Genomic DNA, 122,691 nt, shown 5'->3' on the forward strand with positions numbered 1-122,691 from the left:
AGGAAGACAGACCTGTTCCATTCCAGGAGATGAGAACCTTCTTAGCTCTTAGATATTCAGCATTCCCCCCACTCCCCACCCCACCTATGACAACTCAATCTTATTTCTGCAGTGTGTGTCCACAGTAGAGCAATGGCTGCTCTGCTTGGGCTCCCCTGCAGGTGGCATTAGGAGAGGCACCAAATGGAAGACGTTTGCTGCCTACAATGTCCTTCTACTGCTGTTGCTTTAGGGTTCTGGAGCCTCTTCTACCGGCACTGCCCCTTCCCCTGAACCACCAGGGTCCCATGGAGACCCACTCTCGGGGATTCACACAGGCAGTCACAACTGTGATTGGAAATATTCTTTATTTTGTAAACATCTGTGTTTAAAATAGATGAACCCTGCTCACAATTCCTCTACTGGACCCGAGACACAGCACACAAAAGTTCACCCGTCACAGGAAGAAGGTGGGGCTCACGAGCAGGTGCCAGGGGTGGCGCTGAGTCTCAAGACGGCAGATGCAGATGTGGTCAGGAGTCCACAGGCAGGCACGCCTGCTCAACAGTCTAAGGCCGGGGCCCAGGCCGCCTCCTGGATCAGAGTTCAGGGATGAGAGGCCGACTCTGGTACCTGGTGAGCCTAGCTGCACCCTAAAATCCCAGCGCCCCTCCTGCCCCATACCTCTCCCCAGCAGTGGCCCCGCGGATGCGGCTTCTCAGGCCATAGAGTCTCAACCCCAAGGTTTCCCTTCCAGAACCCCTAGGGCACAGTAAAAATACAGTCCCTTTCCTGAGGGGGCTAGGAGAGGAAGGCAATGGTGCTCGGCCAGACCTTCAGGGAAGTGGCGACACTGATCCACAGACCAGAGCCAATGGCCAGCATAAACTCCCCCTCCCTCAATTCCCTGGTGGAGGGCACACCAAGGGCTGGCACTGCTGACCCCCCACCCCAGAGTTGGTGCTGGCTATGTCTAGATGTTCAAGGAGACAAGTCCTCAAGGACATTCTCAGCTGTGGTCGCGACTTCATCCTAGAGAGTCAGCTCTTTACGTTTCTCATCAGCCGACAATTACTCTGGCTTTCTTTTTCCTTCCATATAACCTGTCCCACGTCCCTACATCCTGAGCTGCCCTCTCCTGATGTGGTATTAAGAGTCAGGAGGGAAGGTTTGGCGATTTCATCCTCACCATTTTTTCCAGAGGAGTCAGTGGGGCTCTTAATCCTTCACACATGTGTCCTGGACTTTGGTTCTTATTAACAACTGGTGAATGTGCAACTCCTAGTTCTTTGTTTTGGCTCCAGCACCAGCCGTGCCTCATAGCTTATGACCGATCCTCCCCTCGAAGCTTCTCCCATCTTGGGAAGGAGGGGAAGAACCCTCCTAGGGCTGCTAACTGACATGTTTTCCCCCTCAAAGGGCCTCCTGCAAACTACTCTGTACTGTATGGAGTTAAAGAAACTTCTTCCTGAAACAAAGGGCCCTGGAGGAGGGAATCGGCTTCCCCCTACCTGTTGCCACAGGGCAGTTGGCACACCCATGAGCCTCTGACTCAGGAGCTCGAGGAACAAGATGAGCACTTGGTCCTGAAGGCTGAAGGGACAGCACCACGCATTCCCACCCAGGGCTCGCCTGCCTCCTGCCCACGTGATCCCGCCCTCCTCCCACAGACTCTGGGTCTCGGGAGAACCTTAAGAGCCGAAGGCTGGGCTCAATGAAAGACCACCAGCCTGGTTCTGTCCCCTGTCACCTGCCAGGGGGTGTTGGGGAAATGCCCTTCTTACATAAGAAATGGAAGATGGGGCCCCGGAATCCCTGCTGTTGCCCAATTCCCCTCTGGTTTGCAAACTGCTGTCCCAGCTCTTAACTTGCAGGAGCTGGCCCTTCTCTTCCAAACACTCCCCTTCCTGCAGCGTGTGGCTGGCTCTGGGGTAGGGGGGGCTCTCCTCACCCCTGCAGTGCCCACAGGCCTTGATCCACATCTTGAAATTCAGGAGCCCAGGGGGTATGGGAGGTAGAGAATGGAGGTGACTTTTTATCCCTGCCACCCCTCATCATTTTTTTTCTTTCTTCTCTGAAGCACCTGTCTCCAAACTCAGGTCCCCCAGGAGGCAGGTGGGCGGGCAGCCAAGCACAGGGTAAATTGGGGTGGGAGGGAGGAGAGTCCCAGATGTGGGGACCACCAGTTAGGGCTTTCCTTCCTCCCCTGCGTTCTTCTCTGCCTGGTCACCTGGGAGGCAGGCCCGTGGCACAAGAAGGGGCAGGTGGTGGTGGGGGGAGATGGAAGCAGCTCCGGGGGCTGCAGGTGAGGCTTCTCCCAGGAGCTGAGCAGGGGGAGTGCAGCCCTGGGCCTGAGTGAGGAGGAAGGGGAAGGCGCTGCCCCAGCAGTGACACGCGGGCGCAGGGAGGTGAGGGCTTCCGTACGAGTACAGCCGAGCAGAAGGGACAGACAGAAAAGTGGGAAGAAGCGAGAAACAGCGGAGAGGAGACCAGACGCACCGAGAGACAAGGAGCCTACAGTGGCCTTGACTCCAGACTTGGGCATCACCTGGGAGCTCCAGGCAGTGAAGACGTGCTCGTCACACATCGGGGGGCTCGCAGCAGGCCTGTGGCTGGGGACACAGGCTGGTGGGGCCCCCCCGGGTGGAGGCTGCTCCCCGGGGCCAGGCAGGGGAGGAGGAGCAGCGGCCAACATGCCGCAGGGTCACCCGAAGGAGAGGGGCAGCGGGGCGAGGCCCAGGCTCCCTGTGCCCGCAGACCTCCTGCGGGGAGAGCGGGGCTGTGCGGGGGTGCTCCACGCAGGATGCTCAGCACCAGCAGGTTTTTGAAGAGTTTGCCGGGCCCTCGGGTTTGCCTTCATCCTCCTCCAGCTCTGCCAAGGCCAACTCGTGGTTAGCACGTGTCCGCAGACCTTCCAGCTCCTTCCTGTGGGCTTGCAGCACCAGCTCCGTCAGGCGCGTGAAGGACTGGGAAAGCAAGGGGCACAGTTGGCCGGGCGTCTCCCTCTCTTCCCCGGCGCCCCTGTGGCCGACCCCCCGCCCCACCCCCTGCCCAAGCGGGGCTCATCTGCTCTTGGCCCCTCGGCTGGCTCGCCACTCCACTGGACTCAGCCCGGGAGTGCTCACCTCTTTAATGTTGAGGTTGGTGCAGGCACTTGTTTCGTAGAAGTCCATGCCGTACTCCCTAGCCAGCTGCAAGAGAAGGACATTCCTGAAAGGGAGTCAGCAAGGGAAGGGAGGTGTCCCACGGCACCTGGCACATCCTTCTGCCACTGCACTCAGGGCCCCTGCTGTGTCGTGACCATTTCTCAGGAGATAAGTAGATCACTTCTCGGATGAGTCTGGGAGCTCCGAAGACACAGGCCAGCAGAGATGGGGAGCAGGTGCTCCACCCATGCACCCCCACCCCACCCAGCTACACACAGGCACACGTACACACCCAGCATGCACACATCATGTATCAGGAGACAGAGAGGCCCAAAAAGTTGTGGCGAATCAATGAAAAACATGGGCTTGGCGGTCAAACAGATGCAGACTTGAATACCAGTGCTGTCACTTAAGAGCTGGTTGACAACGTACTGATTCCCTTTAAGCCTCCCAGCTTTGTCATCTGCTCAAAGGGGATGACTGTGTCTATCAACCAAGGCTGTGGAAGGATTAAATGCATCTATCTCTAAGCACTTGCTTAGCACAGGGCCACACATACAGTACTCAACAAATACAAATATTCTAGTAGGAGCTAGCTTCTACTTTCAAACTTTTTGATGACCATGTATCCTTTTTTATTAATATCCTAAACAACAATTTTATTTCAAGGGCTAATGGATGCTATTGATTGAAAAGGGACAGGAAAGCTCCTGAGACCCCTCAGAGTAAGTGGGTGACTCTGGCCTCAGCGGCATCCATCGTTCCTCCTGTTCTCTGGGAGCGGGGTCCCCCTGTTTATGCAGACGTTCCCTCAGCACCATCCTCCCGCCCTCTCTGCCGCCGTGGCTTCTCTGACTGTGGGTCCTTCATTCCCATATTTTTCCTTCCAACCTCTGTCCAGGTGTCAGGAGGACAGGGACTGGGGATGGGTGGGGGTGGGATGAAGTGATAGTGGGACCAAGCTGCTCCTGAAGCTGCTAGAGAAGCAGCAAACTGAAGTCCTTCTTCTTCGTTAACAGGATAGGCTCTCAGGCAGAGGTAATCCCACTCTGGGGGCCTTGGAGCTGAGACAGGGCTTTGTTTCAGGATAGACCCCAAGTCACTGTCCTCAAGGATGGCAACTCACCAAATGCCTTAGGCCGCTGTGGGAGGCGGGAGGGAGGGGTCCCTGACAGTGACAGAACGCTGGGCCCTCCTTCTTAGGACTGGCCCTGGAAGCCCGTGGAAAACCCAGGGATGGATTCGGCCAGCTCACTCCCACTTACCTGCTGCCCTTGTTCTCTTCCCACCTGCCGTTTCTGCTCTTCATCGGCCTTATTCCCTATAAGTATCTTCTGGACACCTTCTGGTGCGTACTAGGGCCAGAGGAAGGCAGAACCACCAGTGAGTGCGGCCTTCCGCATCCCCCTCCCCACCATACAGCCTCCATGGGCGTGCAAGCCAGCACCAAAGTTCAGAGCCCCAGGGACAGAGGGGCCAATGGGGTGCGAGTGCCAGGCTCCTCCAAGTACCGCGGCTGACCCCAGGGGTCCTAGAGGGATGTCGTGGGGACCGGCGAGGATAGAAGATGCTGGTGCTCCCTTGGGTTGGACAGCTGGAAAGGATCCTGGACTTAAGTCCAACCTCTCACTCTACAGATGAGGACCTGGGGACTCAGAGTTCCAATGGCGTGCCCAAGGCTCCAGAGCTGTGGTGGCAGAGCCAAGACCGGAACCCCAATCTCCCAATTCCACCTGGTCCTGATATTTTGGGTAGGAAGCTATGCACAGGGGAGGCTCTGTACTAACTCGTTTCTGGGGAAGACACAGCCATGGAGGCCTGGCAGGGTACAGAGCATGAGGGCATGGCTGCTGGGGTTCACCCCCATGTCTTACCCATGGGGGCTGCAGCCAGGGCTGCAGAGGAAGGGGAGAGTTCCTGGTAGTGTCTGCTTGCCAACTCTGACCACCTTAGCCCTTCCCGTGTGGGCCTCGCCATTCTCTCCCCTCCCAGGACCCTTCCCAGCCCTCGCCACCCTCCCCCACCACAGTGAGGCCGCGTGACCTACCTCGTCCACATCACTGACCCACTTCATGATGTGCTGGTAAGAGCGCTCGCTGCTAATGTCGTAGACTAAAAATATTCCCTGAGAGAGAGGAGAGAGAGATGGGGGAGGCAGACGCACACAGACAGTGCAGTCAAGGGGCCAGAAGAGGGGGGAGGGGGGCACCTTACATGCTGGGTCCCCGCCGTGGGGGGGCACCTTACATGCTGGGTCCCCATCTCCCCCTTCCCTGCTCAACATAATAAGGATCCATAAACACCCAGAAAAATCTCCTTCTCTCTCAGCCCCCCAAAGCCACTGCTTCCTAGATCACAGAGCTCTCTCAGGCAGGAAGGCACATGGCTCTTTGGCCCGGGGAGGAGGGTGGAAGTTGAGGGTAAGGACCTGCCTGTAGTTGAGTGCCCACAGAGGAGCTGATGAATGAATAAATGATCAATAAGTGACTGAAAGACTGCCCTGAGCGCCCCCACCTCACTCCCCAGGAGGCAATCCGAGGGCCCACTTGGGCATCAGTGGCACAAACATCTCAAACGCCCAGAGCCAGGCATGTGGGTGGCAGCACTCCACCTCTAAACGCTGAGAACAGAGTCTCACCTGGGCCCGTCGATAGTACTGCTTTGTGATGGTCTGATATCTCTCCTGCCCTGCCGTGTCCCTGCAACAGAAAGGCAGCCGGTCAGAAAGGCAGGGACCGTGGGAGCTGGTGGGGAGGGGAGGAACAGGAGCTGGGAGACCCTGTGCCTTTGCAGGAGAAACGAGAGAGCTGCGGGTGAAAAATCAGTGGCGCTTTGGTCCCCAGGTAGATCCAAACGTGTCTGACTCTACAGGAGAGAGGACTGGTCATAGGTGCTGATGGGGCTTGTGGGGCCTTGTCAACTATACCTGCACCAGCAGCCACAACCATACGCGAGCCTTGGAGAACTGTCTCTAGGATCTGGGCCGCTGTGGCCAGACTGGTGGGACGGCTCCACCTCCAGTCCCTCCAGGACCTCTAAAGGCAACGCCCATGCTGCTACTGCTGCTAAGTCGCTTCAGTCGTGTCCGACTCTGTGCGACCCCATAGAGGGCGGCCCACCAGACTCCCCCGTCCCTGGGATTCTCCAGGCAAGAACACTGGAGTGGGTTGCCATGTCCTTCTCCAATGCATGAAAGGAAAAAGTGAAAGTGAAGTCGCTCAGTTGTGTCCGACTCTTCGCGACCCCATGGTCTGCAGCCTACCAGGCTCCTCCGTCCAAGGGATTTTCCAGGCAAGAGTATTGGAGTGGGGTGCCATTGCCTTCTCGCTCTGAAATTGGAAGGCTGCTCCCAACGCTGGAAAGGCAGTGCTTCCAAGAGCACCAGGCTAGAGTCACAGCGGCCCCCTGTGGCTACTTGTGGGAACTGCACTGTGCTGCCGCGAGGAACTCACGCAACGATGGGGAGTAGCCCTCCTTCTTTCTAATCCTACCGCAGTGCAGTGCAGTGAGGGGCTTGGCCCCAACGGAGAAGCTTTATTCGAAGACAAACCCACAGTGCTTAGTTTGCCAATTCCTTCTAATTCTTGCTTTTTGGTGACTTGCAGTCAATCCCATAAAGTTTCTTAAGAAAGAGATGAGATGGACTTCCCTGGTGGTCCAGTGGTTAAGACTGTGCTTTCACTGCCAAGAGCCCGAGTTCAATCCCTGGTCGGGGAACTAAGATGAGAGATTAAGGCTCATGTGAGCAGGAGATGGGCTCTGAGACTCCTGCATCTTTCCATCAAAGAGGTGGCCAATTTCTCCAGATGCAGCCTTGGGGTTGGTGCATGGCAGCTCAGGTGCAGCCCTGGGGCCTCTCCTCCCACCCAACTCACCAAATCTGTATCCGCACTTTGATGCCATCTACCTCTATGGTCTTCATCTTAAAGTCGACACCTGGGGAAAGGAAGCAAGTGAGGAAGTTAGCGAGGGTACCTGCTGAGACCTGAAGTAAGGCCCAGGGTACTCATACCTGAAGGTTCTCTTTTGGGTTTAATTTGGCAGAAAGATGGCATGAGGGAAAGGCCTTCTTGAACCAAAAACAGAGCCTGGGGAGTGTCCAGGGCTTTGAATGGGGCTTCCCTTCCTACCTGAGCTTTGAGTTGCCAGGAGTAAAGGGGCTGGGACACACAGCAAGTCAGAATCCACTCCACTGCTGTCTTACATCGCACCAAAGCGTGTCTAACTCTACTCCCGTGAGCGGTCTTCCTGTCTCTACCTCTGCACAGAACCACCTGTTTTCATCTCTCCTGGACCCGTGTTCCCTAGGAACAGCAGTCTACCTCATTTGCCTGGGTTGTTTCTCTCTCTGCCTTATGAGCAACTAGGAGGGGTTAACGGCGCTGTCATGAATGTGGAAAAGGCAGAGATTGTGGCAAGAGAGGACTTTCGCCCCATGGTGTGTATGAAGCCTCCGGCACCTAGCAAAGGACTGCCAAGGAGATGGCCCAGTGCATGCGTTGTTGACTAGGTCTGGCCACAAGAGGCACTGCTGTTTACCAGAAGGAGCATGGGCTTGAACGTCAGGGCTGCACTTGAATCCTGACTCTGACCTCATAATTCATAGCTAGGACCCTGGGCATCTTGCTTCTCTGAGCCTCCATTTCCTCATTAGTAAAATGGGGACATGACCAGTCATTTCAGAGGGTCACTGAGAAGACCAAATGACATCCTGTGCCTAGCACCTGGTGGCCATTCACTTGGCCACAGCTATCCCTGTACCGAGTACAGCCCTGGTGCACACCACTGCTCCTGGGTGACTGCCAGTGACCACGTGAAGGGGTTGTGGCACAGCATGTCATCGGGGAGGGAGGGATAGACAGGGTTCTCACCTGCCCAGGGGCATGAGAAGCTAAGCTGTCGCGAGACACAGGGAACCTAAGGGGTCTGGCAAACCAGCCCAGGGAGGAAATATATCCGGGGATTTTTGCGACAGAAGTCAGCACCACCAGCAGCAGGCAGGCATCAATCTAGTGACAGCAGAGATGGGGTGCCTCTCCCCAGCCCTAATCATGCGAGGTGCCATGCCCAGTGATTCAAAGGCTACGTCTAGTAAGGTGGCTAAGCTGTGGTCTTTATGCACTCTCTGGAGACAAGTCTGGATCAGATCAGATCAGATCAGATCAGTCGCTCAGTCGTGTCCGACTCTTTTCTGGAAGGGGCACCATTAACCGGCGTTTGGGTTGGGAACAGGGTGAAGGCAGACATCTGGACCACAGTCCCTGGACTGCACAGCATGGCCCCAAAGTGCTGAAATCCCCAGCGCCACCCCACCTCGTTATGAGTAACTTCTCCACTTATCCATCCTGCCCCCAGCTTTCTACAAACAGAGACAGATTAAATTCAGCATCAAGACCAAGCATCATTTAATTAAAAGGGAGGAAAAGACTCAGACCAGACAACCTGAACTAAATCAAGTTGGTCAGACATGAATCATTTTTCACCTGCCCAAGCTGATTCATATCTATTGAGCTGTACTTTTCCGAATGTGCGACATCTGGCAGCCATTCTTCCAAGGGTGCCCAGAAAGTAGAAAAGCAGAGAGGGAGAAGGAAGGAGAGGGGGCCCCTGGCCTCGGTGGCAGCGGGGGCAGAAGCGTGCTCACCCGCTCCCTAAACAAATATTTGTCAAGAATTTGCTTCTCCGCAACACGTGGTATGGAAAGGAATCAAGAAACCGTTCCTGTTACAGTGCCTTCTTCCTAGGAGAAGAGGTGATGCTGTTCATTTTATAAAAAACCTGGCTCATCCTCATACCAGCTCAGTCCAAGGACAGTGCCTTTCGCAAGTGGTCACATAGGTGGGGCTGGTGAGAGAGAGGGGTCTATTTCCTTTATTCCAGAAACTTCCATGGGAACTGTATGCCCTGTGCAGTGCTAGGTGCAGACAGAGTAGCCAAGAAGACAGATGGCCCCTGCCCGTACAGAGTTTATTGGCAAGGAGACAAAGGCCCAGGGAGGTGAGATAAGGAGTCCAAGGTCAGCAGAGCAAGTAGCCAGGGCCTGTTGGAGGGCAGGGCCCTTGCCCTGTCTCTCGGGGAAACGAGAGGACAGCTGTGTGTTACCCAGGCGGAGGGGTCTTACCCATGCTTTTCTGTTTCTCTCTGGAAAAAACGGAAAAGCACTCAGCGAGGGGAGGAGCCCCCAGAGCCGGGAAGCTTCCCCCTGAGACTGAAAGCAGGTCTGAAGAGAAGCAGGGCTGACAAGACAGGGAGCCGCCCTGGGCTTGGCCGCCTCCTCTCTTCCCTCGCTTCTCGGCCGTGTGGCCAGGGAGCAAGTCTGCGGAATTCTGGAGGCTCACAGCATCCCCCACACCCCACCATCTTGCAACCGAGGCCCTCCTGACCACCCATCAAACCTGTAACACCTCTGAGAAGTGAAGAAAAAAAAAATCAGCTCTTCCCCTGCAGGAGGGAAGAAACAGTCTAAGCCTTCTGAGGGGTTTCCTCTCCCACCCACACACCTCCTTTTTAAATGGAAAAAGTAACAGCCCAGAGATCTTGCACTGGAAGCTGCTCCTCTGCTCTCTTCCCCACTCCCTGCGCCTTCCACCTTGTCCACCTATAGTCAGCCCTGGCCCCTGTGCCCATCCGTGGCCTCTTCCTTGCCCCGTGTGGCTGCTGGCTTTTTCCACCGCTGAGCACTGCAGGGCAGAGTCAAAATGCTGGCCTTGTTCAGTCACCCAGGAAATCATGCCTTGCCACCTCAGCCAGCCCTCGCTGCTGCTCAGAAGCTGTTTATTCCAGGTGGTTCACCCACCACATTCCTCACAGCCACTGTCCTTCATGCTGAAGGGCTCAGACCCGGTCCACCCACCCTCCCCTCCCCTATCGCTAAAAGTATCCAAGAGAACACCTTGTCCACTGTCTTATGGGCAAAGTGACCAATGCCCGATGCAGCTTTCTTCTGAAGCCCACGTCATTTCCTCAGGCTGTCCTGTCGTCTCCACCTTCCCTGGGGGGACAGTCCTCTATCCTTTTGAGTCTCACCTCTCAGCTGTCCTCAGCCCCCTCTGGGTGAACCTCCCAAGTTTCACCTGTGTCGCATCTTCAGCCTCTCCTGGGAGAAGACAGATTCTTTATCTGCCTCCACCCCCGGAGTGTTCTCACTCTGGCTCCTCTAAGGCAGCGCTTCTCAAGCTTTAAAGTTCATGCAAATCATGTGGGGACCGTGTTGAAATGCAGATTCTGATTCAGTCAGGGAGTGAGATGCGCCCAAGAGATGCTTCATAAGCCTCGGGGTGAGGAAGATATTACTGGCCCATGGATCACACTTTTGACAGCAGGCTTCTCAGGACAGCAGTTCTCAAAATGTGGTCCCCAAACCCTCAGCCTCAGCCAGGGCTTGTTAGAAATGCCAGCTCCTCAGATCTCTAGCATCCAAAACTCTGGGTGGGGGTGGGTAGGAATCTGTGGTTTAACAAGCCCTCCAGGTGATTCTAGTACACACTGAATGAAGACTGAGGATTCCATCTGAAATAAGCTTTGCACGTGAAGCATTTCCTTTGCCACAAGGGAGGCAGCATAGGAATTCTCTGATTCTCAAGATCAGCTACTCTGCAGCTCAGCTTTAGAATCACCTGAAGTGTTTTTTTTTTTAAACAAAATGACACTGGTGGGTAGCATAAGATGTTACGGAAAAATCTGAGTGAACTTTGTGGCCAACCCAATACTTTGGCTTTCCTAGACCTGATGAATCAGAATTTGAAAGCAAGGGGCTGAAGCTTGTATTTATAACAGGACTATGAGTGATTTTACTTTGTAAATTATGTATTTATTGGCTGTGTCGGGGCTTAGTTACAGCATGTGGGATCTTCATCGGGGTGTGCAGGCTTCTCTCTAGTTGAGGCACGCCAACTTAGTTCTGTGGCATGTGGGATCTTAGTTCCCTGACCAGGGATCAAACCCGTGTCCCCTGCATTGGAAGGCAGATTCTTAAACATGGGCCACCAGGGAAGTCCCATGGGTGATTTTTAGATAGAGGAAAATCTGAGGGTTCTAATTTAGTGGAAAAGCTATCCTTGGCACTGGAGTCAGAAAGACCTGGGTCTGAATCCTGATTCTGGCACTTGCTGTGTGACTTTGAGGAACTTTCAACTTCTCGGAGCCTCAGTTTGCTTGTCTGTAGCAGAGATATCACTTTGCCAACAAAGGTCCATATAGTCAAAGCTATGGTTTTTCCAGTAGTCATGTATGGATGAGAGAGTTGGACCGTAAAGAAGGCTGAGCACTGAAGAATTGATGCTTTTGAACTGTGGTGCTGGATAAGACTCTGGAGAATCCCTTGGACAGCAAGGAGATCAAACCAGTCAATCCTAAAGAAAACCAACCCTGAATATTCACTGGAAGGACTGATGCTGAAGCTGAAACTCCAATACTTTGGACACCTGATGCAAAGAGCCTACTCACTGGAAAGATTGAAGGCAGGAGGAGAAGGGGACGACAGAGGATGAGATGGTTGAATGGCATCACCAACTCAATGGACCTGAGTTTGAGCAAACTCCAGGAGATAGAGAAGGACAGGGAAGTTAGCTGTGCCTGTCGGCGGGCCAGCACCTCATGGGTTAACGTCAGGTGCCAGGTTGCCTGCCCGCCCGGTGCCACGGGCATCAGGTGGAAACAGGGTTTTTCTGTGCCAAATGCTATCATTGTGATCAACCACAGCCCAGAGGCCCGGCAGCCTGGGGACCTGAGCCTTCTCCTCAGCAATGCGACGCCACCACAGGAACCACTTAATACACCTGAAACCCAAGGCAGACACCCAATCCCTGGAGCCGTGGTGGCTCCAGTTACGAAGCTCAAGTCCTAGGAAGGCCCCCCAGCCCCGTTCCCTGCAGGAAACCAGTATGTACTGGGTGCATGGTGCTCCTGGGGGACGGGGCAGGAGGTCACCCTGAGAAACCCCAACGCCGTCTGGAGGAAAGGGCAGACACTGTGGGACTGTGGCTTTCTGACTTTGCCACCCAAACGAGGCACCAGAGTGATGCCCTTCCCTCAGCAAGAGAGCAAAGTATAATGCCATGTCCCCACCAGCTGAGGGACAAGTGAGGGGAAGAACAAGGAGAGGGGGAAGACGAGGGACAGCTAAGAGACAAAGCTCAAAGAAGATTCCAGACAGAGGCTCGGGCCACACAACGGGCCTCACACCAGTCAGGTGCAGGGCAGGGGAGAGCTTCTCTGCCCCAAACCTGCCACTTGCTGCATCCTTCTTCCTCCCTCCCTTCTGTCTGGGGACTTCAGCCTCCCTGTCCGTGGGGCTGCACGCCACTGACTTCCCCTTATCCAGATCTGGGATGACTGTCCCTCGTGCTAGGGAAAAGGTGTCCCCAGGCTCTCTGAGAAAGGGCATCAGGCAGCATTTGAACCATCACATTCTGGGAGGAGTGGGAAGCAGGGCTTCTGGCAGAGTCCTGATCTTCTAACTCCCAAGGCCGTGATTCAACCTGAGATCAAAGGCCCTGGTTCAGCTGTCCACCCACAAGGCAGACTGGTGATGTCAGAACAACATTCTCTTTTCTAAGACACAATCAGATGCAGTGCACGTGATGATAGGGGCAACTCTGGAGGCTACTATTTTCACAACAGATCTTGAGATTCTCTGGCGACGCAGGAACCCAAGGGCTGTTACCACACAGGAGGGTTTCCCAGTCAAACATGAACTCCCGTGATGCTGGGAGGAATGCATGCCCCAGTGCCTGAGCCCTGGGAGCTCCTACTCCAGAGTCCTGGAGGGTCACTTCAGCAGCCTAAGCTGCTGGGCGTCGTCCGACACCAGCAGTGACCCTGAGCAACAGACAATACTGACCTTGGTCTAAGACACTGAGCTCTCATGTGTGCATTCACCAGAGAGGACCCCACTCACACAGGGATCACAGGAGCTGCCTTCTTGCTCCCTGCTATGTCTGAGCTTCTCCTGTGGCACGTATCTGAGCAGAGAACTTACTGGAAACTGTTCACCACTTACAGAACTCTCCCCATCTTCTCACAGTCCCAAACACATGAGTACAGAGTGAGTTTCTTATTGTCTGTGAGTCCCCCCAAAACCAATATCACTTGCAGATTCCCTCTAGGGAAGTCCTCTCGGAAATGTGTGCATTCATTCATTCATTCATAACAAACTGTTGTTAGTTCATGTGCCAGGAACTAGTAAGCCAGGGGACACAGACTTGAATAACACAGAAACATCCTTGTCTTTAGTAGACTTCTATTACAGTGGGGAAGACAGATAATAAATAGGGAAACCGGTCATTCCAGACAGTAAGAAGTGTTGAGGCAAAAGCAGAATCATGGAGTGGAGCGTGAGGACACCCAGGTACGGCCTGCTTTAGACTGGCTGGTCAGAGAAGACCTTTTAGAGGAGGTGACACCTGAGCTGAGGACGGAATGACGGGAAGGCACGTGCCGGGAGAGGGTCTGAAGGGTCGGGGCCGAGGCAGGGAAGGCGGCAAATATCCCTCAGGCTGGAACACATTTCAGTGAAACTCACAGTTCCTCAGAAGAGGGAAAACACAGGGGCCACATCATTCTGTTCTGTGATAAAGAGGGAAAGCTCAGCCAGGGGGCTCCTGGGGACCCACCCTCATCACGCACACATGTGCACACACCTTCATGTACACAGGAACTCATCTGGAGGCTCTAACTGAAGGACGCACTGAGAAACCCCTCAAATGCTGGCAAGGCCCACTTGGAGACTCCTCACGCCCACTTTATGATGAGATTTCTACCCCAAAGGCTCGTGTGTGTAAAGTGCCCCATTCCTGTGCAGAGTGGGTGTTCAGGAAACATCGGTCCCTTTGCCCTCCCCACTGTTGCATGCACAGACCCCCACTGGGCCTCTGCGCCATGGGCCATGCGCTCCAGCCAACCCCATCCTGCCCCACTCTCACATGACCCGGGCTTGGCTCTGGCAGCTGACTGCCGAGTGGTCGGTGGGTACTGCTGAGGCAGCCAAGGTCTGCCAGGCTTCTGACCACCCACTCCTCCACCCTCTGCCAAGCCTCTTCCCGGTTGGGCCTGTCAATGTGGCTTAGAAGCAGAAGGCAAAGGGGGGAAGAAACAAGGGCCTGGGGCCTCAGGAGCAAACATCTCAGAGGGGACAGGGCCTCTAGACATGTCTGCCCACACACAAAGCCCACAAAGCAAACTCCCAGCAAGGGTCTAGTTGACAAAACCATGACCAGCCACTGCCAGCTGGGCCGTCCGGACAGAAGAGTAGCAGCCCCAAGTCGTGAGGTGTTTTCCACACACCCTTCCTCCACCCCTCATCCTTTTGGAAACCCTGCTCAGATCAGAGGCCTCACTCAAATGTCACTTTTTCTGTGAAGCCACCACCAAGCAACACTGGGGGAATGTATCACTCCTCTGTGATTCCAAAGCATTCTGATATTGCTTTTGCATGATATTCTGGTTGTCTGTCTGGATGTCTGACTCCTCAACAGCACTGTGAGCTCCCAGAGGGGCAGCACAGCATCTTCTTCACTCTATATTCTCATGGCCTGGCAGAAGGCAGATACTCAGTATACATGTGTGTGTGTGCTAGTTGCTCAGTTGTATCCAACTCTGCGACCCCACAGACTGTAGCCCTCCAGGCTCCTCTGTCCGTGGAATTCTTCAGGCAAGAATACTGGAGTGGGTTGGCATTCCCTCCTCCAGATCTTCCCGACCTGGGTCTCCTGCGTTGCAGGCAGATTCTTTACCATCTAAGCCACCAGGGATGTCCACTCAGTATATATTATTCAACAAAATTGAATAAATGAAAGGGGAAAAAAAGGATATGTAGGTGTGTGAGGGAATAAATGAGTGAATGAAGGAAGTCACTATGTTCTAGGAGAAAAGATAAGTAGAGAGAAAATTTTAATCAGAGAAGAGGGATCAGGGAATGACCCATATTTTATAGACAACTGTTGGCCCTCTCTGTGGAACAGGGGGCTCCAGTCACCGAGTTCTCCATAAATATGTTCTCAGAACAGTAGCATGAGAGCAACACTCAGATCTCAACTTCAGAGGTGCCCCCAGCCAGACTCCTCAATCACGGCCCCTGACAGTCCCCAGACCCAGCCAACAGCGGAGGCACAACTGGCCCTCCAGCCCGGAGCACTCAGAGCAGGCGAGGGAGGCACTGTTGCCTCCCCTGTGGCTCACAGGAGGGAGGGTCTGCTTGGCGCCTTTGGAGTGCCTTCTGGGGTGAGCAAGAGCACGCCCAGTCAGTTTGGGGCAAGTGGAGGAGAGGCGATGGTTCGCATTGGGGTCACCAGCGTGTAAGGCGTGAGTCATCACTTCTCTCGGGCCTCAGTTTTCCTAGTAATAAAATAGGGCCGATGATTCATTCTTTCCTCCTCAGTGGGAGGAATTAAGTGTCCAGGAAGCTCTGTGATCCGCTTGACAAAGCACATTGCCCAGGGCACAACAGCCAAGGAGAGGTCAGGGGCCCGTGCAGAAAACTGGCAATTTTACAGGGAAACAGGCACAAATATTAGATTACAGCAGAAGGCACTCTGAGAAGAGCTGGCAATCAGGGTGGAAGGGTAATGGCCAAATATTGATTTGGACGTTATGAAGCTCATCACCCAGCTCTCTGGGAAGCAGGCAGGAGGAGAGGGGGAGGAAGAAGGCAGCACTGGGGTGCTCGAAGCCGTGGGTGAATCTGCAGAGCTGTGCAGGTGGTACAGGAGCATAGAGCAGCAGAAAGGAGAGTTTTCGAGCCGTGCTCCGGGATCACGTCCTTGGGGGAGGGGGTGTGTGCAGCAGGGCCAGGGAGCCGAGCAGCACGTGGCTGAGGTCGGAACCTTAAGGCAGAGCCGCCTTGTCCCCTCAGGTCACCTCTCGCTCCACTCCTCCACCTCTGCGTGTCCTCACAAACTCACTCTTCCTTCTCAGCCCCTGGCTCTGCCAAGGCAAGGCGGAAACCGGCACCAAAACTGCAGTAAAACCCAGAGCCTACTCATGTGCTCCCCCGTTCCTGTGTTGCTCACTGATGTCTCCCCAGCTCCTCGCCTGGCTCCTGGCTTGGAGTGGCGGGTGCTCCACAGATAGTGCCTGAATGACCGAACGCATGAGTGATGGACAGGAGGGCCTCAGAGCACGTATCGTTCATCTCCAACGTTCTTGTGAACTAGGAATAATCATAATAACACAATGAGGGCAGCTGCCATTTTTTCTGAGAGCTCTGCCAAGTGCTTTATATCTGTTAGCCCCTGTAATCTTCACAACGAGCACTATGGCAGATTCTGTTACTATCTTCAATTTACAGATGTGGAAATTAATGACAGAGACGTTAACTGTCTGTAAGGCCATGGCAAATCTCAGGCATGTGCTTTTTGTTCAACTCAGCTTCTCACCTCCCCTTCTTCAGGGTCTGGGAGAGCTGGGGTGCACAGAGACCCTCCTGACCTTCCCACAGTTCACAGAGCATGTATACACAGGGCCTTATGGTCTGGGGGCCCAGAGACCTCGGGACTGCGGTGCCCAAGCATCGGTCCCCGTGTTTGTTAGGCCACTCGATAGCAGGCTCAGATCTCTCTCCACTGGTCCTTCCCCTGCCCACTTTCCCTTCTTCAGTTAGCCACAAGCCCTTGCCCCAGGCAGGGAGAGAACAGAACTTCCTGAGAAAGATGATATGGCATCAGCAAACCCAGCTGAGGAACCAGGCCTGAAGCCACAGCCATTCAACCAGTCAAACCGGAAAATCATAGGCCAAAGCCTCCTACGAGCCCACCTTCTGGGTAGTAGACCACGTGGCAGGTCTACTCAGGGAAGATCAAGGACTGGAGGGAGAATGCCAACTCATGGGCCATCCCGACAGCTTCCATGCCTAGCTGACACTTGGCCGCCGTGCAGAAAGGAGGTCAAAGGTCCCTGCACGGAGATGTCCATTGGGACGGGACATTGTCTCCCTGCTGGGCAGGCAGCGCCAGCCACACGAGGCCTCTCGGAAGGGGCCAGGTTGATGTATTTGAACTACTCCCCACTTCTGGAGGGACACAAGAACAGGTGACTGTGAGGGGCTCCAGAACAGGTGTTGGTGCCACAGGATGGGGAGGAGGGGAAGAGAGAGAAGGGACAAGCTGAGAGGGTCTGACATGCCCAGACACTACCGCTGGACTCCCCTGACTGGTCTCCCAACCAACATCCTAAATGCCATTTTCTCCCTTCTCCCTGTCATCCCCCTGCTCAGAAACCCTTGACACCATCGCAAAGGGGCTCAGCCAGCACCTCAGCCAGGCCCACGGTGCCCTCTACCCTCCTTCCTTCACCAGTGGGACGTTTATGGAGAGCGTGCCTGGCCCTGTACTAGGACATGCAAACAACGAGGAATGAGGTTTGGTCTGACCCTCAAGGCACCTGAACTACAGTTTGGGAGACAGAGAGATAAACAGAGGAATGTTCTCACTCCTTCCCTCTCTTCAGCTCCAGCCAGACTGCCCAGAGTTCCGCGAACACCCACTGAATTCCCACCTCTGTCATCTCCGCTCCTGCCACTCCATCTGCTCCTTCCCTTGCAGGAGGAACTGAGAAGCAGCCCACACTGCAAGGCCTTGCTCTAGCCTCCCCTCCTCCCTGAGCCTTCCTGCCGCTTCCCATCCACCGGGCCGCCTCTCCTTCTGTGACCTCCTCCATCGCGTGCTTCGGGGAGCATCAGCACTTGTGCACGGGCCCCTCACCATCCACGGGCTGCCTCAGGCAAGTCTTCCAGGGTTATTTAGCTGCTGGGACCAAACGTGATACCTTCATTACTAGTAACGATAAGGATCGTCATCCCTTCCCTACATTTGAAGAATGCTTCACCACGTGCTCTCAGATAGATTCTCTCCCTATGACCAAGGCTCTTTTTTGGCCTATGTTGCTTCCTCAATTGGATCACAGCCTTCTGTGGGCAGGCAAAGGTGGATTGCAATCTGTCTCTAACACACCTGGTACTTCGTGGTGATGCTTAATGAATTGGTTTAACAGGTGAAGAAATAGTAGGGAACATCATGGCACTGACTGCCCTCCTCTGCGTGGGCCCCCTTCCAGGTCAGCAGAGCTGCATGGGAAAGAAATGCCAGCTCAGGGCCACCTACCCATCTGCGAAAGAGGAGTGGTGGGAGGTCTCCTCATCACCCCCTGCAGGTTCTTCTCTGGAATGTCACATGCTCTTACAGTAAGTGACCTCAACAGTGAATCACAAATCGACATGGTCCAAGAATCTGAACTGAACTCCGTCTTGGCAGTAACTGGAGAATTGCCCCATTTTCCCTTTTCACAGAAGCAGCCCTGGGAAAGGTGCCGAGATCAATGTCCATGACGGTAAGAGAATGTGTCTTAGACAAGGAGCAGCTTGGGAGAGGTGACTCCAGGTTTTATTCATCTGAGAATCTTCAGGTCGCAGTGCTGAGCCTAGTTACAGGACACAGTTTTTTTGTGGGGGGTCGGGGGGGGGGATGGATAAACTAATGAATAGGACTTGGTAGTACCCATCCTTGTGGCTCCTTGATTTGTCTCTTGTTTACCCCTTCCAGCTCCCTGAGGACCTTTCTGTATCACAAAAGGGAAAGCTTTTCTTGACCATCCAACTTTTTCCCTAGGTTGTTAGTTACGGCTGAAAAACATGACCAAGACAACGCAAAATCACAAACGCAACAGTAAGCTTTAAACAAGGAAGCATTCAAGAAGCCCAGTGGGGCAGATTTTAAAAGGCTGGTGTGAAGAAAGGCAGGTTTCTTTCTCTTCCGTAGAATCCAAACTCCTATACAGTCCTCTGCATCCTAGGGAAAGGCAGGCCCAGCTTGAGTACAGAGAGAGTCCTCACCTGCTGCAACCTGTCCTCACATCCCATCTGGTTCCTCAGCTGCTCCTGGGCACTTCCCCAACATCTCCTCTTCCCCGAGCCTTCCCCAAAGTCCTGTAGCCCTCCCTTGGCCTCAGACCCTCCCCATTCCTAAGATGTCTCTCATTCAAACAGCAGCCCAGCCCAAGCTCCTGGACATCCAAGGAGCTAGGCTAACAGCTCCCCTGAGGAAGGTGAATGCACCTGACCCTGAGCCCCTTGAAGATAGTGAAGCAAAGAGAGAATGAGATCCTAGGAGCTCCATGATGACGACAACAGTAGTGATGACCAGCCTTTTCCAGGTCCCACGTCTGACTGTTCTAAGTGCTTTTACAAACATCACCTCATCTAATCTTTACAACACCTGGAGAGGCAGGAATGTGTTATCCTCCCCATTCTACAGATGAGAAGCTTACGTGGTATTCAAGGTCGCCCTGCCCCCAAGTGAGGTTCCCAGGTCTGTCTGACAACAAAGGCTGCCTCTGAACCCCAGGGCTCTGTTCCTCCAGGCTTTACCTGCCTCCTCTCCTCTCTTGGCAAGGAGCGGGTGTGGGGAGGGAGGGTGGAAGTCTCAAGTGGAAGCCGAGTGTGGGCCCTTCCTGACGGGAGAAGGACCTGGTCAGTGCTGAGGCCACTCCAGGGCGTCATCAGAGAACCTGCTGGACGTGGGTGAAACGCCCTCAACTCAGGCCTCTCAGAGGAGGCGGCCACTCAGGGCGAAAGACGGCTCAGAGGGGCGGCCACCCACTCCCTCCCAGAATGAGTGATTCCATAACAATCCTGTGCAGCATATGCCACAGGCCTTGTCCTCTCTAAGCACCGGCTCGGGCACTGCCGGAGCAGAGATGTATTCTGAGTCCCTTGCCTCGCAAGTAACCCTCCTGGCCCTCATCCCACTCAGCCTCCTTCAAAACAAACGCCCCCACTGACGTTTTTCTGGAGCTGGCTAGCCATGCCCCATCCCGCGCACACTGGCTCGCACCTTACCTACGCCCTCCTCCAGGTGTGTCCCACCTTGTGGCTTACCTTCACAGCTTCGTCCTGTCAATTCAATCCCTTTGGCCCCTCCCTTCCTCCTCTCTTCCCCGCTTTGGCTCCACACTGGGTCACCCCTGAACTGAGGGGTACCCAGTGGCTCGGCTCCCCCTACTCTGAACCCCCTCACCCTGAGTACAAGCTTTCCTTCCCCTCCCCCTCTGCACCTGGGGGTGTGGGGTGTCATATCGGTGGCTATGATTCTCCACTGCCCCAGCTTGGAGTACCCAGGCCTAGGCCACCCCGTTTTCTCGGCTTCTGCGGGGAAGCGACCCAGCCTGAGGCCCGAGCGCCTACCCTAGTCACCGACAGCAGTAGGCGGCCTGTTATCTCCAGGAACCCAGGCTTAAATACCCAGCCGGCGATCCAGCAGCCTGGGGTTCATCCCACGCCCTTGCCTCCGGAGCCCCCGCCTCTAGCCGGAGGGGCGGACCCTTGCTCCCGGGATGGAGAAGGGGCACCGCCGCCCGGACAGGTGGAGGCGGCGGGGAGGGTGGGGCGCCCCCCGGCCATCGCCCCTTACCAATGGTGGAGATGTGCGAGGAGTGGAACTCATTGTCGGTGAAGCGGCACAGCAGGCAGGTCTTGCCCACCCCAGAGTCCCCGATCAGGAGCAGCCGGAACAGCACATCGTACTGTTTCGCCATGGCTGAGCCGGAGAGGGCCGGGGGCTGCGGGCGGCGGGCTCAGCCCTGCTCCGCCGGGGCCATCGCGGCGCGCGCTCGCCCGGCCGAGAACGGCGCCGCCGGCGAGAAGGGAGCGGGGCTGTCCCCGCCGCTTGGCCGCCGCTGGCTCGGTACTGGGAAGCGTGTGCGGCGGGAGCGCGGTGGGAGGAGAGAGTCGGCCCCCGCCCGCCCCTTCCCCCGCGCCGCCGCCGCCGCCTGGGGAAGAGGCGGGGAGCGCGCGCCGGGGAGCCGACCCCTCGGCGGGGGCGGGTGCGAGGGCGAGGCCAGTGCGCGCTCCCTGTCCCCAGGGTGCTCTGCCCCAGCCGGGGCCCGACGCCCTCCCGCCCGCTTTGGGCGGGGATCCGAGACGCAGGGGTGAGGGGGTTGGGGAACGTTTTTGTTTTCCTGTAGATCTTCCGAGTGCGCTGGGAGGCTGGGATGAGCTACCCAGCCCACCTCCACCAAACTCCTCACTTGTCCCCCAATCCCATCCCGAACCTGGCCCTGATAGCTCCGCCCTAGCCGAGCGCCCGCCCTCCGCGGGAGCTTACCCGGCCCGGGGAGAGGGGCTGAGAGCAACAGTGGTTGGTCCTCACCTGGGCTCACCCCAGGTCGGAAGGCCTCGGTCTGGGTCTGGATTAAAGCGCGCGTCTTCGCTTAGAAGTCGCGGCCTCTAGAAACCCTGGAGAGTATTGCTAGAATTCTCCCTCTCTGCCATCTGGCTTCTCCATAACCTTGCGTGACTGTGTCCTCCCTCCAACCTACCCCTCCCCCACTAATCCCAGCTTTTTTTAAACGGGGGAAATGTCTGCTGACCTTCACCAGGCTGAAAAGGCAGCGGATCATAAAAACATTTCCAAATGCACAATCCTTCGGAAGTGTTGTGCAGGCAAGTCTCTGTTTTGAGTCTAAGCTGCTTAGGGTCGGTGCTCAGGATGCCAATATATTATTTCAACCCACTAAGTATTTCTGCTGGTGCACACCAATGGTTTCAAAGAATGAATGGACCTCTGTTCAAGACCCAATTTACTACCACTGAATGTGTTAGCACCAGAGAGAGACAAATAAATGCTCTCTGGAGTCTAGAAAATGGCCTATTCCTGAGAATAAGTACAAAGGGAGAGCACGTCTAGCCCATTAGATCTTTAAAAAGTGATGAAAAAGTGGATGTGTTTGACTGTTTTCAGGCTGAGTATTGGATGTGAATGTGTTTTTCAATAGTAGGTCAAGGAAAGCAGTAAGTCCGTTTACTTGGCTTGAAGAGCTATATTTCAGGCAAAGGGTATAAATTTATAATAAAGACGGAAAAAATCCGAACTGATAGTTACTTAGATGGCATTAAAAGCCAAGGAAACCTATTTTGCAGAATCCTCTAAGATGTCCAGGTGTGATTCTCTTCACTGGCTTTACATTGGGTTTCAAGTACATGCTGCGGGCTCTGGAGTTGGGCCCACTTGGGTTCCAGTCCTAGCTCTTCCCCTCAGCAGCTGTGCAGTGTTGAGCATGTTATTGAACCCCAGTACTCAGTAAATGCTGAAGGATGGAAATCACCCTTCTTTGATTTCCATGTGCGTATGTGTGTGTTTTTGTTAGTCACTCAATCTTATCTGACTCTTTGCGACCCCATGGACTGTATCCCGCCAGGCTCCTCTGTCCATGGGATTCTCCAGGCAAGAATACTGGAGTGGGTTGTCATTCCCTTTTCCAGGGGATCTTCCCCACCCAGGGATCGAACCCCCGACTACCACACTGCAGTCAGATTCTTGACGGTCTGAGCCACCACGTGGGTGGTAAGCATATCCCATATAGATGGTCAGGGATGTTTCCAAGGCACTCCCGTCGTCCTGCTGTGATTTTCACCCATACCACCATACATGGCCAGTGGAGGTGGTGGTGGGGAGGTTCAGCTCAGCCTGGCCCCCTCTGGGCACTGCAGCTGCCCTCCCATTGATGAATGGGCACTGCAATGGTCAGTACTTCCACAGGCCTCCTTACTGGGACGTTAGTGGCTCTCTGCTTGCTTCTGTTAAGGGAACGGGAAGGAAAATGAAGCCTGAGGTAAGTTCCTTGTCCAAGAAGAAACTTCGTTTTGAAGGAAATGGCTTTGCATAGATTAAGACAGGCAAGGGAGTGCAGCTTCTTAAACAAATCCAGGGAAACGAATGCCCAGACTCATAAAAAAACAGAAGAGATTTCATCATACTAGGCTGACCTCAAATTCGGTAGCTTACATTTCTTTTTTAAAAAAGCAGAATCAGTAGTGGAATAGTGTAGAAGCCTAAACTTCTAGCTCACCTATTTTCAGAGCTGTCAGAGATCTCTATTTTCTGTGTGTGTGTACACATGGGCATGTACCCTTGTGTACACACTCTGAGGTGGAAGAGCTGAGATTTGGGGACAATGTTAGCAAAAGAACCACAAAACTAGAGAAGACAACAAAGCTTGCTTTAACCATGGTCTTTGTAAAGAAAATACTTAATTCTCCCCTTACTGCAATCACTCAGTGGGACATTTTGACATCCTCTCCAGGGGAAGTCAGTTTGGACCGGGGCAGTCTTTACTAGAGCTGGGTGACATCTGAGGAATGGTTGCTGGATGTTCCTCCTGCCAAAAGCCTCCAAGAATCAGTCTCTCAAGTACATTGAACTGATTCTTTTACCAGAGAGACAAGTGCCTTCCCCGCTCCCCGCCACCTCCACCCCAGCCACATTGAGCATGCTCTGTGTTTAAACAGCCAGCAAGGGCACCGCTGTGGGATCTGTTGTAACAGCGGTTGAATTAACTGGAGAAATGCGCCAACAGGCAGCCCGCTGCCGAGACTCAACACAGGTGGGCCGTGGGACTCCAGGTTATCAAAATCCCATGCCTCTTCCAGAATCACATTCGGGTTCCCAACTCTGGGTGAATGTAAGCACTGTGCTCACCTAGCAGAAGGATTTCTGCCTTATCTCAGGATCAGAAGAAACAGACAGACCCCATATCCCCTCATTCCGTCTCAGTACCGTCTTCTATTCACATCCTTTTCCTTCTCTGAGAAATAGAAAAAGGAAGAGACTCTGAAATGACAAGGGAAAGGGGACAGGGCAAGCTAAGCTGTCAGAGACAAGTGCATGTGCACCTAAACCCCCTCTGAGGTTGCCCTAAGATGGCAGGGGAGGAGGGGCTCTGTGACACTCGGGTAGGGAAGGTGAAATTTTGGGACATTCAACAGATGCAGGAAGAGTTAGTTGATCCTGTAGCCCGGAGTGGGTTGCCATTTCCTACTCCGGAGGATCTTCCAGACCCAAGGATTGAACCCATGTCTCTTGTGTCTGCATTGGCAGGAGGATTCTTTACTACAGTGCCACCAAGGGAGCTTGTAGCCATAAATTGCTGTGCTTAGTTGCTCAGTCATGTCTGACTCTTTTCGACCCCGTGGACTGTGGCTCACCAGGCTCCTCTGTCATGGGGATTCTCCAGGTAAGAATACTGGAGTGAGTTGCCATGTCCTTCTCTAGGGGATCTTCATGACCCAGGAATTGAACTGGGTTTCCTGCATTGCAGGTAGATTCTTTTCCAGCTGAGCTACCAGGAAAGCCCAGTCATAAATTAACAAGCTTCAGAAAGGCTGTTTGGAAGGAGTGGTAATATTAATACACATTTGAAAGAAGTCACAACGTTCATCCAGAAAATCATTTTGACTCTATTTTACCATTATCTAGTGGAGTAAAACATGAAGATCTCTTTGTTAATTGAGATTTTTAACTTTCTATGGAGGGCCTAGAAAGTTAAAAAAAATCTCAGTTTTAACAGCCTAGGGAGGGCTGCCCCAGGCATCAACCGCCTGCTTGCAGAGAGGGCAAGAGAGGAAACAGAGGGTGAGTAGAAGGTGGTAAAGGGCCAGGCCTGGATGTGGTGGATGTTGCTTTTGCCCACGTTCTATTGGCCAGAACTCAATCAGAAGGCTCTGCCTGCATGCATTTGGGGACTGCTGGGCTGTCACTTCACAGCTGCAATGCCCGCTGTGGAAGGGAAGCAGGACTCTAGTGAATAGCCAGCATTTCTGTCACATAAAAAGAAGGCTGGGGTGGCTCCCAACCCTGTCTGTGTATCAGCATCACGTGTGGAGCTTTAAAAATGCACGTGTCTGGGACCCAGCCCCAGAGATTCTGATTGGGTAGGTCTGCACAGATGCCCAGGAATATCTGTATTTTTAAAGGCACAGATGATGTTGACGGTCTCTTGTTAACTCTGGAGCGTATGTGTCTGGCATTGCCTCTCAACAGTTTTTAAAACCATTTCTCTGTGTGATTTCTCAGTGTGAACAATGCTAATTGGCTTCAATTCTGTATGTGCTGGTAAAGTAGTTTTCGCCATAATAAATCCCAAGTAGGACTAAAAGTCAATACTTTTGTACAGGCTTTCAGTAGTAGAGTCTATGTAATGATTAGTAATATATAATGTTGTTAATTTTGCCTCAATATTTGACACAATGGTGCAAGTATGTATGATTGCTGATATATTGATTTCTGAGAAGCTCACAGTTGTTCTCAATGCCACAAAATCATTGTTCAGAAAGCTATTCTTTTTGGAGTGATTTGAAAAACTTCTTTCGCCTCAGTGCTCCCCTTCCAAAATTTCAGAGAGTAGTAGGTGCAAGCATCTGCTAGGGTAGTGTTGTTGCTGCAGATGGAAAATCTAGGATGGGGCAGAGGCCAGGCAGAGGTTAGAAGGAACTAGGGGGAGGGTGGAGGGCTGATATGGGAAGGTGAATGTAATAAGCACCACCGAAGAAAGCAAGTGGCAGCCTGCTGTAAATCGAATGAGCCTCTCCTCCCGTCCTCTCTTCCTTGTTTTATTGAAATATAATTGGCATATAACATTATAGTAGTTTTAGGTGCACAGCAAAACAATTAAATATTTGTACATGCTGTACGTATGCGTGTGTGCTAAGTTGCTTCAGTCGTGTCCAACTCTTTGTGACCCTATGGACTGTAGCCTGCCAGGTTCCTCTGTCCATGGGATTCTCAACTCAAGGATTGAACCCATGTCTCTTGTGTCTCCTGCATTGGCAGGTGTATTCTTTACCATGGTGCTACCAAGGGAGCTCGTAGACATAAGTTGCTGTGCTTAGTCGCTCAGTCATGTCTGACTCTCTGCAACCTCATGGACTGTAGCCCGCCAGGCTTCTCTGTCCATGGGGATTCTCCAGGCAAGAATACTGGAGTGGGTTGCCATGCCCTCCTCTAGAAGATCTTCCCAACCCAGGAATTGAACCTGGGTCTCCCACACGGAAGGCAGATTCTTTACTGTCTGAGTCATCAGGGGAGCCATATGTTGTATGTGCTACAGGAAGTAAGAATAAAAACTAGAATTTCACAATTTCCACATTCTAATGTAACTATTTAAAATATTTACCAGAGAATACTCTATTGAAAATATAACTAAACACTAATGTTATATATTAAAAGGCCATCTTCATAGATTAGAACGAATTATTCCTTTGCTATTTTATTTCACTGAATTCTGCATGTGTTATGTCCTATTTTATGTCTATATCTATGTATTTTGTTTATATTTGTGTGTATTTACACAGGTTCTGTATTTATTAGCTAGTGAGCTCTTGAAGGATAAGACTAGTATAATGTTATGTTCACTGTCATAATTTTTTACAGTACGTTACACAAATAAGCACGCAAATGTTTATTACAATGACTGGAAATCATTTGAGTCATTGAACTTACCCAGTGCCTATTATGTTCTAGAGCGTAAGCGATGAACAATATAAAAATCCCTGTCCTGAGAGCTTACAGTTTAGTGGGAGGAAGACAAACAGTGAACAAATGCATAGTTTGTCAGCTGGCGATATGTGCTCTGGCGAAAAAGAAACCAGGAGAGTGGGACAGAGCATTAAAATCTGAGTAAAGAGCAGGAGTGACAGGGCAGGCTGCGTCTGCATCTGGGGGTGGAGCGTCGTGTGGGAGGCTGGCCCTGGGGTGCACACACAACAGCAGGAGGCCAGTGTGGTGGACAGAGTGAGCAGTCAGGCAAGTGCGAGAAAAGGCCAAGTTGTGGGGCCTTCTAGGCTAGGATAAGCACCTCGAGGTTGACTCTGAGAGAATCAGAAGTCTTCAGATGTTTACACTGAAGAAGTTCAGTCTGGCTTTTGAGTTTGTATTAAGCTGTTGGAGGACAAGAGTGGAAACAGGGAGCACAGTTAAGAGATGAGAGTAAGAATCCAAGTGGCAGATGGTGGTGGCTCGGCCCAGGACCTCAGCTGTGGGATTTCGTAAGCAGGGGTTAAATTCTGGATGTATTTTCACTAAGAGTTATGGGGAATGAGAGAAAGAGAGGCATCAAGGATGGCTCTAAGAGATTTGTAGGAAAGTGGGAGGATGGAGTTACTTATGGTAATTGAAGGGAGAAGGCTGAGGGCACGGGTTTGGAAGAGAAACCAGCAGTTCTGTTGTGAACATATTTACCGTGCTAAGATGTATGTTAGATATCTAAGGGGAAATGCAAATAGGATGTTAGATACAAACACGTGTTCAGGAGAGAGATCCAGGTTGGAGATATAAATGAGGGTGTTTTCAATCTACTGGCAGTATTTGCAACACTGAACCTGATGGAACTCACAGGTGAGTGTAGGGACTCCAAATACAGCGTGAGGGAGATGAGGAAATAGAAAAGGCTGGTGCTAGACACTGCAAGAAGAAGGTATTTCAAGAAGGGAATGATCAACCCTGTCACATGCTGCTAGGAGGTCAGGTAAGAAGACAGGATAAAAGCTGAGACTGGCCCTTGGATTTAGCAATTAAAAGTTTAACGGGGACTTGACAAGAGCCAGTGGGGAAGCCAGATTGGAATGGGTTCAGGAGACAGTAGGAGGAGAGGAACTGGAGCCATTAGTAGAGAGGGAAGGAGGAATGGGGAGGTAGCTGAAGGAGGAGTGGAATCAAGAGGCTTAAAAGTGTCTTTTTCCCTCCAGTGAATGGAGAAGTAGCCTGTTTGTGGGTAATGGACATGATCAAGTACAGGAACAATTAAATGTCTTAGGAGAGGTAAGGGAGGATGGGCATGAGGGGAGAGGGAGGGTTTGGCCCTAGGTAAGAGCTGGGTAAGAGCCGGAGAAGGCAATGGCACCCCACTCCAGTACTTTTGCCTAGAAAATCCCATGAACGGAGGAGCCTGGTAGGCTGTAGTCCATGGGGTCGGTAGAGTTGGACACGACTTACTTCACTTTCACTTTTCACTTTCATGCATTGGAGAAGGAAATGGTAACCCACTCCAGTGTTCTTGCCTGGAGAATCCCAGGGACAGGGGAGCCTGGTGGGCTGCCGCCTATGGGGTCCCACAGAGTCGGACACGACTGAAGCGACTTAGCAGTAGCAGCAAGAGCTGGGTAGATGGGAGAGGGAGGGTTTGGCCCTAGATAGGAGCTGGTTGGATCTCCTTGCAGTCCAAGTGACTCTCAAGAGTCTTCTCCAACACCACAGTTCAAAAGCATCAATTCTTCAGTGCTTAGCTTTCTTCACAGTCCAAATCTCACATCCATACATGACCACTGGAAAAACCATAGCCTTGATTAGACGGACCTGTGTTGGCAAAGTAATGTCTCTGCTTTTGAATATGCTATCTAGGTTGGTCATAACTTTCTTTCCAAGGAGTAAGTGTCTTAATTTCATGGCTGCAATCAACATCTGCAGTGATTTTGGAGCCCCCAAAAATAAAGTGTTTCCACTGTTTCCCCATCTATTTCCCATGAAGTGATGGGACCAGATGCCATGATCTTCATTTTCTGAATGTTGAGCTTTAAGCCAACTTTTTCACTCTCCACTTTTACTTTCATCAAGAGGCTTTTTAGTTCCTCTTCACTTTCTGCCATAAGGGTGGTGTCATCTGCATATCTGAGGTTATTGATATTTCTCCCAGCAATCTTGATTCCAGCTTGTGCTTCTTCAGCCCAGCGTTTCTCATGATGTACTCTGCATATAAGTTAAATAAGCAGGCTCTTGAGAGTCTCTTGGACTGCAAGGAGATTCAACCAGTCCATCCTAGAGGAGATCAGTCCTGGGTGTTCTTTGGAAGGACTGATGCTAAAGCTGAAACTCCAATACTTTGGCCACCTCATGCGAAGAGTTGACTCATTGGAAAAGACCCTGATGCTGGGAGGGATTGGTGGCGGGAGGAGAAGGGGACGACAGAGGATGAGATGGCTGTATGGCATCACCGACTCGATGGACATGAGTTTGAGTGAACTCCGGGAGTTGGTGATGGACAGGGAGGCCTGGAGTGCTGCAATTCATGGGGTCGCAAAGAGTTGGACACGACTGAGTGACTGAACTGAGCTGAAGAGCTCGGTAACCCTTTCATCCGAGGAGGGCCAGGGACAGGGAAGGCAGAACAGGAGACTGCAGATGCTGGTAGAGAAGTCATTGTGGGGAAGAAAATTAATTACCTAGCAGGATAATAGATGAGTTCTTTCCAAAATATGTATTACAACATAGATTTGCAAGATATTAAAAGAAACAATTCATGCTGACATATGGGCTTCTGTGAGTAATGTAGTGAGAGCAGTTTTAAAGTTTTCTCTGGAAGCTACTCTGGGAAAAGGCAACTGTGGGGAGCCGGCGGGAGGCACTCCGCCCGTGGCAAAGGTCATGAGGAAGGAGGCTCGACATACGAAAAGGCGGGATCGAGCCTCAGGAGTCCCCCTGGAAATCCTCGAGCATCTACCCCCATAACCAGAGCCTGCCTACTTTACTACTTTGTGCTCTCACCAACACCTCTGACTTTACGGGGGGCTGTCCCCCACTACCTCTTTTGGAGAAGGAGTTAACTTAGGGCTCCAGTTAATAATAAAAACTCCTGGGCATGACAAGAGTGTTTTAACCTACAAACTCCTCTGAAGGTTCTCTAGGCTGCCTCACAGGCTTGTCCAGCCACATGTGATTGCTCACAGCCTCCCAACCGTGAGAGGCACGAGATGCTTTAAACCTTCTAAAAACAGGTTCTTTAGAGAAGTTAGAAAATTATAAGTATAGTGGGCTGATTAGAAATTGTATTGGTGAAGGATTTTTCATTTGTTGAGCCAATGTTTGTTGCTAAGTCTCCACATCCCCTGCCCTTACACACATTAATGAATATATAGAAGAAATAAGTATTAACCTTTGATATAAATCACGTTAGACCTTAGGCTAAGTAAATTCTTTCCTTAACTAAAACCCACTACCCCCTCACCCTATAGGAATGTAACTTTATTTGGGTGGCGTCTGTTTTAAGAATAATCACCCCTGGAGAAATAAGTGTCCTGGTTGACTGACTGCTGTCACAAGGAGAGGGTCATAAATTGTCAGCAGGCCCCCTGGCCAGAAGATGATGTAACACCCCTAAGACCTCTGTATACATTTGTATGAAGCACCTGACTTTGATAAAAGTCAGGACTGCTGACCCCGCGTGACTTTTGCATAACATCTCAGCGTATAAAAGTAGACCATGGAAAATAAAGAATTGGGATCAGTTTCTCGAAATACTGGTCTCCCCATGTCGCTCTCTCTCTCAAACTCTGGCTGAGTCTCCATCTGGAGCGTGGAACCCGCCATGCTTACTAACTATGCCTGGGCTTCTAAGATCTGACCGGGGAGGCCTCAGTGTCTCCTCTCCTTCGGGAGAACAGAAGGACGTCTGCGGCCTACGTAAGTGGTGCAAGCTTCTTGTCTTGAAGTTTTATTGGTCTCCCGCGTAAACCAAGCTACTCAGCCTCTTTTCTCCACTGAATTTTCCTACTGAGCTATCCTCAGTCTATTACTCTTTATATCTCTAATTAATATCTAATTGAAGCTATTGTTTCCTGATCCTCGCCGACGCTGTCCCCGCTTCGAACTCCCTGGATCAGCCGGGGCTGGACCCCGGCAGGCAACCGCTCCCCACTCCAGTACTGTTGCCTGGAAAATCCCATGGACGGAGGCGCCTGGTAGGCTGCAGTCCATGGGGTTGCTGCAAGTCGGACATGACTGAGCGGCTTTACTTTCACTTTTCACTTTCATGCATTGGAGAAGGAAATGGCAACCCACTCCAGTGTTCTTGCCTGAAGAATTCCAGGGACGGGGAGCCTGGTGGGCTGCCGCTTATGGGGTTGCACAGAGTCGGACATGACTGAAGCGACTTAGCAGCAGCAGCAGCAGCAGCAGCTGGAAGCTACTCTAGGAGCAGAAGCGCCCTCTAGTGGTTCATTTAGACCACTAATCTTTTTTCTTGCTCTAGATAGAAACATGAATACAAAATAGCACTATCCACATCTTATTTTTAAAAGAAACAATTACAATTCACAGTTTAATTTAGAAGAATGTCATACACTTGAGTTAAATAAACCCAAACCATCTGTAGTCCAAGTTGGAGTTGCTATTATCATTGCTAAGACTTTCTCCTGTAAATATATCATTTTCTGCCATACTGCCGATATTTATGTACATTCTGCTTCTTGAACAAATCGTTTTTATTAAACTCAGAGGAAAGATGACTTGTAGGCCACCGCTGATCCAAGGCTGAAAAGTCTTCTCAATGCTACGTAGAGTATAAACTCCTCGTATTTTCCATTCTTTGTGTCACTTGATTTTGTTGCCACTGGGTTTCCTCTACCTGGGATTGTCCTCCCACCTTCATCATTTCCTCATGATCTTCCAGACTACCTTCAGTCTCCTCTGCCATGCTGCTGCTGCTAAGTCGCTTCAGTCGTGTCCAACTCTGTGCGACCCCACAGATGGCAGCCCACCAGGCTCCCCTGTCCCTGGGATTTCTCCAGGCAAGAACACTGGAGTGGGTTGCCATTTCCTTCTCCAATGCATGAAAGTGAAAAGTGAAAGTGAAGTTGCTCAGTCGTGTCCGACTCTTAGCGACCCCATGGACTGCAGCCTACCAGGCTCCTCCATCCATGGGATTTTCCAGGCAAGAATACTGGAGTGGGGTGCTATCGCCTTCTCCATCCCCTGCCATGCAGTCTCACCCTATCCTGTGCTTTTTTCTCCCTCATGCCATTTCCCCCAACTGCAATAAGAAGTCAGTTCTGTAATGATTGTTTAATGTCTGTTTCTTCTGGTAAATCTTGAGACCCATAAGGGCTGAGCACGTGTGTGGCTTATTCACCACTGTCTCCTCAGCACTTAGTTCACTGAGCAGCACATAAAGAGACTATCCTTCAGGAGGCTCTTGCTTCCTCCCTATTAACCTCTTTCAGATCCCACTGTGCAGGAGACTGCATTCAGAAATAGATTTCTATTTCTTGAATACAATTTGCAATTGCTTTAGGTGCACTTGCAACAGATGTTATAATTTGTTACAGAATTGTTCCAGTAACTCGTCCAGTAGCTCAATTTAAATTTTTAGGTAGTAAAACAACTCTTTACAAAGATGGTGGAGTTCTTAGATTTGACCCAGACCTTAACAGATCTTTTTTTCCAAAACAGAAATAAAAGGCAATAAGATGCCAATACAGAGGGAAGAACAGGGACCATTTCATGTTGTACAGCTATATCCATGACTCTAACCCACACAGTCCTACTTATTCCCAGATTTAGAAATATTCTGGCACCTCCAGGACTTCACCCAACAACAGCACCTCTAAAATGGACATGGTGATAGTGTTTACCTACCTTGGGCCTCTGGGCCTCCCGGCCTCATCTTTAGACACTGAGAACAGGGGGATGGCTGGTTGTGAAATATCATACCACGGTTTCCTGGGTCCTAGACATGTGACTTGGAATTGAGTGGGAACAGAGTAAAATCCTCTGAGCCGGAAATGGATCTTGTGTCCAAGTCTATCTGGAAAGTCTGTTATCATCTTGTCATCTCAAACCTCCAAGCCCCCACCCCGACTCTAAATAATTTAACCTCTTGGTATTATAATTTTGGAGTAGTCTTTTTGTTGTGGGTCCCTGAAAGAGGGTCTCTTCTATCGCTTGCCCAAAGGTAGCAGGGTTTTCCTAAAATCACAACTTGAACATTTAATGGAGATGTATATGATGATTGACCCCACTTAAGAGGAATTTCTTTTATTTGGAACACCTTCAGATTAAATATCAGATTGAATACAAACACACATGAGCATATTTATTGCATGTTCTCTCAAACGTGCTGTTCCTTTCTCTTGTGAGGCTCTTCTTGGATGTTGTTCACGTGCGATGGCTCCTTGTCATCCTTCAAGTCTCATTCTACATGTCACTTACTCGGAGAGGCTTGGGGCGACCAGCCAGTCTAATCAGTCCCCTCCTCCTTTACTTTCACAGATCCTGTTATTTTCCTTCATACAATTTATCACAAGTCTTCATGTATTTATTGTGTTCATTCACTTAATTCTGTCAATTCTAGCAGACTGTAGGATTCCCATGGGCAAGGACCTGATTTGTTTTGCTCACTTTTGTATTCCTGCGACCTAGCACGGGTGCCCTGACATATAGTAGGTACTTCATTTGAAATTTCTAAATAAATGAGTGAATATTTCTTGGTTGTTTGACTTATACTTGTTCCTTCTACTGCGTTTTAGTTTCTGCTACCGCACTGTAACCCCAATGAGATAGAGAAAATTATAGTGCCCCTTTCCTCCATCACTGCGTGCGGAGATGGCGATGCCTTTGTGGAGAAGCTACTTGCTGGCTTCTCCCGGGCGGCTGTCATGTACCCAAAGGTGAACAATAGTTCTATTCGTAATAGCATGATTAAGTCAGTCAGGAGAGCTGTCAGAAATGCTTTAAGAGTTACACTCATTGGGCTCTTGGGCACCCGCAATTGCAAACTACTGACATAACAATTAAGTGAGAATGAGCAGAATGTTGAAAAGAGGGGTGTGTGTGAAATGAAATTCGGACGTACACATTCTTCCCTGCCGCTTGGAAACTGAGCCTCTTGCAGCAAACCCTTTGCCCAGAGGGGGGCGGCAGCATCCCACTCCCTGAAGATGTGTAGGTGGCAGGAGCAATTCGCGTTCAGAATCTTTTGACTCTACCCGCTCACCGTAGCGCCCTAGCCCGCTCGAGTTTCAATGCGCGTTGTGGTTTCGAAGCTGAGCCCTATACACCGCCTGCTGCTTTCCGGATCATGGCTTCTCCGAGTTCCTTCACCTACTGTTGCCCTCCATCTTCCTCCCCTATCTGGTCAGAACCGCTGTACAGTCTGAGGCCAGAGCACGCGCGGGAGCGGTTGCAGGACGACTCGGTGGAAACAGTCACGTCCATAGAACAGGTGAGGTGGCTTGACTGGGCGAGGCGCCCGCGCGCGGGCTTCTGGGAGCGGGAGTCCGGTCCTCAGGGCTGCTGGGGCGCGGAACTCACCTGGGAACTACAGCTCCCACGGTGCACCGCGGCGTTTCCCCTTTGGGGAGCTCCGGGCGCCCAGGCTTGGGTTGGGGGAGTGGAGGTTTTTTGGCCCAGGTTAGGGAGGGGTCGATGTCAAAGCTGGAGCGAGAGAGCAGTACCTAAGCCTTGGGGAGCAGAGAGAATCTTGTTCTGTACCTGGAGGACTGAAGCAGCCCAAGCGGATTTACAGCCCACTCCTTTCTGCCTGACATTGGGAGGTTCTCTGATGGAGAGTTCACTTTCTACAGCCTGATGGTAGTTGTGGGACAAAGAAGGGGAAGAGAATTGGCCAGAATGTGGTCATGCCGTTCTGTTGTAGGAAGGGGGATCCTTTGTAGGGCCTGATAGTGGGCTTTTGCCTAACACTCGGAAATGAATTGTCTAAGGAGACACATGTGCTGACAGAGCAAGAGACTTTACTGAGAAAGGGGTGCCTGGGTGGAGAGCAGCAGGGTAAAGGAACTCAGGGGAACTGGTCTGCCACGTGTGGCTCACAGTTTCAGGTTTTATGGTATTGGGATTAGTTTCTAGGTTGTCTCTGGCCAATCATGTTGCTTGCTTCATAGCCTAACTCAGGGTCCTTTTTTGGCATGCATCTCTCAGCCAAGATGGATTCCAGGGAGACTCTGGGAGGTTGGTCTTCTCTATCGGTGAGCCTCTCCTGAATTCTCCTGGTTAGTTTTTGTCTGAAGCACCACGTTCCTTATGGGGACCTCTTGTTGGCCAAGTTGGGTTATTTTGGTCAACACTTACCTAACTCCCCCGGAGACACTTCATACTCAACATACTTCTTGGGAATTGGGGCAGAGGTTTCTTTCTTCTGTAGCTATTTCCTATTGGGAGTGGGCACCTTCTTTGCTGCTGCTGCTGCTAAGTCGCTTCAATCGTGTCCGACTTTGTGCGACCCCGTAGACGGCAGCCCACCAGGCTCCCCCGTCCCTGGGATTCTCCAGGCAGGAACACTGGAGTGGGTTGCCATTTCCTTCTAGAGTAGAAATCTCTCTCTGCCTGATCTAAATCTAGGTATTCTGTGTCTAAAACTGACTTCCACCCTTATAGTAACAATTTGGCCTGAAACTGTTGGACTCTGTCAGAGATAAACCTTGTAAGCAGGTGAAACAGGGGCTAAACAGGAGGCCTAACAGGATGTTCATTGCAGGGCAGAGGGGAGAGGGGGGAAAGAAAGGCAACATTTGGGGTGAGGGCTGCAGAGTGTGTGACTTTCTTCTGATTGGTGGGTAGTGAGGTATGGTGTGCCAGGAATCTTGGGCTCAGCCTGAAGTTACCATCCTCCACTTTGGTGTGTTGGGGAGGGGGGGCAGTTTGTCAAAAGAACTCAAAGATACAGATATGCATGCTCCTAGAGTAGGAACCAGGACTCTGCCCCAAGGCTGTCCCACCACTTGGCTGTTCCTCCCCTATTTCTGTATCCTCTCCCTTCCCTGATTAGCAACTGTTTGAATCTGCCCTTTGGAACTCAGTGAAGGTCTTGGAGGCTGAATGAAACCTATATAACCTACAAACAGGAAACACAGAAAGGATTTGTACTGGGGAGCCTCACAGATTCCTGCTCAGTTTCAGTCCCTTCTTTGATACTTCTTAGTCTTTCAGGGAATGGGACAACAATAGCAGTGGCAAATTCCTGTTGAAATGGGGCATAGTCTTGTCTCAATTTACGGACCAGACACTGAATTGGAAATGTTTCTGAGTTCCAGGTACTGGATCTGAGTCTCTTATTATTAAGATCTCAATCCTTTGTTCCACCATTTTGGTGTAACAGACTTAATTAGAAGTAATTAGAGGAATGAAACCTGGACTAGACAAAATAAATCTCATTCCCTGAGGTATTAAGAAGAATAAGCTTGAAACCCTTTCTGAACCTCGAACCTTTGGGAGACTTGAAACCAGTTGTCTAATTGTACCTAAGTAAGTTTTAACTTCTGATGTAGCATTAACGTAACAGGAGCTATCGGCCACTACACATATGTTTCTTCTTTTTGTTAATATCTGATCTAAAGCACTTTCATTTTTTTAGTTACAAGAGGATACCTTGAAACCATAAGGTTGCACCTACCAGTCACCAGCGGACATTGTTTTGAGAAATGCCAGTGACATCCCATGTCTGACACAGCTCAGAAAACTCAAGTTCTCAGCAGTACATGGCCTTGTCTGAAATCACGTCCATAATGCCTCCTAGTATTAATAACCTTAAATGTCTCAACCACAGCGACTCCATTTTGACTTTCAGTTTCATTTTTCTCCTTAATTGGCCAAAGCAGGTGTCACTGATAATTTTAGTGTTATCTAGGTATGAGATGATATAAGAATTTGGGCTCATAAAATCTCTTGAAACTATAACTATCTGAAGGCCTGTTCTGTCAGTTTTTCCAGCGCACAGAGCATCTCATCCTTGATCTCCACACTGAACTCCTTTCGGGATGTGTTGAAGGTCAGTGGCCGAAGTGCCCAGTGACCGCATTGTTGCAGAGGCAGGTGGCAAGTGCCAACTTTCAGTTGGCAGGGCCCCTTCAGGGTCATAAATTCGATCATAGTTTGGGGGGCATTTCATGACCATTTTGTCCCACAGTGCTTGGAATGCTCGTTTCCAGGTCTGGTGAAGGTTTCACTGATGGGCCACTTAGTGTGCTATTACTGGCCTAGGCCTTATTAACAGTGGCCAGAAGTCTCTAGGCCACCTTAGTCTCTTATGGTCCAGGACAATATTCCTTCTTGTTGCTTCTTCCTATATCTAGAGTTATGCTTTTATACTCATTGATCTCACATGGAACTACGTATCATCATTTTATCAGGGGCTCAGTCACACATTTGTAAATGCAAGAAACAACAGTTTTGTAAAACAGGCAATATAAAAAAAAAAAAATAGTACAGCTGGCAGTATTAGTAAGGTCACAAATTAAAATTTAAGTCAAGAGCTTCTATTAGGTGCAGCCCGGTATATCCCAGGTCATCTGATTTAATCTGCTTTGTATCAGTCTTTATCTTCAAGGGAAATTATATATTGGCATTGTCCCTAAAGCACCCAGCCGGATTTCCTAGTAGTACTAGTCTGGTTGTCCCTAGTGGTTTGGTGATGCGTTGTGTGCATGCTCAGTCATGTCCAGCTCTTTGCGACCCTATGGACTGTGTAGCCTGCCAGGCTCTTCTGTCCATGGAATTTTCCAAGCAAGAATACTGGAGTGGGTTACCATTTCCTATTCCAGGGGATCTTCCTGACCCAGGGATCGAACCTACGTCTCCCATGTTTCCTTCATTGGCAGGCAGATTTTATTATCACTGCACCACCTCGGAAACCTTTAATTGTTACCAAAATAAGGGAGCCTTTACGTTTAAATGACCGTATGCTAACCTTCTGGTTGCAGATCATGGAACATCTTACCATCATCCAAAGATAGATTACTGAGTTAAGCTTCAGAAACAAAGTGTGCCTTTTTAATAATTCAGTTAAACTTTGCAGCAATGTAACATTGTAACAGCAAGGAATTATGTGATAAATGGATCTTAGTGAATATAGGCCTCAATAAACAGACTTTAGTGTCTATTGGAACGTCTTTTTCTCTAAAATCACACTCATTTTTTATCAAATATAGCCAAATCAAAATTAATTTGTCCTCAAATTAAATCTGATTCATTGATAAAAGTCCTCCCGAGGCCAGGAAGGCCACACCGAGGGCTTTTATCACAGATTTTGCCTTGTAGATTTAAGTGAATTCCTCCCTTTTTGAGGTCCACAGAATACCTTGAGATTCCTGTACCTGTTAGGAGGTGGCCTTCCTAATTTATCTGATGAAGTTGCTAGGAACCTAAGAGTTTCCAATCTCCAGAGAGCTCAGGTAGAGAGAAAAGAGAAATATTTTAATTCTGCTTATAAAGGTATAATTTACGAATTTGCTGTAAGTCATAATTAGTTTGAAGGGGTTTCTTATTTTTTAATTAATTTATTTTTGGTTGTGCTAGGTCTTATTTGCTGTGGCTTGTGGTCTCTAGAGCACAGGCTCAGTAGTTGCGGCACATGGGCTTTAGTTGCTCCATGGCATGTAGAATCCTCTCGGACAAGGGACTGAGCCTGTGTCCCCTGCATTGGCAGGCGGATTCGTATCCACTGTACCACCAGAGAAGTCTGAGAGTGTTTCTTTACATCTGGAAAACACAGATTAAAAACTAATAATGTTTCAGACAGAAACCATAAAAATTATAACCACATTAATTAGTTTACTCAAATCTATGTAACTAATCCTTTTTGTTAACTTTTTATGAAGCCATCAGATTTTTTTAATTAGGATTTTTTTCTCTTACCCAGTTCCCCTGTATAATCTGAGATTTATCAGAGTACAATAATTGTCTATAAATGAGAGAAAGACTTAAGAAGTCATGGTTAAACATTTGATCACAATGTAATTGATGAGAGAAACTTAGTTATTGCTGTGATACACATTTTAAAATAACAGCTTAAATTATAACATGATATCAGGATGTTGTGCTAAGTCACTTCAGTCATGTCTGACTCTTTGACCCCATGGACTGTAGCCCTCCAGACTCTTCTGCCCATGGGGTTTTCCAGGCAAGAATACTGGAATAGGTTGCCATGCCCTCCTCCAGGGGATCTTCCATACCCAGGGATTGAACGCACGTCTCTTACATTGGCAGGTGAGTTCTTTACCACTAGCAACACCTGGGAAGCCCGATATCAGGACATACCCAAATTTAAAAAAATTATACAATTTTTAGAATGTCTATATTAATAATATTTATACATACAGTATATTCTAAGTAGGTTTATCACTCATGTGATAATGCTGTCCATGTAATCTAATATATCAAATACTACTAGTTAAATACTTCTCTCCAAGATGCCTCAGAGACCCTCTAAAATGTCCCAAAGTTAGCTGGAGGTCAAAAGAACTTTAATCAAAATTTGGTATGTGGGAAGTTTGTCAAAAATTTCAAAACACTTGGTCAAGTAAGAGCATAGGTCACTGGCAGATAATACTTATTCCCTAACCAAAGTTGCAAGAGATCTCAACAGCAAGGCACAGAAACTCACACAACCTGTTATCAAAACAATATTCAAAGGAAATTTTGTTTTCTTAATGGAGAGTGAAAAGCAAATCTAGTCTTGCACCAGCTTGCCTTTAACAACAAAATTCAATTAACTTCAGTCTAAAAGTAGCCAATCCTGACCATCCTCAGGATGGTCTGTATCCCCATGGTCTGTATCCCCCATGTTAATCTGTTCCCCATGCTCTTCTCCGTACAGAAACAACCAGCTCTAAGTCGGACTCACTTTCTTTTCCCCTGCTGCTGCTAAGTCGCTTCAGTCGTGTCCGACTCTGTGCGACCCCGTAGGCGGCAGCCCACCAGGCTCCCCGGTCCCTGGGATTCTCCAGGCAAGAACACTGGAGTGGGTTACCATTTCCTTCTCCAATGCATGAAAGTGAAAAGTGAAAGTGAAGTCTCTCAGTCGTGTCCAACTCTTTGGTGACCTCATGGACTGCAGCCTACCAGGCTTCTCCATCCATGGGATTTTCCAGGCCAGAGTACTGGAGTGGGGTGCCATTGCCTTCTATGTCTTTTCCCCTAATAAAATGCAATTCCATTCCTCATACCTTGTTCATTGAAAACACACATCCTATTTTCCTACTATATACTGAAATTCTTCCCTAATTACATATTTAAATTATAGAGTTCTCAACTCTTAAAAACGTTAATTTCTAGTGAAAACTGAGAAAGTAACCAATTATGATGTCTTCTAAATTAATATTCTGTAAATTGGTGAACATAAGTGCCTGTGATAGTTTCTAAAAACATTTGCTTTTTTAAAATATCTATTTAAAAAATTTATGTATTTATTATTTATTTGACTTCTATCAAACCTAGGTACAATAAGGGTATTATACTTTAATAACTCTAAAGACTTGTCTGTGTTAATTAAATCAACAAACAAGGTTTAATACCAGATACTAATTTCATACTGAATATTTCCCAGTACTTGTAAATCTGAAATTAATTCTGACCAGTAATTTTCTGTATTTTTGAGAACTTACATAAGCATTTAATTTTGTTTAAGCCAATTAAGTAGAGCTCATTGACAAATTAATTTTGATAATACCATTTGATAATTTGGATGGTATTTGATAACACCATCCAAAGGTAAGGACATACGTATAATGTACACTGACATTTAGACAGATACAACCAGAGAACTCATAGATTCATTTTTTAAACTTAATCATGAATCAGCTATTACAACATAAAATTCAGTAGCTTCTTTCCTCTTTTTTTTTTCCCCCTAAGTCTCAAGAATTAGTGATCATCTAGATAAGATAAATAATCCTGAGAGCCATGGTCTCAAGGTACAGGGTGAGAAAAGCAAGTTCTCCTAGAAGAATTTGTTCCCACAAAGTCAGAATTCTGAAAAGATGTTTCATCAAGCTTTCTTTTTCTAACCATATATACAAAAATAACCAGTTCTGGAATTTTAAGAGTTTCACCAAACCAGTTTTTCTGGAGCCTGAAGAATATTGTGGCTGCTGCTGCTAAGTCGCTTCAGCCGTGTCCGACTCTGTGCAACCCCATGGACTGCAGCCTACCAGGCTCCTCCATCCATGGGATTTTCCGGGCAACAGTACTGGAGTGGGTGCCATTTCCTTCTCCCATATTGTGGCTACACAGGACTATAATAAAGTATCATCTTAATCTCTTAATAAAATATCATCTTCTTCATAGGCTCATAGGTAAAATCCTTCTAGTCAGACAGCATTCATCTAAGAGGGCTCTGCAGTGGACAGAACCAGACTTTCCCATGTCACAAAGCAGAATGGCCATCATAAATCACAACCCAGGACACAGAGTAGAACACACATATAGGCACCGTTTTGTAATCAGACACTTCCTTCATCACAAGATTGCAATCGCTCAGAAAACCTCCTACAGAGACACAAAACCTCAGTACTGACAAACAGGAAATGGGAATATCTCAGGTTGCCAAAGATTTCAAAGGGAGGAAAGGAGGACAGATTGAAAGAAGAGGGCAAGAAGGCGGGACAAAAAGGGATGGCCTTATGGACGTCTCCTGACATCTACAGATGCCCAGGCATTAGAGGGATTTTTCCTGGGCTTATAGGAAGGAAGGATGGGAACTTGGCCCTATCAGAAACCAGGTAAGATCATTGGAGTTCTCTGCCCACCAGAGGTGATCAGGCTCTGTCCCTCAGCTCAGGCTGAGGCCCTTCAATCAGACTTCTGTGTCCAGTACCAGGACAGAAGAAAGGAGGGTAGGATAGGAGGGATTGAAAAGAGAGAGGGAAGGGAAAAAAGGTCAACAAAGTCTCTTGTTTGTTATCTGGTCGGGGCACTCTGGCCAGTCATCTCTATCAGGGGGAGGCCGGGGACAAAAGGGCTCTGGTAGCAGCTGTTGGGTCTGGTCTGTGGGTGAGTGAGCTGGTCCCTGAGTTCCCCAAGTGGTTAGGCGGTCAGTCGTAGCAAAGGGGTCCCACCAGAGTTGCCTGTTGTTACAGGAAGGGGGACCCCTTCCAGGGCCTGAGAGTGGACTCTTGTCTACCACCAAGAAATGAATAGTTGGAGGAGGCACATCTGCTAACAAAGCAAGAAGCGTTACTGGGAAGAGGCCTCTGGGTGGAGAGTAGCAGGGTCAGGGAGCCTAGAAGAGCCTCACTGCCATGTGGCGACCGGTCTCAGGTTTTATGGTCATGGGATTCGTTTCCAGGTTGTCTGGCTAATCATCTCGCTTGCCGCATAGTCTGATTCAGGGTCCTTCCTGGTGGCACGTGCATCTCTCAGCCAAGATGGATTCCAGGGAGAAGGACTCTGGGAGATTGGTCATCTCCTTCCTCTTTTGGCCCCTCCTGAATTCTCCCAGTTAGTTTTTGGTTGAAGCACCATGGGACCTCCTTTTGTGAGACAGCTTGGGCAAGTGGGCTTGGCCAAGGCGGGTGGTTTCGGTCAACAGTTACCTAAACAGTTCCAGGTTCTGTTTAATTTCTGAGCTGCAGTGCCAGATTTGAGGCCTGCATCATGGGTGGGCATTTTAGTAGTTTTTCTATCATATGAGCACCAGCAATGTGTTGGACAAAATGTTGAATGCTGGAAATACAAAGAAATAAAATAGTTACTGATCTTGAGCACTGCAGAACCCGGCTAGGGTAGACAGACTGGAAAATAATACAGTTTGGGAAGTAAGACTGTAATAAGACTATGCATTTTGGACTTCTTGCCATTCGCTGCAGCCTCGAAGTAGATAGAACCTGTCACTTTGAAATGTATCTGGGGAATGAGTAGTGAACTATGGTTTTGTTTTTCTTCTCATCCTCCAATTGGAATTGTTCCCAAGTTAGTTATTGTGGAAATGGTTACCCATCTGTCACTAGAAATGATCAGAACGATTCTTTTTAGCACCAACAAATAAGCATTAGACTGCTTACTAAAAATAAGATCTCTTAGTAACATTAGTCTCCAGGCTTAACCTTTGATTTTCATACCTGAGGTTGGAAGCCTCAATTTTGGTAAAATTAGTAATGATAAGTATTATATTGTATTGACTATAAGTATTGACTATAATAATAAAACAAGGGTTTGAATACACACTTATACATTCAGTAGGAGAGGGAATATTTTAACTGGAGATCTAAGCTTCGTGGGTTTTAGGGTAGAAAGGGAACTTACCTTTTGAATCTAGCATCCCAGGTTATTTAGCCCACCAGTGTGTCCTTCTACAGAAGTCTTTTGCAAAGGATTGCAGAGAAATCTCCCATCAACAAAAAAGCTCCAGGATCTTGGCAGTATTCCTAAGTAATGGATTGTTGAATTGATCCAGGTCAACCCTTTTTTTATTATCTGACCTAAGACTATAGGATCACCTTTTGTACAGTTAATTGAATTGACCCAGCAGATAAGGCTATGGATAGATAAGATGTTAGTGGAAAAAAGGGCATCAGAATTTGGTCTAATTTACAGAGGAGAACAGAGACGTCCAGGGTTAGAGGGGTAAGTCAAAAAAAGGAACATTATCAGGGACTTTACTGATCTGTTCTTTCCCTTTTGCCTGCACTACGTTTTTTTGTTTTTTGTTTTTTTTTCAGTTGAGGCCCTGCTTAGTTTCTATCAGGGAAAACCCAGCACTTACATTCTAAGTGCTTAGGTATAATGAAGGATGCAGAAATGGATACAACACAGTTCTGGTCTACAGAAGTGTTGGCCAGTGTCTGGACCAGGTGTGGAAACTAGGTTCTGATATGGAACATGGGTACTATTAGGATGTCTTTCAAATCTAGGCCCAACTGTGTGGTGGAGAGTAAAGCATCTTACATTTCTTTTCCATGTTGTTGTTCCAGCTCCCATTTTAAGTCTAGGATAAACAGTTCCAGATCATGGGAAGATAACATAGTATCTCATTCTCATAGCTGCCTCAGTAGTTTTAATAATCATTTTAGTATCCATTTATTGGGCATATATTTTCCATACCCAATATATCATTCAATTCTTATGCATTTAATGGATGAGAAGACCGAGTCTTAGAGAAGGACCAGGTTGGTAGGTTAATGATTATATAGTCATAGAAAAAACAACCTTGCTAGGAGTTGTTTACAGAAGATACTACTGTTATTCCTTTGGTTCTGCTTGAAGATTCCATTTATATTTAAGGATTTACTGACAGAGCTCAATTTTGTGCCATTGCCAGTAAAAACAAGTCCTTGTCACCTGCTTCCCATCTGATTATCAGGAGACTATTTGCTTAACAATACTTTGATAATAGAAGTTAAACTTCTAAACAGTGGAAAGAGTCCTTAGCTCTGGGTTTTTCATTGCATTCACTCATTTTTTTATTTACCAACAAATACTTGAGTGCCTTCTTTGTGCCAGGCACTATTCTAGATGCTGGACATAAGGGAGTGAACAAAAGAAGCTGAGTTGATGCCTTTATGAAACTTTTGTTCTAGGCTGGGAAGGCAGTAAATTAAAAAGGAGAGAAAAAAAAGTGTCCGTCCATCCATCTCTATCTAATGTTAGAGAGAAATGCTGTGGAGAAAAAGAAAGCAGCATAAGGGAGATGGAATGTGTCGGATGGATAGGGTAGGAGCAGGGAGGTTTTATATATGGTGGTGATAAAGGAAGCTGCTGTTGATGTGATGTTTCGGCTGAGACCTGAAGTAGGTGAGGGGACAAGCGATGCCTGTATTTGGGGGAAAAGCATTCTGGGCAGAGAAGGCAGCAAGTACAGGGTACCGGAGGCAGGGGTATGCCTGGTGAGTGGAGAGCCGCTGAGCAGAGAGGTTAGCAAATGGAATAGGAGCTGAGGTTGGATCTTGTCTTTCAGATATTCTGATTGAGATGGGAAGCCATTTGGCTGAATAGCTTCCATTTACCTCTCCAGAGCCACTCCACCCTTTTCTAACCTGCTCTGTAGGTCCCAGTAGGCAGACCTGCACTGACAGGCAGCCTTGCTTTCTGACTTCTGGTTGCATTTACCCACAGGGAGTATTAGTAGGGGATGAGTGAGAGAGAAGGATGAGATGGGCGTCTGTATTCTCTTCTCAAAGAATTGTCTGGGTGGGGCTGTCTCTAGGTTTCAGATCAATCCCTAATTGTCTCCTCCATGGAGCGCTCTGCCTCCTCCTCCACTCCTCCTCTTCATTCTTCAGGTCTAGAAGGGGGTGAAGGACCCCTGTGCTGCTGGCCCCCGTGTCGTGATAGGAACTCTCCTCAGATCACCCACTTTGAATGTGCCATCTGTTTCCTACCAGAGGTCAGACTGATCTGTAACTGGAGGATTTGGCCACAATCTTTTGAGATTTCAGCAGGCCCATTTAGGTCACTGTCGACAGTAGGCTGTGAGGAGGCCAGCGTGGGTGCAGGGAAACCAGTTAGGTGGCTATTGCAGAATTGATGATAGCTCTGCTCAGGGCTGTGGTGGTGGAGGTAATGAGCAATTCTGAGATTCTGGGTATCTTTTGGAGGTCTCTGTCTTGACAAGCTGTTTTACTTCTCAACGAACCTGATGCTCAGAGGACCTTTTATGACCACAAAGCAAGATGTTGTTGTATTATTAGTGATTGTCTTCCTTTTTGTGTCATCTGCAGCCACCCCATTGCAAATGTTCCATAATTCAGGCTGGTAGGGTAATACCAGTACAGTCTCAGAGGTAGCAGGCTTACCAAAAGCAGTTGTTACTGAAGATACTACTCTCATTTTCCTTTTAGACAGCCCTTGAACAGAGGCAAAAGCATTCTCTGCTTAAAATGGCATGATGTCATTAGACAACATTCAGTCAAGTAACAGTCAATTCTGACAGAAATCTAGAAGAATTATTTGTTGTTGTTCCATTGCTCGGTTGTGTCCTACTCTTCGCAACCCCATGAACTGCAGCACGCCAGGCCTCCCTGTCCATCACCAACTCCCGGAGTCCACCCAAACCCATGTCTGTTGAGTCAGTGATGCCATCCTCTGTCGTCCCCTTCTCCTCCTGCCTTCAATCTTTCCCAACATCAGCGTCTTTTCAAATGAGTCAGCTCTTTGCATCAGGTGGCCAAAATATTGGAGTTTATCTTCAACATCAGTCCTTCCAGTGAATACCCAGGGCCGATTTCCTTTAGGATGGACTGGTTGGAGTCCTTGCAGTCTCCTTGCAGTCTAAGGGACTCTCAAGAGTCTTCTCCTACACCACAGTTCAAAAGCATCAATTCTTCTGCACTCAGCTTTCCTTATAGTCGAACTCTCACATCCATACATGACCACTGGAAAAACCATAGCCTTGACTAGACGGACCTTTGTTGACAAAGTAATATCTCTGCTTTTTAATATGCTGTCTAGTTTGGTCATAACTTTCCTTCCAAGGAGTAAGCGTCTTTTAATTTCATGGCTGTAATCACCATCTGCAGTGATTTTGGAGCCCCCCCCACCAAAATAAAGTCAGCCACTGTCAGCCCCAAGAAGTGATGGGACCGGATGCCATGATCTTAGTTTTCTGAATGTTGAGCTTTAAGCCAATTTTTTCACGCTCCTCTTTCACTTTCATCAAGAGGCTCTTTAGTTCCTCTTCACTTTCTGCCATAAGGGTGGTGTCATCTGCATATCTGAGGTTATTGAGATTTCTCCCGGCAATCTTGATTCCAGCTTGTGCTTCATCCAGCCCAGTGTTTCTCATGATGTACTCTGCATATAAGTTAAATAAGCGGGGTGACAATATACAGCTTCCCTGTCCTTCATCATCTCTTGGAGTTCGCGCAAACTCATGTCCATTGAGTCGGTGATGAATTCTTTTCTCTTAGAGGGGAAAAAAAAAGAATACTCCTGAAGCAATCATAGAATGACTCACAAGAGCATATAATGAAGTGCTCAATTCTGACTGCATTGTGCGAGGTTTCAGGGAGTGGAAGCTGATCTGTTGTGGGCTGAGGGAGTCAGAACAACTTCATGGAGGATGTGGATGGGGTCGGGCTGTAAAGATGAAGTTTGAGGGACAGCCATGCCAGTTTGAGGAGCCCTTAAGAGGGAAGACTTACAGGTTGGCTGTGGTAGGGAATTAGGTCAACGGATGAGGCAGCTGATCTAATGGTAGATGGGGAAGAGGGGAAGGTAGAATGGGATGAAGAGAGCCAGGCCAAAGAGCTGGCCGCAAGTGACAGGCATTGTACTGCTGCAGATCCTAAAGGAGGGAGCACTGGGAATCCAGGGGCGAATCCTCGACTCCTGCTGATGACATGGTTCAAGTTCTAGTCTCTGAAAGATTATTAAATGGAAGTGGAACAAGTTCCTACATATGGTCAGACTAACTAGTTTTTTATGCTTCTGATAAAAGGAACCAGAGCTTTGCTTGTTAAATGCTTAGTAGGCTAGTTATGTGAATCAATTTTATTTTATTGAAATTCAGCATATATCACATTGCTCAACTATAAGAAAGTGCAAGTATCAAAATCTCCCAGTTTTCCTTTTAAAAAGCTCTCTGAAGTGCTTTTTGGAGTATACTTGTATGCACGTACTTGTAGGAGCTGAAGCTCCAATCCTTTGGCCACCTGATGGGATAAGCCAACTCATTGGAAAAGAGCCTGATGCTGGTTGGGAAAGATTGAGGGCAGGAGGAGAAGGGGATGACAGAGTATGAGATGATTGGATGGCATCGCTGACACAAGAGACATGAATCTGAGGAAACTCCAGAAGATAGTGAAGGACAGGGAAGCCTGGCGTGCTGCTGCCCATGGTGTCGCCAAGAATTGGACCCAACTTAGCAACTGGACAACAAAACAAACCAAAAGCCTACTGACAAGATTTACATTTTAAATTTAGGTATCAAAATAAATAAATAAATAAATTTAGGTATCTATACTATTTAAAATCACATTATTAAAATCACACTAATTTAGAAATATTGTTCTTTCTCCTCCTCATATTCATAAAACATTGTCTTCAAATTCTTAATATCCATCTTTGACCTTAATGTTTTTATTATCATTGGAGCTACATCTTAGATCTATGAATATGTTTTTTTTTTAATTAATTTTATTTTATTTTTAAACTTTACATAATTGTATTAGTTTTGCCAAATATCAAAATGAATCCGCCACAGGTATACATGTGTTCCCCATCCTGAACCCTCCTCCCTCCTCCCTCCCTATGAATATGTTTTTGCAGACCACACTTTTAGTTTTTCGAGATACATCCCTTTTGAATATGGAAAAGATAACTGAATATTTTATCACAAGTTACAATTATTATTATTTTATGATGTGTCCAGTTGGTGCATATCTTTGATCTTCATAATTTAAACACTTTATTACTTTTTAAAGGGATCTTTGAAAGGGTTTACAGTGGCAGTTTACACATGGAAGTGTGAGCTCATATCCCCAGGCATTTAAATGTGTGTTTGTCTTCTTTCATTGATACCATCAGCTGACCTCTGTAGACAGCGGAAACCAACCTTAACTGAGGTTCTTCTAGGCTGGTGTATCAACCCTAATTGGTTCATATTCAAAATAAAGAATTGAAAGAACTCCCCACAGCAAGAGTTACTTTGTAAGTATTTCCTATAAGGTGACTTGTTTTTTCTGAGGGATAATTGTTTTAGGATGAATCCTTTTCTTATATTTAATCTATTAATGGTTCTTTACCACTTCTTCAGTATTTGCGTGAATCTCAGGCAGCAACTCTGCTTTCTGGAATGGGCCTTCTCTGGGAGAGAGGGGGAGATGTAGGGAGCAGGGAAGTGATGATCTATGATATGAAAGTTGGTGCAGCATGAAATTTGCTTTAGATAGAAGCTGTGAAAGAAAAAGTACCAAATGTATGAGTTGTTTTTTTTTAACCACTCAGCTATGAATGGAAATTATTCTGTGCTTCCGATTGAACTTCTAGAAAAATTCCATGAGCTGTCTTTTAAACAGAGCTGTCAAGAATGCAGGCGGATGGCTAGATCTACATTTGTATTGCCATGGCACCTAAGTCTTGGGGACTTGGGGGCAGTCACTGCATCTCTGACCCCAAGATTCTCACGTAGTCTCTCCTTTGTTGAAAACCACAAACTGATACACATATTAGTTTATATCATGTACATAGACTATGCACACACATGCGTATATTTAATAGTTCATATTATATAAAGTTACATGTGCCTGTGCTGCTGCTAAGTTGCTTCAGTCATGTCTGACTCTGTGCGACCCCAGAGACGGCAGCCCACCAGGCTCCCCCGTCCCTGATATTCTCCAGGCAAGAAAACTGGAGTGGGTTGCCATTTCCTTCTCCAATGTGGGAAAGTGAAAAGTGAAAGTTGAAGTCACTCAGTCATGTCCGACCCTCAGTGACCACATGGACTGCAGCCTTCCAGGCTCCTCCGTCCATGGGATTTTTCCAGGCAAGAGTACTGGAGTGGGTTGCCATTGCCTTCTCCTGTATATCCATTTAAATATATAGTAGGGAAGGAAAAAATCTTTTCCAGTACCCAGCTTAGATTCTCCAGATGGGGCCCTGTAAATTAGACTGATCAAAAACAAATTAACAAGAGAAAAATAAACAAATTTATTGACATGTGCATTGTGTATGTACACATGGGAACACCCATTGAAAGGGTAATTATATGTCCTTATATGCCACCTTAGGCTAAAACAAAGAAAGGGTTTTAGGCTTTGGGGCTGGGGAGACAACTCATGGGAATGATCCAGGAAAAGTATGGTAAACAAGAGTTGTTTAGTTAGGTTTGCCATTCAGATTTAAGTCAGTGCCTTCGCCATTGATTAGAGTTGTTAGGAGTCCTCCACCCCCTGGTATGGAGAGGGAGACATCTTTACAAAAGGAAACTTAATGCCTTGTTTTTATTTATTTTTATTATTATTATTTTTTTAATATAAATTTATTTATTTTAATTGGAGGCTAATTACTTTACAATTGCCTTGTTTTTAGAGCTTTTTCTTCATCTCCTGGTTATCAGTGCCCTTTAGCTTAAAATAATCCATATACCAAAAAGGCCTGTTTTGGGATGGCATATTCTGGGACTCCTCAATATGTGTAATCTGACTTCAGTAAACTTAAAACCATTCTGTCCATAGAAACACTTAGCCTGTGCCCTGTCAGAAGCAGGGGTAAACTTTTGACAAATGGGTAGACTTAACTCCGAACTCTTATGTTCCCTTTTTGCCATATCCTAAGTGACCAATTGCCTCATGACTGGAGAAAGTGAGAGATGTATTGTTAGGACTAAGTTATGTTGTACATTAAAGAGGTTTGGGAGGGCAGACAAGGGTTTCTCTAGGTATATCTCCATTGCAGAGTTAGAATTGCTGGGTTGTAGGGTCTGTGTCTTTTCAGTGTTATTACCTGCTACTGTGTTGCCCTCCACAGTGGCTCTAGCAATTTAAGCATTAATTAGTGGTGTACTACTGGAGAAGGCAATGGCACCCCACTGCAGTACTCTTGCCTGCAGTACTCTTGCCTGGAAACTCCCATGGACGGAGGAGCCTGGTAGGCTGCAGTCCATGGGGTCGCTAGAGTCGGACACGACTGAGCAACTTCACTCTCCCTTTTCACTTTCATGCATTGGAGAAGGAAATGGCAACCCACTCCAGTGTTCTTGCCTGGAGAATCCCTGGGACAGAGGAGCCTGGTGGGCTGCCGTCTGTGGGGTTGCACAGAGTCAGACACGACTGAAGCGACTTAGCAGCAGCAGCAGCAATGGTGTACTACAATTAGTGGGACTTCCCTGCTGGCCCAGACGGTAAAGCGTCTGCCTACAATGCGGGAGACCCGGGTTCCATCCCTGGATCGGGAAGATCCCCTGGAGAAGGAAATGGCAACCCACTGCAGTCCTCTTGCCTGGAAAATCCCATGGATTTTCTGGAGCCTGGTAGGCTACAGTCCATGGGGTTGCAAAGAGATGGACATGACTGAGCAAGTAATTAGTGGAGTTCTATTTTGCCATCACCCTCTCTGAGACTTTATTGTCAGCAGTCTTAATTTGGAAAATATAGTATCTTTTACATACGTTTCAAATATCTTCCCCTAGGCTCTTGTTTGCCTTTAATCTTGCTTATTTTTATGTTCTTCTTTGTCTTTTTCCTTATAGTTTAGGCTTTTAGAAGAAATCTTTGTCTATCCCAAGAACATAAAGATATTCTCCTATATGCTGTTTTAATCACTTGACTCAAGTTTTTCATATTTGAGTTTAATCAACCTGGATTTTACTTATTTACTTTTGGGATATGAGGTCGGAAGGCAGTTTTTATTAGCAACACTTACTGTCCATGTTTTTTCCTTTAATATTGGATTTTCCCATCTCTGCCTTAAACCACGTTTTCGTATGTATATGGGCTGTTAGGAATTCTTTAATGAAAAATGCTGCTAAAGGGACTTCCCTGGTGGTCCAGTTGCTAAGACTCTGTACTCCCAATGCAGGGATCCCAGGTTCAATCCCTGGTCAGGGAACTGGATTCCACATGCAGTAGCTAAACGCAACTAAGACCTGACCCGGCATGGCAAAAAAAAAAAAAATGCTACTAGAGGACACTTCCTGAACATTCTAGCACAGTAATGCTGTGTGCCTGACCTTTGAATGATGCAGGTTACTACTGATAACATAGCTGCGGATCTGTGGGCCATTGGGAACTCTTTTCTAGTGATTTCATTTTCTAATGATTTCTTTTCATTTTCATTTATGATTTAAACTTAATTTTCCTTCATTACTTTGGAACACCTGATGTTAAAACAAGGTTTTCTAAACAAGGAATTGGCAGTGAGGGCTGCTGCTGCTGCTGCTAAGTCGCTTCAGTCGTATCCGACTCTTTGCGACCCCATAGACGGCAGCCCACCAGGCTCTCCGTCCCTGGGACTCTCCAGGCAAGAACACTGGAGTGGGTTGCCATTTCCTTCTCCAATGCATGAAAGTGAAAAGTGAAAGTGAAGTCGCTCAGTCGTGTCTGACTCTTAGTGACCCCATGGACTGCAGCCTTCCAGGCCCCTCCGTCCATGGGATTTTCCAGGCAAGAGTACTGGAGTGGGTTGCCATTGCCTTCTCTGGCAGTGAGGGCAGTGGTCTCAAATCGGGCTGACCATTAGAATCAGCTGGGGAGCTTTGGCCTCCCCATCCCCTCCTCCAGGGTTGTACCCCCAACCAATTAAAACAGAACCCCTGGGGGTGGGACCCAGGCATTGGTATTTTTAAGCTCTTTTAATAGGCAGCCAGGGTTGAGAACCCATGGTTCATGAAGGGTTCATAAAGGATCTCAGCCTTGATAGAGAGGAACGCCAGCTGGTTACAGAGACTCTGTCAACTCTGACCGCCTGCTGAATCTTGTACTCAAAGTATTAGGATATTTGTTCAGAAGAAATGTTTTACCTGTCACCTTTGTTTAACCTTTACTAGTTAAGAAGAAGAAAAGTGTGGTGAGCAGTTGAAAAAAAAGATAGTTATAAATTAAGAAAGTCCTATTTGGAGTCAAACTCAAGCATCAGCCTCTGAGCTGAAATCCACTGTGACTATTAAAGAAAACCTTTTTGATCTATCAAACATAAGCATGCGTCAGAATCCTCTGGAGGACTTGTTAAAAAGAATCCTCTGGGTGGGCCCCATCCTAGTAGTTTCTAATTCGATAAATCTATGACCTGAAAATTTATATTTTTAACAAGCTCAGCTTGGTACACTGCCTCTGAGCTACTTGCTCTAAAGGTTTCTGTTGTGTTTTTGTTTTTTTTTCCATTGTTGGTTTTTTAAATCCATTCTCCTAATGACGTACAACTGGGCCGTTGCCAGATTCTGGATATAGTGAATAATGCTGTTATAAACATTCTCGTAGAAGCCTTTTTACGATCATGTGCTTTCATGGGTTAAAAACCTGCAAGTGGAATTGTTGGATCGCAGGGTAGGTGTATGTTTAGTTCTAAGTGAAACCACTAGGCTTTTCCAGAGTGATCATACATGTTACACTCTCACCAGCAGTGTTTGAGGGCTCTGGTTCCTTGACACCCTTGCCAACATTTGGTGTTGTCCCTCTTTTCAACTTTAGTCATTCTGCTGGTGGATGTGGAGGGATATTGTTAAAGAAAAAATTATTCATGACACATGTTAAAGAAGACTGTATTCAAGGAGCACTACTATGATGGTGTTTTGCAGTGGGGGAGAGAGATTGGGCTCAAGTCTGAATACGGCAAGGAAAATTGGGAATTGATAGCATTCTTTGGCATTGCCTTTCTTTGGGATTTGACCTTTTTCAGTCCTGTGCTGAGTTTTCCAGATTTGCTGGCATATTGAGTACAGCACTTTCACAGCATCATGTTTTAGGATTTGAAATAGCTCAACTGGAATTCCATCACCTCCACTATCTTCATTCATAGTGATACTTCCTAAGGCCCACTTGACTTCACATTCCAGGATGTCTGGCTCTAGGTGAGTGATCACACCATCGTGGTTATCTGGGTCATTAAGATCTTTTTTGTATAGTTCTTCTGTGTATTCTTGCCACCTCTTCTTCATAACTTCTGCTTCTGTTAGGTCCATACTGTTTCTGTCCTTTATTGTGCCCATCTTTGCATGAAATGTTCCCTTGGTATCTCTAATTTTCTTGAAGAGTTGTCTAGTCTTTTCCATTCTATTGTTTTCCTCTATTTCTTTGCATTGATCACTGAGGAAGGCTTTCTTATCTCTCCTTGCTATTCTTTGGAACTCTCCATTCAGATGGGTATATCTTTCCTTTTCTCCTTTGCCTTTAACTTCTCTTCTTTTCTCAGCTATTTGTAAGGCCTTCTCAGACAACCATTTTGCCTTTTTGCATTTCTTTTTCTTGGGTATGGTCTTGATCACTGCCTCCTGTACAATGTCACGAACCTCCATCCATAGTTCTTCAGGAACTCTGTCTCTCAGATCTAATCCCTTGAATTTGTTTGTCATGTCCACTGTATAGTCATAAGGGATTTGATTTAAATCACACCTGAATGGTCTAGTGGTTTTCCCCACTTTCTTCAATTTAAGTCTGAATTTGGCAATAAGGAGTTCATGATCTGAGCCACAGTCAGCTCCCAGTCTTGTTTTTGCTGAATGTATAGAGCTTCTCCATCTTTGGCTGCAAAGAATACAATCAATCTGATTTTGGTATTGACCATCTGGTGATGTCCATGTATAGAGTCTTCTCTTGTGTTGTTGGAAGAGGGTGTTTGCTATGACCAGTGTGTTCTCTTGGCAAAACTCTGTTAGCCTTTGCCCTGCTTCATTCTGTACTCCAAGACCAAATTTGCCTGTTACTCCAGGTATCTCTTGACTTCCTACTTTTGCATTGCAGTCCCCTATAATGAAAAGGACATCTTTTTTGGGTATAAGTTGTAGAAGTTGTAGGTCTTCATAGAACCATTCAACTTAAGCTTCTTCAGCATTACTGGTTTAGGCATAGACTTGGATTACTGTGATATTGAATGGTTTGCCTTGGAAACAAACAGAGATCATTCTGTCGTTTTTGAGATTGCATCCAAATACTGCATTTAGGACTCTTTTGTTGACCATGATGGCTATTCCATTTCTTCTAAGGGATTCTTGCCCACAGTAGTAGATATAATGGTCATCTGAGTTAAATTCACTCATTCCAGTCCATTTTAGTTCACTGATTCCTAAAATGTTGATGTTCACTCTTGCCATCTCCTGTTTGACCACTTCCAAATTACCTTGATTCATGGACCTAATATTCTAGGTTCCTAAGCAATATTGTTCTTTACAGACTTCACTTCCATCACCAGTCACATCCACAACTGGGTGTTGTTTTTGCTTTGGCTCTGTCTCTTCATTCTTTCTGTAATTATTTCTCCATTGTTCTCCAGTAGCATATTGGGCACCTACTGACCTGGGGAGTTCATCTTTCAGTGTCTTATCTTTTTGCCTTTTCATACTGCAAAGATGGACACAGAAGTACAAAAGTCAAGGCCTGATTGGGAGGAGGATTCAGAGGAGCATAATTAAAGTTTCATTAAGTAGAGTCTCTTGGACAGCAAGGAGATCAAATCAGTCAATCCTAAAGGAGATCAACTCTGAATATTCATTGGAAGGACTGATGCTGAAGCTGAAACTCTAGTACTTTGGCCACCTGATGTGAAGAGCTGACTCATTGGAAAAGACCCTGATGCTGGGAAAAATTGAAGGCAGGAGGAAAAGGGGACAACAGAGATGCGATGGTTGGATGGCATCACTGACTCAGTGGACATGAGTTTGAGCAAACTCGGGGAGATAGTGGCAGACAGGGAAGTCTGGCATGATGCAGTCCATGGGGTCGCAAAGAGTTGGACACCTCTGAGTGACTGAACAACAACAACAATAGTCTGTGTCAGTGTTACATTGTAGAATATTTGCTTCTAAATTGACAGAAGCAGTCTCTAATTGATTTCAACATCTATTTAACTACTATACATATAAATACATGTACAGTGTGTGTGGGCAGATGTGTTTGACTTTTCAAAAAAGTAGTTGTGGTGAAATCTTGGTGCGTGCGTGCTAAGTCACTTCAGTCGTGTCCAACTCTTTGTCACCCTATGGTCTGTAGCCCTCCAGGCTCCACTGTTTATGTGATTCTCCAGGCAAGAATATTGGAGTGGTTTGCCTTGCCCTCTTCCAGGGCATCTTCCTGACCTAGGGATCAAACCCCAGTCTCCTGCATTGGCAGGTGGGTTCTTTACCACTAGCACCACCGGGAAGCCCAGAATCTTGATATTAAGTGTTCTGTTTTAATTCTTAATAATTTATAACTTTTTACTATAAAAATTTTCAAATATACGAAAAATTGATAGTATTTTTTTGCCTTCCACCTAATTTCCCCGACCCCCATAAACTGTTCAAGGATAAATTTTAAAAGATAATAAGATCATGACTCATACAAATATAAAATGAGCACCTATCAAAGACTTTATTTGACTGATGAACCCAGTACTTCAGATAAGAACTCAACATGCCATACATTTATAGTCAGATAGGAATGCGGAAATAGATTTGCAAATGGATGCAAAACTGGTCAATAGTCATAGAGTGATAGTTGCACTTTACTAGATACAGTTTGCATTTCTGTGGACAGAATTTATTTGCATTACTGTCAGTTTTCTGCAAATTAACTTCTATCTCTACAGAGTTACGAGATAGTCTAGTGTCACAACTAGACTAGAGATAACCTAGTAGAGATAACCCAATAATGAATCATCCAGCCAGGACACAAGTTTTCCTTTGGGGGTTGTGTCTGTGTGTTTACATAGTGTGTGCACGCGTGTTTGTGTGTGTATAAGTCTATATGTATATGACTATTTTTTCCCCTGGATTTTGAAAGAAGATGAAGTTATTTTGACAGTTAACCACTAAACAATAAAGCATGCGTCTCTTAAGAATAACATTCTACATAAAGACAATAAAATCACACCTAAGAAGATTAATAATCAGATAATCATGATGATATGATCACTCATCTAGAGCCAGACATCCTGGAATGTGAAGTCAAGTGGGCCTTAGGAAGTATCACTATGAACGAAGATAGTGGAGGTGATGGAATTCCAGTTGAGCTATTTCAAATCCTGAAAGATGATGCTGTGAAAGTGCTGCACTCAATATGCCAGCAAATTTGGAAAACTCAGCAGTGGCCACAGGACTGGAAAAGGTCAGTTTTCATTCCAATCCCAAAGAAAGGCAATGCCAAAGAATGCTCAAACTACCGCACAATTGCACTCATCTCACACTCTAGTAAAGTAATGCTCAAAATTCTTCAAGCTAGGCTTCAGCAATATGTGAACCGTGAACTTCCAGATGTTCAAGCTGGATTTAGAAAAGGCAGAGGAACCAGAGATCAAATTGCCAACATTTGTTGGATCATCGAAAAAGCAGAGAGTTCCAGAAGAACATTACTTCTGCTTTATTGACTATGCCAAAGCCTTTGACTGTGTCAGTTCAGTTTAGTTGCTCAATCGTGTCTGACTGCGATACCATGAACTGCAGCGTGCCAGGCCTCCCTATCCATCACCAACTGCCAGAGTCTACCCAAACCCATGTCCACTGAGTCAGTGATGCCAACTAACCATCTCATCCTCTGTCGTCCCCTTCTCCTGCCCTCGATCTTTCCCAGCATCAGGGTCTTTTCAAATGAGTCAGCTCTTCGCATCAGGTGGCCAAAGTATTGGAGCTTCAGCTTCAGCATCAGTCCTTCCAATCACAACAAACTGTGGAAAATACTGAAGGAAATGGGAATACCAGAACACCTGACCTGCCTCTTGAGAAATCTGTATGCAGGTCAGGAAGCAACAGTTAGAACTGGACATGGAACAACAGACTGGTTCCAAATAGGGAAAGGAGTACGTCAAAGCTATATATTGTCACCCTGCTTATTTAACTTATGTGCAGAGTACATCATGAGAAATGCTGGGCTGGGTGAAGCACATGCTGGAATCAAGATTTCTGGGAGAAATATCAATAACCTCAGATATCCAGATGACACTACTCTTATGGCAGAAATTGAAGAAATACTAAAAGGCTTCTTGATGAAAGTGAAAGGGGAGAGTGAAAAAGTTGGCTTAAAGCTCAACATTCAGAAACCTAAGATCATGGCATCTGGTCCCATTACTTCATGGCGAGTAGATGGGGAAACAGTGGAAACAGTGAGAGACTTTATTTTTGGCGGCTCCAAAATCCCTGCAGATGGTGACCACAGCCATGAAATTAAAAGACACTTGCTCCTTGGAAGAAAAGCTATGACCAACCTAGACAGCATATTAAAAAGCAGAGACATTACTTTGCCAGCAAAAGTCCGTCTAGTCAAAAGTATTGTTTTTTCAGTACATATATGGATGTGAGAGTTGGACTATAAAGAGAGTTGAGTGCCAAGGAATTGATGCTTTTGAACTGTGATGTTGGAGAAGACTCTTGAGAGTCCCTTGGACTGCAAGGAGATCCAACCAGTCCATCCTACAGGAGATCAGTCCTGAATATTCATTGGAAGGACTGATTTGTAGCTGAAGCTCCAATACTTTGGTCACCTGATGCAAAGAGGCGACTCATTTGAAAAGATCCTGATGCTGGGAAAGATTGAAGGTGAGAGGAGAAGGGAACGACAGAGGATGAGATGGTTAGATGGCATCACCGACTCAGTGGACATGAGTTTGAGCAAACTCCGGGAGTTGGTGATGGATAGGGAGGCCTGGTGTGCTGCAGTCCATGGGATTGCAAAGAGTCGGACACAACTGAGCAACTGAACTGACTGACTAAGAAGATTAAAAATAATTCTTTAATACCATCTAATATTCACATTTGTTTTTCAGTTTCCCTGATTTCTCAAGATTCTTTTTATATCTTTCTGGTATGTTTTGAATCTGGAGCCAATCAAAGATCCTTTATTTCAAGTTGTTTAACATTTTTGAAGAGCTAATCCCTTGGGATTAAATTTTCTGATGACTAATCCTGATGACCTTTCTTGTAACATTTCATGTAGCAGTGTTTCTGAAACAGATGCTTTCGGATGTCATCCTCCTCCGAAGAGAGCCAAATCACTTTCATTAACATGGTCACAGACTGTGTGCTTTGTGCTCAAGAGAAATGAACCTATGGGCTTTTTGCTGTTTACACAAGAGAAAGTCATCTCTTACTGTAGGGCTGTTAATAACCTTTTGTATTGTGGCCAGTTGGTAGCTGCCTTGCCTGTGGGCCTCTCCTGCCGAAAGGAGAGATTAACTAGAACAGGATAGTCTCTTGCTTTGAGGTAAAAAGGAGACATGGAAATTCAAGATAAAATTCAAGATAAAATCAAAGTCCTGGGAAAGCGGACACACTTTAGCATCTCTATATTGAAGCTGAATCTTCCTTCCTTTCTTCCTTACTCCCTTCCTTCCTAATTCTGACTTGAGAGCTATACAGTGTTAGAGTTCTTCATGATTTAGGTAACTTTCTTTTTAAATACTTACCCTCAATTCTGAGAATTTTGATAAAATTTTAAAAAGGAATTTAATTGTAATTCTTGCTTTATAGACACTATGCAGTTGTGACTGCTTTTCTTAATTCTGTCCCAAAGGCTAAATTTTTAATTTTACTAATGTTTGGAGACCCCCAAGACCACTCTTAGGTTTACTGATTCACTAGTACTAGTTCAATTCACTCAGTCGTGTCCGACTCTTTGCGACCCCATGGACTACAGCACGCCAGGCCTCCCTGCCCATCACCAGCTCCCGGAGTTTACTCAAGCTCATGTCCACTGAGTCGGTGATGCCATCCAACCATCTCATCCTCTGTCGTCCCCCTTCTCTCACCTTCAATCTTTCCCAGCATCAGGGTCTTTTCAAATGATTCAGCTCTTCACATCAGATGGCCAAAGTTTTGGAGTTTCAGCTTCAACATCAGTCCTTCCAGTGAATATTTAGAACTGATTTCCTTTAGGATGGACTGGTTGGATCTCCTTGTAGTCCAAAGGACCTTCAAGAGCCTTCTTCAACACCACAGTTCAAAAGCATCAATTCTTCGGCACTCAGCTTTCTTTATAGTCCAACTCTCACATCCATACATGACTACTGGAAAAACCATAGCTTTGACCAGAGGGATCTTTGTTGGCAAAGTAATGTCTCTGCTTTTGAATATGCTGTCTACGTTGGTCATAACTTTCCTTCCAAGGAGTAAGTGTCTTTTAATTTCATGGCTGCAATCACCATCTGCAGTGATTTTGGAGCCCCCAAAATAAAGCCTGCCACTGTTTCCCCATCTGTTTGCCATGAAGTAATGTGGTCATGTACGGATGTGAGAGTTGGACTGTGAAGAAGGCTGAGCACTGAAGAATTGATGCTTTTTAACTGTGGTGTTGGAAAAGACTCTTGAGAGTCCCTTGGACTGCAAGGAGATCCAACCAGTCCATTCTGAAGGAGATCAGCCCTGAGTGTTCTTTGGAAGGAATGATGCTAAAGCTGAAACTCCAGTACTTTGGCCATCTCATGCGAAGAACTGACTCATTGGGAAAGTCTCTGATGCTGGGAGGGATTGGGGGCAGGAGGAGAAGGGGACAACAGAGGATGAGATGGCTGGATGGCATCACTGACTCGATGGACGTGAGTCTCAGTGAACTCCAGGAGTTGGTGATGGACAGGGAGGCCTGGCGTGCTGCGATTCATGGGGTTGCAAAGAGTCGGACATGACTGAGCGACCGAACTGAACTGAACTGAATGGGACCAGATGCCATGATCTTAGGTTTCTGAATGTTGAGCTTTAAGCCAACTTTTTCACTCTCCCCTTTCACTTTCATCAAGAAGCTCTTTAGTTCTTCTTCAATTTCTGCCATAAGAGTGGTGTCATCTGCATATCTGAGGTTATTAATATTTCTCCTGGCAATCTTGATTCCAGCTTGTGCTTCGTCCAGCCCAGCATTTCTCATGATGTACTCTGCATATAAGTTAAATAAGCAGGGTGACAATATACAGCCTTGACGTACTCCTTTCCCTATTTGGAACCAGTCTGTTGTTCCATGTCCAGTTCTAATTGTTGCTTCCTGACCTGCATACAGATTTCTCAAGAAGCAGGTCAGGTGTTCTGGTATTCCCATTTCCTTCAGAATTTTCAACAGTTTGTTGTGATCCAAAGTCAAATGCTTTGGCATAGTCATTGAAGCAGAAATAGATGTTTTTCTGGAACTCTTTTGCTTTTCCAATGATCCAGCAGATGTTGGCAATTTGATCTCTGGTTCCTCTGCCTTTTCTAAAATAAGCTTCAACATCTGGAAGTTCATGGTTCACATATTGTTGAAGCCTGGCTTGGAGAATTTTGAGCACTACTTATGTTTCCTGAAAACTGGGTTTCCCTCTTGATGGATGTTGAGCCAAAAGACACAGTCAAATCAAAGATTGGAAGAAGGAAAGATTTATTACTACAAATAGGGAGAACACTGGGGAATCTTTCCCAAGGCAGTGTCTCCCTTAACAGCAAAGCTGGGGAAGTTTTACTAGGGTATATGCATATTCATGATTAGGCTTGAGTCCAAGCTTTAGTTGGTTAAAGTCAGAAGCATCAGTAAAGATCAGCATCGTCAGCCTTTGGTTCCAGTAGATCTGGTGGTTGAGGCCTCAAGCTGCTCTTTACCATTAAAAGAGAACTAGGAATTTTCACAACTCATGTGTTGTCTTTGTTACTGTTATTTTTCTTGCCTGATAGTTTCTGCATTCTTTGGTGTCTTAAGATCATTGATTACTAAGACCTGTTCAAGGGCAAGTATTGTGGCCAGGCTTAGATCCCAGAATGGCTTAGGCCAAAAATGGCTTCTCTTATGTCAGGAAAGTCAGGTTGGATTTTCTTTCTCTGCGGACCTCTGCCTTTTCTGCTTACACAAAGATTCAGAGTACTCAGAATATAGCTGTACTCAAGGTGATGACTTATTATAGCAAAAGGCTAGAAAGCAAATCAGCCAAGGGAGAGGCTCATGGGTGGAATCTGCAGGAATCTAGGACAAGTGTCTAAGAGTCCTCTCCCAGTGGAGTCACAGAGAAGGAATTTAATTTCTCCAGTATCAAACTGTGACCACACATGCAGAACTACCAGGGAAGCCCGTTAGAGACTTGTTGCTCATGGTTTTTAGTGGGCCTGGTCACTAAAAGCCAGCACCCTCTTTTTAGAATAATTCCAGGCTCCCAGAAGGAAAATAGCTGCTCAGCATAAACTAACTTGCTTCTACAGTTTAGGCTTAGTGAGCCAGTCTTATCAGCTCTGGGAATGGTGGGAACCCTGGCATATTCTAGGCTCCCAGACTCCAGCGAGGGTCTACCTTTCAAGGAGGCCTTCCTAAGGATAGCAGTCTCAGGCCTGCTATGTTAACTCTTTTGTATACAACTAGCTTTTTTCCTTTCCTTCTGCTATGCAAATCAGAACATTGAAAGAATGCTTATATCTTCCCAGTGACAAAATTACTCAGATTTATATAACACTGGCAGATGACATGCAGAGAAGGGGAAGTAGAAAAGGATGTTGCATGCTTTGGCGATTACTTTCATTTTCTCATCCTCAGATGACTAGTTTTTCATTTCTGTATTAATCCACTACTATTTGTTCAAAAAACTGTAGGCTTATTGCTAGTACTATTTTAAAAGTTGTACTCTGAAAATCATACTTTGTGCTTTGAAGTGATTGTTTTCTATTAAAAAATACACCAGTTCCTAAAAACAACCCACAGAATGGGAGTAGGATAGGGAACTTGTATCTAGAATACATAAAGATTTATTACAGTTCATTGATAAAAGACAAATAACCCAGTTTAAAAAATGAAGAAAGATCTGAATAGACATTTCTCCAAACAATATCTACAAGTGTCCAATAAACCTATAAAAAGATGCTCAATATCTTTAGCCGTCAGGGAAAGGCATTCAAAACTATAGTGACTTCAGTTCAGTTCAGTTCAGTTGCTCAGTTGTGTCCTATTCTTTTCAACCCCATGAATCGCAGCACGCCAGGCCTCCCTGTCCATCACCAACTCCTGGAGTTCACTGAGACTCACGTCCATCGAGTCAGTGATGCCATCCAACCATCTCATCCTCTGTCGTCTCCTTCTCCTCCTGCCCCCAATCCTTCCCAGCATCAGAGTCTTTTCCAATGAGTCAACTCTTCGCATGAGGTGGCCAAAGTATTGGAGTTTCAGCTTTAGCATCAGTCCTTCCAAAGAACACCCAGGATCGCCTTTAGGATAGACTGGTTGGATCTCCTTGCAGTCCAAGGGACTCTCAAGAGTCTTCTCCAACACTGCAGTTCAAAAGCATCAATTCTTTGGCGCTCAGCTTTCTTCACAGTCCAACTCTCACATCCATACATGACCACTGGAAAAACCATAGCCTTGACTAGACGGACCTTTGTTGGCAAAGTAATGTCTCTGCTTTTGAATATGCTGTCTAGGTTGGTCATAACTTTCCTTCCAAGGAGTAAGTGTCTTTTGATTTCATGGCTGCAATCACCATCTGCAGTGATTTTGGAGCCCCCCAAAATAAAGTCTGATACTGTTTCCACTGTTTCCCCATCCATTTCCCATGAAGTGATGGGACCAGATGCCATGATCTTCGTTTTCTGAATGTTGAGCTTTAAGCCAACTTTTTCACTCTCCTCCTTCACTTTCATCTGCTACTTCACAAACACTAGGATGGCTATGATCAAAAACACATAATATCATGTTGCTGAGGATATGAAGAAACTGGAACTCTCATATACTGCTGATGGGAATATAAAATGGTATGACTGCTGTGGAAAAGTCTGGCAGTTCCTCAAATGATTACACATTAATATATCATATGATCCAGCAGTTTGACTCCTAGTCATGCCAAAAACTTGGCCTCTGGGCACTAGGGCCAAATCGAATCTCAGAGGCAGAGTTTTGGGTGAAGCAGAAAATAATGCTGGGCTGGATGAATTACAAGCTGGAATCAAGTTTGCTGGGACAAATATAAACAACCTGAGAAATGCAGATGATACCACTCTAATGGCAGCAAGTGAAGAATTGAAGAGCCTCTTGAGGAGGGTGAAAGAAGGGAGTGAAAAAGCTGGCTTAAAACTCAACATTCAAAAGATCATGGCATCTCGTGCCATCACTTCATGGCAAATAGATGGGGAAACAGTGGAAACAGATTTTATTTTCTTGAGCTCCAAAATCACTGCAGATCATGGGGTGACTGCAGCCATGAAATTAAAAGACACTTATCCTTGGAAAAGCTATGACAAACCTGGAAAGTGTAGTAAAAAGCAGAAACATCACATTGCTGACAAAGGTCCATATAGTCAAAGCTATGGTTTTTCCAGAAGTCATGTATGGATATGAGAGTTGGACCATAAAGATTGAGTGCCAAAGAATTGATGCTTTTAAATTGTGTTGGAGAAGATTCTTGAGAGTCCCTTGGACAGCAAGGAGATTGGTTCAGTTCAGTTCAGTAGCTCAGTCATGTCTGACTCTTTGAGACCCCATGAACTGTGGCAAACCAGGCTGCCCTGTTCATCACCAACTCCTGGAGCTTGCTCAAACTCATGTGCATTGAGTCGGTGATGCCATTCAACCATCTCATCCTCTGTCATCCCATTCTCTTCCTGCCTTCAATCTTTCCCAGCATCAGGGTCTTTCAGATGAGTCAGTTCTTCACATGAGGTGGCCTAAAGATCGGAGTTTCAGCTTCAGCATCAGTCCTTCCAAATTCAGGACTGATTTCCTTTAGGATGGACTGGTTTGATCTCCTTGCAGTTCAAGGGACTCTCAAGAATCTTCTCCCAATACCATAGTTCAAAACATCAGTTCTTCGGCACTCGGCTTTCTTTATTGTCCAACTCTCACATCCATACATGACTACTGGAAAAACCATAGCTTTGACTAGAGGGACCTTTGTCGGCAAACTAATGTCTCTGCTTTTTAATATGCTGTCTAGGTTGGTCATAGCTTTTCTTCCAAGGAGCAAGTGTCTTTTAATTTCATGGCTGCAGTCACCATCTGTAGGGATTTTGGAGCCCAAGAAAATAAAGTCTCTCACTGTTTCCATTGTTTCCCCATCTATTTGCTATGAAGTGATGGGACTGGATGCCATGATCTTAGTTTTTTGAATGTTGAGTTTTAAGCCAGCTTTTTCAGCTCTCCTCTTTTATTTTCATCAAGAGGCTCTTCAGTTCCTCTTTGCTTTCTGCCATAAGGGAGGTGTCATCTACATATCTGAGGTTATTGATATTTCTCCTGGCAATCTTAATTTCAGCTTGTACTTCATCCAGACCAGTATTTCGCATGTGCTCTGCATATAAGTTAAAAAAGAAGGGTAACAATATACAGCCTTGATGTACTCCTTTCCCAATTTGGAACCAGTCTGTTATTCCATGTCCAGTTCTAACTGTTGCTTCCTGACCTGCATACAGATTTCTTAGGAGGCAGATAAGGTGGTCTGGTATTCCCATCTTGTCAAGAATTTTTGTGGTGATCCACACAGTCAAAAGCTTTGGCATAGTCAGTAAAGCAGAAGTAGATGTTTTTCTGGAATTCTCTTGCTTTTTCTATGATCCAACAAATGTTGGCAATTTGATCTCTGGTTCCTCTGCCTTTTCTAAATCCGGGTTGAACATCTGGAAGTTCTCAGTTCATGTACTGTTGAAGCCAGCTTGGAGAATTTTGAGCATTACTTTGCTAGCGTGTGTGATGAGTGCAACTGTGCAGTAGTTTGAACTTTCTTTGGCATTGCCTTTCTTTGGGATTTGACCTTTTTCAGTCCTGTGCTGAGTTTTCCAGATTTGCTGGCATATTGAGTACAGCACTTTCACAGCATCATGTTTTAGGATTTGAAATAGCTCAACTGGAATTCCATCACCTCCACTATCTTCGTTCATAGTGATACTTCCTAAGGCCCACTTGACTTCACATTCCAGGATGTCTGGCTCTAGGTGAGTGATCACACCATCGTGGTTATCTGGGTCATTAAGATCTTTTTTGTATAGTTCTTCTGTGTATTCTTGCCACCTCTTCTTCATAACTTCTGCTTCTGTTAGGTCCATACTGTTTCTGTCCTTTATTGTGCCCATCTTTGCATGAAATGTTCCCTTGGTATCTCTAATTTCCTTGAAGAGATCTCTAGTTTTTTCCATTCTATTGTTTTCCTCTATTTCTTTGCATTGATCACTGAGGAAGGCTTTCTTATCTCTCCTTGCTGTTCTTTGGAACTCTGCATTCGGATGGGTATATCTTTCCTTTTCTCCTTTGCCTTTAGCTTCTCTTCTTTTCTCAGCTGTGAGATCAGTGAATCCTAAAGGAAATTAATCCTGAATATTCATTGAAAGGACTGATGCTGAAGCTGAAACTCCAATCCTTTGGCCACCTGATGCGAAGAACTAGCTCACTGTTAAAGACCCTGGTACTGGGAAAGATTGAAGGCAGGAGGAGAAGGGATGACAGAAGATGAGATGGTTGGATGGCATCACCAACTCAATTGACATTAGTTTGAGCAAGCTTCAGGAGTTCGTGAAGGCCAGGGAAGCCTGGAGTGCTGCAGTTCAAGGGTTGCAAAGAGTCAGACACAACTGAGTGACTGAACTGAGCTGAGACAGCACCAGGACCCTGTCCCAGGCTGCACTGTCCTTTCCTGGCTAACACTGCCTTATCTCTGCATCCCCTCCCTTCCCTGATTAGCAAGTATTTGAATCTGCCCTTTGGAAATCAGGGAAGATCATGAAGGCTGGTGTCTGTTCCCTACAAACAAGGAATGGGTAAAGGGTGCTGGCAGAGAAAGGCTTCTGTGCCCAGGAGGCCCAAAGGGTCCTTCTCAGTTTCATGCGTGCGTGCATGCTAAGTCACTTCAGTTGTGTCTGACTCTTTGTGACTGTATGGCCTATGGCCCACCAGGCTCCTCTGTCCATGGGATTCTCCAAGCAAGAATACTGCAGTGGGTTTCCAGTTCATACTCCAGGGGATCTTCCCAACCCAGGGACTGAATGCATATCTCTTCTGTCTCCTGCATTGACAGGGAGGTTCGTTACCACTAGCGCCACCTGGGAAATTTTATTAGGTATATACATATGAAAACATATATCCATCCAAAAACTTGGACAAGAATATTCATAGCAGCATTATTCATAATAGCCAAAAAGTAGAAGCAACCTAAATGCTCGTCAACTGATTCCATTTATATAAAATATTCAGAATAGCCAAATGGATAGTGAAAGAAAGTAGATTAGTGATTGACAGGGACTGGAAGGATTGAGGGTGATTGCTTAGGGGTATGGGGTTTCTTTTTGGAGTAGTGAAAGTGTTCTAAAATTGATTATGGTGATGATACGCAGCTCTGTGAATATACTAAAAACCTCTGAATAATACACTTTAAATGGGTGAATTGAATGGTATATGAATTATATCTTGATAAAACTGTTGGAAAAACGTACCCATTCTTAAGAGAAAATAAAGTGAATTATTTGTTCATTATCATGAACAGCTGATCTGAAATACTCTGGTATTTATTAGAATTTATAATGTATATTTTCAGACACAAGTCAGTTACTAACTTCACGGAACTGTCAGTTGTTCATTCTGAAGAGGAGTAATTAGGAAACCAGAAGAGAAATGAGACTATGTTGGGAATGGTTTAAGCAGTTTCTTCTTTGCAGGTATGACATACCTGTGTTTCTGTTAGGTGTCTTACTTTAGAAATAAACCTTGGTTTTCATCACCTGGTTCCTGGCTGCTTATGTTGCCCAAATGGTGACTGATGGTGGGACTTCCCTAAGAAGTTCTCAGCTGGAAGCTTTGCCTCCTGGGGGTCTTACGTGTCAGTTAGAATGCTCATCCATTAGCCTCTGAATATTATTAAGTCATATGGATGTGAATTGATTTGTGTTTAGGTACAGGAAGTGAGTTTTCCTCCTACTTGCTTTTTGTTTTATTCAGAATCCATCAGTTCACTTGAACTATAACAGTATATTATAGAAAAACAAAACAGCAACCCCCCAGTATGTAGTACACACATCTTTTTATTTAATGATCTTCCTGACATATGTTTCTTTCTTTCTTTCTTTTTAATCTTGTTCAGCATATACCAAGGGAGGCATGGCTGACAACGCAGTCTGTGTTCCGCCGAGTCTGGTGCTTTGCATTAGTCTCATATCAATGTCTGGCAGGGAGAGAGTCCTGAGGAGTCTGGGACGACTTTCTTACTCCTCATGAGACAATCTCACAGTGATTTCAGTCTGTTTTTTGAAGTATTGTAAATTCTTAGCCAGACAGTCCCTCAAACTCATGTTCAAAGGCAAATACCAAAGCATATCCTGAAACCAAATATAAACAAATTTTAGATTGGCTGCCGTTTTAGCTGATACACATCACTGCTCCCCTCATCTTGATTCTTGCACACTTGTCAAAGGAGCTGGAAGCTCTAACTCAGTGGGTGTTTCAGAAATATTAAATAATGCATTTTTTATATTTCCCAAGATGGTTAGATAGCATCACCGACTTGGTGGACATGAATTTGAGCAAACTGTGGGAGATAGTGAAGGACCGGAAAACCTGGCGTGCTGCAGTCCATGGGGTCGCAGAGAGCTGGACATGACTTAGTAACTGAACAACCGCAACGAGAGGACATTATTACGTATCTTGGAATCTCAGCAAGGACTGGCCTCACAAAGCAAGGATGGCTGTGAAGCTGAAACCCTGTGTCCTGCTGGTCAGTCGCCTCCGGCACTACTGTGCTCTTTCCTTAGGGAAGCTGTGCTGGTGACCACGTCATGCTGTGGTCTTCAGAGGAGAGTGGTCATCTCATTTCCTTTGTGACTTGACTTTCTGAGAGTCTATGTTTTATGGGACTGTGGAGTTGCTGTGTGACACAGGTCTGATGATTAGGTGTGCTGTTTCTTTGGTGTCCCCACGATCGATATTCTTGTAAATCCCTTCAGGAATTTTAATACTGTTCAATCTGTATTTAAATTATTAAATCTGACAGTAAGAAGTAGGACCCTTGGCAGAAATTGAGTATTTGAGAATGACCAGTTAACGAACACCTAAACAACTTCATAGAGCAGGCAAGAACAGATCAAGCAAAAGGGATCTGTCTTTATCTCCGAGTAGCTGGTGTCGGGATGCCAAACCACAGAACCGCCATTCGTTTGGATATTACGGATTAGTTTACTGGAGACGTGGGTTGTGATGTTAATGTGGTGCAGATCATTCTTTCTGTCCTTGTCCCAAACCTGTCCTCCTGCAGAGCTCCTGCATGCAGTCATATCATGCTGTTAGGTTCAAAGCCACACCAAGGAACTCTAGCCAGTAGGCATTTGTGGCGAGAGGAACAAAAAGCTGATAAAAGTCTTACCTGTTTTTGTTTTCTTTCTCCCATCTGCTACATCCTTACCAGGCAAAAGTAGAAGAAAAGATCCAAGAGGTCTTCAGTTCTTACAAGTTCAACCACCTTGTACCAAGGTAAGCTGTGGTTAGCAGTCTGAGTGGAGCTGGGAAGTACCATCTCCCGTGGGAGCCTTTCTTCTTTCCTCCTTGAGCTTGTCCAACCTCGGGGTATTGTAGCTATGAGGTTGATGTTTCCTCACCTGTGGCTCCCTGAAGATGCTCCTGACCCCAGCTCCTGCCACTGTTAGAATACCCACTGGAGGAGTTGTGCACTGGAGCTGAGCCATCAGGTGTTACATGGGGATCCCCCTCAGAGCCTGAACTGTGAGCTCTGAAGATGGAGAGAGAGAAAAAGTTTGTGATCCTGTAGCTTAGTTCTGACCCTCTGCACTGGTGTTCAGAACTCTCAAGTTTTTCTTTCTCATGTAACACTTTGAAACAGATATAGAGTCAGGGGGATGGAAAAGGATGGATTCCTTTGGTGTGTGTTATGACTTGACTGGGAAATGTGGGGCGTTTGAGCCTCTCCTAGCCTGGCCCTTTTTGGTGGCTGTGTAGCAGATTCTTGGGGCCACACTTTAAGTGAGAGATACAGTGCCTTTTGTTTTCCTTGGTGCTTAGCAAGTTGAAGCCTTCTAAGCTCTTTTGAGGCAGAAATTCCAAAAGGGGGATTATAAATAGAAACTTATTAATTTGAACCTTCATTTCCCTCCCCCCCCCCAGTTTTGTAATGTATCACACTAGAATTTCATAAGGGCATTTCTCTTCTAATCACAGATTGCTTCTCTGAAACCACCCTGTGCGATCTTTCCTCATCAGTAGTTCAAGTTGTGTTTGCTCATCATTTTACATTGATGTTACAGTACTTTTCCTAGACAATCTCTGAACGTAGAGTAGTTGGGCCACTGGCTGGGCTGGTTCTCTCTGGGTGGGAAGCTTATGGGTCTAAAATCTGGCCTGATCTTGTTCACGTCTCCCAACTTCCTGACGCCTCCTCACGCACTGACTCCTGGCAAGTCAGTCTCTGGGTCAGTCTGTCTTTCACTTACTGCTGCTGCTAAGTCGCTTCAGTCGTGTCCGACTCTGTGTGACCCCATAGATGGCAGCCCACCAGGCTCTCCCATCCCTGGGATTCTCCAGGCAAGAGCACTGGAGTGGATTGCCATTTCCTTCTCCAGTGCATGAAAGTGAAAAGTGAAAGTAAAGTTGCTCAGTCCTGTCGGACCCTCAGCGACCCCATGGACCGCAGCCTTCCAGGCTCTTCTGTCCATGGGATTCTCCAGGCAGGAGTTACTGGAGCATTACAAATATTTCTAGCCTCAGTTAACTTTGTGTCTTTGTTTTTTGCCCCTATTTCCCTAAAAAAGAAGTTTAGCTAGAAAACTCTGATTCACCAAGACAGAAAAAGAGTCAGAAAAAGGGAAAGCCAGGTGGAAAAATTCTCTTCATCTTCCTTCCCTGGAAAAGGAAAGCATCAGCTAAGCAGAGAAGTCTTTTTCCAAACTGCTAACCTAAATCTCTGCATTAACCCAAAGCCCCGACCTCAGAAAATGAATTATGACTCTTGTCATGAGTGGCAGCTGGAGCTTAGCAAATGACACTGTTTATGTAAACAGCTCGGGGAGAAGGAGCCCTCTGGCCAGTACAGGCTGTTTTCCCGGAGGTAGTGGGACTTGGTAATGCTGTGGGGCATGGTGGCTTCAGGAGGGGTTTGTGGTTAGAGTTGCACTGTGATGACTCACCTGTTGTTCTCTGAGTCTCTATCCACTGTGGACATAGGTCCTCTGTGTTCCCAGAGGACCTTTGATCATTTGACATTCCCTTGTCACCCACCATAAGAGTAGAGATCTTGGGCTTTCCTTTTATCCTTACTGAGATGGGAGGGAGATTGGGAGGTTATAATCTGAGAAGAAGCTGTGTTTGGGGAGTGGTAGTGGAGGACACGGAGAAGGCAATGGCACCCCACTCCAGTACTCTTGCCTGGAAAATCCCATGGACAGAGGAGCCTGGTAGGCTGTGGTCCATGGGGTCGCTAAGAGTCGGACACGACTAAGCGACTTCACTTTCTCTTTTCACTTTCGTGCATTGGAGAAGGAAATGGCAACCCACTCCAGTGTTCTTGCCTGGAGAATCCCAGGGATGGGGGAGCCTGGTGGGCCGCTGTTTATGGGGTCGCACAGAGTCGGACATGACTGAAGAGATTTAGCAGCAGCAGTGGAAGGCAGTAAAGGAGGGAAGTCCCTTGATTCATAGGTCTTTAGGTCAGATGTGGGTAGAAAACAAAAAATGTTCCTCCTTTGTGGAAATAGAACACATCAGGGCTCTGGGTTTATTTCAGGAATCTGACATTTCCCATTTTATCATTGTTGCCTATGAAAATGAGTGTTTTAAAGGATGCTAATTAGCATCTTATGTCACAGCATGCTAATTAATATAGAGACATTACACATTGTGGGTGAATGATAGAATATAAATCAGCTTATCAATATAAGGCTGGGGCCAAACATCTTCTCCGTAGAATGAACTTCTGGGACATAAGAAGAGATATGAAACTTTAATCAGCATTTTAAATCACTGTCACAATTACAATATTTAACATTTCATCAGTCAAATTTAAAAATTTTGGTATTATATTGCAGGAACAAACCTTCCTTGTTAGCTAAAGTGAATATTCAGATGTTAGCGATTAATCTGGGTGACACAGCTCGTGTGTGTCTCTGAGGTCATGATGTTGATTGGATGTGAGAGAAACACACACATGCTCCCCAGACCACTGACCATGCCCTGGTCCAGGGGTGTCAGGAATGATGCCGAGGAGGCATCCGTCTCTTCAGCCTTTCGGAGCCACTGCCAAGTAGAAGATTTGGCTGAAATTCAAGGCTGAAGCTGAATGTTGTTACATCCTACCATTTATTCCTCATCCCAGAAATGGTTTTCCTTGCTCTCAGACTGTGAAACATGCATCTTCTCTGGAGTGAGGTGGTCCATCCCAAGAAGCCTTTGGACAATGCTTAGAACAGTTTTGTGTATCAGCATCCTGCTTTCCCATAAAAGTTAATTTTTCCTTCCCTCTGGTTAGTCATTCTCACTGTTTCACATGCTTACAGATTTACCTTCTTTAGTAACAAACCAGTGTGAATCAGGCATAGGCATACATATGTCCCCTCCCTCTTGAACCTAGCTCCCACCCCACCGCCCCCTGGTTGACATTAACAGTGTCTTACCCTGTCTTCCTGCTTCATCTATTCCCACTTAAGTGTTTTCCTCAGTCCAGTTTGTAAACACATACCGAATACCTAGTGGGGTCAGATAATTTTTCTAAAGCCATGATTGTAGTTACTTTTTTCTCAGCTGAAAATCCTCAAAGGTTTCTTGTGCCAGGTTTTTTTTTTATTGAGGTATAACTGACGTAACATTATATTCATTTCAGGTGTGCAGTGTAATGATTCAGTATTTGTATATACTGCAGTACGGTCACCACAGTACGTCCGATTAACATTCAGCACCATGTGAAATTGAAAGTCACTCAGTTGTGTCTGACTCTTTGCAACCCAATGGACTGTAGCCCACCAGGCTCCTCTGTCTATGAAATTCTCCAGGCAAAAATACTGGAGTGGGTAGCCATTTCCTTCTTGATCTTCCTGACCTAGAGATTGAACCCAGGTCTCCTGCACTGCAGGCAGATTCTTTACCATCTGAGCCACCAGGGAAGCCCATTAAGCACTATATGTACTCACAAATTTTTTTTCTTATGATGAGAAGTTTCAACATCCTCTCTGGTAGCTACTTTCAAATATGCAATGCAGTATTATTATTTACATTAAAAACAACTTTATCTTATGTTGGAGTATAGCTGATTAACAGTGTAGTGATAGTTTCAGGTACACAGCAGAGCAGCTCAGCTGTAATACGCATGTATCCATTCTCCCCCAGACTCCCCTCCCATTCAGGCTGCCACATAACGCAATACAGTATTATTAACTAAGGTCACCGTGCTGCACATTACATCTTCATGACTTACTCATTTTATAACTAGAGCTTTGTGCCTTTTGACCCTCGTCACCCATTTCACTGCCATCCCCTTCCACCTCCCACCTTAGGCAGCTACCAGTCTGTCTTCTGTATCTGTGAGCTCAGGGCTTTTTTTTTCTTTGGTGGAAGCCCTAGAGTGTCACATACAAGTGAGATTGTACAGTATTCATCTTTTTGTCTGACTTATTTCACTTAACATAATGTTCTCCAAGTCTCCCCATATTACTGCAGGTTCCCTTTGAGTGTTACATTGAGTTAAATTTCTCAGCTGGCATCCCAGATCCCTTCTTGATCATTCCTCTTTCATTGCTAACAGCCAGGCCAAGTCCCTGACTTGTCAGTTCCCCTGCATGCTTTATATTCATCTGTAGGATGTAGTAAAGCTGTTAGCCACTTGCACCCATTTAAACGTAAATTAACAAAGTTTAAAATTTAGTTGCTCAGTTACAGTAGCCACGTTGCAAGTCTCAGTACCCACATGTGGCTTGTGGCTTCCTATTAGACAGTACAAAGACTCTTACGTTCTCTTGGATGGTCCTGTTTTGGTTCCTGTTGTTTCTCTTCTGACTGAACTGTCTTCCCACCATCACTTCACCTCCTCTTCTCCTCTACCTGTAAAAACATTCTCCCTCTTCCAGGGCCCCCACCTCAAGTTCCACCTGTTCGCGCAGCCTCCGCTGATCATTTCTTTCTGAATGAGAAGCCTCCCCCAACCTCTTTAGAGCCTCAGGAACATTTTATATGTTTTTTCTTTATGAAACCTACCCTTTTTTTTTTTTTTCCATCATCTTGTAGCCACTTATGTCCTTATCTCATTTCCAGTACTGAACTGGAAGCCTTTTTGAAGTAAAGACTACTTATTCTGTGCACAGTACCGTGGGAGTTCAGTAAACAATTGTTGAATTGAATACCTAGGGAAGAGAATGCTTCTTCTTTCGTTTCTTTTCTGGAATCAGCAAGCACAGTGAATGTCTCAAATTCTTTGCTTTTTTCTTTCCGTCTGTAACCACACAAACAGACCCCTTCTGTAAGACCCAGCAAAAGACACCCACCCCTGCCCTTGGCCGGCCTGTGCAGGTGGTCACGGCAGATACAGTCCATCTTAGAGCCAGTGCTGCTGACATCAGGGCCAAGGAGAGCGACTGGCTGCAGCATACAGATATTATCCTCCAGCCAGGACTGTGGGGCAGCACGTGAAGGTGGGATGTGGGGGAGGGAATAATAGACTGAGGGCTTCCCAGGTGGTGCTAATGGTAAAGAACCTGCCCGGCAATGCAGGAGACATGAAAGACGCGAGTTTGATCCCTGGGTTGGGAAGATCCCCTGGAGGAGGGCATGGCAACCCACTCCAGCTTGGAGAATCCCATGGACAGAGGAGCCTGGCAGACTATTGTCCATAGGGTCACAGAGTCGGACACAGTTGAGGTGACTTAGCACAGCATAGCACAGTAACAGACGGATGAGTGAGGAGCAGGCAGAGTACAAACCTCAGACCTCAGAAAAGTGACCCCAGAAGAAATGCCTGGAACAATAGAGGTGAACCAAATCAGGGACGCAGTGAGGCTCAGGATGGAGAGCCATAACGTATCTGTTCTCAGCTGGACCCCAGAGGAACTTCCTGGATGGTTTCTTGCTGCCTGGCTAAGTGTGCTTATGGTGGTGTTTCTCGCCCAAAGCTACCAGCCACAAGGGAGAGGATCCCCCCAAACATTTGTCAGCATGATTTGCAGACACTTGAGGGGCATTCAGAGGCTGGCCTCTTTTCTCCGGTGTAGGTGTCCTGGGAAGCTGAACAGGTTTGACTGGGGGGGGCGGGGGCGGTGACCAGAAGGTGAGAGTGCGTGTGCCGGTGTGAATGTGCAGGTGTGCCCACGTGCACACATGTGTTCTGTACTGGGGAAGCAGGGGCTGTGAGAGTAGTTTTACTAAAGCTCTTTGTTTTTCCAGGCTTGTTTTGCAGAGAGAGAAGCACTTCCATTATCTGAAAAGAGGCCTCCGACAGCTGACAGATGCCTACGAGGTAAACTTCTCTCCCAGGAGCTCTCTCTATCAGATTATCTGCCTTAATCTTTCTTTTCTTTTTTCTGTTGGATGTAAAAGGCATGTGTGGGCTTGGCCTGTTGCAGGCTCACTCACTGTCCACGTGGCTCTGGTAGGATCCAGGTGCACAGCCACCTGGCCCCACAGAGCTGGGACGCCTCCTTCTGAAAGGACAGAACTAGAGCTCTAGTCTCTTCTTGCTCAGAGCTACTGGAGCCCCCAGCTCGGGGCGGGGGGACTTCCTTCCACCCACATCGTGGCTGCGGGGGGTTCATGTGCATTCTTCTAGATGCTCTTTGACTATTAGCTAAAAGGGAGTCTAGATATCTTCACCCCATTGCCCTGTAAGCAGATCTAACTTCTCTACTGGCCAGAGCACCAGTGTATAAGTCCCAGAAAGTACTCTGCAATTGAACACGGTAAAAATGCTCAGACATGAAGTGGACTTTAAGTCAATATTCCTTAGAGCCCTCGGGGTCCACAGAGGGGCTCAGGGGAGGGCAGCAGAAGTGGAGGGGAAGGGTGTTGGGACTAGGGGCTGAGTGACAGGCAGAGGGTAAATGTGAACCAGAGGCTGCAATCTGCCTGCCCCACTTTCCACAGAGAAGCTCTGCTTTTCACTTGCTTTTTCTTTGGCCCGCATTTGATTATTTATGGCAGGGGTTTGGGCCTATAGACTCAAGCAGGTGGCATAAGCCAGGGATGTGGGCTGGGTTGCGGTGGTGGGTGATGGTCGGGGGAGCAGAATTGAGGCAAACCGGAGGACCATGCTTTTTCTCTGTTCCTGCCAGCTGCTGTCAAGCAGCACTGCAGACCCAGGGTTGCCAGATCTCTTCTTGTTCTTTGAAATGAAGCCAGAAATTCAGATTTCTTTATGAATCTCTCAACATGTAGCTGTTACAACTAATTCTAATTAAACAAACAAAACACTACAGGGAACAAACAGAACAGTCCACGGGCTACATCTGGCCTGTGGACTTTCAGTATTCAATCCTCGATGGTTAGGGTCAAGTTAGTCCTGATACAGTTAATACCATGACAGCTAACAGCTCACCGAATAGTGTGCTAAAGTTTGTCATTCAATGTCTCATTTAATCCTCACAGCTAGTCCAGGAGGTAGGTATTTTTTTCTAGATTAGGAAATAGGCTTAGCAAGATTAATTGATTAATTTTCTCAAAGGCATGTAGCTAGCGAGGGGCTTCCCAAGGGGCTCAGTGGTAAAGAATCCACCTGCCAAGCAGGAGACCTGGGTTTGTTGCCTGGGTCAGGAAGATCCCTTGGAGAAGAAATGGCAACCCATTCCGTTGTTCTTGCCTGGGGAATCCCGTGGACAGAGGCGCCTGGCAGGCTACAGTCCATGGGGGTCACAAAGAGCTGGACATGACTTAGTGACTAAACCACCACCACCACGTAGCTAATGAGAGAAGGAGCTGGCACTGAAACCCATAGCAACGTCTTCTGTCAGCACACCAGCTGCCCCTAGGTGGTGAGCAAGCGTATTTATGTGCATGTTTATGAAGACGGCAGCTTAGGCCAATGAAAAGAGCACTGGATCGAGAGTCTAGAAACCTGGGTTCTTGTTTCTTACATTTACTCTCTTTGTCATCTGGAAAAAGTTCATCTCTCTGGATCTCATTTATACACCGTTTATACACTTTAGATTCGTAAAACTGGGGCAATAATACTACCAGCCTGCCTAGGCTTGAATGCTTGAGTGTTTATGGCTTGAACTAGGATCAAGACCTGTTCACAGGTCACCTTTGGAAACATTTTCCAGCTGCTCAGGCAGAATTAGCCAGTTTCTTCCATGTGCCCGTTATAGCATTTATCCAGCTCTGTGTATGCGCTTGTCTTGTTCTGCCTTATTCCAGAAATGCACTAGTACTTCCGTGTCTGTCTAATGCCCTCCTCCTCTACAGATAACCACACACATTCTAACCCAAGCACCTCAAGAGAAAGAACTGCATTTTATTCATGCTTGTGCCCCTAGTGCTGGGCATGAGGAGATACTTATTAAATATTTGTTAAATCAATAAACGAGTGAATGCAGGAAATCCTTCCCTGTAATTGTGGCTCTCCTTGGGTCTACACTGAGAAAACAGTAGCACTTGAGTTTCTGCTGTGTGAGGAGTCCTCTGCTTGGCTTCTTTCAGTGCCTGTCAGGGAAGGACTCATTGGGTTCAGGTTAAACGCCTTTGTCCCGTTGTCCTTTGCTCACATATGGTCACTTCAGCTCGGGGCTAAGGCCTCCAGGCAAAGTGTCCTTCATCCCTCTGAGGTGGCCCTTCTCCTCCTTGCCAGGCGGCCGGGAGGGAGACAGATGTCGCCTTGTCAGCAGGGTCTTGGAACGATTCTGAATAAGGGGTGTGTTTTCTGCCCTGTTCCTTTCGCAGTGTCTGGATGCCAGCCGCCCATGGCTCTGCTACTGGATCCTGCATAGCCTGGAACTCCTGGATGAGCCCATCCCCCAGATGGTGGCCACAGAGTGAGTCTGGCTTTGGGGTGCCCCGGGTGTCCCCTGAAATTGGGTTTTGAGTTTGAGGGTTCTTTTTGTTCCGTTTCTGTTCTATTTATTTTGAATGAAAAACACGAGAGTGCTGCAAAGAAAACCGTTGCCCTTCTCTTGACCTCCAGTAGCTTCCTGAAACTCCTCCACTTCAGAAGCCCGTTGTGTGCTCGTGGGTAGAACGAGACTTTGAACTTCCAAGAGAAGGATTCTGTTTCTTCTGTGGCCTTTTCTCTGGGCTCTTGCTCTGGTCTTTGAGAAAAGTCTTCATCAACGCCAGAGAAACCTGATTTTTCCAGAAAGTACAGTATACATTTGAATAGCTTCTGTGGGGAAGCACGTGGCAACCCTGTGGACAAAAATGCCTTTGCTTTCCATAAAGAGCTGCCCGGAAGTCCCTCCTCACCAATGCCTGGGGGGTGGTATGGCTCTTGATGGCAGTGGATATGTTACCGGCTTGGTGTACAGATGTCAGGACATCGTTTTCCTAAACTTCTCATTAATGATTAGAGATCTAAGCAACTAATTGAAAAAGATTCTTCCCGAAGTGCTTCTGCAGAGGGTGTCCTCATTGTGGCTCCTCATCCTTAGAAATTCATCACACTTTATATATATATTTTTAAAGATTTTATTTATCTTTGGCTGCACTGGGTGTCTTCGTTGCTGTACACGGGCTTGGGCTCCAGTAGTTGCAGCATGGGGGCTCAGTAGCTGCGGCCTGTGAGCTCTAGAGCACAGACTCAGCACTTGTGGCCCATGGGCTTAGTTACTCCACGGCATGCGGGATCTTTCTGGACTGGGGATCAAACAGTGTCCCCTGCAATGCAAGGCAGATTCTGAACCAGTGGACTACCAGGGAAGCCCCACAGTTTCTATTTTAAAGAAAAAAAACTGATCATCACTCTAGTCTGAGGGGTACCCGAGGTAGGAAGGGGCTGCCAGGAATTGGCTCTGATGCCTTAGTTCTCACTGAGAGAGAGCACCTTCTCTCAGCAGCATCTTGACCTCAACTGCTTCCCCTGCTTCTCCGAAGGTAGAGGGTCAGAGGGAGGCCTGGAGCCATGTTTGTCTGCCTGCGGTGCGCAGGGGCAGCTGTGCCGGGATGCGTGGAGGCCAGGCTGTGCGCCTCCCTGGCCACAGTCCCTCTGCCTGGGTCACGCTGTCAGGTCAGAAGAACAGAACCACACATTGTCTCATTCATTCCGTCTTAACAATAACCTCTCATTCTTGCCTTCCTGGGCAGGGTGTCTTGTGATGAATGTGGATAGAAAAGATAATAAAGAATTAGGCCATTAACCCTTGTGATGTGTACAGTGCTTTCAGAGGGAGAGGAAAAATACGCATTGTCTTCCACATCACAGAGCTGCTGCAAGCCTCGTTGCTTCTAGCCCTGGATGTAGAGTTGGACACAGTTTCTGCAGTAACAGGAATTTAATTGTCAAAATAAAGGCCTGTGTGTTTTTGAAATACCAGTTGGGGGTTGCGGGTTGTTTGGGAAGTTCCCCCCACCCGTCACATACACAGTCAGGATAGATGGAATGGGAAAATCGGATGTGAGAGAAGACAGAAGACTCTGGAGGAGTCGGCGAGAGTGAAGTACAGACGCCCCCTAGAGGAACAGTGGTTTGGAGCAGGAAGGAGGCCCCCTGTAGATGTAGACTGATCTGAAGTGGGAAAATGATAAAGGGCTTCCTGAAGTGGAAGAACTTGGATCAGCATCAATTTTGAGTTTTTTCTAGGTTCTGTACTTGGTGTTGTATGTTGTCCAGTCTCTCAGTCGTGTCCGACTCTTTGTGACCCCATGGCCTGCAGCACACCAGGCTTCCCTGTCCTTCACCATCTCCTGGAGCTTGCTCAAACTCATGTCCGTCGAGTCAGTGATGCCATCCAACCATCTCATCCTCTGTCGTCCCCTTCTCCTACTGCCTTTAGTCTTTCCCAGCATCAGGGTCTTTTCTAATGAGTCAGCTCTTCGCATCAGGTGGCCAAAGTACTGGAGCTTCAGCTTCAGCATCAGTCCTTCCAATGAATATTCAGGACTGATTTCCTTTAGGATTGACTGGTTTGATCTCCTTGCAGTCCAAGGGACTCTCAAGAGTCTTCTCCAACACCACAGTTTCAAAGCATCAATTCTTCGGTGCTTTGTGGTGTTGTATAGGTAAAGCTTTTCTGAGGAAATAAATGTTGGAGCAGCTTTTGTGACAACATCAGTTTGGAAGAGAGGACCCCGTTGAAGGGCTTTTCACACTGACCAATTGAAGACAACCTAAATATCAACAGTTGGGGATGCCGTAAGTGTAAAGTTTAGGTGAAGTCTCTGTGTCGTGATACATACAGTGAAATCTTATGCAGCCACTTAAAAATTAAAAAGTTAGCAGGTGTTCGGTAGGCCTATGGTGATCATTTCACAGTATATACAAATATCAAATCATAACATTGTACACCGGAACCTAATGTTACGTGTCAGTTATACCTCAATTACAAATTTGTATCTACATAATTGTGTGTTTTTATATATGGGCTTCACTGGTGGCTCAGACGGTAGAGTCCACCTGCAATGTGGGAGACCTGGGTTCGATTCCTGGGTTGGGAAGATCCCCTGGGGAAGGGAACGGCTACCCACTCCAGTATTCTGGCCTAGAGAATTCCATGGACTGTACAGTCCATGGGGTCACAAAGAGTTGGACATGACTGAGCAACTTTCATTATACTGTACTATATTTATGTATAAAAATGTGTGTGTTTGATAGAGATACTCATGATTTAAATGAAAAAAGGTAGTTAAAGATTCATTTTTTATAGATTAAAATTAAAGGTGGTTCTACACATAGGAAAAAACAGAAGGATGTATATATACACATGATAGGAGTTATTTGTGTGGATGATGGGGTTAAAGGTAATTTTTTTCTTTTCTAATCTTATTTGCATTTTCTAAAATTTCTACAATGAATCTATTGTTTTGTAATCAAAAGAATGTTTTAAAATTTAGAAGCTGATTTGTCCTGATTGCAAGAGCCCCTTGATAGTTCATGACTGAAATTTTCTGTATCACACCCACCTTCAAAGCTTTACCTGTGGTTCTTCTGAACATTGATTTAACAAGCTTTTAAAGAATTACCTAGACTTTCCAATAATGAACTTTGTTTTATGCCTAGCAGGCAATTAATTGTAGGTGCCAATAATATTTGTTATGAACAGAGCCTAGTAGCTTGGCTTATAAGAGTATAAACTCTTTTTAGTAAGAAATAGAGAAATCTTAATGACTTCTATTAAAATATGGGGATTTTTTTTTTTAAAGACTACCTAATTTTGGAGATTGCTTTTTTATTTATTTTGCACAGGGAGAAGAAATGCTTTGAAAATGTGGTCAGGTTTTTTCTTCTTCTTCTTTATACCAATGTTAAGGTGACATAGAGGGTGTGTTTAGCTCTGGAGTTTATTTTTCTACTGTCCTCTCTCTCCGCTCCCCGACCTAGTGTGCAACGCACGCACATTCACACACATGGGTTTCTTTCTCTTTCCTGTTTTGTTCACGTTTGTGCTTCCATTTGTCCTGGGAACAATGTGACAAGCTGAGGTCCCTCTAGTGGACAAACCGCTTTTGTCAGCTCCTGTGACTGCTGACCAGAGCCAGCAAGGCCAGGCTTTTACTGCTGGTGTCAGACCTTTCAAGAATGATATATTCAGTTCAAGAATAATGTATTCAATAATAATATATTTATAGGAATCAAGTGTGCCCTTCTTAAGAGATTGTATCCATAAATTTATATGTGTGTTTACCTTAAAGAAATGAATATTTTGGAACCACACTAAATACATTTGCTTTGTTAATGACTTTAGCACTGAAGGAAGCATTTTTTAAAAAATGAGAATCCCTTGCTTCGTTATTGAAAGCTACTTAATGAAACACATGGAGTAAAATGAAGACCCCAGGGAAACCATGGCCGTGTTAAGTTAGGTCTTTTAGCTTCTATAAGATCTGAAAATTATCTTTAACTTAAAAATTGTTTTAGGACCTTTCCATTTGTAAAGTTTTCCCAAAGATTAAATTTTCAGGTGCCAGTGTTTTCTTATTTCCCTTTAGAAAGTTTATCAGTAGCTTGTCCCTTGAATAGTTCCTAAAATATCTCTCCTTTTAATTTTAAATTTAATCCGTCTGTTTCCTTATCTTTCAATGAAGATAGCTTATGTCTCCTTTTGTCTTCTGGGCATTTTTGGCCAGGTGTTGCTGGCATCTAGTTGGGAGAGGTCAGGGATGCTGCTAAATGTTCTCCACAGGACAGTCCCTACAACAAAGAATCGTCCAGCCCAAAATATCAATAGTGCCACAGTGGTGAAACTCTGCTCTAAAATAACCAACTTCAGTTTTTCTTAAATCTAGATTTTTCTTATCTCTAAACTAAATTCTTCTTGCTACAGAGTAGCTTCAATTCTCATTTCTTTACCAAAAATTTGTGTAATTATCTTTTGTATTTTTTATTTTTTAAGTCATTCAGTCGTGTCCGACTCTTTGCAACCCCACAGATTGTGTAGTCTGCCAGGCTTCTCTGTCCATGAAATTCTCCAGTCCAGAATACTGGGGTGGGTAGCTGTTCCCTTCTCCACGGGGTCTTCCCGACCCAGGGATCAAACTCAGGTCTCCCATATTGCTGGTGGTTTCTTTACCATCTGAGCCACCAGGGAAGTCCTATCCTTTGTATACTTGAGGTATTTCGCTGGGTAGCTCCCTCACTGTGGTATTCTGTAATAGTAAGCCTTGGAATCACTTCTGTATTGAGACATTTTTACAACTCTGTTCTCAATTTCCTTTGAGTTGGAAAACAGAGTCTTGAACCAGTTATAGTTCTGACCAATACTGTGTTTATGATGCTTTTAAGAAGCATTTTCATTGCTGTTCACAACTCATGAACCCTAACCTCTGGTCCTTTTTCTGCTGTGTTCCTTGTTATTTCCCGCCTTATATTGATATGCTTTGTTCGTCCCCCACTCCTGCCATCCCTAAGTACGTTACTTGCTACTCATATCTGTTTCGTTTGTTTTATTCTCTATTTATTATTTTCGGCTGCACTGGGTCTTCGTTGCTGCATGCGGGCTTTCTCTAGTTGCAGAGAGCAGGGGCCACTCTTCGTTGCAGTGCACGGGCTTCTCATTGTGGTGGCTTCTCTTTGAGGGGCATGGGCTCTAGGGCATGTGGGTCTCTACAGTTGCGGGTCACAGGCTCAGTTGCTGCATGGCATGCAGGATCCTTATGGACCAGAGATCAGACCCGTGTCCCTTGCATTGGCAGGAGGATTCCCAGCCACTGGACCACCAGGGAACTCCCTCATTTGTTTTATTCTTGCTGACTTCTGATTTGTTTAATATTATTCTGGACTTCCTCCCCGTAGAGATTTCCCTGCTTGTTTTGATGATTTGCTTACATACTATGCATGCTTTTAAGTCCTTCATCCACACTGGTGACAGTGATGTCCAGAATCAACCACTGTAGATCTGTCCTTAATCATCCCCTAAAAGTCTGAGTAAATCGTTGATACTCTTGCTTTGAACTTGATCCTCTTAGAGGTTTTATGTACTTTTTATTAGCTGGATGATAGAGCAGTAGTGTCCAATAGAACTTCCTGAAGCAATGGAAATGTTTTATGTTTTGTGGCAGCCACTAGTCCCATGTACCTATTGAGCAGTTGCAATGCGGCTTGTGTGACTGAGGAGCTCAATTTTAATTAATATAATTAAAATGTAAATAGCCTCATGTGGCTAGTGGCTACCTGTTGGACAGAGCAGATGTATCACATTGCTACCCAAAATGTGGTCCCCAGACCAGCAGTATCTCTGTCACCTGGGAACTTGCTAGATGTGCAGAATCTCGGGTCCTTCTAGTTCTGCTGAAATAGATCTGCAGTTTGATGAGATCCTTGGGTGGCTTCTGTACACACTCAAGTTAGAGAAGCACTGAAACCTGGCTGAACACTGGAGTCACATGGGGAATTTTTAGAACTATTGCCACTCGGGCCCGCCGTCAGCGACTCTCATTTAATTGGTACTAGGTATGGCCTGGGCGTTGGGGTTTTTTTTTTTTTTTTTTTTTAAACATCCCCAAAGTGATTCTAATTACACAGCAAAGACTTGTGGTATTCAAACTTTGTGTATATCCACATCACCTGGGAATGACCCCTGTAAAAATACAGAGGCCCAGCTCTTTCCTGCTTCAGCAAGTCTGGGTCTCTTTGTTCTTCATTAGCCCTCCAGTGATTCCAATATACACATTTGGGGTTTATTTAGAACCCCGATCTAGGAGACAGTTTCCCACTTTGTTGGAAATTGTCATGTAAGCGAGAACGAAACGCCTTGCTGACTTAAAAGAAAACTGATCTACTGGATTGTCTAGTCATGTGAGCGGACGCGTGATCTATGAATACTTGTTTTTCACAGAGTGTGCCCCTCTTGGTGTTGGCTCAGTGTTTGCCGCTTGTGATTTTTTAAATTAAGTTGGTGAATTTCTGGTCTCTAAGCTAAGTTTTTTTCCCCCTTTGAATAGTTAGAGTGTCATTCACATTTTGCTTTTCAGAATTGCTCGGAGTTGCGCCCACGACAGCTGGTAGCTTCGTGGTCAGTCTGCCAGTTCCTTAAGGTACAAGTTGGAAAGCCCATGGATCAAAATGTTCTGTAGTTCGGAAGTGCCTCTGAGTTGAGAAGAGCTGAGCCCAGTTCCCCAACACAGCCCCGGAGTCACTCAGATGTAGCCTGTCAGCTGGGGACAGTTGGCGTGGAGGGTTGATTTAATAACGTCTCTGGTACATTCAGATCCCAGCCTACTCCAGACTTTAGGCTACAGGGTCAGGAGTATTGCATTTGGTATAATTTTGTCATGGGAGCTGGAGAAGGGAATGGGTAACTAGATGACTTTTCCTTTTCTTTTTTTAACATGTACTGTTTCCTATCAGTCAAAAAATTTTGTTTTTGTGATACAGAAAACTTTTTGTGCAGCCAACTTTTGTTAGACCAGGAGTTCCTTTGCCATTTGTTTCCAGGAAATAGGATAAGAATTGATGAAGGTTTGGGAAAGGTTAGTGACAAGCTCATTTTCTTTGCAAAAATTAACTGCTATTAAAAACATGCCACAGAATTGTCTTCCTTCTCTGATCATCAACTTTAGTTTCAATCTATGTGCTTCCTACAGTAAAATTGTGGGTGGAACATGAAGTGAGTGTGTATTGCTTTTAACCTATGACAGTTTCAGGACTCTACTAGGAAATCAGCAGCATTTTCTATGGCTGTCCCTGCCCAGGTGATGTAGCAGGTCTGAAATCAAAAGTAATCAAATATGACCTGGGAGAGTAGCCATTAACTCACGTCTTAGTTGAGATCAAGAAGACTGTGTGATCTCTTTGGCAGCATGGATAAGAAGGAATGAGATGGAAAAGCCCAGGAAAAGAAGGCTGTCTGAGCACTAGAAGAACTCAGATTTGCCCCTGGTTCTCTTAAATGAGGGGCTTCCCAGGTGGCATAGTGGTAAAGAATCCACTTGCCAATGCAGGAGATGCGGGTTCAATCCCCAGATCTGGAAGATCCTCTGGAGAAGGAAATAGCAACTCACTCAGTATTCTTATCTGGAAAATCCCATGGAGAGAGGAGCCTAGAGGGCTACATACAATCCACAGGGTCACAGAGAGTGGGATGCAGCTGAGCTTGCACGCACGCATGCTCTTAATTGAGGCCTTGTCCCAATAGGAAGCTGGGATCCTGCAATGTTGGGGAAACAGCTTGAGAACTCTCCTGGGGTCTCCTTTCCGATGAACTTCAGAGGACCTTCTGACAAAGAGGGGCTCTCTTGGTTTCATCTAGAGCAAGAGGATAACTTCTGGGCAAACTGAGGCCATGCTTGGAAGGAAGGGCTTAGAGGCCAACCCTCAATATAGAAGTTTCCCTCAGTGAAGGCACTGGAGTTTCTGAAAAATTCTTCAAAAGCCCACAGCTGGGGATGCATTCTTGTTTTCTTTTGTTTTTTGGAAAGTATTTGCTTGTTTATTTGGCTGCCTCAGGTCTTAGCTGTGGCACACACGATCTTCGACCTTCAGTTGTGGCGTGCAGGATCTCGTTCCCTGACCGGGGTTTGAACCTGGGTCCCCTGCATTGGAAGCATAGAGTCTTAGCCACTGGACCACCAGGGAAGTCCCTGGCATGCATTCTTGTGATAGGAGTTGGCAGTGCTTAAGTCTGCCATCATGAGCTCAGTGTGCAGAAGCCCACTTCTCATTCTCCTAACCATGGAGGCAGACTCCATTGGAAGCTTGTTTCTTGTCAGTGATACGAATAAATATCAGTAGCCCACTGGGGCTTAGGCTTCAACGAGAATGAGAAGGCACCTCTTTAAATATTTCTGATAAGCCTATGTGAGGGCTCTAGACCAGCATAGTTGGTGGGGGGAAAAGTAATTGAGCATCACCACGATTTAGGCAAAATGCAAAACCTCGGAGCTACCCCAAAGGCAAGGAGAAGGGACTGGTTCCATAGCTCTGGGGTGGAAAATTGAGAGAAAATTGAGAGAAAAGTATGGGAAGAAGCATGAGACTCATTCCAGTTCTGTGAAGGGCTATATGTTTCTGCCCGGCCTTCTGTTCCTGGCTTCACAACTGGGCACATGCTTAACTACAAAGCTGATCGAGGCAGGGTGGAGAATTAGGTCCTTTACAGATGTATTCAGTATATACTCACTAGGTGGGAAGGGTGTGTCTTCTCTTCGGGCAGGGCGGAGCCTTGGAAAGGCCTGGACTCTGGTAGAATTCAGTGTTTTGGAACTAATGCTGTCTTTGTTTTTCCCTTTGGCCGTGTGCCTAGCGTGTGTCAGTTCCTGGAGTTGTGTCAGAGCCCAGAAGGCGGCTTTGGAGGGGGCCCTGGCCAGTACCCACACCTTGCACCCACGTATGCAGCGGTCAACGCGCTGTGCATCATTGGCACCGAGGAGGCCTATGACGTCATTAACAGGTACAGCCAAAGCCAGCAGGGCTGGACACCCAGCCGGGCTTCCATCTGCTGACGCTGCGCTGACCATCACCTCCCTCCTTTTTCAGAGAGAAGCTTCTCCAGTATTTGTACTCGCTGAAGCAACCCGATGGCTCTTTTCTCATGCACGATGGAGGTGAGGTGGACGTGAGGTGAGTGGGGTTTTTCTCAGGCTGCTGCATCAGCAGATTCTCAGGCTTATCTGCCATCAGAGATGCCAAACCCAGGGAAGGAGACAGGAAATCGCCACCTTGTCTCACCGAATGTCACACAGAGAGACGTGTCAGTGACATGGTTCATAATCCCTGCAAATATGGGATAGATGTCCTCAGGGCTCATTGTCACTTGACTTCTTTTATGTAGATGCCAAATACAAGTAACACAGAAACAAAATCAAATGCTTTTGTTTTAAAAATGAAAAATAACCTTCGTTTGGCACGAGATGATATACCATAGATATAACTGTATAGTGTAATATAATCTTTCATCTTTCTGGCACGGGAAGGCAGGAGAATGCCCAGTGGGGACTTAGTAAATATTTTCTGAATGTATTTGATGAAAGCGTGAGAATGTTTAACACCTGTGTGAGAACTGCTTTGGGCAATGCAGAAACCATTAGGGGCCAGTGGAGTCTATGAAAAACAGTGGCATTAACTGATTGGAACCAGTTGGCTCAAATAATACTTTTTTCTCAAGAATTGTCTGACGTACCTAGCGAGTCGTTTACTCACCTGGCAGGAGGTTCCCTATAAAACATCTAGGGAATTTACTGAATTAGTCATTTCTCACAAGCAGTGGATCATTGAGATATATACCAAATTATTATTGTTTAGTCTGATAAATAAATCGTTATGAGGTTTCTATAGCAAAGTCATCTTACTGCCTATTTGTAAATGTGTTGTCCTCTACACGAGTTGATAAATACTCTGGCTTAACTATTGGTTTGAAAATATAGGGCAAGAAAAAACATGAAGGTTGTGGAGCACAAAACACATTGCAGATAAAGGGAAGTAACCTTTATCTGCAGAGACCTTCATGAAGGGTTTTTGTCTATTTGTAACCTGTCTGTTCAAACCATAAAATAAGGCTAGGTATCTGGAAACCTGGGTACATGGAAAACTGTTTCTCTGCTCACAACACCTCTGACCTGAAATGTGGGGTGTTTATCCTCATATTAATGACACTAAGTACCCGAGTTAGCACAGACCCCACAGGTTAAGGGCTCAGTCCCACAAGACTGTCTGCACTTCAGACAGCAGTCACAAGTAGTGGGTTCCCAGGTTAACCAATTCTGCCTGATTTGTAAATCGGGGGTCCCCATGACCTCCTTCTCAGTTCAGTAATTTTTCAGGACAGCTCAGAGAACTCAGAGAACATTTTTCTAATACCATTTATTATAAAGGATATCATAAAGACACAAATGAACAGCCGCATGAAGGGGCATACATATAGAATGAGGGCTGGAAAGGTCCAGAGTCTAAGAACTTCTGTTCCCGTGATGTTGGGGTGTGACACCTTCCTGACAGGCACTTGGGTGCATCCCCCCAAAAGCTCCCTGAACTTCTTCATCCAGAGTGTTTTAATGGAGGTTCCGTTATGTAGGCATGATTGATTAACTGATAGGCCATTGGTGACTAACTCAGTCTTCTGGGGAATGGGGCAGAAAGTTCCAACCCTCTGATCCCATGGTTGGTTCCTCTGGCAGCCAGCCCCCATCCTCCAGGAGTCACCTGCTGGGGCTTGTTATGAATTACAGGACTCTCACCCCATTACTCAGGAAATTCCACTAGTTTTATGATCTCTGTGCCGAAAAGACCAAATATATGTTTCTTATTATATCGTAATACCCCAGTATCTGTTGTTAAAAGATAAACAGGGGCATGTTAAAAATTTTATGAACTAATTTGAGCAAAAATTGATTCGAATAGGGCAGCATTCCATCTCACAGATAGGAAGGAAGCCCAAGGAGAGCTGTGCACAGTGAGAGACTTCTATAGGCAGAAGGGAGCAGGGACAAGGAAGTGACATCAGGCGCTTAAAGAGTGGGTTGGCTGTTGCAAGGCCACTTTCCTTGAGGGGACGGCAGGGGTTGACCAGCAGAGCATCTCACTAGGGCTGATGAGGTGGTTCCTGACTGACTGGTTACAGATCCCATTTCTGGGAGAGCGGAAACCATAATGAAGTCTTGGTTTGGTGATGTGGAGTTTAGCATAACGGACTCCTTTTGGGGCCTCTTGTTTTGTTTTTTAGCACTGCATATGCCAGTGAGGGCTCCCTGGGTGGCTCATTCGTAAAGAACCCACCTGCCAATGCAGGAGATGCAGGAGATGTGGGTTCGATCCCTGGGTCGGGAAGATCCTCTGGAGGAGGAAATGGAAACTCATTCTAGTATTCTTGCCTGGAACATTCCATGGACAGAGGAGCCTGGTGAGCTATAGTCTGTGGAGTCTGAAAGAATCGGACGCAGCTTAGCAACTGATCACAATGCCAGTGAAGCCAATATAACTCTTGAAGAGAAGCAGTATTGTGTTGACATCTTTAGAAAAAAATTTAAAGAATGTTTTTCCCCTCTTGGTCACTACATTTTCATCCTGTTCTGCAGATACTCCAAATGTAGCTTTTTAAGGTTTCCTGAGATTATAGGTGAAAGCAGGCAAAAACTGGCAAGATTGGTTTGGCATTTCATTGCTTACCTTTTTCAGATATGATTATTCTCTTAACTTATTCATTCCGGTGCGGGTTTCCTTCTGTGTTCTTATTCATATCTGCCAGACAAATGCTAGGAAGCTCCTCCAATAAAATAGGTTTGTTTCTGAAGAGCTTTTCAACCATATGCTTCCTCTGGTAACATCCTGCCATGTGAGCCATGCTTTACATTTGCAGAAGATTAAAGATGCGAACGATGGATGTAACCTGGCAGGCTGCGTCCTGTTCCCCTGGTCAGCGTGGTTTCTCGTGCCCCAGTTCCATCGCTTTTCACTTGATTTTCCTTTAATTGTCTTTGCCCTGGAGCATCAGCAGTTTCTCCTGAATGCTGCCAGGTGGATTTGACCTGAAGAGAAGCAGCAGTTGACAGGGACATCTGGAGGCTAGCCTGTCTTCTTCTGGGTTAGAACCAACCTCTTTTGATATTTCAGGCCTGTTGCAAGTCCTCGTTTCTAAGATGAGCTTACTCAGACATTCACAGCTCCCATGGACAGCCGCTAATCCAAGTCAACTTGTAGCCAGCACCGTCTTTCCCCTCAGTTCTTAAGAAAGGAGCAATTATTTATTCCTGACCTCCTAATCTAGATTATATAACCTGGAGTATTCTGGGAGGGTAGTGGGAAGATAGGGACCCAGAGTTTGCAAAAGTTTTGGCAACAGAGTGTAGAGTGTGTTTGGGGAAGGAGGAGGTCAGTGTTGCTGAAGTGCAGAGGGGTGCAGGCAGAGAATGAAGTTGGCTGGCCAGGCTGGGAATAGTCCGAGGAGCACTGCAGTCTCCTTGAGAAGTCTGGAGTTTATTTTAAGGGTAGTGGGAAGCCACTGGCAAGTTTTAGGGAGTGACATGATCTTATTTGTGTTTTGTTAGAAGTTCTATGGGGAATACATTGGGCTTTCCAGGTGGCTCAGCAGTGAGGAAGCCTCCTGCCAATGCAGGAGACCTGGGTTCGATCCCTGTGTCTGATCCCTGTGTCGGGAAGATCCCATGGAGAAGGAAATGGCAATCCACTCCAGTATTCTTGCCTGGAGAATTCCATGGACAGAGGAGCCTGGCAGGCTACAGCTCATGGGGTCACAAAGACACGACTTAGCGACTAAAAGGAACAAGTGAATGCATTATAGTGTTTTAGTGAAAATCCTCTGGTTTCAGGGCTGGAGGGAGGAAGACTGGACAGGAAACTGACCCAGATTAAGGATGACTTGGATTTGGGTGACAGCAGGAGGCTAGAGGGCAGCTGACGAATTTGAGAGGTATGACGACTGGACAGAGGGACAGAGGAAGCTGATGCTCAAGAAAAGTGTGTTTTGCTCACTCATTGTCTCGGTGTGAGATCTGACAGCAGGTCTCAGGTCTTCCATTTATGAAACAGACCACACTGCTGACTACCTCCCTACCTCAGAGGTTATATTCACATTCAAGAGCAAGTACTTTTGAAGCCCTTTGTGAGACTCAAGACCCGAGAGGAGTTAGGTCAGACTTTCGAAGTTAGCTTACGGTGGATGATAACACTTGGCAGAAAGGACTCTTGCATGCTTCTGATGCCTGCTGGTTTAACTCAGCCTCTGCTGTGCCTTTGGCCAGTGTGAGCAGGCTGATTAAAATGCTGGGAGGAGAATAATACCTGCAGCTCACTGGAATGCTTCAGTGTGCTTGACTCAGTATTATGTCCATATTAAACAATATGGGAGCCAGATTCTTCTCTCTCCTCTCTTTTATATTCCTTAGGAGCCCTTAGATAAAGGATCTTGAAAGAAAATTAGAACAAACAGTTTTGTCTTCAACATAAAATGAAGCTGAGATGTTGGATGTTTGAAAAGACCATGTGCTAAGTCACTTCAGTTGTGTCTGACTCATTGCAATCCCATGAATTGTAGCCTGCCAGGCTCCTCTGTCCATGGGATTCTCCAGGCAAGAATGCTGGATTGGGCTGCCATTTCCTATTTCAGGAGATCTTCCCTACCCAGGGATCGAACCTGCGTCTGTTGCATCTTCTGCATTGTCAGGCGGGTTCTTTACCACTAGCGCCACCTGGGAAGCCCATAGTGGAAAAGAAGAGACAGTTTGTAGATGTATTCTATAATAGAGGGAGAAGCTGAAATAAAATGTGTCCTGAGAAGAATTAGGGCTGGCAGGATGGAATGGCAATAATTATTCCAAATCAAGTAGAATATGTTCTTTTTTCTATTTAAAGTGTGTGTGTGTGTGTGTGTGTGTGTGCGCGCGCGTGCACGCGTGTGCGTGTACTGGAGGGGTGCTTGAAATCAAAACTCTTTTCTCGCTCTAGAAGTCTAAGGAATGGATCTGAGTAGCTCATCTATTCTGGTCCCTCTTGCTTGGTCTATGCAGCCATATGGTCTGGCAGCCTGCTTTGGAGGTTGTCTGTTTGAAAGAAATATGGTTAACCTTTAATGTGTCCATGCCATAAACATGGCAAGTCCTGGATCTAAGAACAGTATTGACAGCTGAATGAATGAGCATCTCAGAAATACCTGAATGGCAGCATGGAATTTTGGGAGGCATTGTAGGTCTTTAGAAGAGCTGAATTCACTGTTGACATAAATTGATATGGCTGTTATTTTGTCTGGTGTAGATTTGACTGTGTGGAGGTAGAGAGAATAGAATGTCATGTTCTTTCTCTGAGACCATGCTGTGAGGAACTTGATCCAAATGGAATGTCGGAGCTCCTGGTTGGAGACCAGGAGTGAGGACAGGTGGTGATTACAGCTTATGAGGCAGAGAGCAATCCGCCCAAGAAGTTCAGTGAGCCTTGTCTGAGCTCTTCCTGAGAGTGTGACCCTTGCCCGTCTATTTCTGTCCTTCCAGAAGTGCATACTGTGCTGCCTCGGTAGCTTCGTTGACCAACATCATCACCCCAGACCTGTTTGAGGGCACTGCTGAATGGATCGCAAGGTGAGAGATGCTGGGACTTGTCCCATTTCTTAGACAGCAGGCGGTCAAGACTTCTGAAAAATAAAGGAAGTGCAGAAGAACCAGAAGGGAATGTAAAATTACAAGAGACATGTTATGGTTGAAAGATTTTACATTTCAAAAGTACATTTTACATTTCAAAAATTGAAAGTTTTCTTTTTTCCAGTTTTCTTTATGTGATTGGCAAGGATCAAAACTCTGGGTAAACAGTATTAGTCAGAGTCTAAATGGATTTTAACCAGTTTGAAGAGAATTTGGAAATGTCTCAAAAACGTCCTTGCTGATGACCCCAAAATTCCACTCCTCCAGAAACTCACACACATGCATGAGAGAGACTGACATAGGACTCATTTGTAATAGTAAATAAAGCTAGAAACGGATTAAATGTTCATAAACACGAGATGGATAAATGAGTTGTGATGTAGTCACATTGGAATATAATATAGCAATGAAAATGAATGAACTAAAGCTACATATATCAATATGGGTGAATCTCAGAACAGTATTGTGTTTAATAGTGTTAAACTAGTGTAAAAAAAAAAGAATGTTAAAGAAAACATGCAGGTTAACACATTGACTGGAAATTTGAAAACATGCAAAACAGTTCTGTATTGTTTATGGGAAGAATCACATGTAGTGATATAAAAACATGCTGGAAAGAATAAGCACCAGGTTTAGGATGGTAGTTACTTCTGGGAAGAAAGCAAACAAAATTACAGAAAGCCTGCACTTCTACTTGGGCTTCCTAGATGGCGCTAGGGGTAAGGAACCCACCTGCCAGGAGACTCCGGTTCAATCCCTGGGTCGGGAAGATCCCCTAGAGGAGGGCACAGCAACCCACTCCAGTGTTCTGGCCTGGAAAAGCCCATGGACAGAGGAGCCTGGTGGGCTACAGTTTGTAGGGTCGCAAAGAGTTGAACACGACTGAAGTGACTTAGCATGCACACAGGCACACTTGTACTCAGGAGACTTCAGTTGTATCTGTAACTGTTTATTTGTTTAAAATTTTAAAGAAACCTGAAATGCATATGGCTAAATCAAAGGTTGGTGTTAGATACACATATGTTCTATATATTACTTGCTATACTTTCCTGGATCCTTCCAATTATTTCATAATTAAAAAAAAAAAAAGGTATAGTAGGCTTATCTGTACTATTGAGGAATTATATCCAAGCTGTATTGTTTTATTTTTTATATCTTAGTTTTTATGAAAGTAGTACTTACTGCTATGAAAATACAATTTTCAGCTAAACGAAATGATATACTATGATCATATTTACTTTTTTTGTATGACTTATTTTCCCTCTGGAATTAATCATTACCTCCTAATTCCCACATTTTCTGCCAGAGCTATAAAGTTACTCTCAATATGGTCAAACAGTTCAGGTGATGTATCAGTTCTCTTTTGTGTGTGTGTTTGTGTACATGTGTGTGCCCTTGTGTTTTGAGTCGTCTACCCCTGGGCCTCTGCCCTCCTGCTTCAGTCTGGAAATATTGATCTCAGCTTGCTGCACAGCAGGCATCCAGAAGCTTCCTTTCACTTCTCTGCTTTGTTAAAGCCCCAGTCCTCCTTTCTCCTGGTTTACTTTCTCATTTGAATGAATCACTTATTTCAACAGATCCCAAAGAAGAGAACTTGGGAGATAGATTTTTAAGATTTTGCAATAATTTTTATTCTAGTCTCACACTTGATGGCTAGTTTATTTGGTTAGAGACTTCTAAATTGAAAACTATAGATTGTATTCCTTCAGATTTTTTAAGCCTTGCTCCATTATCTTATGGAGTCCAGCGTCATTGTTAAAAAGGCTGGTCATAATGATGGCCAACCTTTACTGAGGACTTGGTATGTAATACTTAATAGTAAGGGAGCTCTCGTTTAAACATTGAGAATATAACCTTTTGAGCTAGACGGCCTGGGTTTGGTTCTTTTTTACACCTTCTGTTTCTCAGTTGAGATTTCCCATTTTTTCATTCATTACACGTATATTTTTCTTCATAAAGATAAATATAAAATTATAATATCTGTTTTAAAATTCTTGCCTGGAAATTTCAACATCTGGCTCTCTTGGGGTTGACATGCCACCTTTTCCTGAGTGCCTGTGTCACGTGGTGTTTGGCTTGTACCCTGGACATTATGGCTTCCAGGTGGCACGAGTGTTAAAGAACCCAGTTGCCAATGCAGGAGACATAGGACACATGGGTTCAATCCCTGGGTCAGGAAGACGCCCTGGAGGAGGAAATGGCAACCCACTCCAGTAATCTGGCTTGGAGTATCTCGTGGATAGAGGAGCCTGGTGGGCTGTGTTCCATAGGGTTGCAAAGAGTTAGACGTGACTGAAATGACTTAGCTCACATCACTGGATGTTGTGATGTTATATTGTAGAAATCGGAGTCATTAGATCGCTTTAAAGAGTGCTGATCTTTTTCTTCAGTCATCTTGGTGAGCTGATTGCAGTGGGCAGGACCCAGCTCTTGGCTCAGTTCTTGGTTAGAAACTGCTTTCAGCTGGTCCAGTGCAGACATGATCCAGGATCAGGTAGAAACTTGAGCGAAGTTTAAACATGGAATTTGGTATTTTCCTTCTCTGACTCTCCTCTTTCTGGGATTCCTCATCAATTTCTGTCATTCTGGTTCTTCTTGCCAGAAATATGGGGCTTTCAGTTTCAGCTGCCTTCCACTGACCTGCTTGCCACTGTTGGGCAACTGTAGCCATCCTCAGGGCAAATCAGAACAAAAGAAAAGGGAGGAATGGGGGAGAGGAGGGACTGACTGTTCCAACTTTCAAATCCTCACCTTTTTTGTTTGCTGAGACTTCAGGAAGTAGTTTTAGTGTGTTTTGTCCGGAGCATGTAGTTATTAATATTTGCAGGATTCTGACTGCCTGGGTTTGAAGCCCAGGTTTGTCATTTATTAGCTTAGTGGCCTGGTTAAGTTGTTTAACTTCTCCATGTAATAGTCTTCATAAGTGTCAAATGATAGGATATTGAATTTGATATTAAGCTGAAATACAAAGGTATTTAAGTGGTAAAACTTGTTATGATATCCTCTGTGCGTTACTGGCTCCCAGTCCACTGTATTCCCAATCCATTGTCTGTTTCTGTCTTATTTCTCTTATTCTTGCTGTTTGGAAAATTCATGATGTTGAGCCATAATAGAATTTTTTGTTGTTGTTCATGGTGCTGGGTACTCAGCAGGTATCTTCAGTCTAGAATTGCGTGTACTTTACTTCCGTACTTACTAAGAGGTTCCCTTACCTTTTATCTTCTAATCCTTCTATTGAGTTTTTATTTCTGTAATTCTATGTAAAATTTTTCAAAGCTTATTTTTCATCTCCATTTATATAAAAAACGGATACTTCTTTTTTATGTACTCTCTTGTTCTTGTTTGAGGGATATTTTGTCCTTGCAGTGTTTAGAAAGTTTACTTCTGCTCCTTATGTTATTTCTTCCAATTTATTTTTATTTGTTTTATTTCTATGTCATGTTTACATAAAACTCTCTTTCACGTAAGAGCCTTTGCTTAAATGTTTGATGTTCATATTTAAGAGTCAGGTGCTAGAAAGCTGATGGAGAGCTATGTTTGCCAGAGTGGCCTGGAATCCAGCCATTCATGGGGAATTCTCATATATCAGTATCCATAGGATTTTTCTGTGGAGAACCTTCCAGATTCCTGGTTATGGTATGAAGCTGGCAGCCAACTTTGTGAACTCTAATAGGGGAAAGGGGCTTATCTGGTGGCTGAGCAGTAAAGAATCCACCTTCCAATGCAGGAGATGCAGGTTTGATCCCTGGGTCAAGAAGATCCTCTGGAGAAGGAAATGGCAACCCACTCCAGTATTCTTGCCTGGAAAATCCCATGGATGGAGGAGCCTGGCAGGCTACAGTTCATGGGGTTGCAAAGAGTCAGACACGACATAGTGACTAAACAACAGCAACAGCAGAGAAAGGGGTTGGGAGTGCTTTTGCTCAGGTCATAGACTTCCACTGAATCCTCCTGCTCAGTACAATACCTCCGCCTGCTCTCAGCTGTGCTGGAAATCCTGGAATTCACACTTCTTGATTAAGCCCCTGCAACCTCCCATCTGCTGGGTACCTGGAGGTCTAACTGAGTCTCTTTATCAATTTACCACCAGTCAACTCAGTTAAAAACCTTCCCATTTTAGGGGTAGCTTACATCGCTCAACTTGTCATTGGAGAACATCACCTTGCTTTCTGTTGCTTCAGCCCTCCTTTCCTCCCAGGGCTGGTGTAGGTTTCTCGGCTCTATTAAGTCAGTTACTTCTTATCTTCATCCTTTTCCAGCTTTCACGATTTTGTTATTTCCTGTCTGTATTCATATCCTCTCCTATTCTCCTTATCCTTATGGATTTATCCTTTTTAAAAATTCCTTTACTTTCATTTTACTGTGCTCTTTTCAATCCATTATATTTAGCTAGAAGAAACTCCCAAAGAATTTTGCTAAATTGCTCTCACCCATGTGAAAACAAAGGGATGGAAAGTGGAAATGTGTAAATAAATGCATATTGTGTGTGTGTGTGTGTGTGTGTGTGTGTGTTTTAAAGCTGAGTTAAGAAAAGTTAAGAAAAAAAAATTAAGAGGTCCCTTGCATATTCTTCACTCATCAGACCTTTCAAACTTGAGCTGTTCATATGCTCCAAGAAGCCAGATGCATTGGAAAGAAAATTTGGATTGTGTGTCTGGTTGGCCATGGGGTTGAGAGATGGAGGATGCTGAAGAAGCTATTCAGGGGGCAGCAGCCAGTTTTTGACTCTGCAGTGAACTCTCTGAGCCTCAGTTTAGTTCAATTCAGTTGCTCACTCATGTCCGACCCTTTGCGACCCCATGAACTGCAGCACACCAGGCTTCCCTGTCCATCACCAGCTCCCGGAATTTACTCAAACTTATGTTCATTGAGTCGGTGATGCCATCCAACCATCTCATCGTCTGTCGTCCCCTTCTCCTCCTGCCTTTCATCTCTCCAAGCATCAGGGTCTTTTCAAATGATTCAGCTTTTCGCATCAGATGACCATAGTATTGGAGTTTTAGCTTCAATATCAGTCCTTCCAACGAATGTTTAGAACTGATTTCCTTTAGGATGGACTGGTTGGATCTCCTTGCAGTCCAAAGGACTTTCAAGAGCCTTCTTCAACACCACAGTTCAAGAGCATCAATTCTTCAGCATTCAGCTTTCTTTATAGTCCAACTCTCACATCTATACATGACTACTGGAAAAACCATAGCTTTGACTAGATGGACCTTTGGCTAAGTAATGTCTCTGCTTTTTTAATATGCTGTCTAGGTTGATCATCGGAGAAGGCAGTGGCACCCCACTCCAGTACTCTTGCTTGGAAAATCCCATGGACGGAAGAGCCTGGTAGGCTGCAGTCCATGGAGTCGCTAAGAGTCGGACACGACTGAGCGACTTCACTTTCACTTTTCCCTTTCATGCATTGGAGAAGGAAATGGCAGCCCACTCCAGTGTTCTTGCCTGGAGAATCCCAGGGACGGGGGAGCCTGTTGGGCTGCCGTCTATGGGATTGCACAGAGTCGGACACGACTGAAGCGACTTAGCAGCTAGGTTGATCATAACTTTTCTTCCAAGGAGTAAGCGTCTTTTAATTTCATGGCTGCAGTCACCATCTGCAGTGATTTTGGAGCCCCCCAAAATAAGTCTGTCACTGTTTCCACTGTTTCCCCATCTATTTGCCATGAAGTGATGGGACCAGATGCCATGATCTTAGTTTTCTGAATGTTAAGTGTTAAGCCAACTTTTTCACTCTCCTCTTTCACTTTCATCAGGAAGCTCTTTAGTTCTTTGCTTTCTGCCATAAGGGTGGTGTCATCTGCATATCTGAGGTTATCAGGCCTCTCTGAAAAAGGCCTCTGAATTCCCAAGGCCTCTCCTTTAATGAGAGGTGCCTGAAAGACAAGAAGTACTACAGATTCCCTTTTCTTCCACCCGGAAGTTGGATTAAGTGCTCATTGACCTGTACACCTGTGAGGATTTGTGAGGCAGATACACCTGCAGGGAATGTGACTCTATATACATATCTGTAGACCATTGGAAGTAAAGTTCTATGTTATATGAAAATATACAGAAAGGAAAATTTCTTTATATCACAGATAAAACAGGTTTATTAAGACATGCAAAAAGAAAATCTAAAGTCACCAACCACTCATGTTTCTTATCTTTCCAGAATTCCAGAAAAATCATGCAGTACATTATCATTTTATGACTTTTTCATGTAACGTATTTGGAACATTTTAAAGTATACTTCTGTAATATCATTTTAAATGACTATATAGTATTCTGTTATATGGATACATCATAATTTATATAACCAGTCCCTTACTATTGAGTTTCTAACATTTCACTATTATAAATAGGGATACAATAAACATTCTTATAATCTGATCTTTGAACACATTTATACTTACTTTGTAGAATTAATTCCTAGAAAGGGAAAGTGAAAGTCACTCAGTCATGTCTGACTCTTTGCTCCCCCATGGACTATACAGTCCATGGAATTCTCTAGGCCAGGATACTGGAGTGGGTAGCCTTTCCCTTCTCCAGGGCATCCTCCCAACCCAAGGATCAAACCTGGGTCTCCTGCATTGCAGGTGAGTTCTTTACCAACTGAGCTATCAGGGAATCCCTTTAATTCCTAGAAATGACCCTAATATTGCTGGGCCAAAGAGTATTAAGTTTTTATGGCTAGAAAATACAGTCATATTTTCTATATTATCTTACATTATCTAATTATCTTATAATCCCAATAATAATTATTATAGTAATAATTTGAAAATATAGGAATTTGTAATTTGGAGAAATAAATTTACTTTGGATAGCTATAAAGGTATATATGTTCATTCTGGAAGCTTTTTGAAAACACAGAAAAATAAAGAGGAAAGGTATCAGCAGTAGATTTGTATTAAAAGATAACCATCATTAGCAATTATTTTTCAATTTTATTTTAACCTGATGGTTATCACAGCAAACATGATTTTATAACTCTTTCCAAAAAGTAATGATTTGAAGTTCTATGTTTGTTCATTAGTAGACTATGTTTCCTTTATTTTTTTGAGGAAAGCGTGAAAGTCACTCAGTTGTGTCCAACTCTTTGCAACCCCATGGATTATATAGTCCATGGAATTCTCCAGGCCGGAATACTGAAGTGGGTAGCCGTTCCCTTCTCCAGGGGATCTTCCCAACCCAGGGATCAAACCCAGGTTTCCCACATTGCAGGCGGAGGAAAAGACATTTCTAAAAGTTAATTAGCTGGCATGTTTCCATTCATAGTTTCAATTTTTAAAATAGAATTAGAAGAGTTGATTTATAAGTTGTGTTTCAGGTGTACAGCAAATTAATTCCATTATATATATATATAAATATAAATATTCTGGTTTATATATATATATTCTTTTTTATATTCTTTTCCATTATAGTTTATCACAAGATACTGAATATAGTTGCAGCAGTGTACGCCCTAAGCTGAGCCACTTCACTCTTTGCCATCCAGGGTGCTCACTGGTTGACACTCAGTCGGGTTTTCTCGACCTCCCCCCAGGTGTCAGAATTGGGAAGGTGGGATTGGCGGGGTACCAGGAATGGAAGCCCATGGCGGCTACACGTTCTGTGGCCTGGCTGCGCTGGTCATCCTCAAGAAGGAGCGCTCCTTGAACTTGAAGAGCTTACTAGTAAGTACTTGGTAATCTGTCTTCCTCTCAGGCCCCAGGGCCCTGGGATGTGACCGCTCAGACGTGCTGGTTTCAGGGACGTTTGTCTGTGTGAAGAGCTAGCAGTTCCTACCTTGAGCTCTGGGCTGACAGTCGTGTAACAAAGCTTCAGATGCAGTTGTTGGATCGCCCAGCACTGTTAGGAGAGAGTGCAGGGGGTGAACATCTGCTCTCGGTCTCGGCTCCCTTCCTCCTGCCTTTCCTTCTTCCTGCTCTGAACCTTCTACATCGTGTGTTAGGGCAACCCCAGCGCCTTCTTGAGTCCCTCAGACATCTGGGGAGGGCCACAGTACCTGCCTCCTACTTCTAGGAGAGTATAGCTTCAGTCTTTTAAAACTAGAGGTTTTCACATGTCTTAGAAAGATTCTCCTGGGAGAAGAAGTTATGAGAAGAGCTCTTATTACCCTCCGCACTATGTGAGTGTTTCGTAGCTACCTTTACACAAGCTGGTCACCGCTGGGAATACACGGAGCGGGTGGCCCAGGCACTTATGTCTCAACTCCAAGCTCCTGCCCATTATTCAGAGTGAACTCATTATCCAGAGTGCAGTCAGCTTCAGGGACTTGTTAAATTGTAGCTAAATTATCATTGGAGGCCTGGTATACACACACACACAGCCACCAAGAAACTGTCTTTGGTGAAGCTTTTACTCCCTGATCATGACCTCAAAGCAAATCAGCTGCAACTGACATTCATCTCCTCTCCCTAAGTTCAGATGTCAGGTTGCCATTGTAGGAACTGTTGTGAGACCCATCATGGGGTCCCAAGAGAGTTTATATTTTTCCCTGTACAGATACGACCAGTGGCATTTTGTCTTGGCCTTTAGGAAGCCTCCTGTAGCGTACTCTTCTTGAAGGTTCTCAAAGCCTGAAGGGTTTATGCCCAAATGGCCAACTTTATGCATAGACTTAGAGTTTATCAGACATTTAAAACCCTGATCACTAACAAAGTGTGAAACATGAAAGCCCCACCTCCCAGGCAGAAATAAGAAATAAGCAGATGTCTCAGTTCCAGTAACCGTGTTCTGGATTTGAACCCTTTCTCTGCCACTTCATAGCCATGTGACCTTGGGAAAATTGTCTAATCTGTTTTAACTTCAACTCTTTTTCTCCATAAAGTAGAGGTAATAGTTCTTTGAAGGTCAGAGAAGATAATATACATGAAACAGCCTGGAATGTAGTAGGTGCATCCTTCTTACCCAAGCTACTCCCTCCCTTCTGTTTGCTCTGGGAGAACTAGGACCCGTATCTGAAGGATTTTATGAATTCATATAGCCACGGGAAACAGAATAAATCCATGGGCTTAGGCACTGAAAAAAATTATTTAGTCTGGCTTATAAACACGTAATCTGTGGGGTAAGCGAAAATGAAGACTGGACTCCCTACTGTAGTGCCTGTTAGCTTGAGCAGTGCTTCGCCTGCTTTCATTAGATGGCATCAGTCCTAGAGCACTGGCTCATGGAAGACTGGGGATATATTAGTGTGTATACCTGCAGTGCAGTGTGTTTTGTGTCGTTCTAAGAGTTTTAGGGTGGTGTTGCCTTGAACAGGGATATAATCTAAACTCTACAATTGTTCATTAAAGGAGGGCTGGACTGGTTCTTCCAAAGGGGGTCCTCAGTGACTCGTTTCAGGAACTCAGTGTAGTAAAATGTAGGTCCAGGTAAACGCCCTCTTCTGTACCTTTGGTGAAGAAGCTCCTTGAGATCCTGGCTGGTGGCTGGAACTGTCTTGAGGGGCTGGGAGGGACATGGAAGTATTATCTGCTCAGCCAGTTGGTCTGCTCATTCCTCGAGGCCAAGCCCTTGACTATCTTGATGTTCGAAGTAGAGTGTGTTTAGAAAACTTGGAGATAAGGGAGGAATGTATCACGTGTGACCACTGAGTGACACCAAGAGCCATTTTACAGGTTCACGGTAAAGGCTTTTGTCAGCCAGCCAGTTTGCCCTGGAGCAGCAGAGTGGCTAGAGCCCACAGAGCCATCCTCATTCACCAGGGCTAGTGGCTTCTGCCCCTGGTTCTGCAAGGGCCGAGGGCTGTGCTAAGAAACCTGGGGTGAATTTCCTTGCGAAAAATGGTGTGAAATCATCTGACGATTTGTGGCACAAAATTCCATTTATTTGCTTTTAATAAACTTCCCTGAGAAAGTAAAGTGAATAGAAACGAGCCACCGGTGGTCTGGCCTGAAACTTCCCAGTTACACCTTGTTTATTAAGAGGCATTATTGCAGGTCTCCTTCCAGGCCAGGTTGGCCCCTTTGTTCTTTCAGCACCAGAACCCTCTTGGAACCCAGGACAGGCGGATAGTTGTCTGTTAGGCCCCAAGCAGGAATTCATGTTGGTTGCCTCCAGAGGGTTAACTAGCTGTGGCAGTGTAGAGCCCTCTGTGATGTTGAGGGCGAGGAAGTCTGAGGTCAAAGCAAGGGAACGGGAGTTGAGAAGCCAAAACCTGGCAGCGCTCCCTCCCAGACCTGCCTCTGGAGAGCTGGCTGGATCACATGTCTCTTTTAACCTCTGGCGCCTCTCTCTTCTCTGTCTCACGCTCAGCAATGGGTGACAAGCCGGCAGATGAGGTTTGAAGGTGGATTTCAGGGCCGCTGCAACAAGCTGGTAGACGGCTGCTACTCCTTCTGGCAGGCGGGTCTCCTGCCCCTGCTTCACCGCGCGCTGCACGCCCAAGGTGAGCCCGGGGTGCTGGCGGGGCTGGCGGCTCCCCTCGGCTGCTGACCGAGTCGGAGGCCAGGGCGCTTGGTTAGAGGGGTTGAAACAGGCTCTGTCCATCCTGGATTTTGAGTACCCAGTGTGGACCCTCCCGCCCTAGGCACACATGTGCCAGCTAGGATTTCATCCTTGGGTTCAGAGGCCACTGCTGCTTCACACCCGCTGTGGCAGGTTGGGGAGGTGGGCGCCTGGCCGCGTGGTGACTGCCTCCTCAGCTGAGTGTGAAGCCACAGGTTCCAGTGCAGAGCTTTGTGTGAGTCATGCCAGACTGAAAACCCACACTGTGCCCATGGTCACAACAGTGCCAAAAAGGCAGAAACAACCCCTGGAGCAAAGAGCCTCCATGCCAGGCTGGCTGCGTGGTGGCCGCCATTACAAGTGTCATAGTTTAAATTCACTGAAGAATCCTGGACACAGGTTAGTACTGCCTCCCCACCCCCAACCCCCCACTACTGGAGTAGAGAGACCTGGGTTCATCATCTCGGTGGGACCTCAGATGGGAATGCAAATCCAAGCAGGGAAATAGAGAGCAAATTTCTGGGAGCCTTGCCTTGTTACCTCTCAAAATCTCAGGCCGCCTCCTGAATCATCTTTCTCATTTACTTCACGTGAGGACAGGAAGGAAACCGGTGGGAGAGGGGAGGTCATGGCGGCCCTGCTGCGTGCTGACAAGTCTCGGAGTATGAGCCCTTGGCCCAGAAGAAAGCTTAGTAGTTGGGTTATTCTTTGCTCAAATGTAGAGATACAATTCTTTTCTACTTCCCCCCATCCTCCCGCCCACCCGCTTGCCGGACACACAACTTTCTCTTGTTTGGCTGTTTTTTCCTGAGTCCCTTGCATTAGTTCCTTATTTGAAGTAAACAGAGGCTCTCTCCTGTGTCCCCGTCACCCCACCTTCCCTGTCACAGCCTATCCTAAGATTCCTCTGCCTAGAGCCCCGGTTTCAAGGTGCTGAGCTGAGGCCTCCCGCTGACTCTGGAGCCTGCATGGTCTCTGCTTTGGACACTAGAGTAGGAAATCAGAAATTCCCTGAGAGTCCAATGTTTCAAAACGAGAAATAACTTAGGGTTTTAGTGATCTCTGTTTTTGGAACTGGTGAGGTCAAACCTCTGGTAACACCCTCCGCCTTTCACAAGCCTGTCCCTGGAGGGGATAAGATGCAGTCATTCTGTAGCTGCCGGGAGAATCTGGTGAGAGGGTAAGAGGAGCCCTACCTGCCCAAGTCTTCACGGGGTCCCTGCTTTCCATTTTGCTTTTTATAGCACAAGTTTTGGAGGCCTGGTCATATTCCCACATTTGCCTGTGGAAGAAAGTCAGTTGTCTGTGAATTTTGGTACTTCCAGCTTTTTTCACTCCCTGGGAGGAGGCCCATATTAGGCCTGCAGCTCAGTTCTCAGCAAATAGTGGGCTTGGACCAGGCAGGGATCTGGGAGGAAGTTTGGAGTGGTGGACAAAGTACTGATGTTGAGAGTCAGAAGGAGATGCGATGTAGAAAGATACTCACAATATACTGTAGTCAAAGTTAGGTTTCAAAGCAGTATGTATGCAATTCACCAGGGAAGTTCCAGGAAACATACTTTTAAAGTTTTATATCCCACTGTTCAGTTCAATTCAGTCGCTCAGTCGTGTCCGACTCTTTGCGACCCCATGGACTGCAGCACGCCAGGCCTCCCTGTCCATCACCAACTCCCGGAGTTTACTCAAGCTCATGTCCATTGACTCGGTGATGCCATCCAACCATCTTATCCTCTGTCGTCCCCTTCTCCTCCCGCCTTCAATCTTTCCCAGCATCAGGGTCTTTACAAATGAGTCAGTTTTTCACATCAGGTGGCCAAAGTATTGGAGTTTCAGCTTCAACATCAGTCCTTCCAATGAATATTCAGGACTGATCTCCTTTAGGATGGACTAGTTGGATCTCCTTGCTGTCCAAGGGACTCTCAAGAGTCTTCTCCAATACCACAGTTCTTTTACCATGTATATTACTTTTATTTTAGTAAGTGAACAAATATGTTTTTTGAAGGTGATGATGCTGACACTGATAATTAAAACGATGACGTGGCACGTGAACCCAGGCCATCCCTGACTTGGCGAGTGGTCGTCAGGCCGTCAGTAGTCCATGAGGTGGCTGCCTTAGGCATAGAAGACAGTATTTGAGTAGAAGAATGAATTATTATTAACATATTTAAAACGTCCAGTGCTAAGTCACTTTTTTTTTGTGGAGCAGTAAGACCGCAGCAGGCCTGTGAGTTTCTGTTTGGATTGATAGTTACTAGTTGCTGGCTTGGGACGTACTCCATAGCTGTCCACCTGCAAGACTGAGCTCCATGTGGCTGTACCTATCAGTTACTGTTGGAAAAACTTCTGATTTCTCAGATAAAAGGAACCTTTGAAATGCCAAATGACATTATAATGGGGATCTGTATTTTAAGGGAGAGGGATAAAGGATTTAAAAGGCACAGTTATTACTCTGTAATCATATCACCTTTTAATCCCTCTGTGATTATGTGTGTTGATGTGCGAATTCAGGATCTCAGGAAGTTCTTGTTGAGTTTATGAACTTTGAGGAATGTAGGAGGTAACCGCAACACTATAATCTATTTAATAATAAACGTAGCATTTTCTTCTCAGATTCCAATTTTAGCGATAGGTTATCATTTACCTTAAGGTAACAGTCTTTTATTTATTATAGGATATGAAATAAAGGTATATTTTATACTGATGTTTCATACAGTTAATCCTAAAGTTTGATAAATACGCTTTTTAAAATAACAACTTTCTTGAGATATAATTTACATGCTGAACAATCTAATGATTTGAAGTGTACAATTTAGTGTTTTTAGTGTTTTCAGAGTTGTGCAACCACCCCTGCGATCAGTTTTAGAATTTTCATGCCCCCCCCGGCCCCTGCCACCGCAATCCCTGCAACCATTGAATGTGCTTCTTAAAAGAAGAAATCACAAAGGAAAAATCAACAGTGTCATCATGGCATATGATAAACTATATTTATGTAATTTTAAAAACCCATTTAGCCGAAAAGTAGAGCAAAAAGGGAGAAATAAGTATATCATATGATACAGATACAGGGTAAATACAGTAAGAAGTTAGGTTAATAAAACTGACTCTTGTATCTCAGAAGACAAAGGATACTTTCAAAAGGAAATACAACTAGTAAGCAAGTTATGAAAAAACTTCACCCTAATTAGTAATTAAAAGTGAGATAAATAATTAGGTACCCTTTCTTTTTAACATTTTAAGTGCTGAAAACTTGTTTCCATATATGATGTTTTATCTTATTTTTATTTTATATTGAAGCATAGTTGATTCACTGTGTTAGTTTCAGGTATATGGCAAAGTGATTCAGTTACACATGCATCACCGAGAACTTTTTAAAAGTAACCAGTGCTGGAGGTGGTACAGGAAAAATCTTAAATTTTACTGGCAGCTATAGAAAGTCTTAAAGCAGTTTATCAGTATCTATGAAAAGCCTTAAAAATGTTTATTCTTTTTTAACTGAATCATTCCACTGCTTTGACTCTATTTCAAGAAAATAATCCTAAACATAGAGAAGATTCACAGAGGTGTTTACTGCGGCATTTTTTATGATTGCAAGGAACTGGAAACAGCCTTGGCAACAAGTACGCTAGAGAGAAGTCCCATCATATCTGTGTGTATCTCCTACAGTGCTGTGCTCACAAATGGAGAAAGAACAAAGAGGAAAGTAATTACAGTACTGTGAGCACTTCAGGAAGCATGTGTCCTGGGCTGGGCACAAGAAGGGGGCCCTGACTGTGCTTCTCTTCCCTAGGCTCAGTTCCCGTGTGCCTCTTCCAGTGTGAGCTTCTCAGGGGCCGGGCGGGACTTGAGTGTTGAAGATGAGTGTTTTTTGTACGTGGCCCCCAAACATCAGCCGACCATGCACATCATCCAGGGCTCAACCTGGGAGATAGCAGTCACTTTCTGACTGCCCCCATCTCTCCTCCCATCTCTCATTTAAGAAATCTGAACATGATTATTTTCTGTAGTCGTCTATGTAGATGAATATTCCAAAATTAACTCATTTGGAAAGTTCTTTTTATGTACCACATTTGCTATAAACTTTGATGAATTTTTACCATAGAAGATTCTCTATGCATATATGTCAGAGTTTGGGTCCAGTGCCTATGTTGATGCCATTACATGTGTCCACTTACGAAATACTCTGTGGCTTTTCAGAATGATGGTTATGAAGATTATGTAGCAGAACAGAAAAGTGTATGCCTCTAGAGTTAAATGAAAGACATAAGATACAGAAATATCATACCTGTATAGAAAAATGCATAAAACAAAAAAAGACAGAAAGAAAAATTAGCTTTCAGTTGCCATTTACAGGGTGTTCACTACCTTTGTAGACCTGGTGTATCAAAGTATAAAGTTGACTGAAGACTTAATGCACAGCCTATATGTGTATTTTTAAAAACAATTCTCATATAAATGTTTCCATGCACACCTGCTGGGTGGTAATTTGTCCCTCCTCCTCCCCTGATAACCGTGTCCACAGATTCTCTGACTGCTGGTTGAACTTCAGAGTGAAGAAGCTCGGTTGCTGGCCAGTACTTTAGTATCATCACCAGAATCCCAATTTCTGCTTAGACTACCATATGATGCAGGAGGGCAGTTATTAGAATTCTTCTTAGAGAAACTTTTTGAGCCAAGAGACTAGCTGGAGAATTCCCTTTAGAGATGGATTAAAGCAACAGCCAGTATTACCCCTGTTGGAGTTCTCTCGGCTAATCAAGAGTCTGGTTGACAAGAGAGACGTGCTACAGAAAAAGTCTTAAGAAGCCCAAGGGGAGGCATTATGAACCCAGTCAGGCGCAGCAGCAGAGGTCAGTGTGGAAAGCTGAGCTAAAAAGCTCGTCTGTGCCTGCAAGGGATGTGGTTTAGAACTGCCATCCAAGGTAAGGAGAAGTAAAGCCAAGTGCTGCTCTGACCTGCTGCTCTCTGACCCATTTTAAGGTTCCGGAGAAGGGACGTGTCCCAAGAATGTGATTTTCAAGATTAGTCCAAGCAGAATGGGGGGAAACCTTGACTGTTCCTATTGGATCATGAAATACAAAGTAGGCATTGATCCTCCACGGACGTCTCCCAGGCCCAGGCGCACACTGACCCTTTGTCCTCTGCAGGTGACCCTGCCCTCAGCATGAGTCGCTGGATGTTTCACCAGCAGGCCCTGCAGGAGTACATCCTGATGTGCTGCCAGTGCCCCACCGGGGGGCTTCTGGACAAACCTGGCAAGTGAGTGCCTTGTCTCTGGGGAGGGCGGGGCGAGGGGGCTGAGCACGCAGGCCTGCTCAGACCCGGACAGGGCAGCCCTGTCCGTGCAGCTGCTTAGTGCCCACGTGGCATGGGAGCAGCCGGGCATGGAGCAGCCCTGTCCACCATGCGTCCATCCTGCGCTTCCAGCTCCCTCCTTTTCCTGGCTTACCTGCACCCCCTTACCAGTTAGGTAAACAGATTGCTGCATGGGTAACATTTCTTTCCTTTTTTATTTAACCAACTTGACCTAAATAGAACAGGATACAGGGTTTTAAAACTCCTGGGTGTCATGCTGTTGTTGTTTAGTCACTAAGTCGAGTCTGACTCTCTGCGACCCCATGAACTGCAACACGCCAGGTTTCCCTGTCCTTCACCACCTCCTGGAGTTTGCTCAGATTTATGTCCATAGAGTCAGTAATGCCGTCCAGCCATCTCATCCTCTGTCATCCCCTTCTCCTCCTGCCCTCAATCTTTCTCAGCATCAGGGTCTTTTCCAGTAAGTTGGCTCTTCATATCAGATGGCCAAAGTACTGGAGCTTCAGCTTCAACATCAGTCCTTCCAATGAATAGTCAGGGTTGATTTCCTTTAGGATTGACTAATCTCCTTGCTGTCTGAGGGGCTCTCAAGAATGTCATAAACAGAGATTATAATCACAGCTTTCATAGAGTAGATTGAACACCTTTAGGTGCCATACTGAAAGAAAAAGGGAAGCCAATCAAGTCCTGTTCCCTTTGCTGCTCTCTTTCCTCATCCCCCAACCCGACCCCCTCCCTGCCCCCTGCACACACACACACATCCTGCCTCCTCCTGCATGCATCCAGGGGAAGGCTCAGCTGAAGGCTGGCCCCAGCAATTTACCCATTTGTAAATTTTGACCCATTTGAAGAAAGAATTTGACCCATTTCTAGAAATTTTGGTGTGGGATTTTTTATGGCTTTTTTTTTTTTTTTAATGTACTCTTTGGATTTAGCAACACTACCCTGGAGAGCCCTTCCTAGAAGGAAGTCAAGAGGACAGACAGTTCCTGCGGTCAGGCAGGGTGGAGCTCTGAAAAACGCTGATGGGGGAAGCCAGGCTTCTAGGCGTGTGGAGGGTGGGTTTGGTCACCTGAGTGCTTCCTGGGCCTCATCTATGGCCTTGTCTTCGGAGGCTGTGCCAAGGTGGGTGGGGAGCAGAGGATACCTACTCAGAGCTGCCGCATCCTTGCAGGTCCCGGGACTTCTACCACACCTGCTACTGCCTGAGTGGCCTGTCCATAGCCCAGCACTTCGGCAGCGGAGCCATGTTGCACGATGTGGTCTTGGGTGTACCTGAAAACGCCCTGGTAAGGCGGGATGCGGGGGGGAGCTTACCACCGCTTCTCCACAGGGCCCCCAGGACGGGGCTGGCAGGAGGGCAGAGCAGCCCTGTGGGGCCTACAGAACCGACAACACAAGTGTCCCCCATGGACAGGCTGGTGAGCTCGCCGTCCCCACACCCCCTCCGTCTGCAGCCCATTCCCCATTTGTGAGCACCTGACCGGGCTAACTCGAGGTTCTAAGCAGGAATCCAGCCTGCGACGGAGGGTGTATGCCTGTGTCCCGGAGTCTAGGACCCAGAGCACTTGTCATTAGTCCCCGTCTCCGAGGAAGCTGGCTTGGGAGCAGTGGTTTCTGCATCTGCAGCAGCAGCCCCTCCCTGTGTGGCTGATGTCTTCTCTTGGAGCTCTCAACGTGCAGCCCTGCATCCAGAGAAACCCTCTCAGACCACCGTCTATAAATGAGATGCCCGGAAACACTCGGCCAGAGTATGATTTGTGCCCTTCGTAGCACCAGCACAATTTGTCATGTGTGTTTAACTGGCTTTTGTCTGCTTCCCTCAAAAACCATCAGCCCCCTGTGGGCAGGCTGTTCACAGCGGCATCCAGCCTCAGGCCAGCCTGGCCACAGGCGATGCTTCTGAACCTAGTCAGGAGCCTGAGACATGACTCCCACTAAGACTGTCCATGGCTGTCAGATGATGTGCCCATGCAGACTGTCATGAAATATTCCAGCAGAAGAAACGCTGATGGCCAGTAGGTGGATGAAAAAATGCTCAGCCTCACTAATCAATTGAGAAAACCCAAGTAACAACCCTTCAGCTTTCTCATGTGTTTGCCTGCTACGCAGCCCTCTTCTGTTCCTTCCCCTCCCTCCTTCCTCATTGTAACCCCATCCTCAGTTCATCACTGATCATGCCTGCAGATGTTTTTGTGCTGTCACTGCAGAGGTATGTATCCACAAATCATAGAGTTGTTTGTATGCTTTCCGTTGCTTTATAACGGCTATCAACCACATCACTTTTCTCACTGACCGTTACCCTGAGGTTTAGCTGACTTCATGTATGTTGTTTTAATTTATTAATCTTGACTACTGTATGGGATCCCCTTGTCTAGGTGTACTCCAGTTGAGTTTTCTAGTCTCCAGTTGGTCGGCATCGAGACGGTTTCACTTGTGCTGTGCCATGAGGTGTTGCAGTGAACATTCTTGTTAAGTTTCTCTGGGACACCCGCCTTCATCTTCACTAGATGGCCCTGAACTGTACCCCTGTGCGACTGGGTTGTTTTTCACTCACACAGCACCAAGCTGAGTTGTGCTGTAGTTAGATATTTCCTTTCTGCTAACTTGACTAGCAGCATCTCAGTTTTCTTTTGCATTGCCCTGGTTACTGGTGAGGCTAAGCATCTTTTCAAACATTTTTTGGGCCATTTGTGTTATGTCTTCTGTAAATCGCCAGCCACTTTTTTCCTTTGCTCATTTTCTGATTTGTAATTTCGTTTGCTCTTTTCTTATGCATGTTGCAGTTCTTTGTGTGTTCTTGACGCGAGTTCTTCGTCAATGGAATGTGTATGTGTGTGGCGAATCTCTTCCAGTTTGTGACTTTTCACCTTATTAGTGTTTTTTCTTGAATAGAAGATTTTAACTCTGAAGTAAATAATTTTATTTGCCTTTTTGGTTTTCAAAGGTTTGGGGAGGGTGGGGTTACTTAAGAAATCTTTTCCTACCTGAGGTCATAAATATATTTTCTTCTAAACAATGTAAATTTTGCTTTTCCCATCTAATTTTTTAAATTCTCTTGGAATTGATCTCCATCTGTAGTGAGGGTTGGATATAATTTTATCTTTTTCTTGTTTTGGATACCAGTTGACCAGCACCATTTACTGAAGTTTACAACCTTTCCTACTGATGTGTATCACATGTTTGTTACATACTCAAGTTTCTGTTTATGAGTTGATTCTCTTTCTGGACACTCTGTTCCATGGGTCTGTTTTATTATCTTCACTGTCTTATCAAATCTTAAATGCATGTAAGCAAGTCTCACCCACCCACCTCATTCTTTTTTTTGTTTTCATTATCCTTTGCCTTTTGCATTTTAGGATTTCCTGTGCATTTTAGGATCAGCTTATTAAGTTCCACAAAAGCTAGTGGAATTTGTATTACATTGAATTGCATTGAATGTAATATTAATGGGAGACAACTGACTTTAATATTAAGGCTTCCCTTAATATTTTTCAGGTTTTTTACCTATATTTTAATGGTCTTTTATCATTTCCCACAAAGGACTAGCATATCTCGTTAGATTTATGTCTTAAGAAATTTATAGTTTTTGTGTCTATTGTGACTGGAGTATTTTTTCCACTTTATTTTATAATTGGCTGTTATTAATGTATAGAAATGCTATTGATAATTGTTGTTTAACTTTGCACCCAGCAGCCTTGCTGAATTCTTTTTTTTTTTTATTGTTCCAATCAACTTATGGGATCTTAGTTACCTGACCAGGGGTCAAATCCAGCCCCCTGCAGTGGAAGCCTGGAGTCCTAACCACTGGACCACCAGGGAATTCCCACTGAATTCTAATAGTTGTTAATAGTTTGTCTACAGAATCTCTTAGATTTTTTTATTTAGACCGTAATATCATCTTCAAATAAGGACAGTTTTGCCATTTCCTTCCTGATGCTTAAGAATTTTATTTATCTTGCCATGTAAGATAATTTTATTTATCTTGCTATGTTGGCTAAACGCTCTGTGGAGTGTTGACCAGAAGTGGTAATAAAAAGTGTTCAGATTGTAATGGAAAGGCTTCTATAATTCCACCATTCAGGAAGATGCTGACTGTGAGGTTTTGATAAATATTTCATGTCAAGTTAAGGATATTTCCGCCCCCTTTCCTGGTCTGCTGAGTTGTTTTTTGTTTGAATCATAATCTAGTGTTAAATTTTATTGAATGCTTTTCCCACATCTGGGTTTTCCTCCTTTAATCTGTATTATGTTTTGTTAATACACATTGTGATGTTAACTTTACATTAGAAAGATAAACCCTACTTGGTTATAATAGAGAGTATGTGTGTGTGCTGGTTTATCACACTGCTGATTTGCCCTGGTGGTGTTTTTGGCTCATGTTTTTATTTAGGATTTTTTTTTGCATGTGTGTTCATGAGAAAGATTGATCTCAATTTTTGTTTTATGGTACTGTTCTTTTCCAGTTTGTGTTTCAGGATAATATAGCCTCATAAAATTAGATAGGTATCTTCCTACCCTTCTTTTTCTTTGGAAAGTTTTATGTAAGTTAGAGATTATAAGCTAACACTGGCTTGAGAAAACAGGTAGACCTAGTATTTGGTGGGGTGGAGGAAATGGTTGTAGCAGAATAAACAATTGTTATTTAACTTATTCATATAGGCTTTAAAGGATTTCTTCTTGAGCAATTTTGAAAATCCATATTGTCCTATAAAGCTGCTCAGTTTATCAAAATTTTTATATTTTGGCATGAAACTGGGCATGGTATTTTCTTTGAAGTTTTAAAATCTCTTGCAATTATGTACCCTTCTTCATTGTCCCAGAGTGGAAGAATCCTGAATCCTGGCCCAGGACTGTACCCTGTCTCAAACCAGAGTCTCTGTGGTGCAGTGGGATAAAATAATTTATATATGGCCTGACACATTTACTTCAATGTTAGGGTTGTGTACCTTTTTCTTGATTATAAATATAAATGCATGGTCATTGTTTTAATAATTGAGATATATAAAAAAGTATAAATTAGAAATTTTTAAATAGTCATGTCACTGCTCCTATTTTGGAATATTCCATATACATCACATCTACAAACACTTTAAAAAGTAAGTTTGGGATAGCACACATAATGTTACCCTCATTTAATGTAAGTATTTGCCAATATCATCAAATATTTGAAAGCGTATTTTTTAACGGCTCCATAATCCCTTTGTGTCCCACGTGGTAGAACACGTTTTTACCAGTACCCTGTTGTTGAACCTTAGGGCCTTGTAAGATAAATCTCCATGTGCAGCTCTGATTTTTGTTATATTCTTACAAGCGCATTTAATGGGCAAAGCCTGTGCACATGTCCAAGGGCCATGGGGTGATTGATTGGCATCTGTTCTTCTCTTTGCAGCAGCCCACTCACCCTGTGTACAATATTGGACCAGACAAAGTGATCCAGGCTACCATGCACTTTCTGCAGAAGCCAGTTCCAGGCTTTGAGGAGCATGAGGATGAGGCATCAGCAGAGCCTGCCACTGACTAGGGGACACGGGGCCTGCAGCTCTGCGTTCACCCATCTCCCCAGTCAGACCAAGGTTTATACATGTCGATACATACTGCATTTTGTGCTGCACAAGCCTTGGCCGCTGTGAAGCTTGGTTCTTTGTCCATTTTTGTTAAACAGAACAAAACTGATGGCTCTTGGTTCAGAGAACACAATGGTGTGGTTTTTTAAAAATTCTTTCCACTCCCGTCCTACCAAAACCTACCAGCTGTGTAGCATCTGGACCCGGCTCTGGCCTGGCCAGGGTTGGCTGGGGAGCAGTGCATGCTGGAATAGCAGCCCCGCACCGCCAGCTGGCCAGCGCGACCGTCCATTGAAATGAATGATGTCCGAGTATTACAGCATTCAGAGCTGTTGCTGCGATTCTCACGTGTGCTACCACTGCGTCACCAGGAAGATGGCCTCCTATGGGTGCAAAGAAGTCTGCTCCATGCCTAGGCAGGGGCTTTGAGTCTCACCAAAATGAATTTTCCAGGAAGATAACGTGGTGGGGCTTCACTCAGAGGTGCCCAAGGTCCTCGCCTCCCAGCTTGGTTACTTGCAAGGGGAAGGAGCTAGGGTTGGGGGAGAAGGGATCAGGAGGTGTGAGTCCCTCCCTCTCCAGACTGGGCACTGACCACACATCTCTAAGGCCAGCTGCTGCATGGGCAGGATTTGCCTCGGCCCCAGTTGTGGTAGCTTAGACCTGGGAACCAATTATGAGTGGAAAACGAACTTCTTGTTCAACTCTGAGCCAGAGGAAGCAGCCCCAGAGCCACCCCATCACGTGCTCTGAACAGCCCCTCTGAAGACTGCGAAGCAGTACCTTCAGCCCTTGGCCAGGCTATGTTTCCGTCTTTCTTGCCCCGACTCCCTGCTCACCCTTCTGAAAGACAGTGTTGTCTTCTCTCACCCTGAGTATTAACACTACTAAGTCTTTCACCTTCATTTCTGACTCAGGATTTATTCACATCCTGCCTACTCCAGGCTCAGAGAAAGAAAACCTAGTGCTAGATAAGCTGGATGCTGCCAGGGCAGGGCTGAGCGCTGCCCAGAGTGTTCAGCCTGGCAGGGCCCCTGCTGCCCACACAGAACAACTCTTTCTCGGTTAGTAGGGGTGCTGTTGGCTCACCTATCCACTCCGATGGTCACAGCAAGCTCTATGTCGCTGGTCTGGCCTTCCTGTAAGCAGCCGTGGGCTGTGGGCAGATGGGGACCCAGAGATGCAGTGTAAGACTCATCTCAAAAACTCTGGCCATCTGCTGCCTCTAATTCCCTAGTGCTTTGGCATATTGAGCTATGTATTACCTCCTTGAAATAATAAAAAAATAACCTTTTCTATGATGTCTCTCATTCGTGACTGGTACCAAGAAAACTCCCGAGCGTCCAGCGTTAGGAGCTCTCCAAGTTGCTTGTGGGTCACCTGTCTCCTGTATGTGATTCCAGACCAGGCGAGTCAGTATTTACAAAGAGGAGTGACTTGGCTTCCTCCTGCCCACACCTTCTCCAGTCGAGGACAGGGAGGACCTAACCAAGATGGGGAGAACCCAACCTCCCTGGAGCCCTTGTTTGTCCAGCATTCCACACACAGGTGTCAGTCTGTGTGTCTGTCTCCTTCGCCTGGCTATGAGCAGGGACCTTGCTCCTGAGTCCTCATGCAGGAACTTGGCAGTGGGTGACATCCTGGCGAGTTGGGCAGGTCGGCATCATGTGGTCACCTGGTGTTCCTCACCTGGTCAGAGACCCTCTCCCAAGGAGAAGCCAAGCAGGCGGGTGCTCTGTGGCCTGTCCCTCCTTGATGGGAAAGAAGAAGGCGCCTACAGAGATAGAGATCGACCAGGTCCACATGCTGGCTTGTAATTCTTGTCCCCATGCTGTTTCTGCCAGGCTAACAAATGTTCAGGCTGCAAAGCAACATGCTGAAATGCACCCTCCCATCACTACAATGAAAGGCCAACCCTCTAACACCAGTAGCCTCAAGGTATTAAGAGATTAATTGCAGTAGTAATTGGTGTGGTTAAGAGAAGGGATTGCTTCAGTCTACACTGGCTTTATACCAAGGAGGGAGGATTTGAGCCAGGCCCCAAAGTGTAGGGAAATTTGGCAAGGTAGAAAAGAGAGGATCGTTCACTGGTATTCTTAGCTCAGGAGAGTCTATGCTGGTGTATCTATGAGACCTCTCTCTGCTCCCATTTGGGTCTGGAGGGTTTCCTGACTTAAAAGAGCATTCCAAGTGGCTCCTCAGATTTATCATGGATCCTTAAATTAGAGGCACTTCCACAGCATTCAAGGTAGGTTGCCCCAAATATTTCCTCTATTGATAATAAAGAAATTGACTACAGAGCTCTATCTCCAGATGGGCCCCAACATCCCCCTGGAACTTATCCCAGACCCACCTTGAATGCTATGTAAGTTGGGAAGCCTGCCAGACTCTACTATGAGCAGAAAGGGGTCCTTGTGGATAAGCCAGCACAAACTTGACTGAGATGACAATATGAGTCAACAGTGTTCTTAAACTGCCCTCTGGTATAATTTCTGAGAAGTTGCAAGTTAGATTATGGCCACTGTGCTGTAACAATGCAGGAGTGTCCTCGATGAAGCCCCTTCTTGGGAAAACTATTAAATAATATTTCTGTGATGGCCTTCCATGGAGGTCTAGGCTTGGATCTTGATATGTTGACTCCTGGTGATTTAGCAGAGAAATGGAGTTTATAAACCCCCTGGCAGGGTGGTGGCGTACATGGCCCTGGCTGTTTTCATCAGTATTAACTACGCCGCACTTCTGGCAGGAGCCTGATAGCCGGGAATTAAAAATGGAGCTTCTTGAGTTCCCTAAGCGTGCTTATTGTTGGTAGACATGGAATCCGTTGGCTTCAAAAGTCAGATGTATCGATAAAAGTGCTGACATCTTAACAAAGACTCAGGACATATCATTCGGGGATAAATTTGGGAAACTGCTTTCCTAATGCTGACGGTAGGACTTGAATCACATGTTTTTTCCCTTCTGTTCTGGAGACCTTACCCCTTTGCTTTTTTTGTTATTGAAATATAATTGCTTTACACTGTTAAGTTTCTGCTGTACAACAGGAATCAGCTAGGTGTACACGCATATCCCCTCCCTCCTGAGCCTCCCGTCCACTGCCCCCCCACCCCTCTAAGCCATCACGGGCACTGAGCTGAGCTCCCTCAGCGCCCCGCTACCTGTCTAGTTTACACAGCAGGGTAGTGTGTATATGTCACTGAGTGTTTCCGTTCACCCCACTCTCCTCCTCCCGCTGTGTCCACAAGCCCATTCTCTACTGCGTCTCTGTTCCTGAATAGGGCTCCATATGAATGGGATTAGTGGGTCTATGATTCAGGGCTATTCAGTGTTGCTTCCATCTGAGGATGTGGGTATTCATTTGGGGGAAGTATTTTGCTAATATTTTATTCTTCTACCATTTACACCAGGGGGCAGCAAAATCTCTCTAAAGGGCCAAAGTTCAGTTCAGTTCACTCGCTCAGTCGTGTTGGACTCTTTGCGACCCCACGAGCCACAGCACGCCAGGCTTCCCTGTCCATCACCAGCTCCCGGAGTCTACCCCAACTCCACTGAGTCCATTGAGTCGGTGATGACACCTAACCATCTAATTCTCTGTCGTCCCCTTCTCCTCCTGCCTTCAATCTTTCCCAACATCAGGGTCTTTTCAGATGAGTCAGCTCTTCACATCAGGTGGCCAAATGCTATTGATAAAATATTTTAGGCTTTGCAAGCAACTACTCAACTCTGCTCTACCACTGTAGTACAAGACAGCTGCAAAGTATGGCTATGTGCCAATAAAACTTTATGAAAATGTAGTGGGTCAGATTTGGCTCATGGGCTGTATTTGCCTACCCCTGCTGCTGCTAAGTTGCTTCAGTCATGTCTGACTCTGTGCGACCCCATAGACGGCAGCCCACCAGGCTCCTCCGTCCCTGGGATTCTCCAGGCAAGAACACTGGAGTCGGTTGCCATTTCCTTCTCTAATGCATGAAAGTGAAAGTCACTCAGTAAATGTCTGACTCTTCGTGACCCCATGGACTGCAGCCCACCAGGCTCCTCCGTCCATGGGATTTTCTAGGCAAGAGTACTGGAGTGGGTTGCCATTGCCTTCTCTGCTAAATCTAGACTAAATCCCATCCATTCAACATTCTTCCACATCTCTCATGGCTGGGATGCTTTCCATGTACATGATATTAGTGTTAAATGACAAAATGTACTTGCTAACGTTCAGCCCAAACATTTTAACCACCTATGTGCATTGCTCAGGTCATTCACTGCCCTTGAACAGGAAGGAGAATTGTATGATGTAAAGAACTGTTGCAACTGACAGAAAACTGGACCCAAACTGGCTTAAAGCAAAGAGGAAATGTGTTGACTCATAAACTGAAACATTCAGGAATTAGTGTAGTTTTGTGAGTGGCTTCAGTGGGTTTCTCTCTATCTTTCTACATTGGCTCTGGCCTCAGGCTGTCTCCACGTGACTCTAAAATGGCAGCAGCAATAACTCCAGACTTTACATACCCTTAGGGTCAAGTTCAGCAGACAAGAGCAGCAGGCACTTCCTTCCCAGTGAGTATCATTGCATTTCACTGGCTTTGATCAAGCCAAGTGCTTTTCTGAGACTCAATCCCATGGCCAGTAGATTACACAGTAAACTGATTGATCACATGCTTCTCCCATGAGCAGGAAATGGGGCTCCATCAGAAGCACAAAGACCAAGAATGGGGAAAGAACGAAGCCTCAGTACAAATTAGTAGCGTGTGTGAAACTAGCTCAGTTGTGTCTGACTTTTTGTGACCCCATGGACTATAACCTGCCAGGTTCCTCTGTCCATGGAATTCTCCAGGCCAGAGTACTGGAGTGGGTAGCCATTCCCTTCTCCAGGGGATCTTCCCAACCCAGGGATCAAACCCAGGTCTCCCGCATTGCAGGTGGATTGTTTACCGTCTGAGCCACCAGGGAAGCCCAAGAATACTGGAGTGGGTAGCTTTTCTCCAGTGGATCTTCCCGACCCAGGAATCGAACCTGGGTTTCCGGCATTGCAGGTGGATTCTTAAAAAGGAGAGATGGATGCTAGCGATCTAATCACTATGTTCTCCATAACGGTGGATTCTAGAAGCCTGTCGTGGACACTGTGGCATCCATTCCTTCCCTCCCCAACTGTGGCAGCCAAAAGGCTTATGTGAGTGTTCCCCCCAACCCCGTCCAGGCCAGGTCCCGATTGGCCCAAGCCAATCATTTTAATTTATCCTTCTGCATCAGCAACTTGTTCAGGTTTAATAATAACCCAGGCCTAAGCCAATCAGCATGGTTTGTCCTAGCCTCAGTGACTGATTTAGAGCCAAGGATGTGGCCTAAAATAGACCAAAGAGAGGGAAGCCCTGGACATCTGATGACTGGGGAAAGCAGCTCTCTCCTGTTAGGGATGGTGGAATGTGTGGCCTGGGACTCCAACAACCATTTTCCTACCTGGAAGGAAGGCTGTCTTAGAGGCCAGTCCACACAGACTCCCTGAGAGACTGACTGAGAAACACAGCCACAGCTCTGTCACACCGCTCCTGCAGCCTGGATCTACCTCTGGACTTTCAGCTAGGTAAGCCAATTTGAGTTGGATTGATTATTTACTATTGCTTGCAACCAAAAGCATCCTGACACACACAAAACTCTATCCCAGATTAGCCCCCAAGTTACAAAGTCCTCACCTGCTGCCTGAAGAATGCTGATTGTCAGGGATTCCCTGGTGGTCCAGTGGCTAAGATTCTGTGCTCCCAATGCGTGGGGCCCAGCTTCGATTCCTGGTCAGGGAACTAGATCCCACATGCTACAACTAAGGATCCCCTGTGCTGCAACTAAGACCCAGGACAACCAAATAAAAAAAGACGAACGCTGATTGTCCTTGCCACCTCCATCCAAACAAGAACCCGAGGGAGACAGCCTCCTGGTCACTGCCCCTCGTCATCTGATGCTTGATTCAGTCTCGAGGTGGGTGGGGCAGGTGTGTTATCTGTATTTTACAGTTGGAGAAACAGGTCAGAGAGCTGGAATGACTCACCCAGGGCTTATCAGCCATCAAGTAGTGGAGTCTGGACCTGAACCCAGGTCTGCTGCCTCCAAAGGCCACGTACTCCCACCACTCCCAGTCTCTGAAATGGGTGGTCTCAGAGGTGGGGAGCAGACTAAACGTGCATGAGTTTCCCCTAGGGTGGATGACCGAGGCCTTGAATGCCTACTCCCGTCTTTCACCAGGATGCGGGTGGTGATAATGAAGAGTGGGGGCGGGCTCATCTCACCCTTCTGACTAGCCCCCCTGCCATCCCCACCCCTCAACTGTCAGTCCCTGGCATAAAGCAGCGCGCTCTGCACCACGTGCGGGCCACCCGGCGCACAGTGTGATGCTGCGTGACTCACAGGCAAGGCACGGTGAGTCAGTCTTCCCAGGAGCTGACCACAGCCAGCCTTCTCCACTCCAGCCCGGCAGGCCTAACTGGTTCCTGGACATCCTCTTTCACTTCCTCGAGGTAACCTTGGCTCTGTGTTTTACCAGCTGATGCAGGAGGTTCAGAGCACAGGGCCCAGTGGCTACTGTTCCTCGTTCCTACTTCTTGGGCACGTCCAACAACAAAACCAGGCAGGCAGGCGGAGGGCTCAGCACCAGACCAGGTTAATGGGACACTTTCTCTGCCCTCTGCAGAAACACAGCTGTGAGAAAGAACAACAATAATACATTTTCAATAATAAACTTTCACAGAGTTCCCTTCTGCCCCTTAGCCAGTCTCCCCTCTTGTTAGTATCTCATGTTAATATAGTACATTCATCATAACTCAGGGCAAATACTGATCTATTAACTAAAGCCCATACTTTACTTCTCCTGGAGAAGGAAATGGCAATCCACTCCAGTTTCTTGCCTGGAAAATGGCATGGACAGAGGAGTCTGGCAGCCTACAGTTCAGGGGGTTGCTTTATTTGGAATTCCTTCATTTTTACCTATGCCCTTTTTCTGTCCCAGGGTCCCATTCGAGATACCTCATTACCTCATGACATTTAGCTTGCTCTTGGCTGTGATATTTTCAGACTCACCTTGCTTTGGGTGACCTTGACAGTTTTGAAGAGGACTCGTCAAGTGTTTTATAGGCTGCCCACCCACTGGGATTTGTGTCTGTTTTTTCTCATGATTAGACTGGGTTTTGGGGAGAAAGACCACAAAGGTCAAGTGCCTTTCCCATCCTATCAATGGTACGTGCTATCAACATGGCTTCTCACTGACGTTGTTAACCTTGGCCACCTGGCTGAGGTTTGTCCCCCAATAAGGCTCCTCTTTCTCCCCCTTCCCACACTGTTCCCTTTAGAAGAAAGCCCATGTGCACAGCCCAACTGAGGGGTGGGGAGTTATACCCCACATCCTTGAGAGCGGAGTAGCTACATACATTATTTGCAATTCTTTTGTTTGGGAAGTTTATCTATGCTCTCTTTATTTCTTCATTCAATCATCTATATCATGATTAATTATTTTATACTTTGGGTTATATATCAATGTTTTAATACTGTGTTGTTTATTTTACTGCTCAAATTGTTCCAGATTTTGCCATTAGGAGCTCTTTTAATTGGCTCCTGTGTCCCTCTTTCATACCCATTCTTTCTTTTAATAATAATGCATTTTTCTATTCTTTTTCTTTCAAGAAGTATTGCATGTTGGTAATTGTCAACATTGGAAAATGGGTACCTTAGGGTTCAGTAGACTCCTTTCTCAATCTTTGGTCACAACTAAATTCTTTTCAAAATAAAAGGTACTGCGTGCTGGTTACCTTGGATGGGGGACTTCATGTTGCCATCTGCCATACCTGTGATGGCGTGGGCTACAGGCCAGGAGCCCGTGCAGGGCAGAGGCTCACAACCACTTCCTTCCCCCCATAGCCTCCACCCTGCCCCTCTGCTGGCTGCACCGGGGGCCTGAGGCTGGCACTGTGGTAGAACGAGAGCACAGCAAGAGCTTGAGAAGTGATGACCTGGCCCTGTCCCCTGCCCCTCCCACATGCCAACCCTCTCTGGACCGAGGTCCCCAGCCCCTGAACTCCTCTGGCATCTGTAGCCATGTGCATGAATCTGCTCTCCACCTACTCTAAGCTTGGAGGCAGGGCCCAGGCTTCATCAGCTGCCCTGAACCTCCCTAGTGATTGATACAGTGCTGGGCTGAGAATACAGGCTGCTCAAATACCCATGGACTGAACTTATGCAGAGGCAACCCCAGGACTGACCCAACAGTGCTCAGAGACGCACACTCACCAGAGAGCCGGAGTCCACTGGCCCACACACCCGTGTGTGTGCATGGGGTACTTGTGACAGGCCAGGCATTGTGCTCAGGGTGCGGCAGCAAACACGAGGACCAAACCTGGGCTCATGGGAGCGACCAGGTGGAAAGAAGGCCTGCCGAAAGGCTCACGGCAGCTCTCTGAGAAGGATGGGGCCCTGGACGCACTTCCTGGTTGGGAAATAGTCAAGTCATTCGAACCAGAGTTCCTGTACCCGAAGTCTCCACTGCGGGAGGTATCTGCTGTGGACGTGACATTCCTCCTCTCAGCTGGCTGGCCTTGCTGTGGCCTTTTGGCGCAAAGCCTTTGGCCACTGTCCTTTAGCCCCAGATCTGTCCCTGCCACCTCCTAGCCGTTGATGCCTCCGGGAGATACGAAACAATGAGACTCTCAAGCCTGCGCGTGGGACCACAGTGCCAGCTGGACTCCTCTCTGCTGATGAGCGCCCAGGGGCGTGGGCGGCAGCTCCCCATGCCTGTTTGGTTATTTTCTGAACCAGACTCTGCGTGGCTCATGGAGGCCTTGCAGGAACCGGCTTGTGAAGGGCTTACCTTTCCCTTTGGGCCTGCAGTGGAGCTGTCAGCTTTCTGCTTTTCTTGGCAGGAGGCTCAAACCCTCACCATGTTCAGCGCTGGAGTGGAAGGTTCTGGCACAGATTTCTTAACATTGGATCCTTGATTCTTCGTTTCCTTTTCTTTCCCCCTCTGGCCTTTAATTTACTGGAAAAAATTAATAGCAGAGATTGTGCTGGATAATTTGGCCCAGAGGAGGCTGTAGGTGTACAAGGGCCCCACCCATGCAATGGACATCAGAGGAAAACAACCCTAAATTGGGCCTGGCAGTCAGACCTGGGCCTGCTGGTGCGGCTGGCATCCCACATGGCCACGGGAGGGAACTGGCTCGGCTGGTTGTGAATTGTCCAGGCCCACCTGTTTGGCTCTTTTCTAGACACACCCGTCCTGCTGGGTGTGTGTGTGTGTGTGTGCGCACTCAGGGCACACACGTCAGCCAGGGAGAGCCAAAGCACGTGGGCCCTGGATCCAGTCATCAGACCGCATGGAGCCAGCAGGTGAGTCTGTCCCCACCTCACCCCTGCTCAAGGGGCCCTGTAAATACCAAGGTCCCACCCTTATCGTAACCAGGCCCCATCAGGAAACAGGGCAGGCACAGAACTGTTCTCAGTGTCTCTGTGGCTAGCTCAATGCAGGTCATCAGGAAGGCACTGGAGAAATATGAACTGAAACCGGGATGGAGAACGGGGTGAAGAAACCAGAAAGGTCATGGCTAATGGTTCCGACCCAGCCAGCAAGGGTGTATTTCATTTCCCAAGTTGAGATATTTTCAAACAATAGCAGACCATGTTTTGCTAGAGGTCCCTTCAGAAATCAAACAAAACCTGTTACCATGCCCTTTGGTACTCAACATGTATTTACTGCCCCTTCCTTGTGAGAATTTTAACATACTGAAGGAGAAAGCTGATTCACTCCATACCGCAACAAAACTCAAACGGCTGAACGGCCAGGACTATGCTGGCAGACAGA

The 122,691-nt window shown here is 46.1% G+C and overlaps 2 protein-coding genes, 1 long non-coding RNA gene and 1 other non-coding gene across 4 annotated transcripts; 2 read left to right on the forward strand and 2 right to left on the reverse strand.

The window, feature by feature from the left end:
* Positions 1–328: 328 nt before the first annotated feature.
* RAB15 (RAB15, member RAS oncogene family) lies at positions 329–20,796 on the reverse strand. Its single transcript, NM_001046538.1, has 7 exons — positions 20,525–20,796; positions 7,001–7,061; positions 5,764–5,824; positions 5,173–5,250; positions 4,391–4,480; positions 3,105–3,170; positions 329–2,945 (listed from the first exon to the last, which is right to left on the reverse strand). The coding sequence occupies exons 1-7, from the start codon at positions 20,646–20,648 to the stop codon at positions 2,787–2,789; spliced, it is 639 nt and encodes a 212-aa protein (NP_001040003.1). The 5' UTR covers positions 20,649–20,796; the 3' UTR covers positions 329–2,786.
* LOC112448512 (uncharacterized) lies at positions 18,783–20,518 on the reverse strand. The gene is made up of 2 exons (XR_003036890.1): positions 19,483–20,518; positions 18,783–18,904 (listed from the first exon to the last, which is right to left on the reverse strand). It is a non-coding gene; the product is annotated as an uncharacterized lncRNA (long non-coding RNA).
* Positions 20,797–33,693: 12,897 nt separating the features above from the next.
* On the forward strand, positions 33,694–114,163 carry FNTB (farnesyltransferase, CAAX box, beta). Its single transcript, NM_175805.3, has 12 exons — positions 33,694–33,878; positions 68,312–68,376; positions 74,281–74,353; positions 76,768–76,859; positions 85,716–85,862; positions 85,949–86,032; positions 91,408–91,494; positions 99,080–99,209; positions 101,794–101,926; positions 107,130–107,241; positions 108,473–108,587; positions 112,691–114,163. The coding sequence occupies exons 1-12, from the start codon at positions 33,735–33,737 to the stop codon at positions 112,820–112,822; spliced, it is 1,314 nt and encodes a 437-aa protein (NP_786999.1). The 5' UTR covers positions 33,694–33,734; the 3' UTR covers positions 112,823–114,163.
* Positions 50,860–50,932, forward strand: TRNAG-CCC (transfer RNA glycine (anticodon CCC)). The gene has a single exon. It is a non-coding gene; the product is annotated as a tRNA-Gly (tRNA).
* Positions 114,164–122,691: the final 8,528 nt, after the last annotated feature.

Source organism: Bos taurus, chromosome 10 (genome assembly GCF_002263795.3).
Source record: "Bos taurus isolate L1 Dominette 01449 registration number 42190680 breed Hereford chromosome 10, ARS-UCD2.0, whole genome shotgun sequence".
NCBI lineage: Eukaryota > Metazoa > Chordata > Mammalia > Artiodactyla > Bovidae > Bos > Bos taurus.

Bases quoted from the DNA above. Each gene is read 5' to 3' on its own strand.
- RAB15 (NM_001046538.1), bottom strand. From the start codon at position 20,648: ATGGCGAAACAGTACGATGTGCTGTTCCGGCTGCTCCTGATCGGGGAC. The intron at 7,062-20,524 runs GTAAGGGGCGAT...TCCTTTCCCCAG, and splicing joins CTCGCACATCTCCACCATTG to GTGTCGACTTTAAGATGAAG. The intron at 2,946-3,104 runs GTGAGCACTCCC...TTGCTTTCCCAG, and splicing joins CCAACCTCAACATTAAAGAG to TCCTTCACGCGCCTGACGGA.
- FNTB (NM_175805.3), top strand. From the start codon at position 33,735: ATGGCTTCTCCGAGTTCCTTCACCTACTGTTGCCCTCCATCTTCCTCC. The intron at 68,377-74,280 runs GTAAGCTGTGGT...TTGTTTTTCCAG, and splicing joins TTCAACCACCTTGTACCAAG to GCTTGTTTTGCAGAGAGAGA. The intron at 74,354-76,767 runs GTAAACTTCTCT...TTCCTTTCGCAG, and splicing joins AGCTGACAGATGCCTACGAG to TGTCTGGATGCCAGCCGCCC.